This window comes from Theropithecus gelada, chromosome 15 (assembly GCF_003255815.1).
Source record: "Theropithecus gelada isolate Dixy chromosome 15, Tgel_1.0, whole genome shotgun sequence".
NCBI lineage: Eukaryota > Metazoa > Chordata > Mammalia > Primates > Cercopithecidae > Theropithecus > Theropithecus gelada.
In genome coordinates this window covers 31,903,694-32,047,872 of record NC_037683.1, presented here as the reverse complement: position 1 = coordinate 32,047,872, position 144,179 = coordinate 31,903,694, and the positions used below count along the sequence as shown (strand labels likewise).

Here is a 144,179-nt window from a genome sequence, read left to right as displayed (position 1 = left end):
TCATCTGAGAACAAAAAGGACATCCATCCATCAATGTGAGTCAATATACACACTTGACCAAAATGGGTTGTAATTTCTAACAGTACCCAGGAAAACACTAACATTTTCTTTTTCCAAGCTGAGGGGAAATACAGCCACCAATGATATCTATATTCTCCACTAACCCAGGAGGACACATTGCTCAAAAGCCTTCAATATACATGCAAAGCATCATTCCCAGAGTAATTAATACAATGATATTCCTGTGGAATCAGTGAATACTAAGGCAGAAAGAGCATCATCCTGTAGCAACCAGTAGGAAAAATGAACCAGCCTCCAGGTAAAAGATTTGCACCTGAGAAAATGCGTAGGCAAAGTCCTGGAAGATAACTTACACCCAAATATGACATGTGCTGAGCCCAGGGGGAAGGATGATGTGGAAGATGTGGGGTGTGAGAAGGACTAGGGAAGGCATCCATTTTTCCTTCATTAATTCAACAAAGACTCTCCTAGTTACCTAACTGGTCTCCCTAAATTTTGTTTAAAGTCCCCAACAGCACCTTACTAACCCAAACATCCTCTACCAGAGGGTCTATATAATCTAAAATGTAAACCGTCTGATACTGCCACCTCCCTCTAATAGCTCCTCACTATCTATAGAGAATCAAGCCCAAACATCTATGGTATAGCACAAAAACCTCTACGGCCTGTCTTTATATACCTCTCTAACAGTCTATCTCACCCCCCTGAACCCCCTAACAACCTTTCACTTCAGCCACCCTGTTTGGAGCTCCTTGACTATGTGATGAACACATGCTCACGTATGCAGTCTTTCTCTCTCAGCTTTCTACGATGCATCATGCCACTTCAACCCTACAAAACACTATAGTCCATGAAATATGTCACACAGACAACTTGGGCCAAGAGGCAACAAGTGGTAATGATCATGATTATGGTCACAATGAATGTGATAATAAGGATAGCTTACATTTGTTTAACACTTTAAAGTCCTTTCACAAATGTTATTTTAATTAATCCTTACGTGTGACCCATTTTAACACGATCCATGAAAATACCAAAGTTTGGGAAAGTCAAGATGCCAGAGGAGAGTCCTTGCTTCCCCTCCTGCTCTTGGCCCAAGTTGTGTCAGGTGATCACTCCATCCTAGGTAGACAGAAACTCGTATTTAAGCTAGGAAAGAATATGGATAATAGTAAGGTATGGAATTTACAATGGGGATCTTCTCAGAGAATTAAATTTATTTTATTAATTTAAGAGAATTAAATCTGAGAATTTAAACAGAATTAAAACATAAAAATCAGTTATATTGGCCTCATACCATTTATGTTAAGGTTTTTTATTTTCCCTTTAGAGAGAAAATACACATGTTTTTAGACAGCAACTTAGTGGAGTTTTGTGGGGGTTTTTTTAAAGAGGCTATTTATTGATATAGTTTCATAACATGTGTCCATATATTCATAGTACCAAATACAATAAAGTATCCAGTTTCCCTCCATCAGAAAAAAAGTAAGACGCCAAAGAGATAATCACAGACAGTGAGACTGAGCCTATTTATAGCATGCCTGATGGTGAGAGGGCAGCAGCCAGAGCTGTCAGCAGCAGCCACAGGCAGAGCACTGCCCCTCCTTCACCTGCACCAGAAATGCAGCAGCAAGAGGCGAAAGATGTCTCTCATCCGACTTGTTTCCCTCATTATCCTTTGACAACACATCTCCTCCCTCAGCATTTATAAAAAGGGAGGATTAGAAAAATAATCTCTAAGATCGCTTTCAGCAATAACATTTTTAAGAGAAGGTTTGGTCCCTATAAGCTTCTTTCCCTTCAGGAAGACTCAGTGGTAGGACTGGCATCATATAAACAAACCCCGAGGTGTAAAGTGAAAGGTCGTGGACTTTGGGATTAGAGAATCCTGGGCCTAAAGAAGGGTTCTACCACTTACTAGCTCTCCTCAAAAAAAAAAAAAAAAAAAAAAAAAAAAACCAGTATATATAATTATATTCACCTAAAGGGCAGGTAGGAATTAAATAAAATATGTATTAAGAGCAAAAAGAGATATTCTTCCCGTTACTGTCTTTCATCCCATGTTCCTACTTAGACCTTCACACATTAGAAATCAAAGTGTACGGCCGGGTGTGGTGGCTCATGCCTATAATCCCAGCACTTTAGGAGGCTGAGGTGGGTGGATCACCTGCGGTCAGGAGTTCAAGACCAGCCTGGCCAACATGGTGAAAACCCATCTCTATTAACAGTACAAAAATTAGCCAGGTGTGGTGGTGGGTGCCTGTAATCCCAGCTACTCAGGAGGCTGAGGCAGGAGAATCGCTTGAACCCAGGAGGCAGAGGTTGCAGAGAGCCAAGATCACGCAATCACACCCCAGCCCAAGCAACAAGAGCAAGACTTCATCTCAAAAATAAATACATAAAATAAATAAAAGTGCAGTAAAATGGAAAGAATGTCATTCTCATCACAGTCCTGTCTGTTAGAAAGGTGGGAACCTTTAGCATTTGGATAACTTCTCAGGGCCTCAGTTTTCTGATCTATTAAAGGAGGGCATTGTACCGGATGACTTCTTAGGGCCCTCCCAACTCAGACACTGCTCTTACCCCGAAAGCATCTTCACCATGTCTATGACTTCTGATGAGAAGTCAGACTTCCTGGAGTCACACTGCCTAGTTTCAAATCCCAGCTCCGGTACTTAGTAGCCAGCAAGTTAATCTCCTTTCTGTTTCTCAAGCTCCTCAAAAGTGTGATGGAAATAATAGCAATAATTCTTTGAGGATTATATAAGTTCATATATTTAAAGCACTCAGAAAAGGGCTGGCACAGAGTAAAGAGTCAATAACTGTTAGTGTGTATTACTGTTTATTTTTAAATTTTAATTATTACTAATTCTATCACTATAGTCTCAAAGTAGCAACCCTCTAACACAGAGAAAAGCAGGAATTCTAGCAGAAATGATTTGCTGCTCGCCATCATCCCATGGATGGTACTGCTCAAAAATGTATGGTACTGCTCAAAAAACAGGAAGGGAACATTCTTTTAAACAGCAGGCTACAGCTAAATCATACAGCTAAAAAGGGCCAGAGTAGCTACTATAACCAAAGACCAGTGTTCTTTGTAAATATACCTCTAACGTAAATATTACTGAGCAACAGGTTTGTACAGAGTGGCACTGCTTTAAATAGATATATTTGCTTTTGTGAAGCATTGTTCTAAAACATTACACAAAAATATGGATACTATACATAATGGTGCTCCATTAAAATGGAAAAAAAAAGAGTGGGTGCAGTGGCTCATGCCTGTGATCCCAGCACTTTGGGAGGTCCAGGCGGGCGGATCACCTGAAGTCAGGAGTTTGAGACCAGCCTGGCCAACATGGTGAAACTCTGCGTCTACCAAAAATACAAAAATTAGCCAGGCGTGGTGGCACATGCCTGTAGTACCAGCTGCTTGGGAGGCTGAGGCACAAGAATCACTTGAACCCAGGAGGCAGAGGCTGCAGTGAGCCAAGATCACACCACTGCACTCCAGCCTGGGTAACAGAGCGAGACTCCATCTCAAAAAATTAAAATAAAATGGAAAGAGAAAAATCAAAATATACTCTCTTTATTCTTACCTTGAATTCCTTAATTCCAGTAAAAATACTGACAGATGAAATGTCAGTCTCTCCATTCGGTTTACAGTCAGTCACAATTTCAATGACCTTATCCAATGCCACCTTCATGCGGTCAAATACTCCTTCTTTGTTTTTATGGGCTGATTCGCAGTTGGGATGCCTCAGACATGTCTTCAAAACAATTGAAATTTTTTATTTTAATATTTGATTTATGTCATAATGCACAAAAATCTTACAGAGAACATGTCATGCTAAGAAAAATGGTTCTTTACCAAAATCTCCTGGGTCCCTGGCTCACTCAGCTGCTTCTCCTCACTAAAGTGGAAGCAGGATGAGTAAAAAGCGATAGCAAGGTTAAATAAAAAAATGCAGAGTGCAGAACTATACCTTTATACTTCAATAGTAAGTTTACTTAAAAATTTTTTGAGAAAAAATCTCTCCATCATGATTAAAACTATTTTTAAATGTTGCCTTACACATGCAAGAAATGAAAAAGAATGAAGAAAAATGAAATGAACAGAGATGAAATATGATCATGGATGCATCTTGACTTTTAAAAAATAATGTAAATGAAAAACTCAAGAGCCTAGACAAAACAGAGCCTTCTGAGTGGGTTCCATGAAGTCTCTATTTTTGTGGCTTCACTGATTCTAGTACAGGATAAATACTCTCAGAAGAAAAGGTTATTCCAAACAAATTGCTAATGAGACATTTTATTCATTCTTTCTAGAATTGCACCAATTTTCTGGCCAATTGCTGTTTGGAAATACTCTTGACTGATAATTTTGTTAAAAGTGGAAAAAGGAATTAAAGGGTGAATTTACAGAATAACCAAGGGGTGACTTCTTACTCCACTGTACTTAACAAATCTTAACTTGCCTCGCTTTTTCTAGAGCACATATGCTGGCTCCTCAATGAGACTGGCAAAACCCTGCAGGCAGCGACCATGTGTGACAGGCCTTAATTCACAGCACCTAATACACCATGTTCTGCTGAGCTGTTCAATCAAAGCTGACTCATAAATTAATTATTATTTGGAGTTGGGGAAGAAAGTTAGCATTCTTATAAATAATAACTGAGATTTAACTATTCAGGCCTATGTTCTAAGTTATCACTTTGATCTTTTTTAAAATGCAAATTATGTAAGTTAAATGCATTTAGTCAGGTTTTCTAATTATTAATTTATTACACAGTAAAACAAAAATTCTCTTACCTTTGAAGCTGTAAGGAGCATCATCGTACACTTTTCAAGAACTGCCCTAGCTGCTGCCATTTTTGCCTTTTTCTTTTCATCTTTCAAATCCTAAATATGAAATAAAATCGAGGAGGATTCTAAGATCATGTAAACAATCCAATTTCTTAAGAAAGTATTTATTCAACAATAATACTCAAAAATTCAATAATATTAAGTGGAAAAAAAAAAAAAACAGGATAAAGTTTTACAAAGTGTCACTGCTTCAATATAAACACATCAACACAATATGAGTAGAAAGAAAAAGCTACTCTTAGTAAGGGCTGGAGAGCCAGGAATTGAGACACAGGTAGAGGCTGTACATGGTTGACATTCTGGTGTTCTGTCATACCTGACATTCTCACGCCAAGTGCACACACTGCACCCCTAACCAGAAACACCCAGCCTATGTCTTACTTAATTAAAAGTAAATGTCTTCTGAGCATCTATCGACTATTATTTCCTTCAAAACAGATACTTAAAAGTTGATTATTTAAGGAGCCTTGTCTAATCCCATCGAACTGCTATACATCTCAAATTGGGGTTCATTTGTCTTACTCTTAACCAATATGCTGCTCTGAAATATTCTTAAGATGTTTCTTTGGTAGATTACTTTCCCCAACAAGATTGAAAAGGAACACTTAAGAAAGCATTGTGGATTGAATTTGTTTTGCTGGGGGGTGGCTTCTCCTCACAGAGCCCTCAATAGAACGTGTGCTATTATATGAGGTAGCCAAAGTTTGCTGATCAAATCTACAACAAAATACTCTGTTAATAATTTGGTTATTATATCTAAATCAGAAGTGGGCAATACTTTCAATTAAAGCCCAGATAAACATTTGAGGCCTTCTGAGCTATATGGTCTCTATCACAGCTACTCAATTATATCACTGTAGTGTGAAAGCAAACAGAGACAATACACAAATAAATAAGAACGGCTGTGTTCCAAGAAAACTTTATTTATGGACATTGAAATTTGAATTACATAAAATTTTTCCCTGTCACATTAGTCTTTTTTATTTGTAAGTTAGATTAAAGGCCCTTTCTTACAAATAAGAAAAACCTAAAATTTGAGTATGATTTGCCTTTGAAAGTAAATTTGCTTGAATAAATTAGAATGGATTCAGAAGATAGTCCTACACAATATCACTCTTACTCACTTGCATCCCAATATAGATTTAATAAGAGATAGAGATGGAATTACAAATAGTGTACAACAAAGTGTGTATAACCCCAAAGCTAATGTAGATCACATCCCAAAGAACTGTGTCCTATATGTGAGTATCATCCATCATGGGTACCTATAGATAAAGGTTGAGGTTGCTTATAAAATTTCCACCCATTCCTCTTGTCTTTAACATTTTGGACAGGACTCCTTTCAAAACCACCTGTGGGTCTAGCTGACAATTCATCAGGTGTGTATGCCATACCTAACACTTATAAGCCACATATGACACCATATGATGAATAGTGATAACAAGCGACAGAAAAAGAAGGCATCTCAGCCTGGAAAGGGCTGGTCCACAGGACAAAACAGAGGCGTCCATAAAACCCAGATGGTCCATGAAGTACTAAGCGAAGCTTCCCAATACCTCCAGAAGTACTTTCCTAGACTTGGGTAAGGCTGTCACCACTGCCACTTTCTTTTCTTTTTGAGACAGAGTCTCCCTCCCTTGCCTAGGCTGGAGTGCAGTGGCATGATCTCAGCTCACTGCAGCCTCTGCTTCCCGGGCTCACGCAATTCTCGTGCCTCAGCCTTCTGAGTAGCTAGGATTACAGGCGTGTGCCACCACACCTAGCTAATTGCTGTATTTTTAGAAGAGATGGTGTTTTGTCACGTTGGCCAGGCTGGTCTCAAACTCCTGACCTCAGGTGATCCACCCACCTCAGCCTCCCAAAGTGCTGGGATTACAGGCATAAGCCACCACGCCCAGCCTTACCGCTGCCACTTTCTACCACCTTGGTCCAGGTCACCATCATCTCTCAATAGATTACTGTAATATCCTCTTGAGTGGTCTCCCTGTCTCTGCCCTTGTCTCCATGCAAACTATTCTCAACATGGCAGCCAGAGTGATACTGTTAAAATGTAAGTCAGAATGTCATTCTTCTACTCAAAACCTGCAGTGGCTCCCCATTTTACTTAAAGTCAAAGTCCTTACACAGTTTGGCCTGCCTACTACCTCTCTGATTTCATCTTATTACCCTTCCCCTTTGCTCACTTTGATCCATCCACTGGCCTTCGTGTTCTTTGAACACATCATGCATGTTTCTGTTTTATTGTCTATCTCCTCCCACCCCTACTAAAACATAAGCTCCACGAGTGCAGAGGCTTTTGTCACTTTTATTTACTGCTGAATCCTTAACACCTAGTGTAGTATTTGGTTAACAGTAAGCAGCTTATGAATATTTGCTGAGAAAACTGAGAATGCACCTGACCTATAGCTCTTTGCAGGATATTTTGACTATTCTAAAGGAGAAAGTATTTCAACCCTGGATGCATATTCCGCAAAAATGACCCAGGAGTAGCACTTATCAAACACAAAGATGATAAAAAGGCTGCCAGTAAGTTTCAGGGGTCTCACATTTAATGAGCTAAATTGTTAAAAATAGATACCTCTTTAGCCAGAAGTTTTTAAATGTTGGATTACAATATTACAAGAATTGAGAAAAATAAAATGTTCTCCATGCCAAATTTCTAACTACAAATCAAAATGATGGTGAAAGTTTTTCAGTTATGTCCAGAAGCTGAAGAGAATCCTGTAGGAAGTGTAACTGAAGGATGGCAGCTTTAGAACCTATGACTCATGCCACACTTGCTCAAAGGATCAAGAAAATGCTAGATGATAAGCTATTATAATAAAAAAAATTCAGGCTAATAATTTTCATTGGGGAGAATGAGGAGAAGAAGGAAGATTAAGAGAAAGAGAAGGAAAAGAAAGGAAATTTGTTTTATAAAGAACAATACTGGTAGAGAGAAAATGAAACAATAAGGTACCTGCCTACAGAAACATCATTGGTATTAGAAACCAATGCCATTATTTAGCCTGCCACTTTCCAGACCAATACCCATCTTTCAACTCCAGCTGCAACTGGGAAAGTTCGTATCAAAAACTGAGAGAATACCTATGGGACTACACCCAGAACCATCCCAAGAAATGGTCAATTATTATATATATTTAACCTGCCAACAAGACAGACTCCTACACAAATACCCCAACAAGGAAAAGTCAATCCTAGACATAATATGGTCTTCTGTCTCCCAAAACTGAGGAGCTTATTGTCTGAATTGGGGAACAGACCCACAAAGAACTAATATTGGCTGGGCACAGTGGCTCACACCTGTAATCCCAGCACTTTGGGAGGCTGAGGCAGGTGGATCACCTGAGATTAGGAGTTCAAGACCAGCCTGGCTAACACGGTGAAACCCAGTCTCTACTAAAAATACAAAAAGTTAGCCGGGCGTGGTGGTGCATGCCTGTATTCCCAGCTACTCAGGAGGCTGAGGCAGGAGAATCACTTGAACCCGGGAGGTGGAGGTTGCAGTGAGCCGAGATCATGACACTGCACTCCAGCCTGGGCGACAGAGCAAGACTCTGTCTCAAAAAATAAATAAATAAAATAAAATAAAATAAAAAATGACTATCATGTTGTAGTTTGAGAACTACAGGCTTTAGTATCAGATATAACTGAGTTCAATCTGCAAGAATAGTGACCTTGGGAAAGTTTATCCTTGTCTCAGATTCAGTTTCCCTGTATGTAAAACAGCAGTAACAATACCTACCTCATAGGGATGTTTTGAGAATTAAATGAGATCATGTACATTAAGTACCTAACACATAGGCAGTGCAAATAAATAATAGCTTGGGTTATTACTATTAATCTAATATGGTAAGAATAACAAATATCTAACAAGATACTATAAGAATACGTATGATGACTCAATTTTATGTGCCTGAGCCCTGGGAGAGGAATCAAATGGAAAGCTTCATAAAAGAGAAAGTAACCAAATACAAAGAAGAAGTACTTAAGTTGAGCCCTGAAGGCAAGTATGACCTTTCCCAGTGTGTGAGGCGGGAACAAAATTAACTGTTATAAATGTACAAAAAAAGACATACAGATCTACTTACAGATCTACTTTGCTGGCTTATTTGTGAAAGGCTTTCAAGACCAAGGCTATAGACTTAATAAGCAAAGAAACCAATCCAAACAATCCTAAAGATCATACCTCCATCCAAACTAAAAAGTATGTATTTATCTGAAGATTGTAAAATGTGATGAATACATACATTTTGTCTATCTCCACTCAGATGTGCAAACTCCACCATTTCATTTCCAAATTGACTGAATATTTGGACAAACTCTTGAAAGCTATTCACTTTCTCTAGTCTTTCCATAGTTGCAAGAACCTGCAAAACAGAGAATATTTCATTATTTGGTGATAGCTACGCAAGAGACTGAGATTGTCAAGGCTGAGTAGAGAGAAAAAAGGGAAAATTCTGAATTCTAGGTGAAAGCTGAGAAGGAGGAGCCAGAAAGAAGACACAGAAGGGGATGCTCAGAGAAGTAGAAGTAGATTCAAGGCACAGAATTATTAGGGGAATGATTTGTTTATAGGATGACATTTTGAGTTATTTGAAAAGGAAAAAGAATAAAAGAAATGACTACATATACAAAGGAAGGGATCATTTATGTAGCCAAGTCTAGGAGGTGAGCATGGGCAGGACTACAGTAATCAAATCTTCAGAGAACTGGGAAGGGGTGAGGATGAAAGTCAGCACACACAAGCTTTAAGGCTCAGTGAACCAGGATAACAGGAACCCTAATATTCTCAGGAAAGCAGAAGGAACCTCATCATCTGCAGAGTATGGAGTCAAAAGGGAAGTGTGGGACTTTAAGAGGAGGAAAATCAGTCTGGTTCAGTCAGGAATGGGCCGTCAGGGGTGAATAAAGAGTGTGAATCTGTGGTAGAGCCAATGACTAAAATGTTATGTGTTTTCTTGATGTAAGAAATAAAGTAAATAGATGTGAAACATATTTTCAAATACTTTTCTTTAAAATAACATGACTAGATTGTTTTAGTCAGAACAAGATAGGTTAAAAAAACACAGATATCCTGTGTTTACTTATTTTTCATGAGAATATGATGACTATTTGGCATGTTAATCTGCCCTGGCAGCTCAGGAAGTTCAGGCAGCTAACACAGATAAGGCACATTGCCACTGCTGTGCAGAACCTCCATCTTTCAAAGAGAGGAAGGTTGTTTCTGTTTCTCTAGCGCTGCCAGATCCACCTCTCCAATTTCTCATTCATTCAACATTCATCAGGTGGTTTTATCCTCAAATCCTACTAGGACAACTCCTGCCCTGGCCAACTGCTCTCCTCTTTGCCTAGGGAATTATCCAAAGAAAGACGTGATCATACAGACCCTGGATTCCCAGATGATCATGGAGCATGATCATCATCTGAGAGATTAACTTCTGGACTGGAAGAGTCTAAATCTGTTCTGCACATTTTGAGATTATTCAGTAACATTTAGGAATTCTGCATGCAGAAATTTTGTAGCTGTGGATAATTATCATTTCCACTGATTTAACTGTGTCTTAAGTTATATATTGTTAGTCTCTGATTTGGGAGGGAAAAAAAGTACTGAAGAATTCAGTATTTTTATCAACTAAGTTTCTGCTACATACACTATCATAGTGCTTGCCTTTTCTTTCCAAATGTTGTACACATTTGAAGCTTTTACCAATAAGCCTCAACAAGCAGATAATGATTCTCTAAGAGGAGACATTACTTGCATTCAGAAGTTTAGGTACAGTATACTCATCATTTAAGAATTACACATATAGAAGAATTTAAACTACAGACAGAGTTATAAACAATAATAGTCAAGCATTGCCAAATTACTTAAATTAACCTAAAAAGAACTTTTTTTTTTTTTTTAAAGAAACGCTCATACAGGCATAGCTCCAGGAGGAACCCAGGGCCCAAGTGTATTCAATGTGTAGATGATCAATGTGTCAATGTATCCTGCAATTCACATTAATTCCCACAGCTAGCTGCACTCTTCATCCACATGTGAGCCAAGTGATCCACCACTAAAAGTCATAAGAAGCACTTTGAACAACACAGAAAGACAAAAATACAGCAACATCAGAAAGGTAAGTACCTTATTTCTTGATGTTATTATCTGTTTAATGACTACTCGGTCTGCCAGCAACAACACCTTTGTCACTGAAGAAAGAAGTAATCTTGCAGCCTTTATCACTCCTGTTTTGTCTGTAAAAATTGTGATCTGCCCATCAGATTCCAGATGGTTCAAGTTGGTTATGTCTGTCAATGCTGCAATTGTTTCTCCTAACAAGAAAGGAGAGAGGGTAAAGTTAAACTGGCAGTAAGACACACAAATTCAAATCTCAACTTTTCTCTAACTTCGAAGGTAAGGCACAATGAGGAGGAACTCAGCTTTGGACTCTTACTTCAGGAACAAGAAACAGTTTCACCTTGACGATTGCAGGGATTATCACACCAAGCTTTCTAACCAGAAAATAATAGCACACTCTTAAGAATGGTGACAAATTTTGCCCTCACCCAGTTTGAAAAACATCATAATTTTTGTTTCCAGTGGTAATGCAAACTACACAATCTAAAAGCTCCTGCCCTACAAGACAGTAAGAGAAGTCCCATGAGTCAAAAACTAAAGAATACCCTAAAACCAGAGCAGTAAGCAGGTGCCAAGGCTTGGACTGGGGCCAGGCCAGGGAGAAGTCAGGGGTCACTGCCAATCTCCACAAGCTGAAGGGGCTTAGGTTTTCAGGAATCCTCAGGGAGAGAAAAAAGATAGGGCTTTGGGCCCCAAGGGATGACATCTTCAATATATTGGAGACCCATAAATAACTGTCAATAGGCAAAAAGAAACAATAAGGAAGTTTGTCTGTCAGACAAACAAAGCCTGGACTTTGGGTGGGGAAAGTAAACAAAACTAAAGCCTCCGTCCTGAGAATTCAAACGACAGGCTGGCCCTCATTCACGCTGCAGTTTGAATTTATATAAACTTCATATGATGCCTGGCATAAACCATTCTATTAATTGAACTCCCTCCCAACCCTCTAGAAAAATTATCTTCTTCACTGTTGCCATAAAAACTTTTGATTTCTGTAACGGTAATTATCTACTAATAAAACAATACAAGTGTTTGCCTCCTCAAGGCTATAACATTCTTGAAACCTCCATACTGTTATAAGTTAAAAAGATTTTAAAGATAATAAACTTTTAACCAACTTATAGTGTTCAAGATCATTTTTTAAAGTCCTAAATATACCTATGTGCCTAACGGATTGATTTTCTTACAAAAGCCCTTCTGTCAATTCTATTACATATACACAATAATGTGTCTGCTCATAGGCTAAGGATCTTGAGTAGAAAGTATTGGAATCTTAATGGAGAGGCCACAGGGTGAAATATAAGTCAAGGTTTAGAAATCAGTCTGGCAGGCACGGTGGCTCACACCTGTAATCCTAGCACTTTGGGAGGCCAAGGTAGGCAGATCACCTGAGATCAGGAGTTCAAGACAAGCCTGGCCAACATGGCAAAACTCGGTCTCTACTGAAAAAATACAAAAATGAGCCAGGTGTGGTGGCAGGGGCCTGTAATCCCAGCTACTCAGGAGGCTGAGGCAGAGAATCACTGGGACCTGGGAAGCAGAGGTTGCAGTCAGCTGAGATGGCTCCACTGCATTCCAGCCTGGGTGACAGAGTGAGACTTGGTCTCAAAAAAAAAAAAAAGAAAAAGAAAAAAAGAAAGATCAATCTAGTAGGAGTACATAAAACAGAATGGAAAGGAAAGACTTAAAGCCAGGCTATTATATCAATTGTGGGTGTGAAATAGTAGGGACCTTACTAGTACAGTAGCCATAGGAACATTAAGAAGATGATTTGGGAGACATTTTTATGAGAAAACATAAAATTAGTACCTGACCAATGATAAGAAGGAAAGAACGAGTGAAAAAATGGCCTCAAAGTTGTAAACCTAAGTTGCTTAAAGAAAATCAGAAGGGCAATGGAAGGGAGATGATAATTTTACTTTCAGACAACAGGAGCTTGAAATAACACAGGAATACACCAAAAATAAGCTATGCGACATGGACTGGTAATGCAGACTTGGATGTCTTGTTTATAAAGACAATTGCTGAAGCTCTAGAGATAGAGGAATTCTGTGGTAACCAGCCTTCAAGAAGGCTCCCCATGATCCCCACCTACTGTTATGCACAACCTTGTGCTGTCTGTCCCCTCCCACATCATATGAGGGTTGGTATGGTGGAAGTAATGGTATGTCACTTCCAAACTTAGGTTCTAAAATAACTGAGGCAGCTGTCTGGGTTGCTCTCTCTCTCTGAGAGAAACCAGTTGCCATGTCATAAGCAGCCCTTACTACGCAGAGACCTACGTGGAGAGGAAGTGAGGCCTCTGGCCAACAACCATGAGAGGGAGGCTGGAAGCAGACCTGCAGTCCAGTCAAGCTTCCAGGTAACAGAGGCCTGGTCAATACACTGACCACTACCTTATGAGACACACTGACACAGAGCCACCCAGTGAAGCTACTCCCTGATTGGTGCCCCCTCAAAAACTGAGATAGCAAATGTTTGCCGTTTTAAGTTGCTAAGTTTGGGTTAATTTGTTACACAGCAATAGGTAACTAATACAAAGTTTTGATAGCAAAATATACAGAGAACAAAAGTGCTTAGAATTAACCTTAAAGCATACAGAAGGGGCAGGAGGAAAAGTATCACTTTGCATTCTATCATTAATAGCTAAAAGGATAAAAATATTTCCTCTGATCCTCTGGAGAATGTTAATTTTTTTCTACACCTCTCAACCACAAAAGATACCACATATAAGCCTGCACATACAGCATTATTCAATCTTTCATTTTTCTGAGCAGACCCCAGGCTTTTTTTTTTTTGATACAGAGTTTCACTCTTGTTGCCCAGGCTGGAGTGCAATGGCGCGATCTCAGCTCACCGCAACCTCCGCCTCCTGGGTTCAAGCGATTCTCCTGCCTCAGCCTCCCTAGTAGCTGGGATTACAGGCATGCGTCATCACCTCGGCTAATTTTGTATTTTTAGTAGAGACAGGGTTTCTCCATATTGGTCAGGTTGGTCTTAAACTCCTGACCTCAGGTGATCCACCCACCTCGGCCTCCCAAAGTGCTGGGATTACAGGCATGAGCCACCGCACCTGGCCCGACCCCAGGCATTTAACTCATAAGTACGAGGGATAGTAACATTTGGTCAGCTCCACCAGCATGGTCAAATGCTTCCTTAACATTATAAAGTTGTTCAAAGTATAAACTGTTCAGAAATCAGTTCCCTAAAAAAGTCACAAAGCTGTCTTACAGCTTCACGGGTATCATTTTTAATTTATTATATGTAATTACTAGTGTTGCATCTTAATAGGAAAACCCAAGGTCAATCAAACACAAATATTTGTTGAAGTTTCATAGAAAACATAAATATAAACCTTGCCTGGTAGCCAAGTAAAAAGCAACAATATAATGTAAGAGTTCAACACAGGGAAGTAAGAATAAAAATTGATTATTATAATGACAACTAATATTTATTGAGCACTTACTATGTGTGAAATGATACAAGCATTACATCAAAACACCTCTATAAACCCTAACAGTCCCATTTTATAGATGAGAACACTGAGGTTTAGAAATGTTTAATAGATTGCCCAATATCCTCTGCTTGCAAGTAGAAGCACTAGGATTAAAGTCTAGGCAGTCCAACTCTAAAACTTTAGTTCTTTTTTTTTTTTTTTTTTTTTGAGACAGGGTCTCATTCTGTCATCTCCCAGGCTGCAGTGACACCATCACTGCTCACTGCAACCTCAACCTTCCTGGGCTTAAACAATCCTCCCAACTCAGCCTCCCAAGTAGCTGGGACTGGAGGCATGCACCACCACACCTGGCTATTTTATTTTTCTTATGTCTTGTAGAGACAGGGTCTCACTATGTTGCCCAGATTGGTCTCAAACACAGCTCAAGCGATCCGTCCACCTTAGCCTCCAAGTGTTGGGATTACAGGTGTGAGCTACGGCACCCAGTCAGCTCCAGTTCTTTATCTACTGCTTTATATTAGTTCCCTCAAATGAATGCTGTCGCCAAAAAAAGAAAATCATTCATAGGGGTTGAGTGGGCTAGAAACATTACAGGAGTGATTTAATGAAGTCTTAAGTTTGTATGTGTTAAGAGAAAAAAAGCCTTCTATATTTTACAACTCCAGAAAGTATCATTCTCATACTCTTACCTGAGTGACACTAGGAGGAAGATGACATGTGGAGCCCATGACGCCTGATATCTTTCAAAATACTCCATTTATGGAGCTGCCTGGGCGTATGGTACTCATGTCAGTGTACCACGTCCTCCTTTCTCACCTTACACTGAGCACAATGACGTGCTACAAAGCCAACAAGGAGCACAGGACTCAGCTTGTCCTTTCATTTAAAAAATACTATACTCCTGCTTTAATCAGTGGTTGTTAGAAGAAACAGTAATTGTTTTATTTCTTTTTTTTTTTTAACCACAAAGCTTTCTTCAAAAAGAAACAGTAATATGAAGAACATCTCCACATTTTCTGTTGAATTGTCCATTATGTAATGTCTGTTTCATAAGCACCCACACAATAATTTAGTGTCGGGAAAAAAAGTCTCTCCTCTTACAAGCTGGTTTGTTTCCTTTCAACAAACAATGAGATTATATAATCCTTTGTTTCCAACATTCTTGTCTTGACTTCCAGGAAGTACAAAGATAAATTTCATGCTTAATTAAAATAATAATGTTTGCCAAAGTTTCTGGTTTATTTATTTTCACATCCTATTTTAATAAGTTTATTGAACATGTCTTTTATTGTAAGTGCTTTCATATCCTTTTCTAAAGTAGGAAAAATATGAATTATGAATAGAATAAGGATATCTCCCCCTGCTTCCCACATAAAACTTATTCTCTATCCCAGTGAATGGCTAGAAATCCAAGACTCAACCCAGGGTCTTCCCTTTCCTTTAGTCAACAACCTACTTTTACCTATTCAACCACCTTAATGAGTATTTTGTGTACTCTTCCTGCTCTTTACAGTCCTATTACACTGACTTGGCCTAGCTGGTTTTACCACAAAAGCTTCCCTATTAGTCTCCCTGCCTTCAGTCTCAACCTTCTCTCGATCTGTCCTCATTCGTTCATTTCCTCCATACTATCAGAAAGACTTCTATCTAACACAAAACATCTGTGAAATGTTCTTGTTTTGAAAAAACAAAACAAAATAACACAAAGCAATACGCCTTTCATCTGGCTCAAAATTTCTCAACGACTCCTAGTATAGAATAATAGTTGAAATCATCCACATAACATACAGGACCGTGTATGATCTTGTCCACCCCTCCACATATACTTGGTTTTATCGCAATCACTCTCCTCTCGCTGATGACCTGCTCCTCCCTCAGAGTTCCCCATCTCAGTAGATGGCACCACCATTTGCCCAGCTGTTCATATCCCAAATCTTGGAGTTATCCCTGGCTCTTCTATCACTTCCCACATCCAAAGCATCAGCCAATCCTATCAACTCCACTTTGGCAATATATCGAAACACAGTCACCTTTCACCACCTCAAATGCTATCGTCTAGTCTAAGTCACCATCATCTATCACCTGGACCGCTGTGACAACCTCCTAACTGGTTTCTCTGAATCCATCCTCACACCCCCTAAAATGTATTTTCTATACAGGAGCCACCAGTTACCCTTTTAAAATACAAATGAGATCATGTCACTGCCCAGCACAAAATCTCCCACTAATCCCTCATTCCACTTAGAACATAGTCCAAAATTCCAGTCTTTGCCTATTCTCACTTTCTCCTTGCCAGGAATGCCCTTCCCCCCCAAGTATCCACATAGCTCAGGCCTTCACTTCATTGCAGTCTCTGCTCTAATGTTCCTTCCTCAGTGGGTCTTCCTAATCCCCTATCCCAGGAGTTCTCAACTGGGGGCCACTTTTCTCAACTGGGGGCAATTTCTAGAGCTATTGCTGGTTGTCACATAGTAGGAGAGGGGACCTTCTGGCATCTAGTAGGTAGAAGTTAGTGATGCTGATAAACATCCTACAATGTACAGGTCAACCCCCTACAACAGAGAAGTATCCAGCCCAATATGTCAGTAGCACCAAAGTTAAAAAACCCTGCCCTCTGTAAAACAGCACCTTCATTGGTCTCCTAACTCTTACCTTGCTTTTTTTTTTTTTTTTTAACATGGTAACTATCACCACCTGACATTACATATTTATTCATTTATGATCTGTCTCCCTCAGCAGAATGCAAGGCCCACAATGGCAGATTTTGGACTGATTTGTCCATGCCTATCTCCCTATGGCCTAAAAGAACGCTGGTATATCACCAGCATTCAGTAAATATTTATTGAAAAAATTAATGGATAAATGATACTTCAACAAAGCTGCAGTTCTCAGAACACCCTAGGTTCTCAAAGGCTTCTGTGCTACCATCTATAGAGAACCGTGAACCATCATGAAGTCTGAAGTCACTATGATTTGTTTACTGTAGAATACTAATGGATACTAATGCTTATTTCCATTTCCTATGTCGTGGAAAGTAGACTAATACGTTCTTGGAGAATAGAGGCCACAGCTCCCACTTCTTTATCTGTATCACATCTCAATGGCTGATGGTGAGGATGGCCAATCACTAACTCTGACCAGTGAAGGAGTCCTATGTTTCAGATTTAGGACTTGATCCAAGCGAAGTGCAATATTTATGGAAGCTAATCCAAACCTTTAATGTTTGAGGCAGCCATAATCAGAGAGCTATATATCTTCATTCAAAATAAAACAATAATTTTTCATCATAACCAAAGCAATAAAAGTGGTTTGAATAGTCTTCAAAATCAATATCCACCTACCTGCTTGTTTAGCTTCAATACAGGCAATATTTATTTCTTCTTTCAAATCCCAGTTTTCATTGGCTATAGCTTCTCCTACTTTAACAAATCTTCCAACTGCCAAGTTGACAGCTTGTCCTACACGCTGAATTGCTTGCAGAGTTTTATCAGACTTTTTGGTATTATCTTTATGATTAATAAGTGTGGTGATCTAAAAATAAAAGATAAAAGCAACTTTTATCTCAATACCTCTTTTTTTTAAGCTGTACCACAAAGTCAAAGAAAATTAAGCCTGGCCTACAGGATAGCTCAACAGACTAAATCAATAGTTAGAGATGTTTCAACAGAGACAACCAGCAAAGTATCCTGCATCATTCCTTAGGACAATGTTTCCATTAATTACAACTCCAAGTTCACCTGAGGGCAGTTATCTGGGGCATGCAGTTTATCTGCGGCATACAGTTCCAGAGGCCCTCCAGATCTTTCAACAAATCTTAAGGAGAAAAGTAGGAGCGGAGAGATCATTACATTCAGAAAGTCAAAGTACTTCAGGTCTCATTTCCTCTACTACGACTTCAGATGCTATGAGAGTAGAGACAGCTCTTCTTCCTCTCCATTCCACTCCGTTGCCTACCATGGTGCCCAGGTTGTACAAAATAGTACTTGTGCCATACATGTTTGCCAAATTAACTGGATACTTTAGAATGAGCATTGTAATCTATATTTTATATTTTGCTAAGTTTTGTTGCATCCAACTCAAAATAAATGAAATACCAAGAGTCTTAACACTTGATCCCAGGCCCTGAAATAAAATACAAAAGGTGACAACTTCAGCTCACTGAAACAAACATAATTCTTCAAAATATCTTAGGAAACTAGTACATGAACTATGCTGACATCTAAGAATATTTATTAAAGAAATGTTGTATGAAAAACAACTACTGCTCAATGTACATGTACTAGTATTAAAAGAAGAGCAAGAGAATTACAAGAAGGGGAAGAGAATCACTTTTACTCTTTGTACAACTACTATGTGTCAAGCACTTTATATGTATGTTTAGGTATTAATAATTTAGAATTAATAGACCTAGGTTTGAGTCTTGGCTCGGTGACTACTTGCTAAGTGGTCTAGGGAAATTTAATCTCTAAATTTCCTCAACTACAATATTGTTTTTCATTAAATTTTGAATATCTACTATAGGCCAGTTCCTAAGGATGCATCAATGAACAAGACTAAGACAATCCCGCCCCCATTAGCTTTACATTATGGTAGAATAGCAATAATTCAGTTACATGAAATATATTTGTTGCACACTATCATATCCCAAATAAAATTCTAGGCAAACCTGAAATAACAATCAACAAGAAAGAAAAGCCCATGTTCCGATGGGGCTTACATTCTAGTGAAGGGGGAGACCCAATAATCACATAAATAGGTAAACAAAAAATAAACTTTAATATAATTGTTATGTGCCAAATGTTAGGATAGTGTGATAAAAGTATCTGTATAGCTACCTGAAATTGATTGGTCTTCCTTCTAAGAGGAAGTGATATTTAAGCTGAGATCTAAATGACAGCGAAGTGGTTAGACTGGCAAACATCAAAGGATAAAGAGCATTCTAGGAAAAGAAACAGTGGAGGGAAAAAAAAAAAAAAAAAAAAGCCCTTAGGAATGAGCCTCTCCTGTTCAAGGAACGAGGTGAAGTCGGCAGTGGCTAAAGGATAGTGGGTTGGGGGCAAGTTAAAACCAATATCCAAGAGATGGGATGGGCAGGGACCAGCCTGGAATAAAGGGTTCTGGAATTGGAATAAAGAATTTATATTGGCCAGGTGCGGTGACTCATACCTGTAATCCCAGCACTTTGGGAGGCCGAGGTGAGCGGATCACGAGGTCAGGAGTTTGAGACCAGCCTGGCCAACATAGTGAAACCCCATCTCTACTAAAAATACAAAAAAAAAAAAATTAGCCAGGTGTGGTGGCACATGCCTACAATCCCAGCTACTTGGGAGGCTGAGGCAGGAGTATCGCTTGAACCCAGGAGGTGGAGGTTGCAGTGAGCCAAGATTGCACCATTGCACTCCAGCCTGGGTGACAGTGTGAGACTCCATCTCAAAAAAAAAAATTGTATTTTATTCTATGTATTACAGGAAGATACTTAAGAGTCTTTAAACTAGAAAATACTATAATCTCTGTAGTAATTTGAAGTCATTGAAGGGTTTTTTTAAAACAGGAAAGTGATATAATCTCTGCAGTGGTTTGAAGCCACTGAAGGTTTTCTTTTTTTTTTTTGAGACGGAGTCTCGCTCTGTCGCCCAGGCTGGAGTGCAGTGGCCGGATCTCAGCTCACTGCAAGCTCCGCCTCCCGGGTCTACGCCATTCTCCTGCCTCAGCCTCCCGAGTAGCTGGGACTACAGGCGCCCGCCACCTCGCCCGGCTAGTTTTTTTTTTTTTTTTTGTATTTTTTAGTAGAGACGGGGTTTCACCGTGTTAGCCAGGATGGTCTCGATCTCCTGACCTCGTGATCCGCCCGTCTCGGCCTCCCAAAGTGCTGGGATTACAGGCTTGAGCCACCGCGCCCGGCCACCACTGAAGGTTTTCTAAGCAGGAAAGTGTTATAATCTCCGTAGTGGTTTTAAAACATGTCCACAAATTCTCCCCTCAAGAGGTAGAGCCTCATTTCTCTCCACATGAATGTGGACTGGACTTGGTGACTCACTTCTAATAATGGAATAAAGTGAAAATAATGGAGTGCTTCTAAGAGTAGGTCATAAAACACACGGTGGCTTTCATCTTATTCATTCACTCACTCACTCTCTGCAGGATCAATCACAGTGGGAGCAAGCCAACTGCCACAGAATGGAAGGCACTCAAGCAACCCTATGGAGAGCCCCACAAGGTAACTGAAGGCTCTGGCCAAAAGATAGTGAAGAACTGAGGCCTCATGCCAACAGCTGAATGAATGAACTTGAGAGCAGATTCTCCAGCCCCAGTCAATCACCTTTATTTTGATTTTATGAGAGACCTCACTCCAGAACCACCAGGTAAGCCACTCTGGAATTAACCCGCAGAAACCATAAGATAATGTTTGTTGTTTTAACGCACTAAATTTCAGTTAATTTGTTCTGCATCAATAGATAACTAATATAGATTTTGGTGCCTGGATCTGGGGTGAGGCTGTAACAAAACTTAAAATGTGAGAGTGGCTCTAAAATTGGGCAGTGAAAGTTAAATGAACTTTGAGTGAATAAAAACTAGAAATGTCAAAGAAACTTTGCAGAAGCATGATGACCTTTGAGGAAGCTGTCTTAGTTAGGGCTGCTATAACAAAATACCTTATACTGAGTAATTTATAAATAACAGAAATATATTGCTTACAGTTCTGGAGGCTGGGAAGTCCAGGATCAAGGCACCAACAGATTTGGTGTCTACTGAGGAGGACCCATTCCTCACAAGTGGTGTCTTCTATGTCCTCACAAGGCTCCCTGAAGTCTCTTTTGTAAGAACACTGATCCCATTCATGAAGGCTCCCTAGTGACATAATCACCTCCCAAAGGCCCCAACTCTTAATCATCATTATGAGGGTTAAGTTCCAACACATAAACTTTGGGGGAATGCCAACAATCAGGCCATAGCAGAAGCTACGGGTGAAAGGTTAAGGAAAAGTGAGAAAAATCTTTCTGGAAACTGGAGAAAAGGGGTTCCTTGTTATATGATGACAGAAAGTCACCTTCATTAACATGAAAAGGAGAAAATATACCTAATGAACTGGAAGATCTAACTAAGGAGATGTCAAAGCAGATTCTGAAGGTGCTACCTGGTTTCTTTTTGCTGCTTACAGTAAAATGTAAGAGAAGAGAAAAATTAAAGGAAACACTGATAAATACAAACAAGCCAGAACTTGCTGGTTTTAAAAATTCCTCCTCCATGCTGTGCATGGGGGCTCACACCTATAATCCCAGCACTTTGGGAGGCTGAGGTGGGCAGATCACCTGAGGTCAGGAGTTCGAGACCAGCCTGACCAACATGGAGAAACCCCCGTCTCTACTAAAAATTCACAAAAAAAAGAAAAAAAAGAAAAGAAAAAAAAAAACAGCCAGGCTTGGTGGCACATGCCTATAATCCCAGCTACTCAGGAGGCTGAGGCAGGAGAATCCCTTGAACCTGGGAGGCGGAGGTTGCAGTGAGCCAAGATCATGCCATTGCACTCCAGCCTGGGCAACAAGAGCAAAACTCCATCTCAAAAAAATAAAATAAAATAAAATCTTCTCCAGATGGCACACCATACTGAAATTAAGAATGGCTTTCAGGCAAAAATAAAATCTAGGGCTGTGTCAAGAAAGCACCTTAAGATAAAGCTAAGAGTAAGACTATAAAATCTTAAGATCTCGGCCGGGCGGGGTGGCTCACGTCTGTAATCCTAGCATTTTGGGGAGGCCGAGACGGGCAGATCACAAGGTCAGGAGATCGAGACCATCCTGGCTAACATGGTGAAACCCCGTCTCTACTAAAATACAAAAAAAATCAGCCGGGCGTGGTGGCGAGCGCCTGTAGTCCCAGCTACTCAGGAGGCTGAGGCAAGAGAATGGCATGAACCTGGGAAGCGGAGCTTGCAGTGAGCCGAGATCACACCACTGCACTCCAGCCTGGGTGACAGAGCGAGACTCTGTCTCAAAAAAAGAAAATTCTTAAGATCTCAGAAAGGTCCAAGGTGTTGCTTCAGACAACCATTCAGTTAAACAACAGATCCCCAAAGAAGCCTAAAGCAGTCCCAGCAGAAGCCCAAGTTAAAGAAGAGCATATATCAAGAGACTTGTGGGTGTGGCTTTTGTCTAGAAGAATGAATTCAATATGACTCACAGGAGACAGACAAAATTTTTAAGATAATTGTATTGGCAGAAACACTATCAGCTTGGACTAAAAGGGAATACATCTTTGTATGAAAAGAAGCTTTCATACCAGCCCCTGCTCCAAACTTCCAAAGGCAGGCAATAGTCTGAGAAATCTATGCTGCTGCAAACATAGAATGACTCAGAGGGCAGAACGAAGAGCCATGAACTATTCCCAGGACTTGAGTCTTAATCAAGGAACTGGCAACATTTGCCCACAAGGAGTTCAGAATACCATAAACCAGTGTCTCATATTTTTTTTCCATTTTTGAACAGGAGTATATAGCAGTTATTCTACACTTTGTATTTTCTCGTTTTTTGAACAGTAGAGTCTATAGAGGTCACCCTAAAGCTGAAAGATGTTACACTCAAGGAACTACTACATACAAGAAGTCTCTCCTGGATCATATTTATAATAGATGCCAACATTGTGGATTTCCAGCTGATGTTGTGACTTTGGAGAGGATAAGGATGGGGAGAGGTTACTTGCAGGTGGGAATAAGGTAAACAATTTGTGGGCAGAGGTTAGAGTGTAGGGAGTTCTAAAAACGTCCACAAATTATTTACTATTCCTCCCTTAAATAGGTGAAGAAGTCTCATTCCCCTCTCCTTGAGTACAGGCTGAACTTAGCTACTTATTTCTAACTAGTAGAATAAAATGGAAGTGACAGTATGCTACTTTTGAGGGCAACTCATAAAGTCACTGTGGTTTCCATCTTTCTTTCTCTCTGTTCACCCTAGGGAAAGACAATTCCCATGTCATGAAGACACTTGACTGTCCCAGTGGGAAGGCTCACATGATGAGCCTAAGGAAACTGATGCCAAAAGGTGCTTATTTAAGGTCACATATCTAATAAGTGGTAGAGTTAGGATTCAGAGTCAGACATTTCAATTCTAGAGACCATACTCCTAAACACTACCCTATAATGTCATATAACAACCCAGTGGAATAGGTTAATATTAATCATCCTCATTTCCCCAAATTGGAAAATGGGGGTAATAATCATCCCTATTTTACGAATGAGGAGGTTGGACATCAAGAAGTGTGGGAGAGTTAGGATTTAAATCCAGATATTCTGACTGCAGAGACTAGCCTCTTAGCCACTTAGCCATTTTGCCTTCTCTGCCTTATAATGTTAACAAGAAGAGTTGGCTGGGTGCAGTGGCTCACACCTGCAATCCCAGCACTTTAGGAGGCCGAGGCAGGCGGATCATGAGGTCAGGAGTTTGAGACCAGCTTGGCCAACATGGTGAAATCCCATCTCTACTAAAAATACAAAAATTAGCTGGGCATGGTGGTATGCACCTATAATCCCAGCTACTCAGGAGGCTGAGGCAGGAGAATTGCTTGAACCTGGGAGGCAGAGGTTGCAGTAAGCTGAGATCATGCCATTGCACTCCAGCCTGGGTGACAGAGTGAGACTCTGTCTTGAAAAAAATAAATAAGAAGAGTTAATAAAATAATGAAAGTATTGTGTTTAACATAGTACCATAAACAGAGTTTATTGTAAGCGTTCAAACATACTATAATTAGCTCTCTTACTTAATCCTCAGGTATTATTAAAGATTAAAAAACTGAGGCTGAGTGAAATTGCATACTTGGCTCATACAACTAATAAGTAGCCTAGTTTAGAATTTGAACCCAGGTTTAAACTGACACCAAATCCCACCTAATATTCTTTCTTTTACTGGAGGTTTTCAATCTTTCCTTTTTTTTTTTTTTAATTGAAATGTTACCTAAAAGCCTATTGCATAATCATGTGAAAGAGTCACAACAATTTTAATTTGGAGAATGACTGTCGGCCATGCTGCTGGGAAGCAGAGAACAAATACAAATCCTGTTGGCACCAGCTTAATCCTTTTCCACACCTGACAGACTCTAGGGAACTGTTACTATCACATGAAAAAAAAGAGAACTTGCCCAGCATTGACTATTCCAAGCTACCATCTTGGAAGAGACTCTGCAGTGGAAAGGAGTTAAAGTTCTTGCTATAGATTGAATGTTTGTGTCCCATTCCCCTCCCCCTCCGCAAATCCTTATGTTAAAATCCTAACCTCCATTGTGATGGTATTAGGAGGTGGGGCCTTTGGGAGACGATTAGGTAATAGGGGAGGAGCTCTCATGAATGGGATTAATGCCTTTTAAAAGAGGCCTCAGAAAGCTCTCTCACTCATTTCCATCCTGAAAGAACAGTGAGAAAACAACTGTCCATGAACCAAAATGTGGGCCCTCACCAGATACTGAACCTGCCTGAACCCTGATCCTAGACTACCCAGCCTACATAACTGTCAGGCATAAATTTCTGTTGTTTAAGGCACCCAGTCTATTGTATTTTTTATGGCAACCCAAACAGATTAAGGTGGTTCTGTGTATTAAATATTTCATTTACATAAAGTTTTAAAATTTCAGTTACAAAGAAAAGATCCTGCAATTAAGCTAAAATATCAACTATTGTTCAGTTCCAAAAGAAGCACCTCCCCAGTGCATAATTAGGTGTGGCTGCCTTCCTTTTACTGGAAAGCAGTCTGGAAAATGTTTAATCCAAATATAGCACACCTTTAAAATTTTATTTAGAGGAACTAAGTCAATATGTAACATACCTTATTTAAGGTCTACTTGTGTTCTAAAATTAGTTTCAAATGTTTTAAAAGGTAGGTTCATAAGTTATACATGTTGATTGTTTATAAAAAGAAATGGAAAATACAGGAGAGCCTCAAGAAATAACAATTACACATAATTCTACTATCCTCTGAGAATTCTGGCATAATTCTTTCCAGTCTTGATTTATATATACAGATACTTAAATACACAGTTTTACAAAATTGAGATTAAACCTTAATTTCCTTATTATATGAAAAATAAGACTAGTTAACATTTATTAAGCACAACAGTACCAGGCACTAGCCTATGTGTTTTACATGTATCAATTCTTTTAATGCTTGCTTCTCTAGCATCTAATAGGTCCATACTATTATTACCCTAATTTTACAGATAAAAAATCTGAAATTTGAAGAGGTTAAGTATTTGCCCAAGGTCACAAAGCCAGGGGAACTACCTACACTCTTAATCACTACACTGTCTCTCTTACCTTCCAGGATCAAGGGAAAGACAACTAGCAAGAGTGCTTTGTAAATTATAGTATGCTAAATACAATCTTAGCTATAGTTCTGCAAAATAGGAGGCATACTAAATTAAGAGTCATAACTTGGAGTTGCCCTGACACCAGCGTCTAGAGAATGCCTAAATGAACCAGAAAAGAGGGCAGAAAAGGCATCCCTTGGGGAAGAAAGAAGATCTGGTGTACTGAAGAACTCTGCTGTGGAATAAAAGAATAAGAATTAGGGTTTACATGATAGCTTCTCACAAAAGGTATCAAGAAGTGCAGAACACCAAAGCATATCCCAGCAGTTAAGGGCATGGACATCATTCTGCCTGGGTTTGAATTCTGGCTCTGCCATGTGACCATGTGGCAAGTTATATAACCTTTCTGTGACTCTGTATTCTCACCTATGAAAATGGAAATAGTAATTGTACCCATCAGCCGGGCGTGGTGGCTCATGCCTGTAATCCCAGCAGTTTGGGAGGCTAAGGCTGGTGGATCACCTGAGGTCAGGAGTTCAAGACCAGCCTGGCCAACATGGTGAAACCCCATCTCTACAAAAATACAAACAAACAAAAAAATTAACCGGGCTTGATGCAGGGTGCATGGGTGCCTGTAATCCCAACTACTTGGGAGGCAGAGGCAGGAGAATTGCTTGAACCCAGGAGGCAGAGGTTGCAGTGAGCCAAGATCCCGCCATTGCACTCCAGCCTGGGTGACAGAGTGAGACTCCATCACACACAAAAAAAAAACAAAAACAAACAAAAAAAAACCACGCATATATTCACCTATACAAATCAGCAAAGGGCAGAGAGGGTACCTTATCTACTCTCTTCATCCACGACTTACTGCAACAAGAATCCTGAAAAGCTTCCAGGACAATGCAAAGAGTAATGGGAAAATGAGGTAGGCTACCTTAGAAATATAAGGGGTCTGTACAAATAGTGAATAAAGGAAATCTATCATAGACAGGAAAAGATTAGAATAACATTCCACATCAGGGTGGAGCTCTGTGGCAAATATCCTTCTTCCCTTCCTTGGATAAAAGCATTATAAGACTGGGAGTGGGAGTTCTGACAGGAAGAATAAAGTGATTATTAAAGGAGGTGGGGAGTTGCTCTGCATAAAATATGCTTGGTTCTTAGCCCAGGGCTTTTCAAGAAACTGTCTGAATTATAAAATATAAAACATATGAGTATATATAACATATATGTGTGCAGTTTACAGAAATGAAAGAAAGACCTGTGCAGCCACCACCAAGCTTAAGAGAACAATGTCAGTATCTCTGACAGCCCCTGTACTCTGTGGCTACTCCTTGTCCCTATCACTCCCTTGTCCCCAAAGAAACCATTGTCCCAATTTTGTGTTCATCACTCCCTTATTATAACTACTGCACATACAGTATACCCTAAATGATATTTGGTTTAGTTTTATCTGGTTTTGAATCTTCATTTTTTTTCATTCAACGTTATGTTTTTGAGATTCATCCCCATTGATAATTATAGTTGTGGTTTATTCATTTCAGTGACAGAGTATATCATTATATGAACATAGCACAATTTATGTACACATACTACTGTTAAAAGACATTTGGGAAGTCGTTTGGGGCCATCACAAGTAAAAATGCTACCCACATTCCAACTCATTTTTCTTTTCTTTTCTTTTTTTTTTTTTTTTTTTTGAGATACAGTCTCACTGTGTTGCCCAGGCTGGAGTGCAGTGGCATGATCTTGGCTCGCTGCAACCTCAGACTCCCAGGTTCAAGCGATTCTCCTGCCCCAGCCTCCCAAGTAGCTGGGATTACAGGCATGCGCCACCACACGCGGCTAATTTTTGTATTTTTAGTAGAGACAGGGTTTCACCATGTTGGCCAGGCTGGTCTCGAACTCCTGACCTCAGGTGATCCACCCACCTCAGCCTCCCAAAGTGCTGGGATTACAGGCGTGAGCCACCACTCCCGGCCCCAATCCATTTTTCTAATAGGCGTGCAGGGGTTTCTCTAGGGGTACTGACTTAGGAGTTGAATTGAATTGCTGGGCCACAGGTAATGCCCACCTTCAATTATAATAGATTACACCAAATCATTTTCAATATGGTTGTAACAAGGATATTCCTACCATGTCCACATCCCTCACCAACACTTAATTTCACTGTGGATTTTTTTAGCTTGTAGTTCATTGATTTCTAATGAAGTTGAACATCTTTTAGCTGTTCTAACAAAGGGTGTCAAGAAGTGCAAAACACCAACGCATATCCCAGCAGTTAAGGGCATGGACATCATTCTGCCAGGGTTTGAATTCTGGCTCTGCCATGTGACCACGTGGCAAGTTATATAACCTTTCTGCGACTCTGTGTTCTCACCTGTGAAAATGGAAATAGTAATTGTACCCATCAGCCGGGCGTGGTGGCTCACACCTGTAATCCCAGCACTTTGGGAGGGCAAGGCTGGCGGATCTCCTGAGGTCAGGAGTTCAAGACCAGCCTGGCTAACATGGTGAAACCCCATCTCTACAAAAATACAAACAAACAAAAAAAATTAGCCGGGCTTGATGCAGGGTGCCTGGATGGCAAAGCAAGTCCATCCACCTTGTTTCTCTTCTGCCTAATCTTGGCCCTTTGTGCTTTCATATAAACTTGAGAATTGCTTTTATCAAGTTCTACTGAAAAATCTTGCTGAAATTTTCATGGAAATTGCATTAAATTGATCAATAGGGATAACTGATATGTCTATAATATGTCAACCTAGGCTCGAACACAGTACTCTTCTCCCATTTATTTAGATCTTTTATCTGTTTCCTCTTCTGTGAAATTATTTTTTAACTGATTTTTAAAGGCTAATCTTTTTATTTTTATTCATTGGAGTATTTTATTTATTCTAGGTACTACAAATCATTTGTTGGTTATTTGTGTTGGAATCATATTCTCCCACTTAACGACTTATTTCATTTTGATGAACAGAGGTTCATGCAGTGTTGTGATCACAGCTCACAGTAGGCTTAACCTCCCCAGCTCAAGCAATCCTCCCACCTCAGCCTCCAGAGTAGCTGGGACCACAGGTGCACACCATCACACCCGGCTAATTTTTTGTATATTTTGCAGAAACTGGGTTTTACTATGTTGCCCAGGCTGATCTCAAAATCCTGGACTCAAGGGATCCACCCACCTCAGTCTCCCAAAGTGCTGGGATTACAGATGTGAGCCACTGCGCCTGGCCTAGGTTCTTCATTTTAAAGAGGTCAAATTTATCCATTTTTTTTCTTAAGGTTTGTACTCGAGGTATACTAACGAATCCTTTCCCAGCATAAGGTAATGAAGATATTGCCCATCCCAGCTACACGGGAGGCTGAGGCAGGAGAATGGCGTAAATCTGGGAGGCGGAGCTTGCAGTGAGCTGAGATCCGGCCACTGCACTCCAGCCCGGGCAACAGAGTAAGACTCCGTCTCAAAAAAAAAAAAAAAAAAAAAAGATATTGCCCTATTTTTTTTTTCCTAAAAGTGTTGTGAGCTTTTCCTTTCACATTGTCTTTAATCCATCTGAAATTGATGTTTTTACTGGTATAAGACAGAGATCCAATTTCATATATTTCTATTTAGATATCCAATTGTCCCAGCTTAATTTTTTTTAAGTTCTTCCTTTCCCCACTGACCAGCAATGCCAATTGTCATTTACCAAGTTTCCATATATGTGTGGATCTGTTCTAGGGTTTTCTATTCTGTTTCATAGGTCTTCGTTTTTCAGCCCTGTTCTGATACCCACATTGTCTTAATTACTATAGTTTTATAATGAGTCTTGAAATCTGGCAAAGCAAGTCCATCCACCTTGTTTCTCTTCTGCCTAATCTTGGCCCTTTGTGCTTTCATATAAACTTCAGAATTACTTTTATCAAGTTCTGCTGAAAAATCTTGCTGAAATTTTCATGGAAACTGCATTAAATTGATCAAAAGGGATAATTGATATGTCTATAATATGTCAACCTAGGTTCAAACACAGTACTCTTCTCCCATTTATTTAGAACCATGTTGGCTTTCAGGAAAATTTTTAAATTTTCTCCATGAAGTTTGACCACTTTTGCTATGTATGTATAGAGAAAGATCTCTATCTCTGTATATATATAGCAAAAGTGATATATTCTTAGGAAGCTCATATTTTGCTGTTATTGTTAATATAACTGGATTTTTTAATAATTACTTTTTCTATGTATTTTTTATTATTTTAAAATTATTTTTTAAAGACAGGGTCCTTGTTGGCCAGGCTGGAGCACAGTGGCATGATCACAGCTAACTGTAGCCCTGCGCTGCTGGGCTCAAGCCATCCTCCCATTTTTTAGCCTCCTGAATAGCTGAGACTAGAGTAGCTGGGATTACAGCAGCAGCCAGAGCGCCTGTGCCTTGTTTGTTATCAACGTAGAAAAATGCAATTGATTTTAGTGTCCTACATTCAGTGAACTTGCCAACACTCCTAATTTTTATAATTTACTTGTAGACTCTTTTGAGTTTTCTATGTTGGTTATTATATCACATTGAGATTTTTGGTTTTTCCTTTCCTATATTTATTTCTTTTATTTCTTCTCCTTGTCTTATTACACTGGCTAGAATTTCCAGTGCAGTGTTGAATAGAATCTGTGATAGCAGGCGTATCACTCTGGTTTCTGGCTTTAAAGGAAATGTTTATTTTAAATTTGACTGTGGCTATGATGTTAACTAAAAGTTTTCTGTAGATACTCTATCAGGTTAAGGACATTTTTTCCTAATACTAGTTTCCTAAGTGCTTCTTATCAGTATTAGAAGTTGAATTTAGTTGAATGCTTTTTCTGCATCATTGTTATGAAAATATATCTTTTCTAATTTGTGAATGCAAAAAAACTGTACACATTTTTCTAATATTGATATAATCTTGCATTTTTAGAATAAGGCCAGTAACCCAGGACTTTTCACTTGGCGAGTCAGAAGAAGCTAGATGATACCAGAATAGAAACTATCTACGTTAAACTGTATAGTGCCAGTCCTACTTGTTTACCTCAAAACCCTGCCTCCTCCATGACATTGCTGCTGACTCATTCATGCCTTCTCTGAGCCTTTAGAATATGTACCATTGATGATGTTCATTTGACATTTTGCATGTGCTCTTCTATACATGACCTATCTACCAACTAGAATATAAGCCCCTCAAAAAACAGCAACAAATAAGCCCACAATAAATGCATGCTTAAAATGCTTAAAATATCCTTGTGGATGAGATGGTGAAACATGAGTTGGGTAATAATACAGCATTCTCAGAGAATGAGATTTTCGGACATATGAGTTTTCTGGAGAACTGCTGTTTTAATCGCCTAACACTGAAACTTTAAAATCATTCTAAATTGTACTTCCCTGCTTTGTTAACCGAGTATTCTGGCCATGCTTAATACACTTCTTGATTTTAACTTTTTCTTGTTAAGGACAGCCAATTATGAAGAATATCAGTTATGGTGTTGTGGTAGAGACGTAGCTGTAGATACACAATGTGTGGGATGCAAAACCTCAGCTGTGACCCTGAACAAGGCTTTAACAAAAAAAAAAAAAAAAAAAAAAAAGGCAGGCATTCTTCCCCTTTGGCATTGACCTCTAACTCTCAGCAGTGATTTATGCTTTTCTTCCTCTGCTTTCCTACTCTTCTCTGGCTTCTTGTACCCCAGAATTACACAATGCAGAACTGTAAGACTGATACATTTTTAGCAGTGATACTGTGAAAAGTTGCCATTTCTCCAGATTATGACTTTCTAGCTTGTTTTTCCACTGTGTACTATCTTTTTCTAAGGACCTCATTACTGCTTCTAATCTCTAGAGAGGACACAGCATACGGTGTAGCAAAGAGAACCGTCTGGAGTCAGGGTACCTGGATTCAAATCCCGGTTTGGCACTTATTGAAAGCCCTAATGACACATTATTTAACCTCACTATTCCTCAGTTTCCTCGCCCGAACCACGAGAATATATACCTACCTCACATGATTGTTATGAGAATTAATGAGAATGAGAATTAATGCCTCTTAAAACTGCTCCAATATTTCTCATTTTGGTTGTGTTTGTGCTAGTGGAGATGGGGAAGAGGGGTGGATCTGACATTACTGAGGGATCCCAGCGCCCCTTCCCACTGGTCAGAGCCTCTATGAGACACAGGAAAAGAGGGGGAGAGTGTCAGGTATATTCATCACTGCTGTGTTAGCCATGCGAAGGTGAAGAAAATAGGGATGTTTATTTAACCAGCATAACAGGAATCCAGTGACATGTGTGACTGCTGTTTTCAAATATTTGCAGGGCTGGGCTGGAGAAGAGATAATAGCATTGAGAATTCTATGCAACAGCTACAGGCTCCCCTTCACTGAACATGTTTAAGCAAGGTACCGGCGGCCAGGTGTTAAGGATGCTACAAGAAAGAATTTTTAAAGTTGGATAATCTTTAAGATTTCTTCTATCTCTAAAATCTTGGTAATCCTAGTGTGAGTCACGAAGCGGTTACAACCTAGATGTGAGTCACACATCGCCAACGCGCTCCCGAAGGCACAGAATTCACTCCCCACAGTGCTTGGCATCCTACCACAGACCTAAGTGAGGAATTCTAGCCCTGAAGCTGCATATAACCCAGCTCGGAGAAACAAAAACTTTCCTAAAACTCAGGGCGTCGGTTAGCTGATTGGCAAATACAGTAACGCACACATCCCAAACGGGACTTGGCAAAACGGTGTGCATCTGGATTAACTGTCGGACAGTCTCCATGTCACTTTTCCACGAGGCCGGACAGAAGCGGGCAGAAGTGAGCAGCAGCAAGTTCAGGGGAAGGGGCAGGGTGGCTGGCTGGGATGAATGGGAGCCTGACCCACAGCGGGGAGGGACAAAGGATCGGGGAGCGCATGCTAGGCGGGGAGGCCGGGAGGAATATCCCAGGCGGAGGAGCCGGGCTCGGGACCGGGCTGCGAACTGGTGACAGAGTCGGTTAACGAGGAGAGCCCTAAGTGCCAGCGGGGGGCCCCGCGGGGGTCCTCTCTCCCTCTGGAGCTGGGCTCGACCACTAGCCCCGCGGAGGGCGCCTCGTCCGGCCGGGGGCCCCCGGGAGCCGCAGACCCGAGGCAGGTACTGGCGGTAAAGGCCCGGGCCAGCACCCGCGCCCCGCAGCCTCCCCTGCTGCCGAGTCCACTCAACCCTGCCGCCGGAGTTTAGACTGTCCAGTTTCTCGCCGCCCGGGCCGAGACCCGTCCCGGAGCCCCACACAGGCAGTCGGACAACAACGCCGCAGTGCGGGCGCGGAAAGTGGGGCAGCGACTGCCTCTCGTCCGGTCGTGCGAGCGGCGGCCGCCATCGCGGGCCGCGGTGGGAGGGAGAAGAGGGGCAGCGCCGGGCGCCACTTTACCTGAGAAACCAGCGGGAGCAGCGTCTGCTCCACCGAGCGAGTTTTGATCTCCAGTCCCGAGTCGAGGGCAAAGCCCAAAGGGCCGGAGCCGTAGACTGCTCCGGCGCCGCCAACGCCGGCGGGTCCGGGAGAGGCGGCCATGGCCCTCGGTCTATCCCGCAGCCGCGACTCCGCGCCACTGCTAGCCCGCCGCCAGTCAGTCCACCGCCCGCGGCGGTGGCGACAGGACACCCCCGCCGCCCGAGGCCCCGCCCCCAGGGCCCCGCCCCCAACCCTGCGCCCCGCCGCCGTCCCGGTATGGCCCCACCCCCGCAGTACAGCCTACGGTGGGCTCCCTGCAGCCCCGCCCCCTAAGCCAGGTCCCGCCCCCGCACGGCCCCGCCCCTATCTCGTCTCAGACCACTTCCAAGGGTTCCAGGCACCATCTCGCCAGGGTGGCGAGGAGACTTAAGCAACAGACTGAGAAGCATGAAGAAATGTTTTGTCAACTACCATATCTGCCAGTGAGAACCTATCAGAGTAAAAAAGAATCTGAGGCTGGCCAGTCCACTCGGACACCTTGGCCTGGATCATTTCTTCTTCCATAAGACCAGATTGATGAGCTGGGTACCATCAACCTGAGGCATCAGAAAGCTCTTTCCCAAGCACCGCTGAAAGATGCTTCACGGTGCTTCAACCTGTCGCTTCAGCTTCATCCACCTACCAGTGCTGCGCAGATGTCTTTGGTAATGAAGATAGCCAAGCTTCAGCTTCTTTTTCCTCATTCAAAAAGGACAGGTCCTTAAACCAACTTTTTCTTCCAATTCTTACTTCTCAGCCAACCATCTCACCACTTCCTTACCTATCACAAGGCCACCTTCCCCTGTGCACTGAGGGCCCTTGACCTCTATAAGGCACCCAGTGTCCACTCCCCGGACACACCTTCCCTTATGAAGTTGACAGTATTTCATAAGAATTCAGTGTACAAAATGGTGCCGGAGGAAATGGCAAGACAGAAGGCCTAAGAGACAGACGGATGGATTCATGGAAGTTTGGCTTCACAAAAGATCAAGTTTTTCAACACACAGGAGATTAAGTTTACCACCTGATTCATTCAACACTAGTAATTTTATTTCAAAATATAAATATTTCACATTAACAAAGAAGTTACATCAGTAGGTTGTCAAAGCAAGTTAAAGCTAAGAAACAGCATTTGTGTGAGAACAGAGAGTATTTATTGTATTCGAATATTCTTTTTTACTTTTGAATTGCCTCCTTCGCCTGAGAACCCGGGGATTATATATTGTCAAAGAGTTATGTAAGCCAATTACAACTCTATATCAAATCTTAGTTCAAAATTAAATTGCACTGGAAATACACTTCAGTTACCTAAATAAGTGGCACTGCAAAGGGCAAAAGGTTTTCTTTGGGATGGCTACAATGAGAGTTACATCTGCTGGGTCTCTGCAATAAAAAAGAAATGGTATTTGATAATAAGCCAAAATGATCGGGATTTGCTTCCATACTTTTCACTGTGAAATAAAAACCTAGCAAAAAGCTAGTAAGAAACCAGGTGTCTAGTAAAGAACTCTGGACTTGGAGTCAGAAGTTCTGCAACTAAATTCTGGCTCCATCATTTTGTGGTATAAACTTAGGGGAATATCACCAAAAACTTTTCAGAGCCTCCAGAGCCCCCCCAACTTTACAACAAGGATAGTACTGTCTCACAGGGCTGTTACAAAAGGTGTCTGAAAACTATAAAGTGCCATACAAAAGCATTATTAAAATGTAGTATCAATATATCACCACTGTATTTGCACATTAGTTAATCCTTGAAAAACCTGCAAAATTAAACACAAATACTGATTTTACACACCATAGGTGGAAAAGAATCTCTATACCTTAAGTATAGCTCTAAACAGCAAATATGCTTGCTTTCTAGACTTCAAGATTTATTACACACTACATGGTACCACAGTAATAGATCTGCCATTCAGTATTTCCATTAGGGATGTCTTCTCAAACAGCTGTAAACTTGATCAAGGGCCATGTTTCCCAAAGGACCCTGTAGTCCTTTGAGATGCTCTGAGGAATAAAGAAGGGGAGTGCAGTCTAAGGTCAAACAGTGTTTGTCCCCTCTTATAAATTCACAATGTGTAATAGCATGTTCAAAACTCTTAGAAGTCCTACAGACAGGAAACAAACTCAGCATTCCTTCATTTTAATTGACCATGCAATCCCCCACCCCCAACACATACATACTTTTTTCTCTTACATCTATTGACATCTCTTGGAACTACTGCTATAAGGAATACATTTTGCCAAAAGCTGCTTGACCATGAAGAAAAGGAAAGAGAAGTAGAACAACGGACAGAAAAAAAAAGAACTCTATTCTACTCTGAATTCTCTTACTAACTGGCTGTATGTGTATGTCAGACAAGTCACTTAAACCTATAAATTTGTGTCTTTCTCTAGAAAGTGACAGGACTACCTAATTTTAGAAGTCCCATTCTAGCACAGAATTTCTGACTCTAGCAGACAGAACAACTTGATTTATAATTCTCTTGAACTATCAAAAATAACCAGTGGCTGCAGATAGCATGTGTGTTTTTTTTGCAGGTTCCCAATAATCAGTAAGTTAATAAAATGAATATATTTTGATGGCAGAATGCTGAAAGACAAGAAACTAATAAAAAGTACTTCTTTTTAGCTGGAACTAGCATTTGGAAGTAATGCTAGCCAGAGGCTATTTCCACTGTGAAATGCACATTCAAAGTCCTAGTGTAATATTCTTGTAAGGGTCTTAGGAGGCCCCTCAGAGGAAACTGCAAGGTCAGGGTTAGAGTATGAGAAGTCCTAAAGGTTTTTGTTTTGGGGGGTTTTTTTCCTATAAACCCTGAGGTTGAAAGCTCTGGATAGCTCACCTAAATTACTTTCCTCTAACCCCTCACAGCCTGAATTTCTGAGTATTTCTTGCCCAGTAGTGACACATTCCTGAGGCACTAATATAACCCAAATGGAAACTACAGGGCCTAGGAAATCCAGATAGGTCACAATGAGTTCATGTGAAGATCAAGGTGAGCCAGAAGATCTCCTCTGCAAGCCATTTAATAGCCCTTTAACTGTAATAAGCAGCTCAAAGGCTACAGAGTTTGTTTACTTACAGGGTCTCCATCTAACATGTTGGATTTCTTCCCACTGTCATGGGTCAACCCACACTAGTCTCAGAAGTCAAGGGAAAGCTCTGCCAGCTAACCACTTCTTATCAAAGAGGGTGTGAAGAAACCTTGCAATTTTAACAATAACTAAGACCAGCATGTATGGTGGTCTTACAGAGATCACTTGCAGGAACCGACATTGATAGGAACACTTCAGAACTCAAACAGCACTCACATATCATGGAATTTATGCTGAAAATCCTATGCCTTCTTCTCTCTCTCTTCTGAGAGAGAAGAAGGCATAGGAAAAAAGAGAGGAGCATACCTGTGTGGAGAGCTTGTATTTTCTCCCTTCCCATCCATTCGGTTTACAACTGAATAGCAAATGTGAACTTGCAACTAATCTTTAATAAATCTATAAAATGCAAGATATTATGAACAATTTCTGGACTCAGTTTTTACTGAAGTGACTTCTACTTCATCAATGTACCGTCTGTTTCCGAAGAAACTTCCTCTTTCTGGGTCAAATTCTGACTGAGATTGTAAAGGCAGGTTATCTTTGAGACTTGAGCTTAAAACTCCTACCTTTTCGTACCACTTGATCTCTGTTGCCCTGTTCAAATTCTGTAAACTTCCCTCATTGCATCTGAGGAATCGTGCTGGGATGCTTCTTTCTGGTTTGGAGGGTTCCAAGAAGACCTACCCAGCTGGCGGACCTTCCTAGTCCTTCTGCTGTTGCTGTAGCAATGGGGCAGTTCAAGTTTCCTGATCATGGCTGTGAAGCACTCTGGGGCACCTCTGCTCCTGGTATTTCAGGGTGATATTACATCACTGCTGCTAATTTTGGTAGCTCTAAACTATTATCTTAAAGACCTCTAAGAACCTTATATTTATGCTAATAATTATCCCAGCAAGAAACATTAGCTCTAGTTTTTTGCAATATCACTTTATACAGCTAAAATCACTTTGTATATGTATAGTAACTCATTGTATATATTTGTCTCTGATGAATATGTACTAATTACAGCTATACACTAACCAGTGCATAATGAACAAAAATTAATGATTTTTTAGCCTTTTAATGCAAAAAAATTAAATTTTATATTACATATGATCTGGCTAAGAGCAAGAGGCTTTTTTTTTTTTTTTTTTTTTTTGAGACGGAGTCTCGCTCTGTCGCCCAGGCTGGGGTGCAGTGGCCGGATCTCAGCTCACTGCAAGCTCCGCCTCCCGGGTTTACGCCATTCTCCTGCCTTAGCCTCCCGAGTAGCTGGGACTACAGGTGCCCGCCACCTCGCCCAGCTAGTTATTTTGTATTTTTTAGTAGAGACAGGGTTTCACCGTGTTAGCCAGGATGGTCTCGATCTCCTGACCTCGTGATCCGCCCGTCTCGGCCTCCCAAAGTGCTGGGATTACAGGCTTGAGCCACCGCGCCCGGCCAAGAGGCCTTCTTATGAGTGACCTCCATCACGCTGTACAGTGCCTGGCACGGAACCTAGAGTTTAGCAAACTCTCAAGAAATGTTTTAGTGAATGAATGATTGACTAAAGAAGAGCATGAGTTACTTAGTGACCAAATCTAATACTCAGTGAAATAGCTGATTATAATCGCTAAAGCATTCATAATAGAAATAAAGACATCTGTATGCAGTCTACTCCATACAAACAGAAGATCTCATGGTGGCCTTTTCTAAATAACATTTTTCTTCAGCAGTGTACGAATAAATTTAAGCTGATCATAATTATCAGTAACTTCTTAGGGAGATGTTTTAGGACAAATTATTAATATTTCTGCCTTTAAATACTTTCCAAAAAGGAAATCTTCAACACTTAAGAACTACCCCCACTTTTTTTTTTCCTTGGGACAGTGTCTCACTCTCTCACCCAGGCTGGAGTGCAGTGGCGCCATCTTGGCTCACTGCAGCCTCAACCTCCTGGGCTCAGGTGATCCTCATACATCAGCCTCCTGAGTAGCTCGGACTATAGGCACACTACCGTGCCCAGGTAATTTTTTTTATTTTTTGTAGAGATGGGGTTTCGCCATGTTGCCTAGGCTGATCTCAAACCCCTGGGCTCAAGCAATCCACCCACCTCGGCCTTCCAAAGTGCTGGGATTACAGATGTGAGCCACCACCTACAGCCTGGCAGAGAACCCTGTTCTTTTTCACATTCTCCTGGGAGCAGAGGATAGGCCTGATGACTGTTTTAAACAGTAGAAAGGGTTCAGCTAAGAACTACAGTCCACTCTCAGCCCTGTCATATACTATAGGACAAGTCTTCATTCACAACAAATGGATAGCAACACCTGTCTCGTAACACTGGGAAAACTGCATACAGTATTTAGAAGGAACACTAGTACAGCAGAATCTGCAGACAACGGAGTCAAAGATCTGAGGCCAAATCCTACTAAACTTTACAACTTTGAGTTGGTCACTTTTCTGAACTTTAGCTTCTCCATCAGTGTAAAACTGATGTAAAATAATATAAAGCTATATGAAAGCTGATGTGATGTACTTGTGAAATAGTATGTGCAAAAGGACTTTGTAAAAATGTAAAGCACTATGCTGGTTATTGTGATATCTGAGATATTTTTAAAGTTGCAATTCAATTCAACAAGCATTCATTTAGAGTCATGTGCAAGGCACTGTGCTAAAAGATGGGAAAATACTACATAAATATAAAATTCTGCTGAAAACTAACTTATTGGCAGAGTTCCAAATAATGAAACGGATACATTTAACAAATCAAAGTATTGCTACACCTGAGATTTTTCACTTCAAACACTTGGAAGGAGAAAACCTAACAACAGCATGAATTTTATCATACTGTTACCATTCATAGCAGCTTAATAAGTATTTCACTTCAACGTGGTCAGCCAAGTTTTATAATTTGGCAATAGTGTAAAGGAGCGTTAAGAGAAAAGGAAGAGGAGGAAGAGCTTCAATCTTTGTATCTCCCAAGGATACAACACAAAACTGAACATCAAATAATCCACCCCACCCTTATACTTATGATTTATTCTTTCTTAAAGAACGTATAATACATTGTGGGAGAAGCGCAGAAGATTCATTTTTCCTGCTCACTCAACTACACACTCAAAAGTGAAAGCCCTCTTCCTTGAAAAGTGACTGTCTTAGAAAAGTTTAACAACAGATTTCTTAAACCAGGAAAAAATTACACCATATATTCTTTTAACAGCAGGTAGTTTAGAGTTCTTAAAATAACTTTATAAATATATAACATAGTAATATAGATAACCAAAGTGGAAAAATTTCAAGCCAGGGTACCAGTGTATAAAATGAAACTTTTCAAGCCATCTTAACAACAGTTAAGTGAGCAAACTACCAATTCTGAACTCTCAAGCTGTGTTTTAAAATACAAAGCATCCCGCAGCAAGTTCTCTCTTGTCCAGGCATTCTGTATGTAAGGCCAGGAGGTTTCTGCTTCTTTCCTGGGTTCTGCTTGCTAGGCACAGCTGAAAGGGCAGAAGGCCACAGCTGAGCTTAACTTACTGTCAAATTTGAACTTCCTAGAAAAATCACTGCAGAGGAAACCATATCAACCTACTGAAGATTTCAGATCTTCAGAAATGTCACGGAAAGTCCTAAAAGAAAAAAAGACGGAATGATCAGTTGATTACCATAAAACAGTATCCTAGTTTTACAATCTTTTGGAGCCCTAATAAGATTATACAGTCACTATTTTTTCTTAAGATTTTCATTGAGTATTGTTTCAAAGTCTGCTAGTTGTTGCTCTTTCTTTATCAACAAGAACTCCATTTTTTTGCTGGATCCATTGTCCAAAGGACTATTTCCCTTGAAACTACACATGACCATGTGACTATACTTTGGTCAATGAGATTTAAGTAGACGTGCAACTTCTGGGCAGTTCCTTAAAAGAGAAGAGCAATCTTCTTCAGCTCTTCCACCTTGTTACTGGCTCCAAGTGGATATGATGATTGATGTTAAAGAGAAAAAACACTAAGAGATCAAAGATGAAATGCTAAGTGGATACATTTTATTACAAAATAGAAATTGTAATCTAACAGAGTCCAAGCTCTAAGGGATGTGGTTCAGTGCAGGAAAAATGGGGTAGGTCTTTCAATCAAGTGACCTTGTACTTCTACTGTTTCTGACACACATTAAACAAGCTAAGCAAATAATGTTATTGGCAGGTAATATCTGGGCTGGATGATGGTGGCTGAGCACCATGCCTGGCTGCTGCATACATGAAATGTCTACCTCAGGACTGTAGTAGCTAGCTTGCTTTTGCTACATAATTTACATGTCTGAGCTGGGATAAATCACCTGGTTAAATTCACATCTATGCTGGCAGCCAAATGGCCAGGTCAGAATTTATCAATGAACATAAGCTCAAGCATCCATGTAAGACAAAAAGGCCTCGCACCAAGGCTGACAGTATATCAGGATGAAGAGAGGCTGGGACCAGATGTTTATGCAACAGTCACTCAAGCCCTGGATGGCCTACCTTCTTTTACACAAGCAAGAAATCAACTACTAGGTTAAGTCACTGTTACTTTGAGTCTTGTTGATGATGGGTTTTTTTGTTTAGTTTTTGGTTATGTACAGCCTAAACTACCTTAAGTGATACAGATATAAAGCACAGTCTATTACCATCCTTTCAGATAGAAGTTATATTGCTGCTCCTTTACAGTAAGTCCACATATTAGAAATACAGAAAAATATTTGCCTTTACAGTTTGTTTTTGTTTTTTTGTTTTGTTTTTTTGAGACAAGGTCTCACTCTGCTGCCCAGGCTGGAGTGTACTGGTGCTATCTCGGCTCACTGCAACCTCTGCCTCTGGGCTCAAGCCATCCTCCCACCTCAGCCTCTTGAGTAGCTGGGACTACAGGGAACATGACACCACACCTGGCTAATTTTTGTACTTTTTTGTATAGACAGGGTTTCACCATGTTGCCCAGGCTGGTCTTGAACTCCTGAGCTCAAGTGATCTACCCACCTTGGCCTCCCAAAGTGCTAGGATTACAGACATGAGCCATCATGTCTGGCCCCAAATAATTTTAATATTATAATAAAAGTTATATTAATTATGTAATATAAAGTTATATAATTTATATTAAATTTATAATTATGTAAATTATGTTAGTTATATTACTTTGCAATATCACTATATTTTTTCTTTATACACACATACACATATACTATGTTGTTTCTTCATAGATAGATAGATAGATAGATAGATAAAAAGACTTGTTTTTTAAAGACAGGGTTTCACTCCGTCACCCAGGTTGCAGTGCAGTGGTGTGATCACAGCTCCTGGGCTCAAGAAGCTTTGGGCTCAAGTGATCATCTCACCTCAGCCTCCCAGGTAGCTGAGACTGAGCTATGCCTAATTTTTTTTTTTCAACTTTTTTAGTAGAGATAGGGTTTCTCTATGTCACCCAGGCTGATCTCAGACTCCTAGCTTCAAAGTAACTCCACCTCAGTTTCCCCCAAAGTTCTGGGATTACAGGTGTGAGCCACCGTGCCTGGCAGATTTTTTAAATCATAGTCAAATAAAGCTAAGTTTATTTCATACTAATAACCAACTCTTGGTTATTGTCAACAAATTACTCAACTTTTTCATTAGAAATAGAGCTAAAGGCCAGGCATGGTGGCTCACACCTGTAATCCTAGCACTTTAAGAGGCTGAGGTAGGAGAACTGCTTGAGCCAGGAGCTCAAGACCAGCCTGGGCAACAGTGAGACATCTCTACAAAAAAAAAAATTTAAAAATTAGCCAGGCATAGTGGCACATGCCTATAGTCCCATCCACTTGGGAGGCTAAGGTAGGAGGATCACCTGAGCCCAAGAGGTTGAAGCTGCAGTGAGTCTAGGTCATGCCACTCCAGTCCAACCTGGGCAACAAAATGAGACCCTGCACCACCACCACCCTCCCCCACAAAAAAAAAAGAAGGAAGGAAGGGAGGGAGGGAGGGAGGGAAGAAGGAATAAAATGAAGTACAATATAAAGTAAGTGTTCCATAAACTTAAGAAACAGCTCACAGTAGTAGAAACTAAAGATAACGAAAAGCTTTCATTAGGTATAATCACCTAAAAACTTACAAAACAAACAATCTGAACTTCAAATGTAATTCCACAATCATGCCCCCTCCCTTACTCCTTTTCTCTCCTGACTCTCAATTCATACAAATATTTAGGAGGCCCACAGGCAAGGCAGAGTTCAATTAAAGACTAACCTTGCAGCACTCAGTGAGGAAAATACTTCAGTGTTAAGAGGGGAACAGGTAAAATGTCACAGAAAAGAAATTACCTTCAAGGATGTTCACTTATCTCAAGGCTCTTTCAAGGATGGTGCCCTAAGCCTCTGGATCTCTGAAGCACACCTCTACTAGCACAGCTCTACTTTGAAAAACTGTGAGTCTCCTGGCTATGGATCCTGAGGCTTTGAGAGGGTTTATGTGTGACAAGAATACACCAACCATTTTTAAAGATGCTGGCTGATCTAATAATTGAAATGAATTTTCTTTTCTTAAAGATTTTTATGTTCTGAATACAAGTCCGAAAGTGAAGATTTGTATACGCACATGTATGTTTATATGCATTAATATCTATTTATCTAGCTATCTAGCTATCTATAACCAGTGTTTCTCAATCTTGACATTGTTCTACATTATAAGATATTGTGTAGCATCCCCAGCCTCTATCCAACTAGAATGACAATCAAAATGACTCCAGACATGAGAAAATGTCTGGGGAGAAAAAAAATCACCTTCACACTCCTGTCAGCACTATAGCTCTAGATAGCTATTTTTCAGTCTCACCCAAGTTTGTGTTTTTACATTTGTCTACAGGCCAAGCTGGCTGCTGTCTCAGACAATATGAATTTCAGGTAGCACTTAATTCTGAAAAGCCCTGGAAAATCTTTGCAAGCAATAGTCAAAAACTGGCTAATACTACAAAGCATTTTCTAATACCCAACGGGGTTCTCTGACATCTTTTCAAATTTCTCAGATACCTACAATTTTATATCTATTAACTATTCATTTCCTCTAAATTATGAATGAAGATTTCTGCCTCAGGGCAAAGACACATTAAATAAGATTAAGGCTGTGGTTAGTCTAGTCACTGCTCTCTGTTGACAAGTAAGCTTAGCTGTAACCTTGAAATTCCTACCTACTATTAAATTTTGTCTCCAGGCCAAGAAAGCCTCCAAAACGACTCAGGAAAACAAAGAAAACCAACAACTTGAAGCAAGCTTAGAAATCAGTTACTAAGAGTCTTTCATCTCAATGTTCTCTCTGGGTATTAGGGTGATGGAGCGGGAGGTGTGTGTGTGTATAGAACCCTACTGAAGTAACACTGATCTTGAACAAATCTCTATCTCCAGGAAAAAAGTATCTATAGTCTAGAGATGCAGAAATTATTTGGTTTTTGGCTTATTACAGAGGCACAGCTCTAACTAATAAGCAAAGTTCACAAAACTGTAACTCTCTGCGTTAAAAATAAACACTGCATTGATACTATTTTCTGAAAATGTTTTAACATCCTACCTAAACCATTTAAATACAGCATTCTTTCCCAAATTCTAAGGATTATTATGCTGCAAGGAATCATGGTTATAGAATTTCTCATCTAAGAATAAGCAATGCAGAACGGGACCACAGGTGACTGGGGGACTACAGGACTGTTAACATTTTACACCTCCTTTCAGAGCAACAGGGATTGTGCAGTGTAGTCTCTCACTATTCCTTGCTCTTTGAAAATATTTTGGGATCTGCTTGCCTCAAAGTTTCAATGAGATCTTTACAAATTCATTTCACCCCCTACCCTCTTCCCTCCATGTAAATGTTTAAATCTTTTATGATTTAACAATGGAAGACTTGTTGACTTCCAGCTTCCTAGACGTGCAGAATAAGTTATGGATGCCTGAAAGTTATAACTGACTAATTTAACTTACTTAGCTGGCTCCCCAGCACTGACTGTATATTTCCTACACCAGTACCAGCATACAATCCTGTGACAGACCACATGCAACCACTATTATACATATTCCCTCCCTTCCAACAAATTTGGAATAAAGTTCTAAGGCTAGGGTTTACTATGTCCCATCCTCTTTTATCAGCCTCAAGGTTGTATTGAAAAATCCTTTTTATCTAATCTGCTTTTGGTTTCACTAATTCACAACTTCACTAAATCTTCACCTAGCACTTTCTATGCACCAAACACCACGTTACGAATAGCAAAACAGTGGTCAAGTTAGATATAGCTCCCACCTTCAAAAAGTTTACCAACTGATGGGAAAAAACAATGAATTAAACACACATCTATAAAACATGTATTAAGTTTCAACAGAAGTATAAGATACCACAGGGACACAACAAGGACTTCTTACCTAGTTCAGTTTCAGTAATATTTCTCACAAAAAGGGTACTTTGTATGACCATGATATTGGACTTGGCTGGGAGGGAAGTGGTATTCTTTACAGAGGGGACAACACTACAAAGATGACACTGCGTTTTGGTAACTAAAACAAGTTTAATAAGGTTGAAAAATGAAATGCAAGGCACACAGCACAGAAATGAATCTGGAGAAGTAGACAGAAAAAAGGCATGAGAAGAGAAGTCTGACAGGACAAATTAATATGTCAGCTTTATCTTGAAGGCCACGGGAAGCCACTGTGGGAATTTTAAGCAGCAGCAGAGTAGAATATTTATGTTTCAGAAACATCAGAGAGAGGGTGCTATGAAGAACAGACTAGAGGGGTGCCAAACTCGAGGCAGGCACCAGTAAAGAGGCTGCTGAAGCAATCCTGGCAGTGGGTCACACCGCTGGGAGTAAAGAGGATGAACAGATTCAGGAAATTTTCAAGTAACAGAAAGTAAATCAAATGTATTCCCTTTCTAGCCCCAGTTTACTCTCTTTTCTCAATCTTCTAAAGTGGAATGACAGCAAGTGCACCCCAACTGAAATTCTTAGGGTTAGCGTAAAGATCTGCAGAAGTGGGGATGGTTTATGGCGCGTATCTTTATGCCTCACTTTACAGAGACCCAGAGATGGGGTTTCACCATGTTGCTCAGGCTGGTCTTGAACTCCTGGACTCAAACGATCGCCTGCCTTGGGCTACCAAAGTGCTGGGATTACAGGCATAAGCCCAGCAGATACTCATTTTTGATTATACTTTGGGTATTTAGTTATGAAAGATATAAACCTCAGATTAAGAAAGCGAGTACAAAAACAGCCACAAGTTACTAAATCTTCCCTAGAGAAACATAAAGCTGAGTTCCTAAAGGACCACATTCCAGTTGTCACCTTCAACACTGTCAAGGTGTAACAGAGGGCAAAGGAAAACTATAATATGGAGAATAGCATCCCCCAAAGACTTCCTGGGATATACTCCTTACAGGATTTTCTGGGCTTTAATATTCACAGACTGCTGCTCAATTTTTAGTAGAAGTGAAAGAAGTCTATCAAAGCAAGTCTGATTATCCTGTCCAAAAATCAAGAAAGTATGCATGATTACAGGGATGTTTTCGCCTCTCCCTACCATCCCATCTCCCTAAACAAGCCCACTATTAATAGAGAACAAAGGAAGTGAAAGGTTCTGATTATTCAGTAGAGGCCAAAATAGTTGGCAGCCCAAAGCTGTGCTGTATCCACTACATTCTCACTATCAACAGTGAGCAGCAGAGAAGGTCTTCCTTCCTACAATCTTTCCTTAGGAGAATGGGCATTCATCTGTCTGAAGACAGTAGTCCAACAAGTTTTTTTGCGGTATGGAATTAAGAGGTATGTCTGTTTAATAAAATGCAACTGTCTATCCTGTATTGTCACACTGTAACAATATACAAATTCCTAGAAAAAGCCAAGCCCTTTCAGAGCTCATGCTTCTGTAGCTACTATTCCCTCACAGCCCATTCATTTCTTCCACTAGGAATTGAGCATTCTGAGTACAAAATACTGTTGACAGAGGTTGACATCAGTAATTAAAACAGACTTGGCCCTGGCAGTAACAGCAACTATAGTCAAGTTGGGATGGCGGAGAGAGAAAAATAATCAAGTATATAAATGAAAACTGTACTCCAAAAAAAAATAAGTACAAGGTACAAACTATAAACACATTAAACTGGCAAGGAGGCCATAACCTAATCTTGGGGGTAGGAAACGCTTCTCTGATGAACTGACATTCGAACTGAGATCTGAATAGTTAAGAGTTCCTTAAGAAGGAAAGATGGGGGGATTATCCAGATGGAGGATTATCCACATAGAGAAACCAGCAAGCACAAAGGCCCAGAGTTTCAATGGCACCTAGTGTATCTGAGGCCTGATGGAAAGCCAGTGTGGCTGCACCATGGACAGCAAAGGCCATGAAAGAAAAAAAAAAAAGAACTAAGAGGCAAAAGCAACAAATTCTAAGAAGGTGGAAAGCGGGTGGGACTGCTATGATCTGGCATATGTGATAGAGTTTGGCTGTCTGTCCCATGCAAATCTCATGTTAAAATATGATCCCTAATGTTGAAGGTGAGGCCTAGTGGGAGGTGTCTGCGCCATGGGAGCAGATCCCTCATTAATGGCTTGGTGCCCTCCCCCCAATAATGATAAATGAGTTTTTGCTCTATTCCTTCAGGTAAAAGCAGTTTGTTTAGAACAGCCTGTCATCTCTCTTGCTTCCTCTCTCTCCGTGTGACACATCTGCTTCCCCTTTGCCTTCCACCATGACTGGAAGTTTCCTGGGGCCTCACCAGAAGCAGGTGCTGGCAGTATACTTCTTGTACAGTCTGAAGAGCCATGAGCCAAAATAAACTTATTTTCTTTACATAAATTTTCTAGCCTCAGGAATTCCTTTATAGCAATGAAAAACAGACTAACACAAGACCCTAAAAAGCTGAATCTTAAACCAGTAGTGAGAAAGGCCGGGAAACATTTTGATTTATTCGGAGAAATCCCCCAGGCTTAGGAACTGGTGACATCAAGTAACTCTGGAAGTAGAGCCGGAGGTGGGGGAAAACACAGGATTGCTCTACAGTTTCCTTAAAGAGCAGTAAGACAACACCCTCTGATAGCCTCACCCCACCTCCCACCCAGCCAAGCAGCTGACTCCACCCTCTCCCCTCCTTGGCAGAAAACTAGAGGTTTTTCCCCTCTGGAGGTAAAAAAAAAAAAAAAAAAAAAAAGTCTCTGAACTAGTGCACAACAGGCAGAAATGAGGGTGGGCATCCATCCCAACACTGGGAGATTAAGTGGATGTTTACATCTTGAAGGCTGTCCAGACCCTTTCCTCCTCCTGGCTCCCGGGAGGCTGGCAGCCAGGCTTTTAGTCTCTAGCCAGATTAGAAGCTCTTTCTTTGAGGACTACATGAGCCCAAAAAGGGGACCAAAATCACTGACATTAAGGGCTGGACAAAGCAGTGGCCCTGCCACATTATATTATGGTAACACATATCATAATCCACCACAGCTTCTGAGTCTCTTTTCTTTTTGGGACAGAGTCTCGCTCTGTCACCCAGGCTGGAGTACAGTGGCACAATCTCAGCTCACTGCAACCTCTGCTTCCCAGATTCAAATGATTCTCCTGCCTCAGCGTCCCGAGTAGTGGGGACTACAGGTGCATGCTACCATGCCTGACTAATTTTGTATTTTTAGTAGAGACGGGGTTTCACCATGTTGGCCAGGCTGGTCTTGAACTCCTGACCTCAGGTGACCCACCCACTGCGGCCTCCCGAAGTGCTGGGATTACAGGCGTGAGCCACCGCGCCCGGCCATATCTCATTCTTAACATGAGCCAACAGCCAAACATCTTCAATACCCGATATTGTGGTTCTGTTAATGCAGGTTAGTGTCCCTTATCTGAAATGCTTGGGAACAGAAGTGATTCCCATCTTTTTTGCATTTGGGAATATTTACATTATACTAACCCCAAATCCAAGAATCCAAAATCCAAAATGCTGGCCGAGTGCAGTGGCTCATGCCTGTAATCCCAGCACTTTGGTAGGTTGAGGAGGGCAGATCACCTGAGGTCAGGAGTTGGAGACCAGCCTGGCCAACATGGCGAAACCCTGTTTCTACTAAAAATACAAAAATTAGCCAGGCGTTGTGGCATGCACCTGTAAGTCCTCGCTACTCAGGAAGCTGAGGCAGGAGAATCATTTGAATCTGGGAGGCAGAGGTTGCAGTGAGCCGAGATCGTGCCACTTGCACTCCAGCCTGGGTGACAGAGTGAGACTCTCCCTGTCTCAAAAAAAAAAAAAAAAATCCAAAATGCTCCAACAAACACTTCCTTTGAGTATCATGTTGGCATTCAAAAAGTTTCTGATTCTGTAGAGTTTCCAACTTGGGATTTGGGATGCTCAACATGTATGCCAAAGGTGGATGGATTTTATAGATGTCATAAATGTCCCTCATTAGCTGACTTAAAAAAGAGAAATTATGCTGGGTGGGCTAGGTCTAATCAGGTGAGCTCTTCTTTTAAAAAGTCTAGGGGTCAGAGACTGAAGTTAGAAAAATACTCTCCTGCTGGCCTTAAAGAAGCAAAAACCCAGATTATCAGCTGCCTATGAAGAGAGGCAGCCTCTAGGAGCCATGAGTCTCAGTTACACAACTACAAGGAAATGAATTATGCCAACAACAGGACCGCTTGAAAGAGGACTCCAATCCACAGATGAAACCCCAACTGTGACTGCAGATTGTCAGGTCCTAAGCAGAGGAACCAACCAAGTTTTGCTTGAACTCCTGACCCACAGAAGCTGTGTCATAAATGTATAGTAAGCTGCTAAACGTGTAATTTGTTACATGTCATACAAAACATAAACCTCTAGGCTAAAAAGGCACATTTTATTCTAAGGAAATAACACCTCAATAAAGGAGACTGAAAAACATGTGCAAGTAGAAATGGAAAGTGCTATAGTAAAGCTACAAGATAAAGTTGAAGAAATCACCCAGAAAATGGAGCCAAAAAGACACAAGTGAAAAAAGAGAAAAAGTATTTAAAATGTGAAATGCCCAGTCCATGAGGGTCAACGTCAAAATAAAATAAATTTCTGAAAGAAGAAAAGGAAATAATGAAACAACTCAAGAAAAATGTCAGAACACCAGAACATAAGTTTTCACTTTTAAAGGTCTTAGCAAGTGCCCAACAGGACAAAAAACACAGATAAACAAAAAGATCTTATATGTCTTCAAACAGTTAAATTAACAAGAATCAAGAATAAAAATTGCTTGACTTTTAACAACAATCCTAGAAGCTAGAAAACAATGAATAAAGAAATGTTAAAGAAAAAATGTCAAGCATAGAATTCTCTACATAGGAAAGCTATCGGATTAAGTATGACATTAGGAAAAGCTTTTTCAGACATGCATCGTCCCTCAAAATTTACCTCCTATGCATATTTTCCTGAAAATCTACAAGACGATGTGCTCCACCAAAAAGGCATAAATCAAGAAAGAAAATTATATAGGATATAAGAAATAAGGATTCCAACGCAAGGGAGAGTTGAGGGAATACCCAAGGTGATAGCTGAACAGCAAGCCAAAAGGACAGCACTCCAATGGGGCAGACCAAGACACTCAGGAGAGTCTTGTTCAGAAGACCAACTATGCCTGGTGCAACTGAACATACCAAGTGGAGAGGCGAGTGCCTGGTGCGGAGCTTGAGATGGGATTAGTTATAAGTACATGGAAAGCAAAGCAAATAAAAACCAGTATCTTTACTAACTCAAGAGAAAGCAAAAGTCGTAGGGGTAAAGAAATATTAGAATATATGACAAGGCTCAAATATGAATATAATTTAAAGTCATAATAATGTAAAACCTGAATACTGATCTAACCAGTATCATAGTTTGTTCCGGGCGAATGGGTAGTGAAAGCTAACTTCTGACCTTCCAAGTGGGAAGTTATTAGATGATGCCTATACATGACCATATCAGAAATAAGCATGTCATTTCAAGATATGGAGGTAAATACCAAAATAATTAGGGTCAAAACGTAGTTCCTCTTAGAAAAAGGAAGAGGGAGAAGGCAAAGCCCTTATTTTTCACTGAGTTTTGTAGAAATTTGACTCTTTAAACTACGTGCATGAGTAACTTTGAAAGACAAAGGCTATATACATGGGTCCTCACATTATCTTTTTCCACTCCGCCATACCACATAAGCATTTTGTACTTTTAGAAAGAGAGAGGGTTAAAAAGGTTTATTACCTCTAAAAGAATTCATTTAAGTTGCTTTTGTTTCGCCTTAAAAACTAACTCTTGCTTTAGTAACTTGAAATCATTAAGTTTTACTCAAAATAACAGCAAAATATTGATCAATTCTCTTTTTTCTTTGTGTTTGGCAAGCCCATGGAACACAGCCTCAAGTTAGCAAGTGCATTCTGTTGCTTTTGAGCACACTGGCATCTCAGGTACCTGAGCACTTGTCTTTAAGAGGCAAAGGCAGAAAAGGATATCATAGTGTCACCACTACCAAATTGGGAAGGCCCTTGTCAAAATCACCGAAGCATCTCTCCTTTTATTCTTTTGGAAAAACTGATTTTCCCCTGCCATCAAGTAAGGATCATGCATTGGCTAAAATGGCCCCCTAACTGGCTCTAACTCAGAGACTGTACTGCATTTGTCCCGAGTTAAAGGACCATGTCTCTTTTCACAAAATATAACACTGAAAACAAAATTAAACAGAATCATGTTGTTAAAGAATTTTACATAAAAGCATAAAATATTTTCATTAAATGCATTGTCAGAAACAACTTGTCAATGACTCCTTGATTATACAAGAATATCCAGTGGCAGGAAAACTAGTGTTTTCCAATTGCAGATAACAAGGTAAATGCATATAGTTTATGGAAAGTTAAAAATCTTTTACTTTTTATTCTGAGACTGTCCTTCTTACTTTTTTGTTGTTAAAATGTAATTTCTGGCACACGACATAGAAAACTGTTTTTAAATATCCACCTAAACTTAAAACCAGATGTATAACCAGACATTCCACTTTTAGGTATATGTCCAACTACAGTAAGTACTATGCGCATGTCCACCAAAAGACATGTACAAAAACGTTCATGGCAAAATAAGAATTTTTTTAAAAAAAGAAAGTATAGCAACTTGAATTATAACAGACATAAACTGCAAACTACCCAAATATCTATTAGTCCTACAATGATTAAATGTGACTGCAATATATTCATGTAATGGAAGATTAGACAACAATGAAGGAATGACCCATGAACAGAGTAAAGCATCCAACAACATGAATGAATCACACAGAGACACACTGTTGAGCAAAGAGGGCTGACTATATGAGTATGTACCTACCATATGATTTCTTTTACATGAAGTTCAGAAACAGGCAAAACTAATGAAAAGTGACTACAGTTAGAATATCAGCAGGCAGTGGGGTCTGAGAGGAGGCAGGGAGAAGCCTTCTAGAATAACAAAAATATTCTATATCTTGATATGGGTAGTGGTTACATGGGTGTGAGTATATGGAAAAATCAACCTGTCTATATAGAGGTATATTTGGCTACTTAGATGTACATCCTCATCATATATAAATTATACCTAAAGAAATTTAAGAAAATTATAAGACAATTGGGAAAATTTTTCAAACATTATAATTTATTTTATGAAATGCTGGTGACAGCAGATAACAGCAATTGTTATTTTCATATTCGTACTTACAAAATAACACGTTGCAACTCTATATTGGTGTCCCAAATAATTTTTTCCCAACTTTGTATTTTAAAAATGTATAAACCTACACAAAATTGAAATGCTGGTACAATTAACAACCATATGTCCTTCATCTAGATTCACCAGTTGTTAACATTTTGCTACAGCCACTTCCTCTCTCCCTCTGTTTTGGCTGAACTGCTTGCAAATAAGTGGCAGACATCATGACCGGTCATCTTTAAAGGACATTCTTCTACAGAACAAAAGTGTCACTGGTTATGACTGGCTATCATTGTATCACTGGTTATCGAAGTATCATTATTAAACTGGTTAAACCAAATTTAACATTGATATATTATTTAACATATGGTCCACGTTCAAATTTCCCCAATTGTTTCAGAAATATTCTTTATAGATTCCTCCCATCCCCAATCCAGAAATCTATCCCAGACTCATGCCATGCATTTGGTTGTCCTATTTCTTTTCCTTTTTTTTTCTTTTCCTTTGAGACAGAGTCTCACTCTGTCGCCCAGGCTGGAATCCAATGGCATGATCTCGGCTCACTGCAACCTCCGCCTCCCAGGTTCAACCGATTCTCCTGCCTCAGCCTCCCGAGTAGCTGGGATTACAGGTGCCTGCCACCACATCTGGCTAATTTTTTGGGTATTTTTAGTAGAGATGGGGTTTTACCATGTTGGCCAGGCTGCTCTCAAACTCCTGACCTCAGGTTATTTGCCCACCTCGGACCCCCAAAATGCTGGGATTAGCGGTGTGAGCCACTGCATCTGGCCTGGTCGTCCTATTTCTTGAGTCTCTTTCAATCTGGTATACCATGTTCCACATGGTATTAAATTTTTTAACTTTATTTTTGGCTTTTCATGACATTAACAATTCTCAAACAATATAGGTTTTTTTTTTTTTCTTTGAGTCTACAGACTCTCATTCTGTTGCCCAGGCTGGAGTCCAGTGGCACAATCTGGGCTCACTGCAGCCTCCGCCTCCTAGGATCAAGCAATTCTTCTGCCTCAGCCTCCCGAGCAGCTGGGATCACAGGCATGCGCCAACACACCTGGCTAATTTTTGTATTTTTAGTAGAGATGGGGTTTCGCCATGTTGGCCAGGCTGGTCTCGAACTCCTGACCTCAGGTGATCCACCCGCCTTGGCCTCCCAAAGTGCTAGGATTACAGGTGTGAGCCACTGCTCCCTGCCCCAATATAGGTTTTAAATTTTCTTGGTATATGAAACCCAAAACTCTGCCAACGATTTGTATTCACTTAGTGTCTTCTGCAACCTTTATCACAGCATTGGTACTCAAATACCTTTATCCTGACAAGTCTGGATGAAGCTACTTATCAAATACAGAGACAGGACAGCTCAATGTATAAACGCAGCTTACGATTATTCTGCTTTAACTCACCGCTGAGTCTGAGCAGGCCATGGGGTCTGGTTTGGCGTGGGCACTGAATTCGTGGGACTCACTAGCATGGCACTATAGATATTGGAAGCAACCACAAGTATGCAGAGAAGAATAGGCCCGATGATTGCTCCTTCCAGGCCTAGGTAGTATGCTCCACCGGCCACTGCCAAGCCTGTCAGGTAAGGATGGCCACCTCTGGAATAAAGAGCATGACCTTTAACACACAAAAACTGGAGTAAATCTGAAATACATTTCTAATACAATGTTCATTCTTTAATACACTATGCTTTTTGGCATATTATCAGCTTTCTTTAGATCTTTCTTTAGATCACCTCGATGCATACAATGAACACTGACTGCAATAACATTGAGATGCAAGATTTTTTTTTCCTATGGGTGACATCTGCCTCTTTTTATAGCTCCAGGAATGAAATAATAAAGTCAGCAATGTTAATAGATATTTTATACCCATTTCAGGTGCCTGCCTATGATGGGTTAATGTTGGCTTAGGACTGGTTAGGAGTCACCTGTTAAGTTTTCCTCCATCAAGGATAATTAAGTGAGCATATAATTCAGTTAATTATGCTTTTATACGACAACAACAACGATAGCACCCCTGTTACTCATAGGTCAGACTTTTGGCAAACTCCTAAAATACAGTTTTTTTTGTTTTTGTTTTTGTTTTTTTTTTTGAGACGGAGTCTTGCTCTGTTGCCCAGGCTGGAGTGCAGTGGCACAATCTCGGCTCACTGCAAGCTCCGCCTCCCGGGTTCACGCCATTCTCCTGCCTCAGCCTCCCAAGTAGCTGGGACTACAGGCGCCCACCGCTGCGCCCGGCTAATTTTTTCTATTTTTAGTAGAGACGGGGTTTCACCATGGTCTCGATCTCCTGACCTTGTGATCCACCCGCCTCGGCCTCCCAAAGTGCTGGGATTACAGGCGTGAGCCACCGCGCCCGGCTAAAATACAGTTTTTAACACAGGTAATGATAAAAGGCCTCCTGAGGAAAATATCTGTCACAAAGCCCAAGATTTCTATTTCACAGGAGAATCACAAATGCCCTCCAGCTTATTACAGTATCACTTACAGAAGTGGAATGAAATAAAATAGAACACAGTAGCACAGCACATTGACAATGACAAGAAAGGACCACTGACATCAGAAGGACTGGGAAATAAGTCACATTCTGTTTGTTTCTAGTTTTAAACATAGATGAGAAGAACAATTCAGTGAAGGGCAAATAACTAAATATCCTGGAAGGATGTTCTATATTACAGTTAAATCAAAGTAAGACTTGTGGAGAACCAGTCTTCAGGAAACCAATATATTATATTCATAATGTGTTTGTCTTTCTCATTCCAAAAAAATGATTTAGGGCAGTATTCCATGTTTGCTAAGTAAACTTCTTCCCTAAACAACACATTCAAGGAAAACTATCAAAAATGCTTAAAGCTTTTTTCCCCGTTCCATCACCCAGGCTGGAGTGCAGTGCTGCAATCACGGCTTAATGCAGTCTCGACCTCCCAGGCTCAAATGACCTTCCCACCTCAGCCTCCTGAATAGCTGGGACTACAGGCATGTGCCACCACACCAAACTAATCTTTTTATTTTTGTGCAGAAGGGGTTTCACCATGTTTCCCAGGCTGGTCTTGAGCTCCTGGGCTCAAGTGATCCATCCACCTCGGCCTCTCAAAGTGATAGGATTACAGGCTTGAGCCACTATGCCCAGCCTTAAAGCTTTAAAAAAAAAAAAAAAAAACGTGTGGGAGTTTATTAATAAAAGCTTAACCTACTAAAAACTAAAACAATTTATGCCAAACCTTTCATTTCCCAATGACAACGTTTAAAGACAGTATTTTAGGCCGGGCATCGTGGCTCACGCCTGTAATCCCAGCACTTTGGGAGGCCAAGGCAGGCAGATCACCTGAGGTCAGGAGTTCAAGATCAGCCTGACCAACATGGTGAAACCCCATCTCTACTAAAAATACAAAAATTAGCCAGGTGTGGTGGTGCACGCCTGTAATCCCAGCTACTCAGGAGGCTGAGGCAGGAGAATGGCTTGAACCTGGGAGGCAGAGGATGCAGTGAGGTGAGACTGCGCCACTGCACTCCAGCCTGGGTGATAGAGGGAGGCTTTGCCTAAAAAAAAAAAAAAAAAAAAAAAAGACAGTATTTCTTTAATTCCAGCTGTAAACCTTAATATAAAATTTACAGCAAAGTTTAAAGAAATAAAAGCACTTAAGTATAAATCATACTTAGTCCTACTCAAATGTCAACTGTGACACACTAGTTAACCACACTATGACGTTCAGCCTTTTAATTTTCTCTCTCAAGTTTTAATATGACTGAGAACTGGCTTGATTTATTTAGTGCAATTTCTAAAAGAGATACCAAAACCTATGAAAACAGACATTTATTTATTGTATTATATGGCTAAAGTGTTGATTCTGACTTAGAGTTAATCTGTATTTATCACAGAACGATTCCAATTATACCTTTAGAGAGCTCTGCTTGCCAGAAATTAACTTGCTGAGATTTGGTTTCACATGGAAATCCTCAGACATATAATCTAACATCATTTTCTCCAAAACCAAAGAAGAGATAAATATAATCATTAACAGTTCACTGTACTTAAAATATTTGATGTACATCAGGTCATAATTCTTTTCTAGGTTAAATGTCACTAAATCAAGACAAAATTATTCACAATTTGGTTTTAACCCAGGACATCATATATTAATATGATAAATAATACATATGTAATAATAAAATATTGGCAGGGCATGGTGGTTCATTCCCATAATCCTAGTGCCTTGGGGAGTTCAAGGCAGGAGGATTGCTTGAGCCCAGGAGTTCAAGGTTCAAGGCTGCAATGAGCCATGACTGCACCCTGCACTCCAGCTGTCTGGGTGAGATACTGTCTCAAAAAAAAAAAAAAGTTGCTCTGGAACTTTCAGGCAACAACCACCAAAAAAAAAAAAACACCCCAAAATATCATGCCTTGTAAACAATATTATTTTAAATGAAAATTTCATTATATCAGTGGGAACACAAAAGGCTATTTCACTGAAAACTCCTACTACCAGTTCTTTTGTATACCCGAGAGGAAAAAAATCCTCCTTTAAAAAAAAACAACAGAAATGCCTGGAGGATTCACTAATAACTTAAGAAATTCTGTGGCTTACTTACCCTGATATGTCAGAGTAGATTGCAGTATCTACAAAGTATGTTGGCAAGAGATGAAAAATCAACAGTAAAATGGCCTTGCATCCTAACCCTTGTGTCAGCCACAGGTCGAGAACTGCAGGTACTGCTGCCCAGTATGTCCCCAAGAATGGCACTGCTCCAAGGATTGCTGCTAACGCTGAAAAAAGAGTAAAAGAAAAGCAACTTAACATCATCAGCAAAACACTAACAAAGCAAAAGAATCGAAGCCGTAGCTCCTCCTCCTCAACAATTTCCAACAAAACAAGTTAAATACTCACAAACTCAAATATTAGGGAAATGATATGCCCTATCTAACTGAATTTTCTAGCTAAGTAAAGGCTCAGTATCTTAAAACGTGATACTAAAAATCTTTCCAAGTCTGTGTCTTATTTATGGATCTCTTCTTAAGCAATAGAATTTGAGGGTTCTGGAGTTGTTACTCTCAATCAATAGTTAATATACGGTCCTATAAATATACCTACAGAACATGTGTCAAAACTTATACTGAATCCAAAGCCCGATCAGAAATTACTTTCTAAACCTCAGCATATTCTTTGCTTTGCTTCTTTCTAATAAAAATAAACAGAAAAAATCCTGAGATGAAGGACCCTGCTTCAAGGTCATTCCCGTTCAGAGCAGTTATGTTCAAGCGCTCTTCCTCCATCTGGCTTCTCTCCAGGTTAAGAGTAAAGCAGATGTAGCTTCTAGTTCTGGTCCTACCAGAAGCCAGGTATGTGACCTTGGAAAACTGGTCTCTCATCTATATGAAAAGTCTACCACTCCACCTCACAAGGTGCTTGCAAGCCAGAGGGTAGGTTTGTGAACATCACAGTAGGGAAGAACGTGAATGAACTTGAAAATGTAGAAGGAAGCACAGACAAATGGGGGAAGAGGGAGATAGTGGTAGAGGCAAATGTGGAAGGCAGAGATATTTAGGAAAACAAGCAGCCATAGAAATAAAGGAAGGAGAAGTAGAAGAACCACCACAACAGATCTTAAGAGGTATGGAGGCAGCTTATGTGCCCTCAGAAGCATTCATCTTGCCCTGGGATGTAATCCCTCATGGACAAAGCTATTTGACAACACATTGCTCCCTGCCAATCAGTTCAATTCAAACATTACTGAGAGTCAATTATGTCCTACGTGTTATGCCAAGTGCTAGAACATTCATTCATTTAACAAACATTTAGGGCAACTGATACGGGTTTGGATCTGTGTCCCCATCAAAATTCCATGTCAAATTGTAATCCCCAATGTTGGAGGTAAAACCTGGTAGGAGGTGACTGGATCATGGGGGGTAGATTTCACCCCTAGGTGCTGTTCTCATGATAGTGAGTGAGTGAGTGAGTTATCGTGAGTCTGGTTGTTTAAAACTGTGTAGCACCTTTCCCCTCTCTTCCTCCTGCTCCAGTCATGTAAGACATGCCTGCTTCCCCCTCACCTTCTACCACGATTATGTTTCCTGAGGCCTCCCCCCAAAGCAGGAGCCACTATGCTTCCTGTACAGCCTGCAGAACCGTGAGCCAATTAAACCTCTTCTTTATAAATTACCTAATCTCAGATATTTCTTCATAGCAGTGACAGAACAGACTAATAGCAATTTTTACTATGTGCTGGGTATGGTTCTAGCTGCTGCGGATACAGCAACAAACACATTATAAATCATATTTCTGTTCCTAATGTGGACTAGATTCGATCTCAAGCCAAAAAATTTAGTTTTTTAAACTTGAGGAAGTAGACATTTCCTAGACGTATGTAAAATGGCTTAACTTTCCTTAAACAGAGAACAGTGGAAGGTGTAATATGGTTGTTACCTGATGGTATGAAGACAATATTGATGCCAAATATAGTATGAGTCAGCCAGGTGTACAATCCATAGAAGCCAGCCATTTTGAGGGAAGCATCAAATACCCCTCTGGAATGCCCAAAGATAAAAAGAAAGAGTAAATAAACACAGTGTCATATCATGATTCAGAAGAATCATGTGGCCACTTGATTCCAAATCAAGTAATAGCATAATTTTTCTGCTGGCCTGAGAATGCTGTTTTCATTTTATTTCAAAGAAACATAAACACCTTATTTTAAATACATTTACTAAGTTATTCTTCATGTAATATGAAATATGTTTTATTTAGAAATATATTTACTAACTATTCCTTAAATTTCTGATGGAAAAAATAACTGAAACACCTTAAAATACCCTATTCTCTGAAATAATTCATCAACTTTTCACTCTGAAGCAGATATTTCACCACCAAAACAAATGGAAAGAAAATCAAGTGTGAATAACATGTTTCCAAGAATACAGTTTAAATTCTAAGAAACCCAGGCTCTGGCCAGTCCTCCCCTTTTGGAAACAGCCAGTAACGGACAGTGTAACTTGTATTTCACCATCTTTCTTTTATTCAACAAAACCTTCCTACGTTTCTTAAACTATGCAACTAAGCCTACAAAGTAACATCTCTTACAAATTCTATCAAAGAATGCAGGTCATTGGGAGAGAATTTACAGGAAAAAAAAAAGATTCCTAACTCCAGAGTAAAATCAGAGAGAAAAATACAAGAGAGATAAAAACAGACACATATATTTGGTGACTAATACAGGAATTCAGTACATGAAAATCTGCAATGTCAGGTGCTCTGTGTTTTTCAGTTGGAAGATTAGTAAGGCAGGACTGTAAGGAGGGGAAATAAGGAACTGTTCAGAGAGCACAAAGGCAGCAACCTGTAAGTAATCTCAAGGCAGCACAAAATCATAAAAACCTGGACTCTATGGGGTGGTGCAGAGGGGTGCAGGGAAAGCACCCTCATACGTTCACCACAGGAGAAAAGCTGTAGTTGAAAAAGAAGACGTTAGCAGCAAAGGAGACCTTGTACATGCAAAAGGAAACACCAAGCTTTTCTAAAGCATCCCAAAAGAGGTATACTGTTAGGAGCAAAGTCAAGCCCTGTAATCTAGTGATTCAGTCATTTAGTAGGGTTCTGGGACATGGATCCAGTGGCAGAATGGCTCCCCAATTATAAAATCTGCTTTGTCATCCTGACCAATAGCTTTCACTAGACAATGTCATAAAGGTGCCATATGACTCTGCAACAAGAACCCAGAATAAAGTGGTATCAAAAATACCAAAAGGAAGGGAAAGACCCCAAAGAAAATACCAAGGATCTGCTCAACAACTAAACAGAGAGGACAGAGCAAAAAGAAAATAACAGAGCTTCAGGTTTTAAACCTGAGGGGGAAATAATAGCAGTGTCTCAAAGACATGGAGAAGGCCAGAATGGAAGAAGCATGGAAGAAAAGGGGAGTTTGTTTAGTAAGGGCAACAGGAACTCAAAAAGGATGATGAAAATACCATAGAGGCAGCTGAAATAAGAGACAAGGCTTAATAGAAAATTCAGAACAAGACATCTGAGACGCACCAGAATAATTATAGAAGAGTATAGGACATCCTAAAGGGGCAAGTGGAGAGAAAATAGGGCAACAGGTTGTGTTTTCATAAAGGACCTAAAGACAAAGAAATAACATCCAGAGAGGTAATGAAATCATTTCTGTAGTAGGAGGAAAATCACTAGAGTGCAGTATTCCCGGAGACCAAGGGAGAAGGTAGGTTTTGAGGGTGAGGGAATAATGACATCATCAACCACAGAGAAAAAAAAAGGAAAAAAGTATAGAATTTGTCTAGAACTAGGGAGGTCAGTGAGGAAAAGATAGAGCTATCATGATCCTTCCTTAACCTTATGTTATTTAAAAAATTTTAAGCCAAAAATAAGTTGACATCAAAGGTGCAACAGAATATTGCAACTCAATCACCCCTCTGGGTGGCAAGTAACCAAGGCTCAATCCAGTAAGGATCACGTGCAGAAAACAGCACAGTCTTCTTTCTTTCACCGCTGAGAATACTGGTTGCTGGTAATGTTCTCAAGGCAACTTTTAAATGCACTATATATTGTTTGCAGTTACTAAACATATTCATGTAACCTAGTGAGGGATGAGAAGACAATATATCCCCTTCTACCTCATTACTCGTGATCTGGCACACAAGAAGTTTTATAAATAAAACAGCAGAGAAAAATCCTCTTACAATTTACCAGAAAACAGAATTTAACTCCCTCAAATTCCTAGCAACTTTTTCTTCTTTTTTGTATCAGCTTTATTAAACTATGATTTACAAATAATAAAACTCACCAATTTTAAGCATTCAATTCAGTAATGTGGACAAATATAAACATTCTATAACCATCATTACAATCAAGATGTAGAATATTTCCATCACCCCAAAAAGTTCCCTCATGCCCTTCTATATAGAGTCAAACCCTTCCTAAACTCTGGCCTCTGACGGCCATTAGATATGCTGCCACTATAATTCTGCCTTCTCTAGAATCTCATGTAAACACAACCATACATTATACAGCTTTGTATTAAATTGTGGCAAAATATCCATGGCACAATATTTAGCATCTGAATCATTTTGAGTGTGCACTTCATAGTGTTGAGTACATTCACGTTGTCATGTACCTTTGGTGTTTCTTTCACCTAGCATAATGCTTTTGAGCTTCACCAACATTGTTGAGTATGTCAGTAGTTTGTTCCTTTTTATTACTGAGTAGTGTTCCATTATGCAGATCGACTAGAATTTGTTTATCCATTCATCAGTTGATGGGCATTTGAGGTGTTTCCAGTTTGGGGGTATTATGAATAATATTGCTATGAACATTTGTGTACAAGTCTTTGGGGACATATGCTTTCATTTCTCGTCTGTAAATACCTAGGAGTGGAGATACTGGGTCATATGGTATCTATTTAACTTTATAACGAATACTAGCTTTAATCTCTCAATTCAGAAAAAACTAAGAGTCCACGGACACCAACCCAGAAGCCACTGCCTCCAACCGCACCGCATATCTCCTCAAGGTATGAGGTTAAACCTCACAGTTTTATGTGAGTGGATGCTGGCAGGAAGAACAATTCAGCTCATGAAAAGCTAAATGACAATGCATCTGAAGCTCCTAGTAACTGATGTAGTGCACAGTGGATGCTCAATAAGCAGTGGCTATTAGTAGAAAATGTGGTGTATGCACAAGGAAATATTATTCAGCACCCCCCTAAAAAAGGAGGAAATCCTGTCATTTGCAACAACGTGGATGATCCTGGAGGACACTATGGTAAGTTAAATAAGCCAGGCGCAGCACAGATAGACAAATACTGCATCTGGAATGTAAGAGTTGAACTCACAGAAATAGAGAGTAGGATGTGGTTGCCAGGGGCTGAGAGACGGTCAAAGGGTACAAAGTTTCAGTTAGGATGAATAATTTCAGTCGATCTATTGTACAGCATGGTGACTACAGTTAATAATAATGCACTGTATACTTTAAAACTGCTAAGAGTACATCTTAAATGTTCTCACAACAAAAATGGTATGTGAAGTAATGAATATATGAATTAGCTTGATTTAACCATTTCACAATGTAACATTATATTACAAACTATAAATATAGAGCATTTTTATTTGTTGCCTGGCTGGTTGCAGTAGTTCACATCTGTAATCCTAACACTGTCAGAGGCCAAAGCAGGTGGATGGCTTGAGTCCAGGAGTTCAAGACCAACCTGGGCAACAGGTGAAACCCCGTCTCTAGTATAACTACAAAAAATTAGCCAGGCATAGTGTGTGCCATTAGTTATATGCCAGATGAAGTTTTATTTGACTTTGGGAGTAAATTATTCCTAGCAATCTCTGAATTTTGGGTTCCATAGAACCTTGGAATTCAGTGATAATTATATGCCCAGTATTATAGGTTATTTCACCTTACAATTTAAAATAACCAAACTAAAACTTTTTGGTATGCTACCTGCATGTGCACAGCACATAACTGTGCTTGGCATGTAGTGGGCTGTGTTAGTTTCCTGTTGCAGCTGTAATAAATTACCCTAAACTCAATTGGCTTAAAACATACTTTTTATCTTATAATTCAGGTCAGAAGTCCTAAAACCAAGATGCCACATTCTTTCTGGAGGATTTAAGGGAGAATCTGTTTTCTCTTCTTTTTCAGTAGTTTTTTTTTTTTTAGGCTAGCCAAGTAAAGCAGTGAGAGTTGAGAGGCAACAGAGCAATGTGTAACTGGTTGTGATCATTTAGTTGTAAATACAACCACACTTGGACTAGCCTTTTCCAGTTTTTAAAGGCTGCCTTCATTCCTTGGCTCAAGGCCCCATCTTCCATCTTTCAGATTAGTAGTGTGGCATGCTCCAATCTCTCTCCATCTCTCAGCTCTGCTTCTGTCCACATGTCTCCTTCATTCTGACTCTCCTGCCTTTGTTTTCTAATAAAATTTTTTTATTGAGATGAAGCTTATATAACAAATTCCATCATTTTAATGTATACAATTCAGTGGTTTTTATTATACTCATAATTTGTGCAACTATCACCATTAATTCTAGAACTTCCTCCCTCTTATAAAGGACTTTTTCTAAACTTGTTTTTCTTCTTTCATTAATAATAAAGGTATAGCTGATAATTTTTTTTTGAGACTGGGTGTCAATCTGTCGCCTAGGCTTGAGTGCAGTGGTGCAATCTTGGCTCATTGCAACCTCCACCTCCCAGGCTCAAGTGATCCTCCCACCTCAGCCTCCCAAGTAGCTGGGACTACAGGTGCACACACAACCCCCTACGTGCCAACCACTGTTACATGCTGTGCACACACAAGTTTTGGTTTGGTTATTTTAAATAATCTATAATACTGGGCATATAATTATCATTCGTCTCTAGGGTTCTTTGGAACCTAAATTTCAGAGACTGCTAGAATAATTTACTCCCAAAGTCAAATAAAACGTCATCTGGCATATAACTAATGGTAAGCACCATATAGTTTGAATGGGCTACCAGAAATCATTAATCAATGCAAGAATATTACTTACAATCATACCACTGAAAGATCATTTCCCCATTTCATTCATTCATTGGTTGACATCAACCAGTTAGTCAACATTTTTTGCATACTCAAATTCAATAAGTACTTCCCTGTCTTATTATCTATGAAAGACATTATGATACAGTTCATCAACTCTCTTGCAAAAATCATGATAGACGTGGGCTTCTGGCATTCCATAAAGGTGACCGTGTATGACTTATGCTGTGTGAATCCACGGTGCCAATGGTCATTACCCTTCCCTTTGTAACTGCTCACAACCATGTGGTCAAGCACTTACTGCAGAAATTGACAGAACACTTACATCAAGTTAACCAGTCTAATATTTATGGAATATATAGGCTTCTTCCACCTTTATGTCTCAAAAAATATCTGCCTGTTCTTGGTTTTCTGGGACCTTTTTCTTCAGTGATTCTTCAAAGATTATTGACAGTTGTTCTTTAATTTTACTCCAAGCTCTTCTAGCACTCAGTAGTTGATGAGAATCAAATTCAAAGACTCTGGAGGTTCTTTTCCTCCCTCCTTTTGGTAGCTCAGGTGGACCTGATTTAGCTCAATGGAAGAAGAGACTGACACACCAGCCACTGAGCTGGAGGCACCGCTTTCTAACAAGGCCTATTCCCTACTCATAGACCTCCCATTACTACATAGTCTTAGAGATGTTCTCCTGCCCCATACTATATATAGACTATTACAGGGCAGGATTCCTGTCTATTGGGAGGCAGGCCATCATGCATCCAATCCAGCTATGCCCCACCTAAGCACACCTCTCTGTGGAATAAAAGTTCCAAGAGTTAGGCAGGATCAGCTTTTTCTCAGCTAGGATTTTCCCCTAATAAAGCCTGTTGTATATTTATACCGTATGGCACTAAAGGTGTGAATATTCATGCCTCCTTTCCACAACTATATATAATAATAACTCCTCTGCACCAGAAGCTTGAATTGACTTCAAATGATTGTTTACAATGTTAACTCTTCCTAACCAGCTCTTGATCTTCATCCTTTATAAACTCTAGGATGAAACTTACTTTTTCACACATTTCCTGACACTTAACTTTAGCTCTCAACCCTCTTTTCTGACAAACCAGATTGTGCTTGCTACTTTTCTAAACTGAGTAAGAAAAAAATAACAAGACAATTCAGGATTTAATCAGATGACCTGCTTTTAATGGAATGATATTTGAAGCAAGGAGTGGGATGGGGAGAGTAACAAGCCAGTCCAGAGAAGCTCTATGAACTCAGTGTACACAGGGCCTTAGACCACAGCTGAGTAGGAATTACCTGTCTAAGGAAGAAGAAAAATAATGAAGAAAAGGAGAAGTGAAGAGTTCAAAGTGAAATTCTGCCTCCTCCACATTTCCTTACACTGGTTCCACTCTCTTTTCTAAAGGATTGTCATTTCTCTTCCCAGTATTCTAGCCTCACTGCAATATGGCATATCTCAAGTAGAAAGTGAGCTAGTGTGAGAGACCAGTCAGCTTTTAGAGACACAGCATATACAATTACCAGTGGGAAAAGTACTCCCCAGCTCCCTTGACAGCTCTCTACATATTTATGGGGTACATAATAATGCTTCAATACATATAATGTATAGTAATCAGATGGGTTAATTGGCATATCTATCATCTTGATCACTTATCATTTCGGTTTTTTTTTGTTTTTTTTTTTTGAGACAGAGTCTCACGCTGTCGCCCAGGCTGCAGTGCAGTGGCATGATCACAGCTCAATGCAATCTCCACCACCTGGGTTCAAGCAATTCTCCTTCCTCAGCCTCCCGAGTAGCTGGGACTACAGGCGCGTGCCACCACACCCAGCTAATTTTTGTATTTTTAGTTGAGATGGGGTTTCTCCATGTTGGCCAGGCTGGTCTTGAACTCCTGACCTTAGGTGATCTGCCCACCTTGGCCTCCCAAAGTGCTGGGATTTGAGGTGTGAACCACCGTACCTGGCCTCATTTCTTTTGTTGGGAGCATTCCGTATCTTCCTTCTAGCTACTTGAAACTATATAATTTATTGTTGTTAACTACAGTCATTCTACAGTGCTATAACTTATTCCTTCTAAGTTTTGTATCCTTTTTTTTTTTTGTATCCTTTAACACATCTCTCTCTATCCACCCCTTCCCAGCCCCAACCTCCCTTGAGATGTCACATCTTCCCTTTCTTGATTCATTTGCCCTGGAAACCCAGCTCCACAGGGTGTCATATAGCAACCTGGCTGACATTAAATTTCCTGCATGAGGGGAATGGCCACACTGTGCATTCAGCCCTAGAGAGCTGCTGAGGGGCACAGGGGATGAGCTGCTTATGTGGAATTCTTCCATTCTCACCCTCCAAAATAGTGGTGAAACAGAGAAACATAGAATGACAGCATCACACTAGATCATCTGGAGGCTATGGCAGTAGTAAATATTAATTCAATATTTTTATACAGTAATACATGGTTTTGTGTCCTTGACAATGCCTAGTGATTGTGCACACTTACTCTAATGCTAACTAAAAAAATAACAAGGGGTTGTTTCAATTACATAGGCAAATAGTAAACATGTAACTCAAAACTAGTTCCATTATAAGCCCATTAAAATGAATTTAGTAGTTTTCAAAGCATCACAATGAGAAACTAAAAGAAACATTTTTAAGGTAATTTACCTTGGAAACTTAAGTTTATGAGATTCTTTCATCAAGTAGGTTAAGCATACCTTTACTGTCTTGATTATTATTTAAGAACTCCAGCTAATTTAATTTCCCCAAATAGGCGTAAGAGATTTCTGCTTCTCTATTCCAGTGTTGGGAAAGATTTCTTCAAATAAATGAAAATACATTTCTTACAGCTTTACATTCTTCCTTACACATTTAAATATTGTTTATACTCTTAAATCAATGAGAATTTGTAATAAATATTTCATTTGCTCAAAGCAAAAAATGGAAACACTGATTCACCAAATGATCAACGCTCACTTTTTTTAATCCAAACACTTTTATTTCTCCAAAATTGGGAGGTACCAGTGGGAAGCATGTTCACTTTCCAAATGAGAATTGCATGGCATACACATTCTCTTATCTAATTCACCAGGACGCCCACCCACTGGCACTGAAAAGCTGTAATCCCAGCAAGCAAGAGCCATACCCGTGTGCATGCACTCATGTGAAAATATCACACACACTAAATTGCATTGAGGCCGTGACAACATGCAACTTAGTAATGTGCAATATCTCCACCAGAGCAAGCAGAATGGGAGCATCAGGGAAGAAGGGTGTGATGTATACATTCAGGAGACAACATGCTGCTAAAGAGAGGAAAATGGTCTGGGGATAAAGGATGCATGCCACTGACTCAAAACTTCATGAAATGAAAACCCAACTGCAAATGTATTCAACTGAGAATACTTATTCAGAATCAAAATAATGAGTAATGTTCAAAACTTCAATGAGATAGTGATCATAAAGAAGCCACATACTTCGGAAGGCAAAGCTTCACGAGCAGACACTTTCACTGTCTGGTCATGCAATTAACACCCAATTTCAATTCCACTTTTGACTTATTCACAGATCATAAAAATGAATGTAATGATTTCCACTTAGCTGCAACATAGATGATGATTAATGACTGATGCTTATAAAAGTTGGTATCACTGATATTTGTAGGCTAAACTGCACTTTGAGGACATTACAGTATTTTCAGAGTCATTTATAAATTATAAATCATAACCACTTATTTTTCCCTCAAAATCTTTTTCCATGAAGAAACATATTGCCTCTTCAACACAAACCTTCAGGATGAAAAATCCAACAGGAGCTCTTAGAGAACTCACTACCATCTTCTCCACAGGAGAAAGCTCTTCAGAGGAATCTCTATAAAACCTGTACCTTTCAAGTCTTGAATTTGCGCCAGTAAAGAAACAGCCCTAGGAACTTAAATTACAAAAAAAAATCACCTTGAATTACAGTCTTAAAATTATATAACTTGATATAGCTTTGGTTAGAAAAATGGCTCAGGCCATAACCCATTTAGTCTGTACCATATTTATCAGATTCATAAAAATCTATCAATTCTGAGAACCACTCCACTATAGTTCTGGTACCAAAGGTTGTTAAAATTTTTTCTGTATTTAAAATAAGGTGATAATAAAACAAATGGTTTTTAAATTCCAGTATACTATGGAACCAAGACATGAGCTACTGTTATAATACATAATTAGTGTGTGCACTCCCAAAAAGGTAAGTCAAATCTAATTTGTAAAAGACCGATTTCCTCATATCCCTGTAGATGACAGCACTCTTTCTAATCTCAAATTCTCTCCTGAGCCAAAGACCTGAATTTCTAAGTGCCACCCTCTTATGTCCACAAATATAAGTCATGATCTTCCCTAACCAGCTCCTCTTGAAAGAAGGCATCATGGTGTAACAGAATATGTGCTTTCAATCAGCTGAACCTAGGTGTGACTAACAGCTTTACTTACCACTGACTGGCAAACACAACATCTAGGAATTAAGTTTAAAACAAAAAAGGTGGCATATTTGGTAAGAAAAAAAGTGACAGACATTTAAAGGATGGTCTGCTCTAAGAAAGCAGAACAACAGAAAATTCAAAACTGTGATGTGAAAATAGAAAATTTTTCTAAGAATAAGAGTCAGTAACAATGAAGGTTACTTGAGGAAAATGGAAGCATCATCTTTCCTGAAGTTCTTTATGAACAAGGTAGATATTTTTCTGCAAAGCTTGGCTTAAGCCACACTGACTGGAGAATTCCTACCAGCCTTTGATATGGCTGCTCCAACAGCTTTATCCTATTGGGAAGATAAAAGATTAGCTTTCCTTTTTGGTAGAGCATTTGCAAAAGCTTTTTTGAGTCAGAAAGATCCTAGATAAACAAAGATAATCTATTGCTAGAATTTTCATCATTTCATTTATTCAGTAAAGATGATGGTCAATGGTCATATAGGACTTAGGAGGGAAGCTATAGCCGGTACTTCCTTCAAAACAGCTTCACCCCAAATGCTGTTACACTGGATAATATACTCCGAAATCTGGAATCTTTACAGATGGCCCCCATGTGGATACCTGAGGGCACTATATAGGTGTTAAGAGCATTTTTTTTTAATCCCACTTGATAGCCAATCGCACAAACAAGGTATTGGTGAAGACCTTATCCAGGCCTTGCTAGTAGGAAAAGGGGAGAGAACTTAGCAAAAGTTATACAGACATCATATTTTAGGAGCATGCATCCTGTTTGAATGTTAACTGAAGGTTTTCTAACAATCAAAGTGGGATTCTCACTAGCTATTACATGAACACAGTGAAAAAATAAACCAAGATCAATAAGATACAATTATCAGAGAAAAAAAAGAAATCAAGATTTCTGTGGAAGACTAGTTCCAGACAATGGTATTTATTAAAAGTATGTGGAGACAGAAATGCCAGCCAAAGATTCACTATTCAAGAGACACTTAAGACTACCTGGTTAACAACATATTAGAAAAAGGAGCTCTAATGGACAATAGGAGGGTTTAATTTGAGATGTATGCATAAGAAGTAAAAATGTAGTTGAGTCTTGTTAATGAGCAATGAGAACAGGGGTTGGAAGAGGGGCTGAGAGAGGCCTGCTCTGCAAAAGGGCCCTCCCTACCAGAAATGATGAAGAGGAAAAGATAAAGGAAGTCAAGAGCCAATGACCTGGAAAGAGCTTATAGGGAGGAAAAGTTGAAGTTCATTCAGAAACCAAGCCTGTAAATACATGGATGCCAGAAGTCATAATGAAAGTTTCTGGCCAGAACCTCCAGTGCATACAGAGCCTATAACTTAAGAGATAAACAACGATTCTGCATTTCCAGTATCCAATCTACCCCTCGCGGAGGGCACAGCTTGGCTTTAGGACAGAGGAGAAACAGGAACGCCACCTACTCTCCTTCTGGAGCAAAGCTAGAAATCCTGACAGCAGAGGGTTCTGAAAGAAGTTGGAGATGGGGGTGGTGGAAGCGGGGGTTCTCTTAAGCAAGTGACATGATGCTAAGAGCTAGTCTAAGATCCTGCTGATGGAAAGCTGATGGAGATAGACCATTACATCTTTGTAAATCACAGGTTTGAGAGAAGGTTATCAAAACTGCTTTGAATTGTTAAATTTTGTTTTGTTTTTGAGACAGAGTCTTACCCTGTTGCCTAGGCTGCAGTGCAGTGGTGTGACCAAGTTCACTGCAGTCTCCATCTTCCAAGCTCAAGCAATCCTACCACCTCAGCCTCTTAAGTAGCTGGGACTACAGATGCACACCACCATGCCTGGCTAATCTTTTTTATTTTTAGTAGAGACAAGGTCTCACTATGCTGCCCAGGTTGTCTCAAATTCCTGAGCTCGAGCAATCCTCCTGCCTTGGCCTCCCAAAGTGCTGGAATTACAGGTGTGAGCCACCACACCCGGTCTGTTTTTTTGTTTTTTAAGAAACAGGGTCTTGGCCGGGCATGGTGGCTCATGCCTGTAATCCCAGAATTTTGGGAGGCCGAGGTGGGCAGATCACTTAAGGTTAGGAGTTTGAGACCAGCCTGGCCAACATGGTGAAACCGAGTCTCTACTAAAAATACAAAAATTAACCGGGTGTGGTGGTGCACGCCTGTAGTCCCAGCTACTTGGGAGGCTGAGGCAGGAGAATCACTTGAACTCTGGAGGCAGAGACTGCACTGAGCCAAGATCACACCACTGCAATCTATCTCCAAAAAACAAAGAAAACAGGATCTAGCTCTGTCACCAAGGCTGGAGCGCAGTGGCGTGATTACAACTCACTGTAACCTCAAGTTCCTCAAGCAAGCCTCCAGCCTCAGCCTCCCAAGTAGCTGGGGTTACAGCTGCATGCCACCAAGCCCAGACAATTTTTAAAATTTTTTTTATAGAGACAGGGTCTCACTATGTTGTCCAGACTGATCTCAGACTCCTCGCCTCAAGCAATCCTCCTGCCTCAAGCAATCTGAGTGGCATGAGCCACTGTACCCGGCCTGAATCTTTTTCTTATTAACAACTGCACTGTGCATATTTATCCTCTCAAAATGAGATGAAAACCTTGAAAATACCAGAGTCCTTCAGAGTTTAGCACTGAATGTTATCAGGATGCTCATGACAAAAAAACAGGCTTATCATGGAAAAAAAATTCTGGGAGAAATAAGAATAGCATAAACCTTATCCCTACCTGATAGCTTCTTCCACAGACTGGCCAATAATATTAGAAGAAGGACCTGGCTGAGATAGTGGAGTCAGGCTTATCACCCACTTCACTGGCTTGTAGTACTCATCACTGGAACTTAATAGATAAAATAGTGTGGTCAGGAAAATTATCTGCAAAACAAAGGACAATATCTCCTAAAAAAAATCGTATTTGGAAACTATAGGAAGACAGACATCTGTAATTGCAAATGAAATCAGAAATATGCTTTAACAAGGAAGGAAATGTGAGGTGTACTTATCTATGTGGACATACCAGAGAAAGTACAAAATTGAGAAGGGCTGTCCCGCTGTAGAAGAGGATGGTCAAGAGTGTAGTGACAGTGGTGAAGAGCAGGCTCACATTCCGGCTCATAACGATCCACAGAGACTCCAAGATCTGGCGAGGAGGAAAAGCTGGATATCAGAACCAATCCTCATGAAAAAAGTTTCTACAGCCATCTAGTGTGCTTTTAATACAGTGTTTTAGTAACATGAACTGAAAAGCTAAGAACTGAGGATTACTTCAAATGAAAAATAAAAAAATTAAAAAATAAACCAAAAACAGTTGTATAATCAATAGTAAAGAAAATGGTGAATCCACACCAAATAATATAGACAGCCATTAAAAACATCACTGTTATAACATGGTAAAATATTTTATAATAAAATGCTAAATTTAAAAAACAGGATTAAAAATTTTTATATATAATTGGTGGGGCATGGTGGCTCATACCTGTAATCCCAGCAATTTGGGAGGCTGAGGCAGGTGGATCACCTTAGGTCAGGAGTTCCAGACCAGTCTGACCAACATGGTAAAACCCTGTCTCTACTAAAAATACAAAATTAGCCAAGTGTGGTGTGGCGCATGCTTGTAATCCCAGCTACTTGGGAGGCTGAGGCAGGAGAATCGCTTAAACCCAGATGGCAGTGGTTGCAGTGAGCCGACATCCTGCCATTGCACTCTAGCCTGGGCAGCAAGAACAAAACACTGCCTCAAAATAAATAAACAAATAAATAAATAAATAAATAAAACACACACACACACACACACACACATATACATACATACATATATATATCATTGTAGGCCGGGCGCGGTGGCTCAAGCCTGTAATCCCAGCACTTTGGGAGGCCGAGATGGGCGGATCACGAGGTCAGGAGATCGAGACCATCCTGGCTAACACGGTGAAACCCCGTCTCCAGTAAAAAAAAATAAAAAAACTAGCCGGGCTGGTGGCGGACGCCTGTAGTCCCAGCTACTCTGGAGGCTGAGGCAGGAGAATGGCGTGAACCCGGGAGGCGGAGCTTGCAGTGAGCTGAGATCCGGCCACTGCACTCTAGCCTGGGTGACAGAGCGAGACTCCGTCTCAAAAAAAAAAAAAAAAAACAAAAAAAAAAAAAAAAATATATATATATATATATATATATATCATTGTAGCTATGTAAAAATGGCAAGCAGAGAAAAAATATAGTCATGCCTCACTTAATGATGGAGATACATTCTGAGAAATGTGTCATTAGGCGATTTCACCCTGCAAACGTCATAAAGTGTACTGATACAAACCTAAATGGTAAAGCCTGGCACACATATAGGCTATGAGATACAATCTACTACTCCTAAACTATAAACCTTTGTAGCATGTTACTGTACTGAATACCACATGCAACCACAATACAGGTATTTGTATATCTAAACATGTAAAAGGTACAGTAAAAATATAGTACTATAAATCTTATGGGACCATGATTGCATTATGTGACCCATCATTAACAGAGACATTATTATGTGACACATGTCATGACTTTACCTCCAGGGGAATATGCTAGAGTACAACCTGTGGTGATATTTATCTTGTAGGATCCTAAGTGCAGGCCATGAAATTCCAGTATTTGCTTTACTGGCTGCCTGGCGCCCACCCTTGCCATTTCCAACTTAGAGCTATCTACAAATATAAAAAGCATCACCTCAATGACTTCATTAAATCACAAGAAAAGCAATCAACAGACAGGGACAAGAGCAGTGCTCTGAGGCCAAAAATCTTTCCTGACACAGGCAGTGACCAGTATATTGAGGTCTACTGAGTTCAGCTGATTTGTCACCTACACATTCACTAGAACCAGATATCATGAGGAAGGTTTCTCATAGATGTTAAATATTAATAAAGGAGAGGTACAATATTTATAGTATACCTGCATGTTTCATTTACGATCTCAAATCCCCTTATTATAATATCTGTTCCATTCTTCCCAAGTGGACTATCCTTCCTCTTAATGAAAAATACAAAAGCAAAATGACCAGAAAAACACCTCCCATTACCATTTCTAAAATGCTTCCACAGACCTCCCAACAATGCCATGAGTGAAGAAATGTGGACGATATTATCTCTATTTTATAGATACATAATTTGAAGTTCACCAATTTTTTTAAAAACTTGCCTAAGGGCACAAAGCTAGTAAGTAGAACTAGAGCTTAGAGCTTATATGCTGTGGGGCAGAACTCACAACATCTGATTTTTGTTTTGGTGCCCTTCCCAAAACAGCAGTTCTGGTTTTTGTCATATGTCCATCTGTTCTACGAAAAGTCCTCTCCATTCCTTTCCTACTTCAGATGTACCATTTATAAAGGCATACTTTGTTGCCCTTGGCATTTCTTGCAAACCTCAGCTCAGTTTCCTAAGAGAACTCTGGCAGGCTGGTTTCATTTACAAAAACTCCTTACATAAAACCTTGAAAATGCTTCACAATGCCCACAAAAATATGCAAGATTGACTAGTTGACCTCGTGGGATAAAGAATGAATGAACAATGCCATCAGTTCCAAGAAACAAGCCAACAATGCCTTTACTTGTGATTTGACAAGCATTCTTTTTGCAGCTTCAGTCATTTTGGAATTTTTATTTAAAAAAAAAAAAAAAAAGTTTCTGGGTTGCATTAAGAGAAAATACCTTGTGGTAATTCTTAAGAAATTAACTAAATACATTAATTTTAGACTGTTAGTCTCCAACAACAAAAAAGTAACCTTTCCTATTTGAAAGAAAGAAAGGGAATCAACTGGAGAAAACAGAGGAAAAAACATTTCTAGAATATTAACTAAATCCTTAAAGTAAAGTGGTTTTAATTTATATGGCAGGCTTAGGAAGGAGAAAATGGGTAAAGGCAGGCACAATACCAAGGCCCATGAAACTCTGAAAACAAAACAGATTTATGGAGACAAAATGTATTGCAACTCAGGTTGGGTGCAGTGGCTCACACCTGTAATCCCAGCACTTTGGGAGGCCAAGGTGAGCGGATCACTTGAAGCCAGGAGTTTGAGACCAGCCTGGCTAATATAGTGAAATCCCATCCCTACTAACAATACAAAAAAATTAGGTGAATGTGGTGGTCTGTAATACCAACTACTCAGGAGGCTGAGGCACAAAAATTTCTTGAACCCAGGAGGTGGAAGTTGCAGTGAGCTGAGATCATGCCACTGCGCTCCAGACTGGATGACAAAGCGAGTCTGTCTCTGGAAAAAGAAAAAAAAAAAAAAAAAAAAAAAAGGATCCTAACTCATAAGTAGAAAACATGAGCCANAAAAAAAAAAAAAAAAAAAAAAAAGGATCCTAACTCATAAGTAGAAAACATGAGCCAGGTTTGATATCAGTTTAATCAACAATAGCAATGTAAGTACTGGAAGAACGTCACAAAGAGTTCATTATGAAACATATAAAAAGCCCAAGAGACTTACTGAACCAACTAAGCAATGTGGTCATGAAAGGTGGTCTCTACTGTGGATAAGAACTGACCAACAAGGCCTCACCATCTCCAGTGGCTCTGCAGTCCTTTACTCTGAGTCCACCACTCACCAAACAACCGTTTGATTATTAATTTGATTTCCCAGTACTTATTAAGAGCCATCAGCCCACCTTCTTATGGAGCCAGTGAAGGAGATTCAAAGGCAACAGTTTAGAAAAACAGAGGAGGAACAGGACATTGCAGAGATGCAGAGGTCTAAATAAGGGAAAATGTCTCCCCTGGCAGAACTGAGCCACCTCTGTCTGCCTCAGAGAGTTGGGAGGGAGCCTGGAGACGATGGACCACATGAGCTCTGCTATCTTTCTCTAGTTCCAATCTTTTTTATCTATCTATAAAGGAAGGGAGATGAGTCAGGTGACCTCAAAACACCATTTCAACTCAGCCACTGTATTTCTAAATACAAAAATAATTATTGGCTGAGCGGCTCATGTCTGTAATCCCAGCACTTTGGGAGGCCGAGGTGAAAGAATAGCTTGAGCTCAGGGGTTCAAGACCAGCCTATGCAACATAGCATGACCCCATCTCTGCAAAAAACTTAAAAATTAAAAATCAGCTGGGTGTGGTGGTATATGCCTGTAGTCTCACCTACTCAGGGAGAAGAAGGAGGAGGATGAAGCAGGAGGATGGCTTGAGCCCAGGAGGTCGAGGATGCAGTAAGCCACAGTCAAATCACTGCACTACAGTCTAATGTGCTTCTCTTAGTTTAATTGAGGACCTAACACTGTACTAAATTCTAAGGTAGGGATATATGAGATTCCTTCTACCTCCAAAAACTTATAATCTAGTCCAGCAGATTGGGTATAAACACTAAAGTGTCAAAAATATGTTTAGGTATCAAAAGAGTGAAAACAATAAATGCAAAAGGAATCTGAATGTAGAGAAACCTCAATGTGTTCTGAAATACACTGCGAAGATTTCATGAACAAGACTGGCCTAAGCCAACTATTTACAACAATATCCAAAAAAAAAAAACTGACAAAACAAAGCAAATAAAAATATAAAGGTATGAGACTAAGAAATGTTGAGTTCTCTAGAGAATGAAATACAGTTTGAAAGATAACACATTACATATAAAGTCTGGCCTCTGGAGCCAAGGAAAGATGAACTGAATCTGAATATCAACTGCTATTTACCATGCTAACTATTTAACACCTCTGAGCCTTTTTTTGGTTATTAAAATGAAGGCAATTATACTAGTTTTGCAGAATCACTGGGAGAATTAAATTGGAAAATATTAAGCACCTAGCACAATATTTGACACAAAATATTTCATACAAAAACTACTAAATAATCATCTGTTCCCTGAACTGTCCATTACTCAATATTTAAATGTGTTTAGGGATACAGAAATTGTACTTTTCTTTTTGAGGGACTACACAGCAAAACTGTTATTTTAGTGTCAAAAACTGCCTCTTCTCTTTCCATAAGAATTTATAAAATTTAATTTTTCTTTATCATCTATCTTAGTATGATTTAACACTGTCACTTCATTCATCAGTAAGAGATGCTTAGGTCAGGCGCGGTGACTCACGCCTGTAATCCCAGCACTTTGGGAGGTCGAGGAGGGTGGATCACAAGGTCAGGAGATTGAGATCATCCTGGATAACACGGTGAAACCCTGTCCCTACTAAAAAATACAAAAAATTAGCCGGGCATGGTGGCGGGTGCCTGTAGTTCCAGCTACTCGGGAGGCTGAGGCAGGAGAATGGCTTGAACCCGGGAGAATGGCATGAACCCGGGAGGCGGAGCTTGCAGTGAGCCGAGATCGCGCTACTGCACTCCAGCCTCGGTGACGGAGTGAGACCCTGTCTCAAAAAAACAAACAAAACAAAAACCAGATCCTTTTAAGTTCAATGACTACAGTCACAAAACAAAACAAAAAGGGATTCAGTAACTTTTAGTTAACACACCTGAATTTTGGGGGAAAGCAAACATTCAAAGGTATTATTAGATGATACACTATTTTGTGTATGCACTGGCATTAAAGAGCCAACTGGAAGGTCCAGGATACTGGATGGAACCTGCTGACTGACTAATGGGCTTTTCTATAGGCTGATCTGGCAGGGACCTTCCAGCTGCTTTTAGTGTTGCACTCTTAAAAAGGAACATACTGCCAGGGATCCCCAGACAGGTAACAAAAGAGAAAACAAAACAAACTTTAAAGAAACGTAGAGCAAAGAGAGAGCAGAAGACATTTTAAATATTTTATTAGTAATATTCTCAAATAAGTAAAAAAGGATGGTTCAGAAGAAAGAGCTGTTGGATATTACAAGTATGATAGCAGGAAAAATGAAAATTTCAATCACAGTTTCTTTTTTTGTTTTGTTTTGAGATGGAGTTTCGCTCTTGTTACCCAGGATGGAGTTCAATGACACAATCTCAGCTCACCATACCCTCTGCCTCCCAGGTTCAAGTGACTCTCCTGCCTCAGCCTCCTGAGTAGCTGGGATTACAGGCATGCGCCATCACGCCAGACTAATTTTGTATTTTTAGTAGAGACGGGGTTTCTCCACGTTGGTTAGGCTGATCTTGAACTCCCAACCTCAGGTGATCTGCCCGCCTCGGCCTCCCAAAGTGCTGGGATTACAGGCATGAGCCACCGCGCCCACCCTCAATCACTGTTTCAAAGGCAAGTTGAAGCTATTTCTCAGGGGAAAAAGAAAACAAAGAGATAGAAAACAGAAAAGAGGCTTTCAAAATTAAGGAATCCATGTTAAAGGCCCAATATCTGATTAATAGCACTTCACCTTCCACATTAAGAAGGCAAAAGATAACATCTAAAACTGCAAAACAAAGAAAAGAGTAGCATAAACATTATTTTAGAAATTCAGAGGTAAATACCCAGGGAAAGCTAAAAGAATTGACAGTTGTTTGTAAAGAAAAAGATGGGAAATTGGGAGGCATACAACAGGGCACTGCTGCTTATTCAAATCTTTCAGCGTTATTGCCTTTTCAGTGATGGTCATGTATTATTTTGATAAAAATTAAATTTAGGCCAGGTGCGATGGCTCATGACTCTAATCCCAGCACTTTGGGAGGCCAAGGCAGGCAGACCACTTGAGGTCAGGAGTTCAAGACCAGTTTGGGTCAACACGGAGAAACCTGTATCTACAAAAATGCAAAAAAAAAAAAAAAAAAAAGAAAAAATTAGCTGGGTGTGGTGGTGCACGCCTGTAATCCCAGCTACTCAGGAGGCTAAGGTAGGAGAATCGCTTGAACCTGGGAGGCGGAAGTTGAAGTAAGCTGAGATCACACTACCACACTCCAGCCTAGGCAACAGAATGAGACTCCGTCTCAAAAAAAAAATTAATTTTAAAAAGTTTAGTACAGCAAACCTCAATTTTTGTTCACTTGATGAAAGTCACAAGTTTATGCACAAGAAAATTACTCTCTGTGAAATTCTATGTCCAAGACACCATACAAAATATGCTATGGAATGAGGAGGAGCAGTAGTTAGCACTTAGGAATGCTGCAAAGACTGCAAAGGTGATGGCGCACGGTGGGAGGTTAGGTGGGAAGGTAACAAGCTAAGCATTCAACACATCCCATCCCTCCAATGTAACTGGAACCATATTTCTATCTAGTCAAGGGTCTTCATACACCACAAAGGCAGGTCCCTCTCTAGTAGTCCAATTGGAGACATCCTGATCAGCCTAGAGGGAGGACGAGGATCCCTATCTGAGAATCTGGCAGCCCACAGCATCACTCAGGACTCAGCATCTCTCACTCTACAACCACAGGGGAAATACCAAGGGAGTGGTGACACCTGATGCCTGTGGCTTTTGAACATCATCCTAGTGTATTCAGAGTTCTCAAACATGTAAATGTCATGACGTTAAAAACAGGATAGATGAGGCCTCAAAATGCATACGGAAAACTTGGAATTAGAGTGTCTTTTATTTTGAACTTCAGCTTAACTATAAATACTATTTCTTACCGAAAGAAATGTCTCAATGTTCTCGTGAACAAAGGAAGCAATATCCTGCCAGTCCAGAATGTCTCCCAGCCAGCTATTCTGACGACTGACATGCAACTTCTGTCCTTTGTGCCTTCCAGAGTGTGTTACATTCTATGGAATAAAACAGTGCAGACATGAAATTCCCATCTTAATCTAAAGATCAAAAAGTATAAAAGTCACATTTTGCTTCAGGTCCCCTTAATCACTTCAGTAAGTACTCCAAGGAGAAGAACTTTCCACTATTTAAGAAATCAGCTAAGAACTCCATTTAAAGACCTGAAATAAAAAATGCTTTTGTTTATATTCTAGGTACCTTGGCTAAGTCTGGCTCCAGTGCTTCCCTCCTAAATACATTTGCAAACACATCTTACTCCTCAGTATCTACAACAACACACTAAATAGCATTTACTTTTTTTTTTTTTTTTTAGTTTTTAGGTCCTCTACCTTTCTCTTGATCTCCCATCTTTGCTTTTTCCTCCTTTCCTCATTTTTCTTTTTAATTTACCATACAAGATAAGCAAAACGAGGAGAGAAGAATATAACAAGCAAATGTAAGGCAGTAAATAGAATTTGTCTATCTGGAAGACATTGGCAGAGATACGAGAATAACTAACTTTGAAAGAGATAAGGGCCAGGTAGAATGGCTCACACCTGTAATCCTACCACTTTGGGAGGCTGAGGCAAGAGGATCACTTAAGCCTAGGAGTTCAAGACCAACCTGGGCAACACAGTGAGACCCTATCTTTACAAAAATTTAAAAATTAGACACGCATGATGGTAGGAATGTCGTCTTCTTTTTTTAGAGACAAGGTCTTGCTCGCCTTGTCACCAGGTTGGACTGGAGTGCAATGGTGCAGTCATAGCTCACTGCAGCCTCCAACTCCTGAGCTTCAGTGATCCTCCCACTTCAGTCTCCCCAAGTAGCTGGGACTATCGGCGCACACCACCACACCCAGCTAATTTTTTGTAGAGATGGGGTCTCACTACATTGCCCAGGCTGGTCTGAAGCTTCAAGCCTCAAGTGATCCTCCCACCTCAGCCTCCCAAACAGCCAGGATTACAGACATGAGCCACCATGCCCAGCCAACAAATATGCTAGTTTGTACAAAGAACTTGAGCATCCCTGGATTTTGGTACCAGTGGGGTGTCTTAGGACCGATCATCCAGCACACTGGGGGACACACTGTACTTAACCGCTTAACAAACCCATGCTTATGAAACACTGACCTTCCTCTACTATAAAATAAAGCTCACGAGGTATGAGGGGTAATAAAAGCTATTTGTCTGTAAGCAGTCCCAGAGTTAGCAAAAGAAATAGATACACCTTTCTAATTATCTGGTTTTTCAGCAGATGAGATCAAATCTATGATACTCACCTAGATATTCCCTGGATATTTTTTCTCAAGTCTTTGAAATCTATAAAAACTAACAATCTTCCCTCAACTCATCCCAAAGCAAGAGTACGTAATCCCAAACAAGTCACTAAGGAACAAATTCAAATTTAAAATCAGCCCTCCTCCCCCTCCACCCTACATTAAGAGACTTACATATATACTTGCTCTCCTTACATCAACTCAGAATCATCACCACCAACTCTGCCCACTCTATACATAGCACAGCTCCTGCTAGCCCACAGGCCCTGCCAGAACTAGTGTATAGGATGGCCTGGGCAACATGGCAAAACTCCACCTCTACAAAAAATACAAAAAAATTCACCAGGCATGGTGGCATGCACCTGTAATCCCAGCTACCCAGAAGGCTGAGGCAGGAGGATCACTCGAGTCCAAGAGATGGAGGTTACAGTAAGCCAAGATCACACCACTGCACTCCAGCCTGGGTGACAAGAGTGAGACCCTGTCTCAAAAAATAATAATAATAAATAAAAATAAAAAGTAAAAGATCTCTAAGCTTTTAGATCCAGTTTCACTTCCTCAAAGAAAAGTTCTTAATGCCTACAGTTGTACTGTCTAAAACAGTAGCCAGTAGAAGCTAGCCACATGTGGCTACTGAGCACTTAAAATATGTCTAGCTCAAAAACTGAGACGTGCTGCTGGTATAAAATGCATGCTAGATTTCAAAGACAGTATGGAAAAAAAAGAATATAAAATATCTTATTAAATTTTTTCTAATGATTATATATTAAAATAATAGTATTTGGGGTATACTGGATTAAATAAAGTATCACTGAAAAACTAAAACAGGTAAAATTTGTTTGAGTATAAGTACTAGAAAATTTAACATTACCTTATGTGGCCTGCATTACACTTCTCCCGCACAGAGCTGGTCTAGAGGATGAGATGTCCATGACAACAGACTGAGGATGGAATACTGATGCACCAGAGAGGTAGGCAGGTTCTGCCATGGAGACTAACCATCAACTCACACTGACTTTAGTGACCTGAGGCTTAAGGGTTTTGCTGTTTTAAAATTTCCATGAATGAAATCCTGCTGTGAATATAATCCTATCTAGTTGATGAGTCAATAAAAGGACTTTATTAGTTTACAACATAAAACCTTAGCTAAAATAACTTACCTTTACAAACCAAGAGTGATACAGTCTGTCCCAAAGTTCTAGTACTTGCTTTTCAATTACAGCAGTATTGTTCACCTTATCTCCTAGAATTTTATGGAGCTAGAAAAAAACACAGATACGACCTGGTACAATATTTCAGGCAACAATAGAGTAAATTTAATATATGCTGCGTATTTACATTTGTTTCAAATCAAACAAAAATGTTCCAGACTATTTATCTCTAGCCACATTATGTTCTTTCCTTAAACTCTACTCCTGACGATTCCCAGTAAATTTCCTTTCTCATCTTTTTGCTTCTATCTTGTTTGCTCTATTCTCAGGTCTCTAAGAGAGCTACCTCACGCTATCAGAGAATGATGCAAATGAAGCCATGATTGCTGACTTATCTGATCTTACCTGTCTAGAGAAAAATCTTTCCCCTGTAATCCCAGTGCTCTTCCATTATACATATGTCTCATGTTACATTTATCTCTATTATTAAGAATTACCACAGAACTTTAAGTAAAATTTTAGGACGCTGGCTATAAACACAAATCCTTCCCTCCATTTGCATGCTGAGAGATGTGCGGTCTCATTTACAATTGATCAGACTGGCCTCGGGTTTGTGGAAATCAAGTACACTGAGACGACGTAACTTAGAGGAAGGCTATCATTGTAAGATGTTATCCCACTTAGTTATTATTAAAACCATATTATAATATAAAAAACAATTTTTACACTTTCAGAGGCTGAGGTGGGCAGATCACGTGAACCCAGGAGTTTAAGACCAGCCTGAGTAACATGGTGAAATCCCATCTCTACAAAAAATACAAAAAGATTACCAGGTGTAGTGGTGTGTGCCTGCAGTCCCAGCTACTTGGGAGACTGAGGTGAGAGGATCACCTGAGTCCAGGAGGTTGAGGCTGCACTGACCTGTGATCATGCCAATGCACTCCAGCCTGAGTAATAGAGTAAGATCTGGTCTCAGGAAAAAAAAAAAAAATCCCTAAAAGAAATTTGTAGGCCCACTTCCTTAATACAATTGTTTCCATTTTTCTATTTCCTCTGCAACTTTCTGCCTGTTTACATAGAGACAATTTAGAATTCTATATTTTCTACTGCATTATAAACATTTAATCTTCAGCCATCACTAACCTTCATCTTTAATACTTTTCTATTAGTTCATTATGTTCTGGTATTAGCTAATCATTACCCACTCTAAGGATATATAATTAAATCTTTTTTCTTTTTTTTCTTTTCTTTTCTTTTTTTTTTTGAGATGGAGTCTTGCTCTGTCACTCAGGCTGAAGTGCAGTGGTGCAATCTTGGCTCTCATTGCAACCTCTGCCTCCCAGGTTTGAGCAATTCTCCTGTCTCAGTCTCCTGAGTAGCTGGGATTACAGGTGCACGGCTAATTTTTGTATTTTTAGTAGAGACAGAGTTTCACCATGTTGGCCAGGCTGGTTTTGAACTCCTGACTTCAAGTGATCTGCCCACCTCAGCCTCCACAAGTGCTGGGATTACAGGCGTGAGCCACTGTGCCGAGCCATGAATCCTAATTTTTAATGTCATGAGTAACACTGCAATGAACATCCTTTTACACAGTTTTTAAGGATATCTATGGATGCTCATTGCAGGGTTACTTGTGACATAAATAAATGTACTGGAACCAAAGAAAATGAGTTTTTTGTGTTTTTTTTTTTTGAAACAGGGTTTTACTCTGTCATCCAGGCTGGAGTACAGTGGCATGTTCACGGTTCATTGAAGCCTGGACCTCCCGGGCTCAAGCGATCCTGCCACCTCAGAGACCCGAGTAGCTGGGATCACAGGCGCATGACACCACACACAGCTAATCTTCTTATTTTTTTGTAGAGACAAGGTCTCACTATGTTGCTCAAGCTGGTCTGGGATCAAGTGATCCTCCTGCCTCGGCCTCCCAAAGTGATGGGATTACAGGCATAAGTTACCACACCCAGCCGACAATGAGCATTTTAATGGCTCTTGCTACGCACTGGTAAACTGACTTCTATAATAAGAAATATACCAATTAATGCTTTTCAAATTTACATAAATGACCCAATTTCCTCAAAGCCTTATGAACTAACTGGACAATTTTTAGGGAGTTTAACAGGTATGAAATGTAGCCATTATTTATTATTTTCTTATTTAGTAATGAAAGGAGTGACCATTTTCCCGTGTTAGTTTACAACATCTATTTCCTTACTCTTTGTTTGTTTGATTCTGGCCTTACAGATATGTGAACCAGTTACTAGACATATTCAATGCAAACATATCTGTTCAATTTGTTCCTTTATATTTATTCATAAACTGAAAACAAAATACTCAATATAATAAAGCCATTTGGCCAGGCATCGTGGCTCATGCCTTGTAATCATAGCACTTTGGGAGGCCATGGTGGAAGGATTATGTAAGCACAGGAGTTTGAGACCAGCCTGGGCAACATGGTGAAACCACGTCTCTATAAAAAAATAGAAAAATTGGCTGGGCATGGTGGTGCATGCCTGTAGTTCCAGCTACTCAGGAGGCTAAAGTGGTAGGACCACTTGAGCCTAGGAGGTGGGGGTTGCAGTGAGCTGAGATCGCACCACTGCACTCGCCCGGGAACAAATCTTGCCGATTCTTACATAATCCTAATTACTTCAGTATACTAAAAGTGCAACTTACCTTTATTCCTACAGGCAATACTAGGGAGGGAAAGAATATTCCAAATCCATATTGCGGAACCTAATCCTTAACTGTGTTGTCTTTTCCTCTATCATTCATTTCCCCTTCACAAAGCTCCCTCCACTTCAGTCAAGATCATTTCCTCAAGCACACTCCTGTCTCAGCATCTCAATCATCTCTTCAAGCACACTCCTGTCTCTGCATCTTGGCTCACACAAATACCCTTCTTAAAAGCCACTCTTTCTTGATCTGTCATTACTTCAAGGTTTATCTCAAGTGCCACATCAAAGCACTTAATCCAGTTCTGGGCACACACTGCAAGCATGCTACAGTAGACACAAAGGATTTGAAGTTAAGCTTCAGTTTCAAAGTAAGCTCTGCAATCTACTACATGACCCCTGGGAACTGACTCAGCCTTGCTGAGTCTTGTTTCCTCATCTGCAAAGTAGGCAAAATAATTTATATTGCAGACTTCTTAGAAACAGTAAAAGAAAAAAAAATTAAATGAAAATAACTGGAAACTGCCAAAGACAGTTATCAGCAGATAATAAAATTTAACATGCATGAATACTTTTTCTCTACAAAGCCTTATTTGACTACCCAAACCAAGTGATCATTCTGTCCTAACTCACAAGTAATGAATCAGATCTATCTTGAAAAAGTACATGACCAACCTCTCAGATTCTTCAGGCCACTATCCCTATTTAATGTGATCTTTCAAAAGATTTAATTGTATGTTGCTTACCTGTTTATTTAAGCCTATTTACTGCTGCGAATAGCATTTCTATTTATGTTTTATCAAAGCAAGAAGCTATCACCAGTAAAGACCCTGAAAAGAGAAAGCTGCAAAGAAAGGTTCTTCCCTTACCTTGTGAGTTATCCATTCTCGTCCATACTGATACACATTGTTAGCCGCAGAATTCAGGGCTCTTTGGACTACCTGAGCCTCAGGAAGCCAACTAATGTAAAACAAAGAAAGAAAAGAATGAAAAAAGTACACTTTCTGTGTAGTGTACCAGTAATGCTTTGAACTGGATATGCTTAATCCATAACAGACAGACTGTTGATCATTCATCAATACACAGATACTGAAGCATCATGAGCAGGACTGCCAGACTTAACTGGCCTAAGTCTAACATTCAGGAAGTCCTTTCAATCTTTCCTTAGTTTTATTTATTTTATTTTATTTTATTATTTTATTTTGGAGACGGAGTTTCACTCTTATTGCCCAGGCTGGAATGCAATGGCACGATTTCGGCTCAGTGCAACCCTGCAACTTCCACCTCCTGGGTTCAAGTGATTCTCCTGCCTCAGCCTCCCAAGTAGCTGAGATTATAGGCATGTCACCACACCTGACTAATTTTGTATTTTAGTAGAGATAGGGTTTCACCATGTTAGTCAGGCTGGTCTCAAACTCCTGACCTCAAGTGATCCACCTGCCTCAGCCTCCCAAAGTGTTGGGATTACAGGCGTGACCCACGGCACCCGGCCTCAATGTTTCCTTAGCTTTTAGACTCACTTTCCCCACAACCTCCCTTTCATTCTACTCTGCCTGGTTTCTCTGTTCACATGTCCTGAGTCATCCGCCTTATTCGGCACCAAAGAAAGTGGTTCTGGGAGACTGGGATATTCAACATCCGGGACAGGGTTTTCAAAGTGTGGTCCACAAATCAGCAGCATCAAAACTTTTTGGAAACCTCTTAGAAATGAAAAATTTGGGGCCCAAACCCAGATCTACTGAAAAAGGAACACGACTGGGGCCCAGCAATCTGTACCTTAACAAGCCCTGTAGATGATACTGAAGCATGCTACAGTTTGAGAATCGCTCATCTAAGGAAGTGAAGAAATCAGAAAGAATGAAGGAAATGAAGAAAGTGAATCATTATCCTCAACTTGGTTATCTGCTGAAGATCTTTTAAAGATAGAATTCCTGAACAGAGTTCCAACTATGTAAGGAATCAGAGTCCACAAGCTTTACTTGCTGTGCAGTGAGAGGTGGCCACCTCACTCTCCTGTTGACTAAGCAGGCTGCACCATATACTTTAATCAAGAATCCTTTACATAACCATAGTGTTTCCACAAGAGAAAACATGTTCACGTATTCTCTAAATTGTTCCTTTTAATAATATATGCTGGAGATGTTGACATTCACAAATTTAACAGTCCTCATTTCAACTATTCCAAAGTGAAGCCAAAAGGTGAAGGCAAGAAGAAGCTAGTCGTTTACTTTCCTGAGGCCCCAAAATGACACATCCTACAACTCTAACATAAAAGGGTCAATTAGGTAAAGTCAAATGTGCAACATCCTCAACTCACTGCAGCTTTATGTGCTGTGTATGAGCAAGATGGTCATAAAGAGAAAGTCAGTTGCCACTGACAGCCACAAAGTCTGGGTGCCTAGGAAAGTGGTCTTTAACTAGAAAAAATAAGAGATCTTTGAATGAATTAAAAAGTAGACTATTAAATCAGTAGGTTTGAATCATAAGTATTAACCAGTTTGACCCACACTCCAAATAAAATATCTGTGAAACTTCTTGGCAAATTCCTCAGTCCACTCAAATATTTCTCAGCAAGGTCAGCACGCTGGTTCATGCCTGTAATCCCAGCACTTTGGGAGGCCAAGGCGGGCGGATCACTTGAGGCCAGGAGTTCAAGACCAGCCTGGCCAACAAGGCAAAAAATACAAAAATACTAAAAAATACAAAAATTAGCTGGGCGTGGTTGCACACAACTGTAGTCCCAGCTACTCAGGAGCCTGAGGCACAGGAATCATTTGAGCCCAGGAGGGAGAGGTTGCAGTGAGCCAAGATCATGCCACTACCCTCCAGCCTGGACAAAAGGGCAAGACTGTCTCAAAAAAAAAATTTCTCAGCAAGTCAAAATTTCAAAATTTTAGACACAAATATAATAATGTACAATATAAGGACATAAACAGGAAATCTGGATCACTAAACTGAAATGTGATTTGGGAGAAATTAGGTAGCTTTTAAATTACTCCTTTATAAATTCATCAGTGGCTTGAAGGGATTGCTAAATATTTTCAATTATATGGTAACTCATAATTGATGTGATATTGATATACTGGTATTATATTGATATTATATATTATACTGATAACACTATCCTGTAGTGTTATTTACAAGTGTGAAGATGGGCAGGGCGCAGTGGCTCACGCCTGTAATCCCAACACTTTTGAGAGGCTAAGGCAGGTGGATCACCTGAGGTCAGTAGTTCGTGACTAGCCTGGCCAACACAGTGAAACCCCATCTCTATTAAAAATGAAAAAATTAGCCAGGTGTGGTGGTGTGCGCCTGTAGTCCCAGCTACTTGGGAGGCTAAGGCAGGACAACCGCTTGAACCCGGGAGGCAGAGATTGCAGTGAGCCGAGATCATGCCATTGCATTCCAGCCTGGATGGCACGGCAAGACTCCATCTCAAAAAAAAAAAAAAAAAAAGTGTGAAGATTCATAGAGGTATCTGGACAGATTCTTAATGATTCACAAACATCTACTGGGCCTGGGAAAATGTCTTACTGGCCACTATGAAAACACTTTCCCAATGTACTCACACAGGTTTCCTAAGAGCAACAAATGAGAGGAGCTGTTCTGGGGACAAGGTAGAGGCACTGGCTCAGTCCCAGCCTCCCTCAGGAGACATGGGGTCAGAAACACAGGAGCCGCCTTAGCTGGGTTGTACTCTGGCCTTACACACCTACAGGCCCTGAAATGAGCTCCTTCCTTGGAGATTCACTGCCTCAGCCTATCGCTAACTCCCCTACTCACTCAAGAGGGATTCCTTAGCAGAAACCAATGCCCTACAGTTTAGACTGGTCTGCCCTCACCTTCCTGGGTAAAGGTTAATCTCTATCACCTACGACCTACCCAGAGAACAACCCTGATTAAAAACAACTTAGTTTAGCCTACTGGGTTTCTCCCAAGTAAGCGAAGGGATAAGTGCAACTGAGAACCATTTCAGTACCATCTCCTAATGAGGGTCCTGAGACGCATGAATCAGGCTTGAGACAAGCCAGGAGAAAGCAGAAAATGAGCTCTCAACTAACAGAACTGCCAAACACAAGAATCAGGATGTGCATCAACCTCATTTTCTTTAGAGCTCCACTAAGATGATCCTAATCTAATTTACCCACCAGCTTACGAGGCACATCCAGCAGAAGTCAAGGGACTACATGGGCCATATAAAACCACACCAAGTTGGAAGAAAGTACATCTGGACTTATTCTTAACTGTATCTTCTCCACTAGGAGTATCCACATGAATCCCCCACAAGGTCAACTACCCTCCTCCTGACAGAATCCACTGAGTACTGAGAGTTGGAGGAAACCATTATCATTATTTCACGCCAATCCCTACTATTTCCAATCCCATTCCCACTTATCTGCTGCAAAAGAATCAGACCTTCCATGAATCATCAAAGTCTAAGCAGCTTTAAAAAGTCTTCCTTTTGGGAGGTCGAGGCGGGTGGATCACTTGAGGTCAGGAGTTCAACACTAGCCTGGCCAACATGTAAAACCCTGTCTCTTACTAAAAACACAAAAATTAGCTGGGCGTGGTGGTGCATGTGTGACTGTCGCGTGCGTGACTGTAATACTGGCTACTTAGGAGGCACAAGAATCGCTTGAACCCAGGAGGTGAAGGTTGCATTGAGCCAAGATCACACCACTGCACTCCAACCTGGGTAAGAGTGAGACTTTGTGTCAAAACAAAAACAAAAACAAAAAAACTTCCTAAATGAAACATTACTCAGCAATAAAAAGGAACAAACTTGATATATACAACATCTTGGATGAGCTTCAAGAGAATTATGCTAAGCAACAAAAAGCCAACCTCAAAAGGCTGCATACTCCATGAATGGATTTATGTATTACTCTCAAAATGATTTTATAGCTATGGAGAACTGATTAGCGGTTGCTAAGAGTTACAGAAATCTTGAAGGAGAGGGTAGAGGGTGGGTGTGGCTGTTAAGGGGAAGAAGCCTGCAATGGAACAGTTCTGTACTGTGTTGGTAGCTGACATGAAGCTACACATATGATGAAATCTGAAGTGTATTATAGCAATGCCAATTTCCCGGTTTTATTGTACTACAATTATGCAAGATGACAACACTGGAGGAGGTGGGGTGAAGAGTATATGGGTCTTCCCTGTATATGTCTTTGCAACTCCCTGTGAATCTATAATCATGATCTCAAAATTTCAAGACAAAAAAAAACCTTTCTTCCACTATCTGATCTGGGGCTGCTCAGATTGTGTGCCTTTGCTACAGTTGCAGAGAGAATGCTACTACTATTCAAAACCAGTACAGAAGGGCTCTGCATTTACTTCCAGTACAGAAGAATGACCCAAAGAAAAGGAGCCCTCTGGATGTAAAGGCTGAGGCTGAGTCCTAGAGGACAACACTTGGAAGGTCTATCATCCCATGAAAGGCTCTATCCACTTGCCTAGATCCAAGATGGCTCCTTCCTAAAATCCCATACCTGATACATGTTGGTTCCTCTTTTTTCCCATCCTCCTTTTAAAATGTATTATATCCAAAGAGCCAGAGGACAGAAGACCTCACTTCTTACTTCAAAGATATATGGCCCCTAATTTCCCACCTTCCCCACTCCACTGAACTCACAGTGTTTATATCCATACCCACTCTGACCTGCTTTCCCCAGCTGTTCCATTCGTGCCATGGATTCATCTCATGCTTCATCCTCAGAGAAACGCACTAAGAATTATCTCTCTCCTAATATTACAATCCCTTCCACTCTACCAGTTCTTTCCCTGGAGCATATAAACAAGGCTTCTCCATCTTAAAAAATTAAACAAAACTGCTCTATACCTCCCTCCCAGCTACGTTCCATAGGCAAACTTGGGAAAGAGAAGTCTATACCTGCTTTCTCTACTTTCTTGTTCCCAACAATTTCTCAACACACTGTGATCTAATGGGCTTCTGCTACACCAATTAAATGAACTGCTCTTGCAGTTGCTAAATCCAATTTCACTCCTACAAATTTCTGCAGCAATTTGACATTGCTGATCACTACTACTTTCTCAAAATGTTCTCTTTCCTTGGTTTTCCTCTTACCTTTCTCATAGCCCATTCTCATTTTCCTTTGTCAACCTATTGTTTTTTGTTCACCCTTAAAGGCTTAAGATACCCACAGGGCGCACCTCCAGACATCCTCTCCGTACCTTATATACATTCTTTCTTTATGCTGATGCTTCTCAAAACTCAAGATCTAACCCAGACCTCTCGTCTGATTCCTGGATTACACATCAACTGCCCATTTTTTAACTTCACCCCATCTCTCCTGAACCTCATACCTATAGAGTCAACAGCCTACTGGATGCCTCTACTTACAATAGTCACCTCAAACTCAACAGGTAAACAGGTGAATTAGTTTCCCTACCAAATCTGCTCTTCTATTTCCTATCTTCGTGAATCTGTCATCACTCAGTAATTTCCAAAGCTAGAAACATCAGTCATGCTAGATTTCTTCCTCTTATATTCAATTAATCACCAACTAACCCCTCAAGACCTTACAAATCTGTCCCTCCTGTTCACCTCCACTGAAACTGTCTACAGTTCAGGGCTTTGTCACTTCTCATCCAGTTTACTCTAGAAGCTCTTAATTTGTCTCAAAGGCTCACATCTTGTATACCTTCAATCTTTTCTCCACAAAGCAGCTGAAAAGCCTGTTCTAGAATGAAATCTGATGATTCTACTTCTCTTCTTATATCCTTAATCAAAATAATAAACATATCTATCACTCCCCAAAATTTCCTTGCACCTGTATGTATGTCCTCCCTAGAGCTCCACCCCAATCCACAGGCAACCATTAATCTTACTGTCACTACAGATTAGTCCGCATTTCCTAGAACTTTAAATAAATGAAATCGTACCATTCGGGTTTTTTGCACAAATTTTTTCACTCAGCACACTTTTTTGTTGTTTTTTTGAGACAGAATCTTCCTCTATTGCCCAGGCTAGAGTGCAGTGGCACAATCTTGGCTCACTGCAACCTCCATCTCCCGAGTTCAAATGATTCACGTGTGTCAGCCTCCCAAGTAGCTGGGATTACAGGTGCGTGCCACCACACCCAGTTCATTTTTGTACTTTTAGTAGGGACGGGGTTTCACCACATTGGCCACGCTGGTCTCAAACTCCTGACCTCAGGTAATCAGACCTCCTCAGCCTCCCAAAGTGCTGGGATTACAGGCGTGAGCCACCGCACCCGGCCAGCATATTTATTTTGAGAGTCATCCATGTTGGTATATGTATCATTAGTCCATTTTTTTTCTAATGCTGAGTAATATTTCACTGGATAAATATACCACAATTTATATTTCAAAAGAAATACACTTCCTTTACGAAGATTCAAATAGGCCAGGTGCAGTCATTCATGCCTGTAATCCCGGCACTTTGGGAGGCTGAGGAGAGAAGATCACTTGAGCCCAGGAGTTCAAGACCAGCCTAGGCAACATGGTGAAACTCCTACAAAAGATATAAAAATTAGCCGAGTATAGTGGCTCATGCCTGTAGCCCCAGCTACTCAGGAGACTCAAGTGGGAGGATTGATTGAGACCAGGAGATCAAGCCTGCAGTGAGACACGACTGCGCCACTGTATTCCAGCCTGGGTGACAGAGCAAGACCCTGTCTCAAAAAAAAATAAAATAAATCAAATATTATTCTAAATCAAGTTCAAGTAATATCCTAGGCAGGTTTTACAGAAAATAATAAAGTAGAGGCAAAGGAAAAAATCAAGTTAAATCTCAACTTATAAGCCTAAAACTGGCAGAATATTTCCTGACTTATGACTGTGTTGAGGTTAATAAAAGGCAGGTCATACAATGTGTCATCAAGTTGTTATGTGGATAACACAGCTCTGCTGAACATCCCCCACAAAAACTGAAAATCCTTCTTCCCGAAGCCAAATTAAACATGTACACAGAGATCCTATAAAACAGAAGTTAGCAAATTTTTCTGTAAAGGACCAGAGAGTAAATATTTTAGGCTCTGCAGAACATATACTCTCTGCCACAGCTTCTCAATTCTGTTTGTCCTTGAAACCTCAAAACAGCCAGAGAATATATGTAAACGAGTAGACACAGGTATGTTCCACTAAAACTTTATTTACAAAAGTGTTGGGAAAAAGGCTTGTGGGGTACCATAAAAATATGGGACAATAAGTTGTGGAAAGCCACAATAGGCTTCTGAGGAGGAAAGCCTGCTAATTGCCATCATGTTCCCATACTCAGAGTGAGACCTGCTCTCTTCTCTGTAAACACTGTGTTCAAGGAGAAAGACACTCCTTTGAAACACTGGAATGTGGACAGACGTACAGGCTCCTAGTTAAGCCCCACTAGCTACTCTCCAGTAAGTTAAAGATACGCTGTTTGAGCACAAAGGAGATTCATTTAAACTGCTATTGCTATAGATTACACTTATGACATATTGCCTCCCTTTCACTGTTTCACCCTGAACATCTGCTTCTTAGATCTAAGTGACTAAATAAATAGTCTGGAGACCAGAGCTCACTGCCTTTGCAGCCTCCATTACGCAACTGGCCCCCTGACTCCCACCTTTATGAACTCTTAACCTGTCTCTTCTCATTTCTTTGTCCCCACTGGACTTCAGGTACTCTGTGGGTGGTGTTGAGGCTGGTCCCCAACACAAAAGGAGGTGGCTGAATTTGGCCCTGGACCATAGTTCACCTATCCTTCCTCAAAAATAATACAATATGGGAATATGTCAAGAATTATAACACTGGGCATGGTAGTATACACCTGTAGTACCAGCTACTCCAGAGGCTAAAGCAGGAGAACTGCTTGAGCCCAGGAGTTCAAGATCAGCCTGGACAACATGGTGAGACCTCATTTCTTAAAAATAAATAAATAAATAAATAACAAATTTAAAAATTATACAGAAAGTTGAGGAGTTGCAGTTTCCACGTTATAGTGGAAACTTTCCTTCAGTTGATCGGGAGCAGTGGTTATAAATGACTCTGCCACTGGGGGATTATCATCTCAAGTTCCTTACCCTTTGATCTTGTTTCCTCATGTGTAAAATGGGGATAATCTCTTCAATCTATCTCACACAGTCACTGTGAGGAACAAATGACATAAGATAGATGAAAGTGGCCGGGCACGGTGGCTCACGCCTGTAATCCCAGCACTTTGGGAGGCCGAGGTGGGCGGATCATGAGGTCAGGAGATCGAGACCACCTTGGCTAACATGGTGAAACCCCATCTCTACTAAAAATACAAAAAATTAGCCGGGCGTGGTGGCAGGCGCCTATAGTCCCAGCTACTTGGGAGGCTGAGGCAGGAGAATGGCATGAACCCAGGAGGCGGAGCTTGCAGTGAGCCGAGATCGCGCCACTGCACTCCAGCTTGGACAACAGAGCAAGACTCCATCTCAGAAAAAAAAAAAAAAAAAAGAAAAGATGAAAGTGCTTTGTAAATTATAAACATGCTGTAAACCTCAATTATAAAACATAAAGTATCATTTACCATAAATTGTACCTAAAATCCTGAGCACTTTCCTCCCACCCTCTGTATTACATGCCATTCTTCTGCAAAAATGACAATATTTGTCAAAGCTCTGGCAAACCCTATCTTTTATCTTCCAATGCAGCTGCATCAATGAAGGTCATTTCATACAAACAGATGCTGAAATTAGGTTATTCATCTCTCTTCTTTTTCAAAACAATATTCTTACTTTGCCCACTCAGGGTGATTTGCTAGAGTTTCATTAATCAAATTACTTGTGACTTCAATCATGTGTACACTCTCTTGATGTACCTGTATTACAGATAAAGAGAGAAAAGAATCTCAGTAAAAAATAAACCCAATTTAACATTTATTTTTCTACTTTATTATTGGAACAATGCTTTGAGAGCCAAATAAATACACATCTTTGCTTTAATTAATTTAGAAACATGCACCTCAAAGTTACTATACATTATATCTAATGATGCACTCTATGGGAAATAAAAAGTACATGCTAGCTCCCTGTTCAACAAATGACTTAAGAAAAAATACATAGATATGTTCGAATACTTGACACATACATGTGCATACATTTCATTCACATGGATATATTGTATACATGTGTTTGTATATCTATGTAAGCAATACCAGCACTTTGTGAGCCAACAGGTTCGTCATGTAGTGTGAGACAAACAGGCAAATAAGGAACTAAGGGTTTTTTTGGGTTTTTTTTTCAGCCCGATTCTCGCTCTGTCATCCAGGCTGGCTGGAGTGCAGTGGCACAATCTCGGCTCACTGCAACCTCCACCTCCCAGGTTCAAGCGATTCCCATGCCTCAGCCTCCTGAGTAGCTGGGATTACAGGCACTCGCCACCATGCCTGTCTAATTTTGTATTTTTAGTAGAAACAAGGTTTTGCCATGTTGACCAGGCTGGTCTTGAACTCCTGACCTCAAGCAATCCACCCACCTTGGCCTCCCAAAGTGCTGGGATTACAGGTGTGAACCACCGCACCCAGCTGCAACTAAGTAAGGTTTCTGAGTAAAAAAAGCCAACAGAAGCTGCACCTCTGAATTTACCTTGCCCAATAACCAACAAAATGAGGGGGATAAAATGGGAATTAACCAGTTGAAAAAAATTTTTTTTCACCCAGGACATCCAAACAAGGAAAGAAACATAATCTGATACAATTTGGAACTCAGCCATCAGGTAAAGAAACAAAACATTCTGGAGCACAACAGAGAGCGTAACAGCTCACTCCTAAACTGACCCCATCACCCAGGAGCCACACAGGTGAGCTGACAAACATACTACAACTCACCGGTAACAGGGAGAAAAGAAGCCACATCCTTATCCTTTTCTGATGACAGAGGGAAAGAAAGTGTAATGAGGGAGAAAAGAACAAATCAGAGGAAAGAGATCAAAGTCCCCCACCCACACCCACCCCTCATCTCTGTCCCTTTCTGCAGTGAAAGTTCCACAGAATGCAAGGAATTGAGCGAGACAGTACAAAGATTGACGGTATTTTTCCATGGGCATGGGTATGAGATTAACCAAGTAGCAAAATCACTAGGGCAAGTCACATACCAACCCAGAACAGACCAGAGTCTAGATATCCTAACAAAGATACATAGCCAGCTAAGCCATCAAGTGATACCACTTCCAATTCTATCAGGCCCCAGAAAGGTAGGAAGAACACAGAATACAAACTGTACCAAGAAGGGGAAAAGAAACTGATTTCAGACACAATGAAGAGATAATCAACTCAGATGCAATGCCTAAAATACAGCCAGAATGAATAAGGCCTGATATGTTCTTGTGAGGACTTAGGCTAGCATTTTGTGGGATATGGAAAACGAGATGGCTATAAACTAGGGGATATAATCTTACTTAGATGTTTAAAGTAAGTTTGGACGCTGTGTTGAAAACACACTAAATGACGCTAAGGAACAATTCAAGAGAGAACAGGGATAGCTTTGAGCAGGGCAGTAGCGGTACTGAAAAAGAAGTGATTGGATTTGAGAGCTATCTTACATTAACCAACTGTTGGATGTTAAACGGGTTTTACATTCCCGAAATAAACCTCACATAGATACATTTTCCTTTTTACATATTGCAGGATTTAATCTGTTAACGTTTTGTTAAGAATTTTTGTGTCTATTTATAAGGGATATTGGTCTGCAGTTTCCCTTCTGTAAATGCCTTTGACTTTGGTTATCTGGGCAATACTAGCCTCATAAAATGAGCTGGCAAGTGTTACTTCTTTGCTAACTGAACAATATTGTGTAGAACAGGCAGTATTTCTTCACTACATGTTTGATAAAACTCAACAGTGAAACCATCTGGGCCTGAGTGCTTCTTGGTAGGAAGATTTTCAAACACTAATTCAATTTCTTGTCCTCATAGTGGGCTACAATTTTTCTATTTCTTCTTGAGTCTGTTCCATTCCTTCTCTACAAGGAATTTCTCCATTTAATGTTATCAAACTTGTTGGCATAAAGTTGTTCACAATATTCCCTTATCTTTTTAAGATCCGTGAGATATGCAGAGATGTTTCCTCTTTTGTACTTGATATTGGTAATTTGTATCTTCTTTCCTTTTTTCTTCATCAGTCTGGCTAAAAATTTGTCAATTTTATTGGTGTTTTTCAAAGAACCAGCTTTTGAGTTAAAATGTTTACTATTGTTTCTCCATTTCAAATTTCCTTCATCTACACTCGACCCTTATTATTTCCTTCCTTTCATTTACTTTGGATTAATTTGCTATTATTTGCTAGCTTCTGAAGGTGGAAACTTAGGTCACTGATTTTCCTTTTTCAAATATAAGCATTTAATGCCATAAATTTCCAACAAGACACTGCTTCAGCTTCATCCCACAACTTTTGATACACAGCGACTTTTCTTCCATTTTAAAATCTTCTAATTTCCTTCGAAATTTATTCGATTCACAGGTTGAGAAGTATGCTGCTTAATTTCTAAATATTTGGACATTTCCTAAATTTCTATTACTGATTTCTAATTTAATTCTGTGTCAGGAAATGCTTCATTTTTTCTTTTTTTGTTTAAGACAGTGATCTCTGTCACTCAGCCTGGAGTGCACTGGCACAATCACGGCTCACTGCAGCCTCCACCTCCCAGGCTCAAACAATCTTCCCACCTCAGCCTCCTAAGTAGCTGGGACTACAGGCATGTACCACAATGCCCACCTGATTTTTTAAACATAAGGGTCTCCTTATGTTGCCCAGGCTGGTCTCAAACTCCTGGGCTCAAGCAATCCTCCTGCCTCAGCCTCCCAGGTAGCTGAGATAACAGGTGTGTACCACTGTGCCTTGCCTAATACTTCCAAGTGTATTGAACATACTGTTTATTCTGGTGAGTATCCCATGTTTTCTTGAAAAGAACGTAATTTCGAATTGTTAATTAGGTCAAGTTGACCGCATTTTTTGGTGTGTGTTTTGTTTTTGTTTTTGCTTTATTTTGAGACAAAATCTTGCCTGTCATCCAGACTGAGGTGCAGTGACACGATCAAAGTTCACTGCAGCCTCAACCTCCCGGGATCAAGCAATCCTCCCACCTCAGCCTCTCAAGTAGCTGGGACTATAGGCTTAAGCCACCAAGCCCAACTAATTTTTTCTATTCTTTATAGAGATGGGATTTTGTCACGTTGCTTAGGTTGGTCTTAAAACTCCTGGAGTCAAGGGATCCACCTGCCTCATCTTCCCGAAGTCCTGGGATTACAGGCATAAGCCACCACACCCAGCTGACTAACAGGATTTTAAGGCTTCTAAATATCCTTATAATTTTCTAACTACTTATTCCCTCAATTATTGCAAGGAGTATTGAATCCTGAACTATAGTCATAGATTTATTTCTCCTCTTAATTCTGAATGTTTGATTTCATGTATTTTAGAGCTCCGCTGTTAGGAGCATATACATTTATAATTGTTATCTTATGGTAATATTAACTGTTATCCATATGAAAAGTCCTTAATTTGCCTCTAGTAGTATTTCTTTTTGACAATCTATTTTGTCTGATAATATATAATCAACTGCACGTATTTTCTGTGGACAGTTTACAGTGTATGCTTTTTAATCTTTTTACTATCAACCTTCCTGTGACTTTGAATTTAAAGTGTGTCTCTAACAGATACCAAAAGCAAGTTGGAACTTGCATTTTTTTTTTTTTTTTGAGACGGAGTCTCGCTCTGTCGCCCAGGCTGGAGTGCAGTGGCCGGATCTCAGCTCACTGTAAGCTCCGCCTCCCAGGTTCCCGCCATTCTCCTGCCTCAGCCTCCCGAGTAGCTGGGACTACAGGAGTAGCTGGGACTACAGGCGCCCGCCACCTCGCCCGGCTAGTTTTTTGTATTTTTTAGTAGAGACAGGGTTTCACCATGTTAGCCAGGATGGTCTCGATCTCCTGACCTCGTGATCCACCCGTCTCGGCCTCCCAAAGTGCTGGGATTACAGGCTTGAGCCACCGCGCCCAGCCGGAACTTGCATTTTACATTCAGTCTGACAATCTCTGCTTTTTGACTGTTTAGTTGCTTCTCATGTAACCTAAGTATTGTCATGACCAGGTTTAGGTCTGCCGTTTTGCTACTTGCTTTCTATTTGTCCCATCTCTATTGGTCCTCTGTTCTTCCTGCACTGCCTTTTGTGTTCAACAAATTTTAGTATACCACTTTAGTTCCCCTAATCCTTAGGTTATTTATTGCCTGCTGTTTAACTTATCTAAATCTTATCTCAGCTTTTATCACAACCTACTTCCAGTTAATATTGACTTATATCCAGGAAAATATTTTAAGAACTTCACACCAGTACAGTTCCACTTTCCAGCCCTCTTCTTTGTGCTATGGTTTTATATATGCATAACTCATCTATATATGTTATAAAGGCCACAAGAGTGTTTCTGTTTTTCTTTAAATAGTCATATTTGTTTAAATAAACTAAAAGAAGACAGGGGAAAATATAACCCACATATTTTCCAAGTGCTTTCATTCCTTTCTTTGGATCCAGATTATTTTTGGAGTCATTTATCTTCACCCCGAAGGAATTCTGTTAGCTTTCCATATAAGTGCAGGTCTGCTATCAAAAAATTCAGTATCTGTTTATCTAGAAATGTTTTCATTTTGCCTTTACTTTGAAAGAACAGTTTCACTGACTATAAAAGTATTGTCTGATAGAGATTTCTCCCCATGACTTTAAATATGTTACTCCAATGTCTTTTAGTCTTTGCTGTTTATTAAGAGAATTAAGTCACTAAATGTATTGTTCCCCTGTTTGTGATGTGTAATTTTTCTCTTGCTTCCTTCCAGATTTTCTTTTTATCTTTGTCTTTCGGCAGTTTGACTATGATGTAGCTAGGTATGGTTTTGTGTTTGCATATGCTTATTCTACTGAAGGTTTGTTGAACTTCTTGGATCTGTTAATGTTTTTCACCAAACATGGGAAATTTTTTAGCAATATCTCTTCAAATAATTTTTTCTACCTTTTTCTCTTCCTCTTCTCATCTTCTAGGATGCCTATTACATGTCTGCTAGAACGTCTGACATTGTCCCACAGGTGTCTGAGGCTCTGCTCATCTCCAGTTGGACCTGACGCCAAAAGCACAGGCAACAACCAAAAGCAAAGGCAAAAACTGACAAATGAAGCTACATTAAACCTAAACACATCCGTGCATCGAAGAACACTTCCTTCAAGAAAAGCTGCAGGTTTTGCTGCCCATGTGAGAATGCCACCTGTTTTTACCTGTAAAGAAAAGGTATCTGTTTTTACTAGCTACAGTAGCAGCTTTTCATCAATGAAAGATCTCCTGGTTGCCTACCTGGTCATTTTCTAATGCTTTTAAATGGTGTTTTAAATAATTTCATGCTGTTTTATTCTTGATTTCTGTGGAAAGGAATTACCTGACATCCTCACCCTGCTATTATCCCAGGACATATTAGTAAAGAGGAGCCAAAAAGGATTTTCTGGCAAACTAGATGTGGATACAAAACAAAGGCAGTAGTCAAAGATGATCCTGAGACTTCTCATTTGAGCAAGCAGAAAGAATGGAGTTGTCACTGAAGACTATGAGAAGAACAGACAAGTGGAGGAAGGTCTGGAATTCAGTCTCTGACACGTTACATTTGAGATGTCTATTAAACATTCAAGTAGATACTGTCATGAATGTTTCAGAGAATGACAGCTTTCTTGGCCGGGAGAATGAATTAGATAACCAACAAGGTTCCCTCAAAAACTCAGTTTGGATGAATTCTACACCCAGAAAGAAATGGTTCAGTAATACTTGTTATCAAAGTTCAGAGAAGCAAAAGCTCACTGAAGCAGGGGATGAACAAAGAAAAAAGACTTAAAAGATAAAACTGAGATGGCCAGGCAAAAGATGCTACGCAAAGGGACAAAGAAGGAAAAGTAGAATAGAAGTGTAGGAGAGAGGAGAAAGGAAAGTGAAAGACCATACTAATGAAAGCTTTCTCTAATGAAGAACTGGAATGTAAGATTATACAGTACCAGGCTTAAGCAAAATATGACAAAAACAAAGCCTCTAAATAAGTCTGCACAGTATATATACAAGACTATACATAATTAATACCTAAGGAACACACAGAAACTATACATAGACTGACACAGAAGTACAAGAAGAGGAGGCTTTCAGAAGCAAATGATAAGATAGCTTGAAGATGACACTAAGAATAGGACTTCCAAGCGGAGATGCCACTTAAGAAATAATGCAGTTCTTTAGCAAACTGGTTAATTAGATTATCAATTATAGTTACCAACAGGTCTCTATGGGACTAAAGGAATAAAAAAAAATTTGGATCCATGATTTCACATAAGCTTCACCAATTCCTTGAAAACAACATACCAAAATCTGGGTTGTAGAGTTCGATACGGTTCAGATAAAATAAAGATTAAAATGTACTATAAAAGTGGGAGGAAAAAAACTTGTCAGACTTGATAAGCCTAAAAAAAAAAGTAAGAGATATCACTATAAAGATAACATTTTAGGTGTGCTTTACAGAATAATTTTCTTTGATGAGATGGAAATGGGGAAAGGAACTGTAAGCTGGAAGGACCTGGGAAGTGAGAAATAAAGGTGCTATGGTATATATCAGAAGAAGGATCAATGAGACAAGGATGGAATGTGCTAATCAGCAAATTCTGATCTAGTGAAGAGTACTAACCAGATTACAATTCATGAGACCAGATCCTAATTCTTCTATTAAAAAAAAAGAAAGCGCCACTTGTTCTTCATTATCTCATTTTTTTTCATTTGTATTTCCTCCCAAGGGTTTTGATAAAATAAAAATGCATGTAAAAGAGTTCTGAAAAGAAAAACACTAGGCAAATTCATGGCAAAATTAGTAATATACAAATCATAAATCCTTTAGCTAGTGTATATACTTGTAAGTCAAGTTAACATTTTCCATGCTGCTTCTGCTAGCTTTTTATCCAGACTACAATTCTAACAATTAAGGGTTTATTAATGAGAATAATAATTATTGTACTCTACCTTTGCAGTCAGGAGTAGGGCTAAAAGAAGAGTTCCTATCACTAACAAAAATATGATGAAAATGCTAATTATTTTATCTAACATCTTCTCCAACCAGATGATCATCTGCACAAAAATGAAAAAGAGAATTACTTATCTTTAAAGTAGAACTTTAAAAATACAGATACTCAATTATCATAAAGACAAAACAGGATCTTCAGCATGTCTATATTCAAATTCTCAAACTGTAGGATATCTATGTTTCAAATTGTAATTTATAACCTGGTAAGTATTCTAAACAAAATATTGACAATCCATTAGCTGACCTAAAATCTCATGAAGCTGTATTATCAGTTTAACAAATATCCAAGACTTTAGCAAAAGTCTCTTATAATACAGGCATGGCCTAAAAAATACAGATAAAATTGGAGCAAATTAAAAGAGGAGTTGCATTCAAAATATTTTTTCCATTTGATATCATTAGAATTACAAAAGCAGTAACAAAGAAAATCGAATGTTAAGGCAATGATAAATAACAAAGATAACAGTTGCCCAAGGAGCGAGGGGTTGGGAGGTGAATGCACAATCAAGGAGGGGCACAAAACACGCTTCAAGTTAATTTGTTTTATTAAGGGGGGAGTCACCGATAGATAAATGGGTATTCTTTACATCTTTTTATGTTTGAAATATTTCATAATACATACTAAAATGCTTTTCAAAATCTGATATTCTACTTAAGTTTCTATTATTCTGAAAACATAAGCTTTATGACATGATTGTAATTGATATAAATTAATCAATATGGTAGCTGTTCCTTAATCAATAATTAAAACTGTGTTTCCCTAAATGCTATCTGACATTGTCTTGCTATAACTTCCCTCATCTTTCACAACCACAAATAATCCTACATTTTAAACAACTTGTGTTTTCAGAATATATACTTGATTGCTAGAATTCCTTTCATGCAAAGCTACCGTCTAACATCTCAAAACTACATTTAACTAGATTAATAACTGCTGAAACACCACAATGCACCGCTCAACCCCAACGTGAGCAACAGCATTGCTTAATAAGTTATTCTTAATTTAGATCTGATTTATGCTCTCTAAACAGTGAATTAAACATCCAAAAGCAAAGAATGTTGGTTGAAAAAACAACATGACTTCTGCAGCATTTACTTTCACTTGACATTTATAAGCTTGTGCCCTCCTTATCTGTTTTTCATCAAGGACACTGTCACTAAGAGATCAACGCTAAAGTGAACTCAAAGATAAAAAGTTAATCTTTAATCTTGACAATTACAGCTTCAAACAGAAGAGTTAATTTTCAGTGCATGCTACCAAAGCATCAAAGACAATGCAGACTAAAAAAAAAGGAGTAACAGGTTTCTAAGATATGGAAGGTCAGATGTCATATTCCGAAGTTAAATTCTAAAATCAATGAAACTGAAAACTTTCACAATTAGAAACCAACTGAAAAACTAGTTCCCGAGGCAGCTTCCTGAGGAAAGAGCTAGGTTTGTATCACTCCTCTTTGTATCTCCAAAATCTAAGCGCTTAGCATGTGGTAAGCATTCAATTACTATGTGTTTGAATAAGCAAGCATAAATAAAATAATTTCAAAATTAAGACTACATTTTTAACCACAAATTACAATTTCTGAAAATAATGTAGGAGCCTCTATTTTTTTCAGAAAAGTCATATCCTGAAATGCATTTTTAAATGTAAATGATATTCTATTTAGAAACATGTTTGAGTATTTTTAACATATAAAATTATATTCAAAAGAATATTCAAAAACATATTATGTACATTGACATTACAATATCAAATTTTTTAGTTTTAAGTTAGGGTAAAATTTTTCTAACACAAGCCATAAAGGTAGAAAAAAATTCACAGTCACCTAAATAAAAATGTATATCCAAGGGATGACAGTGAGGGTTGGATGTTTCATTGAAATTTAAAATAAACAAAATTATTTAAGATGCTCAAAAAAGAAGCTAAGAAGTTGTTTTCATCACATGTGGCCAGTTAAGTTAGCTGAGAACAGGACAAGAAGGGAGACAGTAAGAGAGAGGAAAGAGTGGGAAAGAGAAACAGAGACTAAGACTTATTCAAGAATAAAAGGAAACAGAGAAAGTCAAGAGAAAAAAAAAATGAGGATGGGGGGAGTTGGTACATAAAACTAAGGACCAAAAGAGGAAAAAAAGCAAAGAGGATAAAAAACTTAGGAGGAAAAGATGAACCAACTCCCTGAAAGACTGAATAGTACAAGACTCACAAAGAAACAGCAACTCGGAGAGAGGAAGAGAAACAGAAAGAGAGGAAGCAATGGAGAAGGGGACCAAAGGCCAGAGGTGCTATCTCATGAGGCTGATCCTGTCCCATGTTCTGCTTTGGGCAAAGGAAACCAATCCACTTGCCCTCGCATGGAAATTACCAAGTCTCTAAATGTCCCCAATCTTTCCATGCTGAAAGACTGAGAAGTGACTTTAATTTTTAAAGTTTATTTTTCAAAAAGAGGAGAGAAATAATTTTAAAATGACACTCTGAATGTTTCAAATTAGAATGAAGGGCATGCATTTTTTAAATTTAGAGATGTCAGTAAATTTATAGTTACATCAAAAGGTACTCTAAAACTTTTACACTAACTGGCCTTATTTATCAAGCTATTAAGAGAGTATTCTACTACCGAGTTTTTCTTCTCTTTCATTATTCTGCGCCTACAGATTTTTCATTTTGCTTTGTTTTTAAACAAAATTCCACTTGAGTTTTAGTGCAAATAATCAATACTAAGAAATAAAACAAGGCCAGGTGCAGTGGCTCACGCCTATAATCCTAACACTTTGGGAGGCTGAGGCAGGCTGATCACTTGAGCTAAGGAGTTCAAGACCAGCCTGGGCAACATACCAAAACCCCGTCTCTACTAAAAATACCAAAAAAGAAAAAAAAAAAAACAAACAAACCCCAGGCATGGTGGTGCACACCTGTGGTCCCAGCTACTTAGGAGGCTGATGTGGGAAGATTGCTTGAGCCTGGGAGGTGGAGGTTGTAGTGAGTCAAGATCACGTGACTGCACTCCAGCCTGGGTGACACAGCGAGATCCTGTCTCAAATTTAAAAACAAAAAAGGAAAAGAAATAAAACAAATAACTCTGTGGGTTACATTTCAGTTAACCTATGTATGCTCTCTCACCCTCTCTTCTCTCGAATTGGTTTCCTAATTCACTCCACTTGAAATTTCTACATACCAAAATTACCCAGTGCTGCAATTTTCTGACTTTGAGATGTGATGTAATATAATAAAATAGTTCTCAACTTATGTATGTCCTTTCTTGGAATATACCCACTCAAAATCTCAAGCAGTTACTCTATCTTTACACCAATGCTTTACTATGTTACATGGAATCATCAAAGGAAAGAAAAAAGGTACTTGATCTTAGAGATCTTTTAAAATTAACTCAATGATTCAGTTATGAATTAGGCTCATAAATTAGGTAATCTAGCTCCTTTAGTCCACTGAAGGTTAAATCAAATTTAATCCAATGAATTTAGTTCTCCTTTCCCCATCTCTTGAGGGCAATTTCATTTCAATATAACACAAATTGAAGAAAAGTACAAAACCACCTACTTTGATCGCTTGAGCCCAGGAGTTCACAGTTGCAGTGAGCTTTCATTGTGCCACTGCACTCCAGCCTGAGCAACAGAGCAAGACCCTGTCTCTAAAAGATAATTGAAACAAATAAAAATTTTTTAGAAACCACCTTCTTTGGTCAAAATTTTAAAACGTGACTTATATTTGCACATCATTTGCCAAGGATTGAACTCGCTTACCCATACTAGTTTTATAGGGAATGGAGATATATATACAACCATGTGAGACTGTGGGAGTGTTTATTTTACATAATGCTTCTTTCCAACCCAAGTTTAAAACTTTAGGTATTGTAAAAAGTCTCCCCTCTCCTCCATTTCAACAGAAAAAAATGAAATCCTAACCCATCCAAAAGTCTCATTTTGATCTATTTTCAAGAAGTACCACATCTTTCTTAAGGTCTGATATAATATTTCCACAAAAGACATATATATAGAGTTTTATTATGTTTAAACACAACATATATAAATGATGTCATCTCTTGCTATCTGTCCTAGAGATTCATTGAAATTATTATCATTTTTTTAAGAAACAGAGTCTTGCTGTCACCCAGGCTGGAGTAGAATGGCGCAATTATTGCTCACTGCAACCTTGAATTCCTGGGCTCAAACAATCCTCCTGCCTCAGTCTCCTGGGTAGTTAGGACTACAAGTGTGTGCCACCATGCCTGGCTATTTGATTCATTAAAATTAATTTAAACATTACAATATGTGACTATATGTCAAGGTAGAACATTCCTAATATATCTGGATTAGCCTTTACTGAAGTTATTAAAACTGAATTATAATGCCATGCCAATCATGTGAAGCATTTACCATAGATACAACCTCATACCTTGGAGAAAATACAAAATTCGATGCCACAGGTCATGACTACAATCTGTTTTAAGTTAAAAATAAATTTTGAAATACTAGTTATTTAAAAAAAAGACAACATATAAAATTATCTGCCAAGGAAACCATACAAATAATTCACAGATTTGTCTTTTTAAAAAATTCCTGTGTCTTTTATAGAAAAAGTAGCAAACAGAGAGTTCTCTCTTGCCCTTACAATAACTATTGCCTAACGTGTTTTCACACATCAAAGGAGACTAGAATGTCAGGCTAAGCCACATTTACATAACTGAAAAGGAATGAAAATCATTTACAGTGGACAAAAGGACTAGGAGACAGAACTTCTTACACTTGAGCAAGGAGATGCCATCCATATCATAGACAGCCTTTACTGAGTTTTTAGCAAATTATACTGTGATAGTACTCATGCTTCACGACCTTCCATAGCTTATAATTAAAACTTGAAAACAAAAACTTAGTTTGACACATGGACAGAAACAGAGTGAGAAAGGCGATACGGGGGCATTACAGAATTCAATAGTAAAAACCAACATCTGGGTGTTCATTTACCTTCTTATTTAGCCAGTGCCAGAGCTTGAGGATAGTGGGTAAGGTGAGAAAGAGAAGATAAGAACAGTGGAATATCATTAGAGAATGCAATCACAGTATGAAAAGAAAAGAAAAGGAAAGCATGAGAAGGTAACTGTCCCAGACAAAGGAAAAACTAGGGATGGAAAAACTAACACAATAAAGTTTTAAAATCAAGAGAATTTTAAGATATATAATGATTGAAATGATAACCACATCTTTGTTGGGAATCCAACAATTAAAAATACATAAAATAACCTGCATGCCCATAGGCTTAGTGTCTCCATGCCTTTGCACTGCTCCGCCTGCTTGCCCTTCTGGCCATGTCTACCTAAGAAACTCCCACCTGTGCTTCAAAACTTGCTCCAGGATCATTTCCTCCGATGCCGTTCCCTTTCTCATACCCTATTAACAGTGAGTCATTTCTTGCTCAGTGCTGCCACTGTATCCTGTACACACTTTTCCTACATAAATTCCTAATACTTACATAGAGCTTACTGTGTACCAGGCAATGAACTAGGGATTTTACATATATTACCTCATTTAACCCTTACCACCACTCTAGGAGGTAGGTTCCATTGTACCTATTTTACTGGTATGGAAACCAACACACAGAAAGGTTAGGAAACTTAATGGATTCATAGTCCATGCTCTTTAACCACTAAGACTCCAAATCTAACCACCATCTCTGAATTTTTATGAATTGCTGTCTTTCCCCAACAAACAAGGCTTCTGTATCTGGTTTTCCAGGATTCATCTGATTTTCCATAGGACTTAATACAGTATCTGACATATGGGAATTACTCCAAAAATACTCACTAAACTGAGCCACTGCCTAGCTACATAATTTTGGGCAAGTCGCTTAACCTCTCTGGATTTCAATTTGGTCCTAATATAATAAGGGAATTGAATCAGAAGATCCATTTCTCCCATTTTTATGAGGAAAAAAATACTTACACAAGCCTTATTTAAAGTAAACTCATCTTATCCTTGTGTAAACCATAATTTTAAACGTTAAACTTTCATCATAGAATTAGATATTACACGTGTTATCAACAGTTACAATATAAACACATGGAATGGAAGATTTCAAACCATGAAATATATTAACTCCATTAAGACAGCCCAAGTCCTTAAAATACAATACCTTGCTATCAACTTTTAATAAGAATTTTCCAAGCCCGACAATGGGCCAAGGTGCGAGAGCCCCCTGCCGCTCCTTCAGGAAGCTTTCTGTAACACCCCACCACACATGGTAGTGTTTCTCCAGGAAGTCCACAACTCCAAAGTGAATGACAAGCTTTTTGAGTATCCAGACTAAAAAAAGGTAAAAAATACAAATATAAACAAGATATACATTAACAAGTTGTAACATGAAAAGGTTCCTTAATTTCACATGACCTTTCTAAAATAGTAAAACTAGTATTAAAAAGAAGATCAATGTTAAAATGCAGGGTAGGACTCAAACTATTCCACACAGATGGAACTGGACAATGTAACTTTTCAAACCATCCCCAACTGCCTATATATTATCTTCTTCATGAAGTCTGAATCCTTGAAGAGTCTGGGATTATGTTATGGCCCATATAAATATAAGATACTCTTATTGTGAAGATTTCAGTGACTATAATTCTGGCCCCTCACATATTTTCCCCCTTCCTGAGTAAAGAATACAAAACCCTGACGTTTCCTCATCTCCTTGGCTTTTCAAATTTTCTTGTTTTCCTTGGTTGCTCGTTATTTAGTGACCAGAAAAGCATAAGGTATTCCATACGCATCATGATTTTGTACCACTGCAGAGCAGTGTTGTTCCTATTTCCCCATTTGATGCTGCTCTCAACATCTGAACAGATGCCAGGGTTCAGTAGAGAAGCAAGCTGAGTACTAGCAGGGCTGCGACAAATGGCCCAAGGCTGTGCACTGCAACTTCAGTGGGGACCACTCTCAGACCACACCATCTCCTCCTGGAGTTGGGCAGTGAAGTGGCCTTCAAGCAGAGGTTAAGCTTCCTGTTAGAAGCCAATTAAGAAGGTGGTAGGGCCAGAAGGAAGTGTTACTCAACTGTGAGGCTTGCCTTGAAGTTTGGACCCTGGATCTCAATCAGTATATAATTTCTCTAACTCTAGAGATTTGTGTTCTTAGCTCTGGCCTTATAACCTAAAGGTTCACAATTTGCTGTTTTGAACCATGAGCTCAGTGTTACACACAAGTTCAACAATTCCTTTACTACCATTTTTAAATCCCTAAAAAAGTCCTAGAAGAGCTCCTATAGTTTCACTAAGTCCAGGTAATTACAAGCTGTAGAAAAGCTTTTAGGGGCCACATTATTCACAGCCTGCTCTCCCAAGATCATGTCAAATTCCTATGGTGACCAGAAGATTAAGCTACAACTAAGAGAAATGAAATTCCTGCTAACAAACTTTAAGGAAAAGAGAGTTGCAACAGCATCTGACAGAGTTTGCCAGCAGAGTAAAATCATCTGGAAAAAAACAAAGTATGGAACAATCTAGAAGAGCAATTTAAACTGCTCCACTCAGTTTAACAGGAAGCACGGCGATGGTATCTGCTCTCTGACTTGCTTAATTAAAGCTGTATCTTATTCGAACTGCCTAACAGAAGTTGTTTGAGGACACAAGAACCAGATATAGGCCGGGCACGGTGGCTCACACCTGTAGTCCCAGCACTTTGGGAAGCCAAGGTGGGAGGATTGCTTGAGTTCAAGAGTTTGAGACCAGCCTGGGCAACATGGCAAACTACAAAAAATACAAAAAACACAGCCAGTGGTGGCCAGGTGCAGTGGCTCACACCTGTAATCCCAGCACTTTGGGAGGTTGAGGTGGGCGGATCACGAGGTCAGGAGATCAAGACCATCCTGGCTAACACAGCGAAACCCCGTCTCTACTAAAAATACAAAAAATCAGCCAGGCGTGGTGGTGGGCGCCTCTAGTCCCAGCTACTTGGGAGGCTGAGGCAGGAGAATGGCGTGAACCTGGGAGGCGGAGCTTGCAATAAGCCAAGATCGCATCACTGCACTCCCACCTGGGCAACAGCGCAAGACTCTGTCTCAAAAAAAAAAAAAAGCCAGTGGCACGCACCTGTAGCCTCAGCTATCTGGTGGGGGACTGAGGCTGGAGGATCACTTGAGCCTGAGAGATCGAGGCTGTGGTGACTGAGTGACAAAGTGAGACCCTATCTCAAAAAAAAAAAAAAAAAAAACCAGATACACACTTCAACCATTTATATTGTATGCTCCCTGAGGACAGGCACTACTATACTGTGCTCTGGTCATAATAAATGTTAAAAAAATAATGCCTATTCAATTAACTATCCAATTTAGTGAGGAAAAATAAAAATAAGTGATGAAAACTAATGATCTAGAAGGTAAATGCGCCAATAAGTTTAGACTTTTAGACTACGGTGGAGAATAGCTTTCAAAAATCAGATTACATTTTAATCAATATGAAAAACCCTGACATAGGAAATAAGGAGTAATCAAATGTAGGAGGTACCCAGATGGCAAAATCCACAGCAGCCATTGAGGACTCAATGAATTTGGCACAAAATATGGCTGCCGCAAGAGGAAAGCCCAAATAATCAGGAAAGTATTAGGTAAAAGATGTTTCTACAATGCACCTGTCAGAGAAAACTCTTCTTTACTCTTTCTAGTCTTAGAAGAAAGACAGTTTTAGACAGAATTAAAACTGGTGGGCCTTAAATTACCACAGCATTAAGATACAGAGACCTGATTTAATGGATTATGGAAAATCATGATTCCATTTTGATGTAATACATATAATATATACATACATGTAATTTAATTTTTCTGTCAAACAAATCACAAGACTTTACATACATATATTTCTCAAAACCTACATTTCCTTTGAATTAAAAAGGCAAGGTAAAATGTGCTTCCCTAAGAGTAGCTCTCAAAAATCATTCAATCTCAGCTGGGTGCAATGGCTCACTCCTGTATATGCCAGCACTTTGGGAGGCGGAGGTGAGCAGATGACTTGAGGTAAGGATTCGAGACCGGCCTGGCTAACATGGTGAAATCCCATCAGTACTAAAAATACAAAAAATTAGCCAGAGGAGGTGGCGCATGCCTGTAGTCCCAGAAACTGAGGAGGCTGAGGTGGGAGAATCATTTGAACCCAGGAGGCGGAGGCTGCAGTGAGCCGAGATCGCGCCACCGCAATCCAACCTGGGTGACAGAGCGAGACTCCATCTCAAATAAAAAAGAAAAAAATCATTCGATCTTCAAATTCCAAAACACAGATGATTGTTAACATTCTCCTCCACAGAATCATGGATGGCTAATCAGTCAAATCTCTACATGGAGCTATTAATCTCAAATACTATATGAAACTGTAAGAGGCTAAACACATTTTCTGAGCTTAAAAGTGAAATACTGGCTGGGCGCAGTGGCTTACGCCTATAATCCCAGCACTTTGGGAGGCAGAGGTGGGCAGATCATGAGGTCAGGAGATCGAGACCATCCTGGCTAACATGGTGAAACCCTGTCTCTACCAAAAATAAAAAAAATTAGCTGGGGATGGTGGCGGGCACCTATAGTCCCAGCTACTTGAGAGGCTAAGGCAGGAGAATGGCGTGAACCTGGGAGGCGGAGCTTGCAGTGAGCCAAGATCACACCACTGCGCTTCCACCCTGTGTGAAACTCGGTCTCAAAAAAAGAAAAAAGAAAAAAAAAAGTGAAATATTAAAGATGCATCAAAATAATAAATTAACAAAATGGTGTTTACTATTTAAATGCAAACGTAAGACTGTTTTACTTTGCAAGACAGTAAATTTATCTCAAATATTAAAATCCAAAAGTAAAAAAAGAAGAAAAAAATCTTCAAAGACAAGACAAGATCGTACTTAACCAGATAACGACCTGCAATCGGCACTGGCAGCAACTGTACAATCCACAGGTTCAACCAGATCTGCACGACGACAATGGCCCAAACCAGAGAAACGAAGTAGATGTCACTAGTTTTCTTCTTTCTAAGAAATGTTCCTATTTCAGGCCTTCGTCTGCCCAGAGTGGGTGAAGGGGAAGTGGGTGAAGGGGAGGAGGGTGAAGGGGAGGTGGACAACGTTGGAGGGGATTCTCCCCTGTCCAATGCTTCTGAAAAGGGAAAGAAAAACACCACACACCGCATTAGTCCACGTGAGGAAATGGGATACAGAGCCACTCGTTAGGCTAGCCTGTTTCAGGCCTTCAAAATGTGTTGATATGGTATGATTACATTGGGTTAAAAAAGACAAAAATATTTGGACCCATGTTTGCATATGCACTGAAAAACGTGGAGAATCACAATGCCAACAGAGCTTGAATCTAGAAGAGTAAGTTAGTTGGTGATAGAATTGGGAGTCATTAAAACAAAATACATGACAAAGTAGCTGAGAATTATAATTATCCCATAAAACTTATTCAAACTATTTAAAGAAACAAATGCTAACATATACTAGAAATTCTATATTTAAAAATTCCTCTTCTTTTAATAGAACTTTAGATTAGATGTATTTATATCCGTTTCTGACACAAGAAGACTTTTCAGTGTTATTTCACCTAAAATGGAACGAACTGATCTTACAAGAACCCAGGGCTTTCAAACAGATAGAAGATATAAAACATGAGTGAGATACAAAAACAATGACAGATTTCTCGGGTGAGGATTTTCAAATAAAGGAAACCATACTGGATTATTTCACATAAGACACCATTTCCTAACAATACAACCACCATGTTACGTTTTACTATAGGGTGTTATTATTTCTATTTCCTAGTTTTAATAAGATATACCACATACATCAGAAATTACATAACTCCTAAAGCAGTATTACTCTATGTATACTATAATAATGAAAATTATTAAGATCCTAAAACTTGCATTTTGCCTTCCATTAGAAAAAAATGTTAATTACAATAAAGTATGTCATGTTGAACATGTGGATTGTTAATTACAAAAGTATCATATGTCAGAAAGTCTAGAAAAAAGAGAAAAGAAATAAGAACTCCCATAATCCCAACCTCACATTTTCCCCCTGGTCTTTTACTTAGTCGTAGCATGTTCTACTTATCCTTTCTCATTCTTTCTCTTCAGCTGAACGTCAGCTCCACCAGAGCTAAGACCTTGTCTATTTTGTTCTCCCTCCACTGAATTCCTGGCACATACAATAGTATCTCATATGCAGGAGGTGCTCACTAAATATGTGAATGAATGACTTCCCTGTTGTTTCATAATTTTCATAAGCAACCACCCACACAGTAGCCCACTAAGTGCTGTATCATAATTTCCTTAATGTTTTTCATGTTAAATGTTCAGTTATTAATAAATTTTTACTACTGAGACCACTTGCACCCTGGTAAGTCAGCTCACCTCACCAGGAACAACATTCTACCCTTACAAGTTCAGGGCTAAAGCCCAAGCTAGTTAACAGATGCTTTTGTTTGACTCTGCTCTAAGTAGCTTTCTAATTTGGAAACTTCATGTTGGTGGGTGTGACAGATATTTGGAAGAAAGAGTCCAAAACCAAAACATCATTTCCTCTCCACTTTGGAAACATAATTCCATGTGCAAGAAAAATAAGTGTTCCTACTACACCAAATTCCTTTCTCTTAGCTGACATTTCGAAAGTCAGTTCTTCAAGGAGAATTCACTCTAAATATTCCCTAACTCCAAATACCTCTGGCACTAATGGACCTCTAAGCACAGACTAAGGTGGCCTTTTACATTCCACAACTCTTCAAGAGAACAGCATGACTCTATAGCTGGTATATCTACCAGCTGGATCCCTCAGGAGCCTGCAATTCCCAAAGCCAGGCCACACATGACAATGAGTCCAAAACAATCAGAGAGGTCTGTTTTAGGGGTCAACATATTAACACATGAAGCATGCAAACTTTCAGAGAAAGAATGACAGAGAAATGGATGACTGCAACATGGAAAATAAAAGTCCTCCCCAAAAAGAGAGCTGGGAAAAGGGAACAAAAGAAAGAAAAAACAACAGGAAGAGACAGGGTAAAATAAAATCATGGAGGAGAACTGACAGTTGTAGAAGAAAGAAATGGAAAATAAGAAATCAAGATAAGATATGCAAAAAGTGGAGGGAAATGTGGGAAAGGTAAATGGAGACTGAGAAAAGGAAAATAAAAAGAAAGGAATGAAGAACAGAAGAAAAATAAGAAAAGCCTTTTTTTAAAAAGGAAAGAACAAAGAACTAAGATCAGAAACTCAAAAAGGTAAATAATTAAATGTATTTAAAACATGATATATGAGAACAAAGATGAGAGGGAAAAGGGCATAAAAAAAGGAACCAAAGAGAATAAATGAAGGATCAGCAGAAGTAGCATTTTGTGATGCTAGTGTCCTAAATTTTACATTCTATGTACATTTCATTTTCCAGAATAACCTTGAATGTCACCAGAACATCAGTCACCTGCAGGCTGAGTGGAGAGCTGGTCTTCACTGCTTGATTCATACCCTGTGATAGAGATGGCCAAGTTTGCCAGAGTAGAAGCTGCCATGGAGATAACCTGCCCTGGTAACTCTGCCCCTGTAAAAGAAGCATCCATTTTCAAAACTCTTTAAAGTGGGAAATAATGGCTGCAAATTTAAACACAGTCCAGCGTTTTCAACAACAACAAAATAAAATGGTTACTACTGACCCACTGAATAAGTGGTTCTTCACCAAGGAAGAACCATTAAGAATCGACATGAGAGTGTGCTAAAAAAGCAAATCCCTCGACTTTCTGTATACCTTTCTCCTTTGGGAACTTCATGCTGGTGGATGTGGCAGACACTACACATGTAAATTTGGAGTCCCACACTTCTATTTGTTAACAAGTTGATTTTAATGCATACTTCTATTGAAAAACACTACCACATCAAGTCTGTGAGCTCCCTGATCTGTCTTAGGCTGTGTTGTATGACTAGGTCTCATCTTAGTACAAGACAGGCCACATTTGGTGATCATAATAAACATTCCACAAATGAGTATGCGAATATATGGGTATTATGCAAAACCATATAGATCTATAAATTACATAACTCAGTACAGGCAAAATCTACCACTTTAAAATCTAAACGAACAACATGACCTTGTTTCATGTTATATATTTCCATGTTAAATTCCTAATAGGTAGTGCCAACCTCAATCATTTGCACTAAATTGAAGCAAAACATTCACTGGCAAAGGAGGTCTGTCAACCTTTAACCTTCTACAGCAGACAAGGAAGAATAGCTCACACATCATCAGGTTCTAGCACACTTTCTTGCACACTAGACTGGAGAGCTAAAAAATTGTATTTTTGGATTCCCCTGTAGCTAAGGTCTCACAGGTGACAGTTTCTAACAAGCAGGTACACCTGTGCAAGACTTGAGAGCCTGAAGTGGCACACTGTAATCTGGAAGCCACAGAGCTCTCGCGTCAAACACAGTCTGTCAGGAAGGCACACAGTTTTTCTGCAGCAACTTAGCAGAAGTTCTGATGTCTGATCTCTAACTTCACGGTGAGCAGCAGCAAACGTGGTCCTCTGCCCAAACAGTCCTTCAGTGTCACTGAGCATTTCTCCTGATTGCACTGCTTCTGCCTGTGTCAGATTCCAAGATTAGTTGTCTGGTCTTTCCAGAAATTCCATGTGCAAAAATTGTAAGCGCTAACCAATACCTCCTACTATTTATTTAAACTACCTGGAATAGATTCTATTGTTCATAACTAAGAACACTAGCAATTCCTAGTCACCAAATCATACACCCACACTCATACAACTGAGACATTATTTTTGGTAGGCCAAGACTCAGTATGGTAACATAGGATTCTGCCACGCCAATGAAAAGAGCAATGACCCTTCAGAAAGCCGATGAATTTCAGCTCCAAATTAACTCCACACACCCAAATATCCAAGGCTGGCCCTCTCCCAGAAAGCAGCAAGCCAGAGCCTGAGGTGGGGCTCTTTGGTAGATTCAGACATCAGGATAAGAGTACTCACCTTGCTCAATCATACCCTGTCCCTCCTCTAATAAATGCCCCTGTGACCTGAAAGAGTTTATTTTTAGATATGGTATCATATCTCTCAATATTAGAGAAATTCAAACTCATGGTCTGAGAGGAAAGCATAAGTTAGATTTCTGGATTAGGACCTTACTCTCCTGGCCTGTGTACCCAAGGTCCTCCTGAAATGCCAATAAGACAGCAAGGGTTGACAGAGAAAAACGGTCTTTCATTTCTTACATGTACTGTGTGCTGGGGAGAAAGACACAGACCCTGCCCCCAGGGAGTCTAGTAAAAGACATTAATTAAAGAACCACACAAATAAACGTGTGTATACAAATTATGGTTGCTATAAAAAAAAAATCCTGGGTATCTTGTGACATCCTAACAATATCCTGGGCAGAAGGAAAGCTGTGAGAAGAACCCAGCATATTGAAGACAGTGAAAGAAGGTCAGTGTGTCTGGAACACAGACAGCTAGTAAGAAACTGGTATCAAATAGACAAGGCTGGAGAGGTAAGCCAGATGATGCAGATCACAGAACACCGTATGAAGGACTTTAGTCTTTATTCTAAGAGGAAGAAGAAAGCACTGAAGAGTTTCAAACAGGATAGTAGTCTTTTTTTCACTGAAATTTTATTGAGATAAAAGTATACTCATATGCAGTTGCAAGAAATAATCCCAGTGTACCACCATTTGTCCAGTTTCTCCTGACACAAGATACAGAACAGCATCATCACTACAAGGTCTCTCATGTTGACCTTTTATAACCACACTCAACTGCCTCTCACCCCTCTCACCACCCTGTAAATAAATAACCCGTTTGAGATATAAGACCATTCCTGCTTGTCTGGAGAAAGAGAGACTAGAGGGGATCTATAATGGGTACAGGGAGATAAGTTGTTGCAGTACTATAGGAAAGACATGATGCCAGCATAGTCTATAGCCACAACAGGAGAGACGGGGAAAAGTGGCTGCGTTAAAGAAACATAGAAGAGTCAAAGTGGACCACACTTGGTGAGGAAGCAATAAAGGGAATCAAAGAGATGATGGTATCCAGGTTTCCAGACTATGGTTAGATAGAGAACATGCAGCAGAACTGGATGAAGATTTTTGGCATATTAAGAGTTATTTTTAGACTTTCAGATAGAAGTTCCACAAACAGGCTGGGTGCAGTGGCTCATGCCTGTAATCCCAGTACTTTGGGAGGCCAAGGTGGACAGATCACCTGAGGTCAGGAGTTCAAGACCAGCCTGGCCAACACGCTGAAACCCCGTCTCTACTAAAAATACAAAAATTAGCTGGGCATGGTGGCGCATGCCTGTAATCCCAGTTACTCAAGAGGCTGAGGCAGGAGAATCGCTTGAACCCGGGAGGCAGAGGTTGCAGTGAGCCTAGATCGCGTCACTGAGCTGAGATCACATCATTCAGCTGAGATCACGCCAGTGAGCCAAAATCACACCACAGCACTCTGCCTGGGTGACAGAGTGAGACTGTCTCACAAAAAAAAAAAGAAAAAAGTTCCACAAACAAACTGACCTATACCAGAGATGGGGCAAGACTTAGCTTCGCAGCAGTACACCCAAGGGAGATCTTTTAGGCCCCACTCAAGAGCAAAGTTTGGGAACACCTCATGGCCTGGGACAATACAGTAGAAAAAGGAAAAACAAAAACAAAGACCTTAAGGTCAAAAATTTTAAAAATTAAGAATTCTCTCTTACATAAGATTACAGACTAGTCAAGGGTCTTGAATTACTAAACTGGCCTCTTCAAGAGTAATTTAATTAAGTGGTCACTCTTCGTCACTCATCTAGAGACACTGTAAGAAAAGTAAGTCCCTGGTCAGGCATGGTGGCTCACGCCTGTAATCCCAGAACTTTGGGAGGTCGAGGCGGGCGGATCACAAGGTCAGGAGATCAAGACCATCCTGGCTAACATGATGAAACCCCGCCTCTACTAAAAATACAAAAAATTAGCCGGGCGTGGTGGCGGGCGCCTGTAGTCCCAGCTACTCAGGAGGCTGAGGCAGGAGAGTGGCGCAAAACCAGGAGGCAGAGGTTGCAGTAAGCCAAGATCACGCCACTGCACTCCAGCCTGGGTGACAGAGCAAGACTCCATCTCCAAAAAAAAAAAAAAAAAGAAAAAGAAAAAGAAAATTAAGTCCCTTGATGGTTTTTGCAAAATAACAAGATCACTGGATAACTCTTCAAATAATGGACTTTCAGTTCAGCTGCATTTTAACTTACATTTCTAAATGCCTACTAAGCATTCACTCACCAAATAGGCGAATAGGCTATATGCTGATATAAGAAACTAAGACCCTGGTCTCAAATTCAGTCTGATACTTCAGAGCTAATGTAAAGTAAGTGTAAACTGTTAGGGAGCAGTTTGGAAATCAAACCCATGCGGGGAGGTCTGGGAAAGGTTTCCAAAGGAGCTGTCTGACAAGAATATTGAAAGATGCCATCCTTTAAATCCATTTTAACAAAAGTGAGCTAGATAAAGAAGACAGAACAGTTCTACCTCGGAAAGGAAGCTCCTGAGAGACTGGGTCTTAGAGGGCAGGGGGAGAAAAGTGTTTCAGGAAGACAAAAAGGCAGGTGTGAAGACACAAAGGCAAGCAAAAGCAGAGTGTCCTCTTCAAAGAACTCTAGGAAGTTCAATCAGGCCGGAAGATAGTGTGAATGAGAACAGCAGAGTAGCATAAGAACGCAGAGGGAAGCTGGGATCAGGGCACGAAAGGTCTCACATTTACTATGAGGAAGCAGCACGATTCAGTGGCTGGAAGCACAGGTGAGGAAAGAAGACTCCCCAGGTTCAAATCCCAGGTCTATTCTTACTACTTAGATGGCTATAAGCAAGTTAGTTAACATCAAGATGTCCCAGTCTCCTCATGTGTAAAAATAAGGCTTACATAAATTTGTATCTAATGTGACAATGAAGTGAAACAATACATATAAAATGCTGGCTGGGCACAGTGGCTCACACCTGTAATCCTAGTACTTTAGGAGGCTTAAGGCAGGTAGATCAACCGAGGCCAAGAGTTCTAGACCTGCCTGGCCAACATGGTGAAACCCCATCTCTATTAAAAATACAAAAGAATTAGCTGGGTGTGGTGGCACGCGCCTGTAATCCCAGCTTCTTGGGGCTGAGGCAGGAAATCACTTGAACCCGGGAGGCAGACGCTTCAGCGAGCCAAGACGGCACCACTGCACTTCAGCCGGGGCAACAGAGCAAGACTCCATGTCGAAAAATAAATAAATAAATAAAGTTTAGAACAACGCTGGGTATGTAGGAAGTACTCAATAAATGTTAGCTATCATCATCATCAATATCAATCTATTGGCTTTGACAGTATAAACTAGAAGTAGAAGCCACTAACACTTCTATAGTATTTCTTTGCACCTCTCCTCCCCTTTCTACTTTATATTATAGCCATCTATTTTCCCTTAGTAGATATTTTTAGATCTCCCCACAAAGCTAAGCAAAGTATCTTGTATCTATAGAGTAGGCACTGAAAGATTCGAGAAAAAGCTAAAACCAATCAATTAAATCTTCAAAACTGTGGCTTAAGGAATAACTCTCCAACTTGTTAATGGCACTAAAATATGCAGTAAATATGCAATAAAGCTTAGCTACATCAATGGAAGCTGCAATATTTTTCTAGTTAATACACAAATGACTCAGCAAATTTTTCGAGCACCTCAAACTTCACAAAAGCATGAAAGGAGTAGCACATACAGAAAATCAACAAAGTATTTGAAAATTATGAATACAAGATTTGGCAAACTGCTTTTATCCAACAGATCTGTACTTTAATGACTTCTGTCTTAGTGATACCCTTCAGCACTTCAAAAACCTCAAGGAATTGGCCTGGAACCAGAGTCCAAAAAAAAACAAAAAACAACAGTCCAGGCAGGGAGATGATAAACCTAACAGAAGAATGCCAGGACTGAGACTCTTGGCCAAGTTGTGGTATTAGAATGGTATTAGATTTAAAAGCCACAGCTAAAAATAGGCACAAAAACAAGGGAACATAATCTTGGGACTCAAGGACTGAAAAAAAAAAAAAAAAAGGAAAGAGCATCCAAGGTTTCAGGTATCAATCCACCCAGAGACAGGGCCAGCGTTAAGCAGAAGCCAAATAACAGGGATCTACACAAATCCAAACAAGCATGCTACTGACATTAGCAGCCTAGAACCAGGGGACAGAAACTCAAAGAGTCCGGCACACAAGAAAGAGACCTCAGGTCAGATAGTATCTGTCAATACAGCAACTCAATGATGAACAGACTAACCTTTTTAACAAGCATTGGTAAATATGCTTTAAATCCAGTCTAAATAAGGAGATACTTCTTGATCCACTCCATTCTTTTTCACAGATATAGCAGCAGTTAACAGAAATACATCCAAACATGCTTATTGGAAAGAGGCACTGCATACCAACTAAATAAAACCTCCCCAGCCTGCAAAGTTCCCTTTGAAGAAGGCTTCTGTTTCCATTACTAATGTGGAAAATACAACTCCCTCAATGGTTTCTAGTATCACGTCACAAGGGCCTGCAGATGGACCAGTAGACTTTTCTCTAGGCCTGTTTAACTTGCACTATCAGAACTGGGGAGTGGGAGGGGAACAGTAAAACATTTGGTTTGCTCCCTTTTTCCAATTTGGGCTTGACTGAACCAAACTTGTTCATATCTCATGCTATCCCAAAACGAGTAAGGCAACTATCAGGATTTGTCTCTGCAAAGACATTTCTAGTCATTTACAAACAATTACCAATGCCAGGAGGAACAGCACTCAGCAGTACTCGCTGGTACTTCTCAGGCTGGGTACCCAGGCTATTATAGATATATCTGATGCTTGTTTCACTAACTTTTGAAGAAATTTCTTATACTCAGAAAAAATGGCTCTCTGAGCCTAAGTTTCTTCATTTGTAAAATAAGTATAACACCAATCTCACTAGACTGCTTAAAAAAAATTGAGCATTTTTAAAGAGTCTAACACAGCCTTGCTTATAGGAGATAACGATGCTAGTGTCCCTCTTTCCTCAGACACCAAGGGAACATACTGAAGGTGGATTCCAGGTGCCATGGTTTGAGTGTTTGTCCTCCAAAACTTGTGTTAAATTTAGTTGTCATTATCACAAGTATTAATAGGTAGGACCTTTAACAGGTGATTAGGCCATCAGGGCTCAGTCCTCATGGGTAGGATTAATGTCATTACAAACGGGTGAGTTCAGCCCCAGTCCTCTCTTGCTTGCCCTTGTACCACGTGATGACACAGCAAGAAGACCCTCACCAGATGCCAGCACCTTGACAGTGGACTTCTCAGCCTCCAGAACTGTAAGCCAATAAATTTCTGTTCATTGCAAGTTACCAAGTCTGTGTTACTCTGTCACAGCAGCACAAAACAGACTAAGACATAAGGTTTCTACTAAGTAAGGTTTCTGGGATCTAGGAGGCAAGGAAGCTAGGTCATGTAGTTAAGTCAACAGGACCAATATGGAAAACTGAAGGAGCTGACAACTACAACTGATGCAAGAAGGATGAGTAGTCAATACTTTTTCAGGATGACTGACACTTACTCAAAGAGCCTGGGGAGGGGAAAGAACACTGGGCTTAGGGTCAAGAACCTACGTTTATTTATTATCATTATTATTACTTTTAAGACAGGGTCTCACCTCTGTAGCCCAGGCTGGAATACAGTGGCATGATTACTACTCACTGCAGCCTTGACCTGGGCTCAAACAATCCTCCAGCTTCAGCCCTCCCAGTAGCTGGGACTATAGATGCACACTACCACACCCAGCTAATTTTTATTTTATTTTATTTTTATTTATTTATTTTCTGTAGAGACAGGGTCTCACTATCTTTCCCAGGCCAGGCTAGTCTTGAACTCCTGGGCTAAAGCAATCCTCCTGCCTTGGCCTCATAAAATACTGGAATTATAGCATGAGCCATTATGCCTGGCCAAGGACCTAAGTTTAAATCTTAGCTCCACTAGTCACCTGTGTGACTGCAGGCTAGTCAGTTAATCTCTAGAAGTATCTTCATCTGTAAATGAAGATACCATCTATTTTACAAAGATTTATTTGTATGGGTTCTGTTTTGTTTGCTTGTGGATTTAAAAAGATAGCACATTTAAAAGCACTTAAAAGTTCTTGGCGGCCAGGCGCGGTGGCTCAAGCCTGTAATCCCAGCACTTTGGGAGGCTGAGACGGGCGGATCATGAGGTCACAAGATCAAGACCATCCTGGCTAACACAGTGAAACCCCGTCTCTACTAAAAAATACAAAAAACTAGCCGGGTGAGGTGGCAGGCGCCTGTAGTCCCAGCTACTCAGGAGGCTGAGGCAGGAGAATGGCGTGAACCCAGGAGGCGGAGCTTGCAGTGAGCTGAGATCCGGCCACTGCACTCCAGCCTGGGTGACAGAGCGAGACTCCGTCTCAGGGAAAAAAAAAAAAAAAGTTCTTGGCTCATGACAGGCACTTAAATATTCTTCCCTTATTATCTTAAGCTTTTGGGAAATACTATGTTAGAACTTCTCAGGTCTAAGAGGAAACCACTGAGTAAGACCCTTGGGTTCAGAAGGAACCACTGAAACTAACTCAGCAATGATTCACAAGAAGAGTTTTCTGAGGCTGAGGTGGGAGCACTGCTTGAGCCCAGGAGTTCACGCTGCAGTGAGCTATGGTCACACCACTGCACTCCAGCCTGGGCAACAGAGCGAGTGTCAGTCTCTAAAAACAAAAATATGAGTAATAAATAGAAGAGTATTCTGGGTCTAGGAACCAAATTCAGGCTTTGAATTCTGATGAAATCCAGGACTAATTCTGTGAGTCTAGTGAACCACAGATCACAAAAGTTTCTACAGCACAAAACCTTCAAAGCTCAGAAGACACACAGAAGGATACTCACACAAGTGACTGGAAAACAAGAGCAAGTGACACAACGGGACATTGGAAATGACAAGGAAAGAGCAGATGCACACATTGTCGTGGCAGTATACTAAAGCATTCCTGTACCTACCTATATTACAGTGACATCTACAGCAGGAAACTGTAAGTATAAGAGAAGGGCTGTCCCATTACACACCAGATGATTTGAGTTCTGATACTTAAACAGAAACAATGTTCTTAGGGGCAAGAAGAAAAAAATACTCAAAAATTTAGGAAAAAAAAAAATTTAAAAGATTTATTTTATGATGAGGATTATTTAGACTAGAAGTCCAGAAAGGGATTCTAGATCAGTAATCACCTACCTTGACGCAGGTTGAAATTAGAGTAAAAGAAAACAAATAAAACCAAGATTTCCAAATCTGTACTCAACATTTATTCTGTGTGTCTGTGATTTCCTTCCTTGTCACAGCCGGTAATACAAATAACAGCAATCTGGCTTGCATATCAGCATATCACTATTCTAAGTTTACGGCTGGTAATCATCATCGACCATGGTCTCCTTTTTCCCCTTGCTCAAAAATTGGTCTTAGAAGTCTTATCCTTACAGTTTTCTAGGCTGCCGTCATCAGATGACTAGAATTTACACCGTAGAGAAAACAGAATTGCAACCTTTGGTTTAGACCTGCATTACTTATATTTTTATAATAATTACTTACTTGGCCCTGGACAAAAGTAGTCAAAAGGGGAAACCATTCTGGGGTAAGGGGTAAAGGGTAAGCAGAGCTGTCTGAGTCACTTGCTATTAGGTGAACGAAAACACAGGAGATAAAACTAACCAGAGAAACAAGTCGAAACTGCCAAGCTTTCTACAACAGTTGCCAAAACAGGAAATTTACTTCCACTAGGCAGATATATAACCACAAAGTTTAACAGATTATAACCAGAAAGACAGGCTGAACAAAGAAAACTTAGACACCAAAATATAAAATAAAATAAAATAAAATCCTCCCTATTTTCCACTGTGAGAGAGATATGTAGTTAAGGTTACTTTGCTTCAGGTATTTTAAAATTCTAAATATATATTTATAAATAAAAATATGGCTTACAATTGCTAGATATTACTCATTTATCAAACAAAATAATAAAAAGCAAATTAATTTTTAAAAACTTTTGCAAGGTACCTGTACAAACACACCAGAGTGCCACAAACAGCCTCATGATTAGAATAAAATGAAGACGTTAAAAATAACGCTGTATAAGTGTATTCATTGACACAGAAAGTTGATCGTGACATAATTAAGTTTAAAATGTGGGTTACAAAAGAGAATGTTCACTGTAATCTAGTTTTTTGTGTGTTTTTGAAAGTCTGAAGGCAAAACAACTATTAGTTAACATTTTGGTATAATCTGTAGACGGTGAGATTTTGAGTGATTTTTAGTTTCTTCCTTTTGTTTCTCTGTATTTCCTCACTTTACTGCAACACACATATTATCTGAGAAATTAATTCTTTTTAAAACATACTGCAGCTAGTAATCTGCTCTTGGAGTTTATTACAGCCATCAGAAAGAAGCAAGGAGCAAAGTATTGGTCAACTACAGAAGCTTTGTGTTCAGACTTACCTCTCCAGTCACAGCTGCTTCCACACGGCTGGGTACCCAGAAGTCTGGTCTGATGATTTGAGGACCACTACTATATCCTGACAACCTCCCCACTTTCAACTCCTTAGAGACCTCTACCTTTAACAAACTATTTCCAGATATAGGTCACTCACAGCCAGGATACCTCAAAACTAATCTTTAAAAGCACATGGTCTATTCAACTTTGTACTAGAAATTCCAACCAGAGCAATCTGGCAAGAAAAATAAATTACAGGCATGCAAATTAGAACGGAAGAAGTCAAACTATCCCTATTGTAGATGACTGACCTTATATATGCAAAATCCTAAAGAATATACCAAAGAACTACTGAAGCTAATAAATTAAGCAGAGCTGAAGGATGCAAGATCAACAAGCAAAAAATCTGTTTTATTTCTACCCAGCAGCAATAAACCATCCAAAAAGAAAATTAAGAAAACAATTCCACATGATAGTATCAAAAAGAATAAGGAATAAATTAAAGGTGCAAGACATATACAAAGAAAACTTCAAAACACTGCTGACTCCTATGTTCATTGCAGCACTGTTCACAATAGCCACAATTTGGAAGAAACCTAAGTATCCATCAACAGATAAATGGATAAAGAACATGTTGTACTTATACACAATGGAGTACTATTCAGCCAAAAAAAAACAGAATGATCCTGTCATTTGTAACAACATGGATGGAACTGGAGGCCGTATAAGCTAAGTGAAATAAACTAGGCACAGAAAGACACACATCTAATGTTATCACTTATTTGTGGGATCTAAAAATCAAAACAATTGAACTCACAGATAGAGAGCAGAGGATGGTTACCAGAGGCTGGGAAGCATAGTGGGAGGGTAAGGGGAAGCTGGAAGTGGTTATTAATAGGTACCAAAAAAATTAAAAAGAATGGACAGGGCACGGTGGCTCATGCCTGTAATCCCAGCACTTTGGGAGGCCAAGGCAGGCGGACCACCTGAGATCAGGAGTTCAAGACCAGCCTGGCCAACGTGGTGAAACCCCGCCTCTACAACAATACAAATATTAGCCAGGCATAATGGTGGGTGCCTGTAATCCCAGCTACTCAGGAGGCTGAGGCAGGAGAATCACTTGAACCCGGGAGGTGGAGGCTGAAAAGAGCTGAGATCATGCCATTGCACCCCAGCCTGGCCAACAGAGCGAGACCCCATCTCAAAAAAAAAAATAAAGAATAAGACCTAGTATTTGATAGCACAATCTGAGGGTGAGGCAGGAGAATCGCTTGAACCTGGGAGATAGAGGCTGCAGTGAGCTGAGATCGTGCCATTACACTCCAGCCTGGCCAATAGAGTGAGACTCCATCTCAAAAAAACAAAAAAATTAAAAAGAATAAGACCTAGTATTTGATAGCAAAATAATTATTGACTGTAGTCAATAATTTAATTGTATATTTTAAAATAACAAAGAGTATAATTGGATTGTTTATAGCAAGGGATAAATACTTGAGGAGATGGGTACTCCATTTTACTTGATGTGATTATTAGACATTACATGCCTGTGTCAAAACATCCCATGTACCCCATAAATATATACACCTACTATGCAGCCACAAAAAATAAAATTTAAAATTAAAAAAAAAAAACTGCTGAAAAATTAAAGTGTAATGAAATAAATGGAAATGCATCCCATGCTCATAAATTGTAAGGTTTTTGTGGTTTTGTTTTTTTATATTGTAAAGATGGCAATGCTTTCCCAAGTGATCTCTAGATTGAATGCAATCCCTATCAAAATCCCAACAGGCTTTTCTGGAAAAACAGAAAAGCTGATCTTAAATATGGAAATGCAAGGGACCAAAAAATAGTCAAAACAATTTTGAAAAAGCAGAATAAAGTTGGAGGATTCATGCTTCTGAATTTCGAAACTACAGTAATCAAAAGAATGTGTTAACTGACATAAGGATAGACATATAGATCAGTGAAACACAACACAAAGGGCAGAAATAAACCCATACATATATAGTCAATTGATTTCTGACAAGGGTGCCAAGGCCATCTTCAACAAACAGTGCTGAGAGAACTGAATATATGCAGGCAAAAGAATGAGGTTGGACCCTTACCTCACTTAATGTACAAAAATTATTTCAAAACGGATCAATGACCTACATATAAGAGATAAAAGTATAAAATTCTTAAAAGGAAACTTAAGGGTAAGTATTCACCAACCGTAGATTTGGCAATTGTTTTTCAGATGACACCAAAAACACAAGCAATAAAAGAAAAAATAAATTGGACTTCATCAAAAAAATTTCTGTGCATCAAAACAGACGGACTATCAAGAGAGTAAAAATATAACCCACCAACGAAATATTTACAAATCATATATTTGATAAGGGTCTAGTAGCTATATAAAGAATTCTTAAAATGAAACAACAAGCAACAAGGCAAACAATTTAATATTTTTTAAAGGGGAAAGAATTTGAATAAACATTTCTCCAAAGAAGAGAAACAAATGGCCAAAAAGCAAATGAAAAGATGCTCAACATCATTAGTTATTAGGGAAATGCAAATGAAAACAACAATGAGATACCACTTCATACCCACTAGACTGGCCATTATCAAAAAGTGAAAAATAATAGATGTCGACAAGGATGCAGAGAAATTAGAATCCTGATACATTGCTGGTAGAAATTTGAATGGTACATCTGCTATGGAAAATAGTTTGGCAGTTCCTTAAAAAATTAAACACAGAATTACCATATGACCCAGTAATTCTACTCATAGGTAAATATTCAAAAGAACTGAAAACGTGTATTCAAATAAATACTTGCACACAAACGTTCACAGAGGCACTATTCACAATAGCCAAATGGTAGAAATAACTCAAATATCCATCAACTGACAAGCAGATAAACAAAATGTGGTATACTCTTACCATGGAATATGATTCAGCCATAAAAAGGAATGAAGTACTGATATATGTACAGGGTTTCTTTCTGAGGTGATGAAAATGTCTTGGAGCTAGATAGAGGTCATGGTTGTACAACATTGTGATATATTGTATGCCTTTTTTTTTTTTTTTTTGAGACAGAGTCTCACTCTGTCGCCAGGCTAGAGTGCACTGGCACGATCTTGGCTCACTGCAACCTCCACCTCCCGGGTTCAAGCAATTCTTCTGCCTCAGTCTCCCAAGTAGCTGGGACTACAGGCACACACTACTATGCCCAGCTAATTTTTGTATTTTTAGTAGAGATGGGGTTTCCCCATATTGGCCAGGCTGGTCTCAAACTCCTGACCTCGTGATCTGCCCACCTCAGCCTCCCAAAGTGCTGGGATTACAGACGTGAGCCACTGCACCCAGCCTGTATGCCATTTTTAAATGGTTACTGCACCGGTAGCCTTTGCTACTTGGGAGGCTGAGGTTGGAAAACCCCTGAGCCCAGGAGTTCAAGGTTACAGTGAGCTATCATTGTGCCACTGCACTCCAGCCTGGGCAACACAGCAAGACCCCATCACTAAAAAATAAAATAAAAATATTTTATTTTATAAAAATAAGATATTTTAATAAAATTAAAATACAATGGCTTATGATTAGTTTTAAGTTATATATGCCTCAATAAAATAATACCAAAACAAAGCATGGTCTAACAACCTAAAACATTTTAAACGATTTATTTTCCATTCAGAAACCATCATAGGTTTTTAAATAAATTAAAAGTTATTTCATCATAGCATTTTTTAAAAAGCTACTCTCCAAAATGCTTCAAAGAGTAATATTAATAGAACGCCCTATTTCTTACCAGAAGACTCTTTTCCATTCTGTTTTTCATACAGGGTGCCCACAGACATTAGGAAAACAATAACCAAGAATACTGGAATTCTCCATGAGCCAGCGAGGGATGCTGCAAATTAAGAATTAACATTTTTAGTGAAATAAAAACATAGTACTTGTTTTTACAAAACCGAATTTTGTAGTTTGACAGAACAATCTGGTATATATGTTAATTACAGAATTACTTATCAGGCAAAAAAAAATTTTTAAGTCCATTAGATAGATTAAACTTCAAGGTTTCCCAAAATTAAGTTCATCCCTGTTCTCAGAGGCCCCTGGTCAAATGGATAGGGTATATGCCAGTCTACCTTTAATGAGGTTTAAAGACAGTCTATTGTAATGCATATCAAGGGTCTAAAACCATCCCGAACTCAAATCACCTACTTCACCCCAGAATGACCAGAATTAGGCATAGATCTCAAAGTCATAAAGTCTGACTTGGTTTCTTGAAAATACCACCGGGTGTGAACTTTCTCTCTCAAGAAAGAGAATGGCCCAAAAGAGCACAGCAAAAGAGTCAATGTCTCCTCCTCAGTGTATAATGCAAAAATGTTTACAAGTTGGCCACATGCAGTGGCTCACATCTGTAATCTCAGCACTTTGTGGGGGACCCAGGCAGGTGGACTCATTTGAGGTCAAGAGTTCGAGACCAGCCTGGCCAGCATAGTAAAATCATGTCTCTACTAAAAATACAAAAAAATTAGCCAGGCGTGGTGGTACGTGCCTGTAATCCCAGCTATTTGGGAGGCTGAGGCAGGAGAATTGCTTGAACCCAGGAGCTGGAGGCTGCAGTGAGACAAGATCACACTACTGCACTGCAGCCTGGGCGATGGAGTGAGACTCCGTGTCAAAAAAAAAAAAAAAAAAATGTTTACAAGTCACCAAGAAACAGGTCTCTAGCCATAACCATTTCCCTGAGTCCACCTAAAACCTCATAAACATCCCTGCCTGCCTGCCTCCTTCCTCTGCCTTCCTCAAGTTCAAAATGAGTCATATCTGACATACAGGATCTAGGAGATAAATTCCTCTGTCATTCCAACTCAACAAAGCTAGAGAATAATGCTTTGTTCGACATCAAACAAAGACAGAGACATAGCTGTTTTTTATTTTATTTTTAACAATAAGTAGTAGTTCTAGAAACTAAGGCTACCCACTGCTCTGGGTTACTGAATTGTGTTGTTAAATTAGAACTTAATGTTTCCACGGGCTCAAACTTGGGAGATGAAAGTCTCAACCATAAATACCACACTGAAAAATCAACATCTGAGCAGTCAGCCACCCAGCTAACATGACAGGGAACCCATTACTCTGAGCAGCTCTGACATCAAACATCCTTATGTGGAAAAGAGATTTGTCTCTCTGAAGCTACTCACGACTCTGACATCTCTCCCTCATGGTTAGAGATCTGTTTAAAGCACTCTTTCACAGGACAGTCCTTCAAATATTAGAAATACGCTTTCATGTCTTATATCCTCCTTACCTCTATCTCCTTTCTACCCTAGACCCCCAGTTCCCTCCTCTTATCCAGAGTAAACATCTCTAGTTCCTTTAACTGGTTCTCACACATGATGCTGAGGACTTCCTATCGTTGACTGCTTATCTATATCCTCCCTTAAGTATGACACTCAGAAATGATATGAAAATCCAAGGGTGCTCTACTTTTTAAGATGTATTGACTTTTAAAAGGACCTTTTGGAAAATGAACATAATTAAAGACATTTTAAAGCACATCATTTTCATTAAAATTTAATGAAAGATTAAAGCATAACATTTTCTAAAGATTAAAGAATTTTAAATGCAACATATAACACTACAAAAAAATCACTTCCATTCACAGTCAGCTTCTGCAGACCTTAGGCCAGACTTAAAAAAAAAGAAAAAAAAAAAAAGAAGGAACCCACCTAAATGAAAAAGCAATATAATCCAGATAGGAATTGAAACTGCTCTCAAGTAGCGTTCAGTGCTTGCATTCCACTTGAATGAAACAGTCAACACATAGCCAACCACCAACGTCCAGATCTTAAATAAATGAAATAAAGACACGGCTGTAAAACCTATACACATGAAATTATAAAAATTATATAAAATCTGTGTCTATACAGCAGGAGGGCTCTGGACATAGCACAGAAAAGATAAAGGTTGATGGTGCCAAAGAAACGTGCCTAGGTTCTCCTCGTTTGGAGAATCTAAGTTTTGAAACATTAGGCATTTGAAATCTCACGTAGTGATATTAAATAGTTGTTTAACAAAAGATACATAGCTCAAAAACCATCTTATACATAAAATGTTTGAGATAAAATATACAAAGCATAAACCATGGATTTAAATTAAGAGTCTAATCTTGTGGAATTCCTACAGTTTTCTCTGTTAATCAATGTTTAGAAAAGAAATGGAAAGAAAAAAAAACAAGAAAAGGAAAGCTTTCCAAAAAGAATCAGGTTAAGATTCTAATTGCAGCTTATAAAATATGTTTGTTACTAGGAAAATAACTCCGTAAAAGTTAGAAAGCAGCCAGCTGAAGTGTGACCCTGCTGAAATAATCTAGGCAACAGATGATTAGAACCTAATCCAGAATTATGATGCATCAGCTGAAGAAGTGTGCCTGAAAAAAAATATTATTAGAGGAACAAACAGCAGGATTTCAGAACAGAAGAATCAGCCAGGATACCCTCCTCAGTTCTTTCTATACTAAAGTTAAATGACTCTAGAGCTTAAGAAGCATCAAAAGAAACCAGTATAGCCTACACAGAAACTCATATTTTAATAGAACATTTATAAAACACAGGGAATACATAATCCAGAACACATCTGAGCACAAAGAACTTAATCAACATAAGACCAAGAAGCTAAAATTCAAGTTTGACATGAATCTTGCCAAAAAAAAAAAAAAAGCAAATTAAGACAAAAAGAAACTTCAAGCTATGTAATTCAGAGCATGAAGAAAAAAGAACTGATGGGATTACTAAAAAAGACAGAAAAAAACTATCTCCTACATTATTTTGGTCAAATCTGTCAATAAAAATAATCTTCACATCTTAAAAATGTTTATAGCTTCTAACCTCAGAATTCAACTTTCAGACTTTATCCTTACTAAATAATGATAAATTCTGAAAAAGCTTTAAATATAAAGAAGCTTATCAGAGTATGATTCAGAACAGTGGAAAAAGTGATTACCTAAAAGGTCAACAACTGGGAAACGATTATGACTTACTCAATAAAATGTTATGCAACCATTAAAATCACTTCTTAAAAACAAAGACTATACAGTTTAAAAATTCCCAATATCATACTAAGTTAGAAGTAAAATACAAAGAATGTATATGATGTGATTACATCTACTATATGGTGGGAGGAAAAGAAAACGTACTAAGAAGTTAGTGGCTGTATTTGGGTGGTAAGATTTTGTTCTTCCTTTCACTTTTTTCTGTATTTTCCAAATTGCCTTTAATAAGCACTAATTATTTTATAATAAAAAGGACATTAAAATATCTTCAAGTAACTCTATCAGATGAAATATTAAAGAGCTCTGAAGCTCAAAAATATGAGGACATGGGAAGTGAGACTACAGCTGCTTCAAAAAGTCCAGTCTTGCTGGACCAGACCAATTAACCCTGGGAATTCAAAGAATTTGAGATCTGATGGTAGAGCGTAGAAAAAAATCTGAGTACAATAATAGTACACTTATATAACAGTCCTATGTGCCAGGCCCTATTCTAATGCTTTATATATACTAACTCATTTGATCCTCATAACCCCACAAAATAAGTACTATTATGATCCTCATTTTACACATGAAAGAAACTCAGATTTCAGAGAAGTGACTTGCCCAAGGCCACAAAGCTAATAAATGACAGAGGCAGGTTTAGAACCCAGGAATCTGGCTCCAGAGTGCACTTTTCTAACCATAAGGAGAAAGTGTGGTGCTAGAATACCAAAGATAAACAAAAGCTGCTCAGATTTTCACAAGGGAAAATTAAAATAGTCAATTTTGATAACTACAACTTGTTGAAATTTAAAAGAAAAAAATTCAGTAAATGGATAGTCTTCAGAGGTACGTCAGTTAGCCCCACCCTATTAAACATTATGTCAGTCACTTAGATGAAAGACTAGAGGCACAATAATCTAAAAAACTGATTTTACACAATCAGTTACACAAAACTGAGTTGTCAATAAACACTGAGATAACATATCATGATTCAAAAAGATATCCTGAAGCCAGAACAATGGGCTAATCCAGATAAGATTAAATTATATGAAAGAAATGCAAAGTTCTGCTTTGAGGTTCAAAACTCAACTGTACAAGTATGGAATCGAAAGAGAACATCTAAACCACTTTTCAGTTCAGTGTGAGTCAGCATATGACTAGTAGAAGCACTTATTTCTGAAAGTACAATACTCATATCAGGGAAAGTGATTGTTTCAATTAATTTTGCACATCAAACCACACAATAAAATTCAGCCTTGGAAAGGAAATAGAAATCACAACACGATATATAAACGTAGCTGGGGGAAAAAAAAGTTTTGCTTAGAAAAGAGAAGGAATCAGCTATCCAAAATGGAATAATCATCACTAAAAGTGTTTGAGCAAACGTCAACCAGAGATGACAAAGTAAGTACTACCCTTAATAAGAAGCTGAACTGGAGGTCACAATATATACAGTACCTCCAATAAGTTTTTGTTTCTTATCTGTATGCATAAGGAATTAATATCATTTGCAGGGAGAGAAAAAATAAGAGACTGCATACTTCAGATTTTTTAAGAGAAATTTATGATCTAACAAGCAGCATGTATTTTCATCTATCAACCTGAAACTCACAGATTACCCCATTCCAGTTTAAAATAACCATTTTAAAATATACTCCCCAATTCTACTTTTAGGAGTGTTTTACAGAAGCACACTGTGCAGGCAGATATAAAAATATTCACTGTTGCCATTTACAATATAAAAAATTGAAAACAACAAGTATTTTATAGGGAACTATTTAAATAATGCTATCTCCAAAAATTGAGTAATTACTCAGACTTTCAACAGTATGATGGACATCAATATGCAGTGCTACAATGTCAGTTTATTCGTCTGTAAATTTATAATGGTGAAAACATACTAAACAAAAAAATATTTTAAAATATTATCTCTACATGGTTGGACTTCAAGGAGTAATTTGCTTATGTTTTTTTTACAGGTACTTAATTTTCTACTAAGGTTATGTAGTATCTTTATAAACAGAAAAAGAAGTATTTTTAACTTTTAGGAAATTCTTTTGGCTTCCGGATTTTTTTCCAGTATTTTGAAGTGTTTCCTCAGAAAAGATTCGCAGAAGTAATATCAGTTTAAGAGGTATGGGCCATTTATAAAAACACTTTAGAGTTTATATTAAGCCCATTATGATTATACAATTACCAATGGTTAAAAATGTTTATCAAAGTATTCTAATACAAATTCAGAGCTAAGAAAATCTGTTAAAAACATTTTCTAAAAGTGTTTTAGAAATCCGGGGGGAAAAAGATTTATACTGTAGCAGTATTAAAAAGAAAGAAGTGGCCAGGCACGGTGGCTCACACCTGTAATCCTTGCACTTTGGGAGGCCGAGGCGGGCGGATCACATGAAGTCAGGAGTTCAAGATCAGCCTGGCCAATGTGGAGAAACCCTGTCTCTACTAAAAATACAAAAATTAGCCAGGTGTGGTGACATGTGCCTGTAATCCTGGCTACTCGGGAGGCTGAGGCAGGAGAATCACTTGAACCCAGGAGGTGGAGGTTATAGTGAGCCGAGATTGCACCATTGCACTCCAGCCTGGACAGCAAGAACAAAACTCCATCTCAAAAAAAAAAAAAAGAAAGAAAGAAAGACGTGTATCTCTAAGTGCTAACAAGGAAAGATATCCACAGTACAATGATAAATGAAAGAGCAAAGTACAGAACTGTATGTTATCTCATCTTTGTTTTAAAAAACAAAAAACCAAAACCTTCTACTTTGTATGTTCACATGGGCACAGAAATGAATTTAGGAGCCTTTACATCAGTTAACAATAGTAACATCTGAATAGTGGGACTAGTGGTGGAGAAAAGGGATAATTCGGCTGGGCGCGTTGGCTCACGCCTGTAATCCCAGCACTTTAGGAGACCAAGATGGGCAGATCACAACGTCAGGAGTTCAACACTAGTCTGGCCAACATGGTGAAATCCCACCTCTACTAAAAATACAAAAATTAGCCAGGCACGGTGGCGGGCACCTGTAATCCCAGCTACTCGGGAGGCTGAGGCAGGAGAATTGCTTGAACCAGGGAGGCGGAGGTTACAGTGAGCCAAAATCACACCACTGCACTCCAGCCTGAGTGACAGAGCAAGAATCTGTCTCGCAGGGAGAAAAAAGAAAAGGGATAATTCACTTTTATCATATAAACTTCTATTCTGCTTATGTTTTTTTCAAATGTAACAAACATTTTACTTGAGTTAACATTTTGAATCACTAAATATCCTTTAAAATAACAAAAATAAGGATTTGTACATTCATGTTTTACACATAATTTCTAGTCTAGGAACCCTTAAGAGTTTTTTAATTCTTAAATCTTCACTAACACAGAAACATGAGGTTAACAAGTCAACTTTATATATGTTTAGCCTCTGAGCAAACCTATTCAAGTGTGAATTTATTCCAGGCATTAAATCAATGAGCCGCAGTTACAGATAAGAGGGCATATTTTTCCAAATTTATGTTCTCCAAAACAAGATGTCCTTTTCAAAATACACATTCCATAGTCGTTTTTATAGCACCAATGTGCTAGACACTACATAAGACTGCATAAAATTTGGCAACATTTACTTAGCACTTCAAGTAAAGGGAACTAATAGGCAATCACATTTTCCTTTCATTTCACACAATTATCCACATATACTTTCCTGGTTAAGTAACATATTAAATGTAGAAAACATTAACTAGAGACTCTGCCTTTTCAACTGTCTTTGTTTCATTTATTGTCATCTGGGCATTAACTGGAAAAACAACTTGGTTGCTTCTGTTACACATTTTTGCAGAACAGTTTAAGCTTTTTTTAGAGAGAATAAAACTACAGGCTGGGCGCAGAGGCTCACACCTGTAATCCCAGCACTTTGCGAGGCCGAGGCAGGTCAATCACCTGAGGTTAGGAGTTTGAGACCAGTCTGGCCAACATGGTGGAACCCCATCTCTACTAAACATACAAAAAATTAGCCAGACATGGTGGCAGGTGCCTGTAATCCCACCTGCTCGGGAGGCTGAGGCAGGAGAATCACTTGAACCTGGGAGGCAGAGGTTGCAGTGAGCCGAGAACGCGCCATTGCACTCCAGCCTGGGCAACAAGAGCTTAAATCCGTCTCCCCACAAAAAAATACCACAACTACAAACCTCCTTCCAAGTTAAGGAGTCATAGCCCTAATCATAGCCTCAAGCAGCAACTGCTTCAGGTCCTTCAATTATCCACTTAATTCTAATGAGAAAACCATTCTCTTTGTTATATGGCAACTTAGAGTCAACAATTTTTATATTCAAAGTCTTTCACTGAGAAAACTAAGTACTAGAAACTTTCCTCTCCTTGTTTCTTGCTGCCAGGCAAGCAGAAACAAACCCAGAAATGTGTTTAAAAGTGAGTCAGTAGTGAATGGCTGACTAATGTCCACTGCTGAAGAGCCTCTTGTGATCTGTAAAATAGAACATCGTGAAATCTTAGAAATTGTTCAAGCCAACCCCTCGCTTTACACAACTGGGACTGAATGTCCCAGAGGAGGGCCCTGGTCTGCCCAAGGTCACAAAGTTAGTTACTAGCAAAGCCAACTTTAGAACTTAAGGTTTTTTTTTTTTTTTAATCTTTCAGCCACTATTCTCTCCACCTCATGCTTCTTTAAAAAGATGGAAACAATAGCATCAGAGACCACAGAAAAAAACAAATCTATTATTACTGCAAAAACTAAATGGTCTTCAAATTTTCCACCAAGTCTAAATTAACAGAATGAGGAAGATCAGAATGCCCCCCAACAGAGAGAAATGGTGGAGCAGGGCACACCATCAGCTTTTTCAAATTTACCTTGCATAACTCCACTATGGGAAGATGCCAAGAACTGAGTAACATATGAACCCAGTCCAACAGCTGATTTTTTTTTTAAGTGTTCTGAAGTCACTTACTAAGTCAGTGCAATCTTCTAACCTATCCGAAACTGCTAAAAAAGTTACTCATCTCATAAATAATAGTTTTTCAATTGTAAGCAGCATGGAGTTCTAGGAGACTGAAGAAATCTACAAATGGCATGAAGAGGAACTGAGCTGGAAGGATAAACTAGTGACAAAGAAAAACGTAAGTCCAGGCCAGGCGCGATGGCTCATGCCTGTAATTCCAGCACTTTGGGAGGCCAAGGCGGGTGGATCACCTGAGGTCAGGAGTTCAAGACCAGCCTGGCCAACATGGTGAAACCCCGTCTCTATTAAAAATAATACAAAAATTAGCCAGGCATGGTGGTGGGTGCCTGTAATCCCAGCAACTCGGGAGGCTGAAGCAAGAGAATTGCTTGAATCCGGGAGGTGGAGGTTGCAGTGAGCCGAGATCCCACCATTGCACTCCAGCCTGGGCAACAAGAGCAAAACTCTGTCTCAATATACAAAACGAAAAAAAGAAAAAAGAAAAACATAGGTCCCAAGAACACTAAAAAGGAAAACTGATGGGATCTGGAAAACTGCACAGGTATAAAAATAAAAGAGAAGAAAGAAGAGAGATGAATAAGGTTTCTAGATGAGTAGAATGCTGATATTCTTCTGTTTTTTCCTAGTAACTAGAATCTTTTTTTTTTTTTTTTTTTTTTTGAGAAAGTGTCTCGCTCTGTCGCCCAGGCTGGAGTGTAATGGCGAAATCTTGGTTCATTACAACTTCCGCCTCCCAGCTTCAAGCAATTCTCCTGCCTAGAGTGGCTGCGAGTATGGCATCCACCACCACACGCAGCTAGTTTTTGTATTTTTAGTAGAGACGGGGTTTCACCATGTTGGCCAGGCTGGTCTCAAACTCCTGACTTCAGGTGATCCACCTGCCTTGGCTTCCCAAAGTGCTGGGATTACAGGTGCGAGCCACCGCACCCAGCCTAGAATCCATTTATATTAAAAATAATTAAACACAATGAATTAGGGAAAACTTTTTAAAAATCCTTACTGAAGGTTACTACAAACAGTTTTGATAACAGCAGGACTTCAACTGCTGCTAGGTCTATTGAACGCCATTTACTGACAGCATAAACAGATCAATCTCTGAATTAGTTTTCTCACATATGAAATCCCTCCCTCCTACCTCACAGGACATTGTGAGAATGAAGTAACACCCATGTAAAAGAACCTAATCTAGTGCCTGAGACATGGCAGATGCTTAAAAGTTGGATCTTAAATGGATGAACTGTCAGTTCATCAAAACAGGGATTCACTTAAAGTTAACTTTTCTCTCTGCCTCCCTCATCTATACTGCTCTTCAGCAGCAGGCCCATAGTTAACGTAGCCTAGAAAGCATAAAGACCATGTTCTATACCAGGCAGCCCTGCTTGGGCTCATAAAGCCAAACCACTGTGAACTGTGGGATGGAAAAGTTCCAGAATGGGCCTCCTGCCCAGTCACATAACCTACTTTCACTTCATGTCAGGCCTTAATCAGCACTTTCTTTTTTATTTTAAAAGATCGGGGCGGGGGGATCTCACTATGTTGCCCAGGCTGGTCTCACACTCCTGGGCTCAAGCAACTGGCCTCCCAAAGTGCTGGGTTACAGGCATTAAGCCACTGTGCCTGGCCTTTAATCAACACTTTTTTTTTTTTTTTGAGACAGGATCTTGCTCTGTTGCCCAGGCTGGAGTGTAGTGGCACAATGTCGTCTCACTGCAACCTCCACCTCTTGGGTTCAAGTGCCTCAGTTCTCGTGCCTCAGCCTCCCGAGTAGCTGGGACCACAGGTGTGAGCCACCATGCCTGGCTGACTTTTTGTATTTTTAGTAGAGACTGGGTTTCAACATGTTGGCCAGGCTGATCTTCTCGAACTCCTGGCCTCAAGTGATTCACCTGTGTGGGCCTCCTACAGTGCTGGGACTACAGGCGTGGACAACCCCACCTGGCCTTAATCAGCACTTTTGGATGAGAGCAAGGACTCCTTGTCTTCCCAGGTATACTTCACCCCAACCAACTATCCACCCTTAAACACTGCTTGAGCAAAATGCAACTCCATGCCTTGTTTCTCTGAAACTCTATCAACCTGAAGCTTCTCTTTCAAATTTAGCCCTTCTACCACTCCCTACTCACTTCTAAACTCATACTCTTATTATGTTGAGTTTGTTCGGTTTTTTTTTTTAACCCTCTCTCTTTTTCCTTGCTCCCAACACTTGAGCCAAACAGCTGAATTTCAAGGGTTTTTTTGGGGGAGGGGGGGAATGGAGTTTCGCTCATCCCCCAGGATGGAGTGCACTGGTGCAATCTCAGCTCACTCCAACCTCTGCCTCCCAGGTTCAAGTGATTCTTCTGCCTCAGCCTCCCAAATAGTTGGGATTACAGGCGCCCACCACGACACCCAGCTAATTTTTTTTTTTTTTTTTTTTTTGTATTTTTGATAAGATGGGGTTTCACCATGTTGGCCAGGCTGGTCTTGAACTCCTGACCTCAGGTGATCCACCCGCCTTGGCCTCCCAAAGTGCTGGGATTACAGGCATGAGCCACTGCATCCGGCCAATTTCAAGCTTTTAAAAAAATCATTAATTGGTTGGACCTTCCTTCTCCTACTCCCAGGTCTAATCAATGTTTGCCCCTACTTCTCTTCCACTCATCCACAACCCATACAAATGAAATACAAAGATGAAGGTTTATCTTCAGTAAAAAGATACTCAAAGGTATACTCCGAGCTGTGGATGTTTCTTTAGAAGTGCTCAACTCTTTCCATTGAGTATCTGAGACAGACTGCTAGAAATGCCTCATAATCATGCCAAATTACTCACGTATTCAATTTCTTACTCTAGTATGAAAATATACTATTTACATATGGCAGGCCTTTCTTTTCTAATTTCCTACAGTTTGATGGATATGCTCCTTGAGCAGTATCAACAGTCAAAAATGTTCGCAGAATCTATGTGTCTTTTACAAAACTGAATTTCTTGAGGAAAATAACCAAGTGTATTTTTCTTAGCACACAGTGTTCTGCCTTCTAGATAAGCAGTATTCGATCCACTTAGTTGAATTGTGAAACTGCAAGATAAACGATAAAAAGCACTGAACTGGGCCTCCATAAAAGTGAACCACAGATTCACTCCGTAAAAGTGAACCACAAAATGTGACTTTGGACCAATCACATTCTCTGGGCCTGTGGCCCATAACTGGTGAGCCATGAGCATTTATCTGTATCTCTGTCATCTCCATTAGAATATGCTCATATACCTTGAAGACGGGACCCGTATCTTAGTCCTTTTTTAAATCCCTCACAAAGCCCAGTACCTAACATATGCTCGATCAACTTTAAACACGAACCAAGAGGTGGTATTGAGGGAACAAGAGAAGAAGGGTGTTTGGGGTCATTCACCACTCTGCCAATAACCTCAGGCAAGCCACAACACTGCTGGACAGATAAGGGGAATTACTATTTTGCAACTTAATGATGTCAAGGTACACTGAACTTTATTTCACTGACAAAAGTAGTGAATCAAAATTTGTAAACGATACTGTTTATGAATCAATTGGCATTCTTACGCACTAAATCTCCACTTGTTTTGAACAGTCACCAGTTAAAGATGTGGATAACTAACTAGTCCACAATATAGTCTGAGTTAGGAATTGTGTCACTAGATTATCTTTGAAATCCCTTCCAATTCGAAAGCTCCCTGATTTTCTAAGAGTAAGCTCCGGGTAATCCAAGCATCACAAATCTACGTCTCTCTCCTTCACGCGGTCCGCTGCTTTACTCCAAGCGGAAGGAGGTGTGCTCTGGTACACCAGTCCGTGCACAACAAAAGTAGTTACCAAAAAGTAAATCGTGGAGAGGAAGAGGCACAGGCGGCTCAGCACCCAGTGCCTTGCACAAATTATACAGAAATCACCTGAACCGAGCGAGAGGCAGCACCAGCCAGTTAAGCAAGCTTTGTTTTAGGACTTGTGAGAAATCTAAGACACTCAGACCCCTCTTTGCCCCTAAGTAGCCCTAAGCCTGGTAAGAGGTCACCTTTCCTATCTGCAGGATGGTAAGTTGGCCTAGAATCTCTGAAGGTCCCTTTCAGATGCGCAGAACTGAGGGTGGCCGAAGCACTCCCGCCCTCTCCAACCAGGAGTAAAACCAAGGCCCACTACCACGCTCTGAGGCCTCTCTCTGCAAAGCGGAATAGCGATTCTCAATCCAGGGCACTATCTCCCTAAAAGGGCCTGCTAGGATTGAGGCAAAGCGGGAAGCAGGGAGACAATTTCAAATTATGCCCGCCCTCTTTTTGGAAGAATGTGCGCCAAATTCCTGAGGTGTGAGAAGGAAAGCGGAGACGGACAGTCACTGCAGCACAAGTGTGGCCCCTCGTCGCCCCTGCACGGGGAGGAACTGCAGGATTGCATCCCAGTGCGCCGGGACCACGGGCGGGGGGCGGAGGCGGACTGCCGCTCACTCACCCACAGGCTGCTGAAGTAGTCAAGCCCGCGGCAGATGAGCGCGGCAGCGTGCAACAGCAGCACCTGCACGCCCAGGTAGCTGCCGAGGCAGTAGAGGCCGTACAGAAGCGGGCCGCCGGCGCCGAGCAGCAGGAGCAGGCGGCGGCGACGCAACGCCTGCTCGCCCAGGGCCTCGACGCCGTAGTCGATGAAGCAGAGCGGCAGCAGCAGCGCGGCCAGGACGATGGGCGTGTGCGCGCGGTGCAGGCGCTGCAGCCAGTGGCGGCCCAGGCGCGTCAGCGAGCTCTTGAAGGGGTGCAGGAAAGTGCCGCACAGCACGGCCCAGAGCAACGGCCGCAGGAAGGCCTCCAGGATGAAGTAGACCAGCACCGCGGCGCCGCAGCACAGGCACACGAACAGCACGGCCCCGGTGTTGTAGAAGGCCTGCTTGATGGGCTTGTCGAAGCGCAGCGCCAGCGGCGCAGTCCGCGGGGTCTCCCCACCACCGCCACTTGGTCCGACTGCGCGCGGAACCCGTGGCGCCGGCCCGGGAGAGCCCGGCGGGCTGGGCGCCGCCGTAGAGCCGCCGCCGTCGGCCATCATCCCTCCGCCACAGCCGCCCCCGAGGGGCGGTAATGGGAGCCGGGCGAGAATCGCGGGCGGGAGGCAGGGCGGGAGGCGCGCGGGATTGTGGGAGTTGTAGTTCCACACTGGTTTTTAGGCCCACCCAGCGCTTAAAGGAAACTACAACTTCCAAAGGGGAATGGGGAGAACGCGTCCGCCCCCTTGGTCTCCGCACGGTCCTGATAACAAGTTTGTAGGGTCTACATCTTCCTGGAGGGGGCGGGGGGGGCGGGGGAAAAAAGCTGCTTTCACTCATTCGTTAATGTCAATTTCTCGCGAGGCGAGATCCCAAAAGGCGCCACATTCAGATATTAAAACCCAATCTGCATACTAGAATACCGTGAGGGAGTACTTTTAAAGAACCAATGCCCCGATTCTATTTTAGTGATTTATTTAACAGAAACTTTTAAAGTGTTTGCTTTGGTGTATCTGACAGGATTTTAAATAGAGATTACCATATAATAGGCCATATTCTAAGTGGCTTACTCCTATTAACTCATTTAATCCTTGGAAGAACCCTACAAAGAAGGTGTAATTATCCTCATTTTACAAACAGAAAAACTGAGACAGAGTCGTTAAGTACGTAGCCAGAGTTACACAGCTACCAAGTGGCACAGGCAAGATTCAAACGCAGGGATTCCGGCTCCAAAGGCAATACTTTTATCTGCCATAGTATTTGGCCTGAGGAAAGAACTCTTGGCATTTTTAAATGTTCCTCAGAAGCCTGTAATTTGCAGCAGCTGTTGACAACTGTTTGTGCAGGTTTCGCTGTGGAAGCAATCTAAACCCTTAAAGAGTCGTAGATCAAAGTCTCAAACTGCCACTGTTTCTTTTTGAGACTTGATGTCAAGTCAGTTAAGCCCCCAATCTCAAGTTTTCCTCTGTCACAAGGCGATGATAATACCTTTTGCTTTAGGGTTATTGTGGGTGGGGGAAGGAAACTCTGGGGCGGTACAAGGTGCTTCTGTTCTCCCATTGGAAAAGTGCTGGGATCCAAGCCCACTACCCATAAAATATCCCAATTAACATTATGATTTTTTTAAAAAATTAAGAAAGCCTTGACTGAGTTCTCAACATGTGATTGCTTCAAACCCTGCAAGTTATCCCTTTCCTGTTTCAATAAGTATTCCTATTAATTTCAACATAATTTTTGTTTCCCTTCTAAAGCAGACAAGACAGGTATCATAATCCACAGTTTTCAGATAAAGAAACTATTGCTTGATAGATTTTGGAGACAAAGGGATTTAGTAAAGGAAGTAAAGGAAAAAGTAATTCCCTATCCATCTCGTTTGTAAGTTTCAGGTCTCAGTATTTCAGATGGCCTTTGGAATCTGAATATATCTGAAATAACGCAGGGTTAGTTGCTCACCACTTGCAGATTCCAATTAACAAGAGTAAGGTCTGGCAGAAAGAAAGTGATGTATTCCAAAGCTAGCTCAGGGGAAGAAGTACAGGTTTCCTCCCTAACGGTACTTGTGGAGCAGAAAGCAGGCCTTTTTTTTTGTTTTTGTTTTTGTTTTTGTTTTTTTGTTTTTTTTTTTTTTTTTGAGACAGTCTTGCTCTGTCGCCCAGGCTGGAGTGCATTGGCGCGATCTCGGCTCACTGCAAGCTCCGCCTCCCGAGTTCACGCCATTCACCTGCCTCAGCCTCCCGAGTAGCTGGGACTACAGGCGCCCGCCACCTCGCCCGGCTACTTTTTTCTGTTTTTTAGTAGAGACGGGGTTTCACCCTGTTAGCCAGGATGGTCTCGATCTCTGAAAGTAGGCACTTTTAAATTGAAGGAAGCAAGCAGTTGTCGGGGGAGGGGTCTGCATGCCTTATCTACTGGGTGGTCAAGCTGGTGACTGCTGGCACCTTCGTCTGCAGGACTAAGCCAGAAACCCCCCAGATGAAAGAGAGTTTCACATTTCTCAAGGCAGTCTCCTGGTGGGAGGGAGTTTTGTAGAAATTGGATGTTATCTCTTGAGGAATCCTCCTGGTAGGTGAGAGTTCCTTTCTGGAGCTCCTAAGCACATAGTTAGATGAACTTGCCCTATAGGGACTGTCTGGTGAAGACGAGGTAAAAGGCTATATTTACCTTTATTAAATTATTTATTTATTTATTTATTTATTTATTTATTTATTTATTTATGAGACAGAGTCTCGCTCTTGTCACCAAGGCTGGAGTGCAATGGTGCGATCTCGGCTCACTGCAACCTCCCCTTCCCAGCTTCAAGAGAGTCTCCTGCCTCAGGCTCCCAAATAGCTGGGATTACAGGCACCCACCACCATGCCCAGATAGTTGTTTTGTTTTTTTTTTTAAATGGGTTTTCACCATGTTGACCAGGCTGGTTTCCAACTCCTGACTTCATGTGATCCACCCACCTCAGCCTCCCAAAGTGCTGGGATTACAGGCATGAGCCACTGCACCTGGCCTACATTTGCCTTTTTAAAGGGCTAAGTAGGAAGCGAGAAACTAGGGGAATGAGAAAAGAAGAAAGAATAAACTATCTCTCAGAAAAAATGAGGGTACTCAGTTACAGTTTGACTCTGTAAATATTTTTGTTTCAGTTGTTCCTACATTTTACTTTGTTTCTTTATTTGTTCAGGCTTTCTGGGATTACGATTATAAAGTATGGTCACATTTGCCTTCAGTCCATGTTACACTGACTTATGCCCCCATCTACATAATAACAAAGGCCTCAACCTCCTTCCTAAAAAGTCCTTGGTGATTTCTATGGGGGGTCCCAAAAGGGGTGCCTCACATATACCCAGAGACATGAGTCAGCTGCTACCAACCACCCTGCTGCCCACATAGCTCAACTGAGTCTAGTGCCCATAGGAAGATTTCTGGTGCCTGTATGATTATCCCCAGATCCTGGATACTCCCAAACTTCTAATCCTCAAGGTACCAAAGCAGAGCTGCATTTAATTCTGATAAGGCGAAAAAGTCTTTCTCCCTCGCTTGACAAATATTTTGTCACCCAATCCCTAAAGTAGGTCAGTGTGCCAGTGTTTTAGTTTTTTGGTTTTTTGTTTTGTTTTGTTTTGTTTTTTTGAGATGGAGTCTTGCTCTGTCACCTAGGCTGGAGTGTAGTGATGCAATCTCAGCTCACTGCAACTTCCGCCTCCTGGGTTCAAGCGATTCTCCAGCCTCAGCTTCCCGAGTAGCTGGGATTACAGGCACACAACACGACCACACCCAGCTAATTTTTAGTGTTTTCCGTAGAGACAGGGTTTCACTATGTTGACCAGGCTGGTCTTGAACTCTTGACTTCAAGTGATCCACCTACCCCAGCCTCCCAAAGTGCTGGCATTACAGGCACACATGACCCCGTCCGGGTAATTTTTTGTGTCTTTAGTAGAGATGGGGTTTCACCATGTTGACCAGGCTGGTCTTGAAACCCTGACCTCAAGTGATCCACCTACCCCAGCCTCCCAAAGTGCTGGGATTACAGGCATGAGCCACGGTGCCTGGCCAATGCCCAGTGTTTATAACTCCTCTCATGAATAGTTCCTTCCATGTCTGGCCTTCAGTCCTCTAACCACAGGGGTTCAAAACCCATCCAATGGATCAGTGAGGGAACAAAGACTGAACCCTCCTCTCTGTCCTGCTCCAACCAAAGACTCTCTTCCTCTAGTTACAAAATGAGAGCTCCCATGTTACACAACAAAAGCATTTATCAGTGGAAGCAAGCAGAAGCGGGACAGGACATGGGGTGTTAATGCTGCCTAAATTGTGTTGGGCCACAATTTAGCAACAACTCAGCAAATCAAAAAAATGCCCTGTCATGGTGCTTTGCTTCCAAGTCTCAGTGAAAGTGAAAATTGCTGAGCATTTCAAGATGGTTCTAATGGCCAAAGCCAGAGGACTGACAGGTGTCACTCAGCATTTCTAGTCAATGAAACTGTAACAGAAATGAAGGCTGAAGCACGAGAATCTAACTAGACTAGTCTTTATGTGGCCTA

The 144,179-nt window shown here is 40.0% G+C and overlaps 2 protein-coding genes and 1 pseudogene across 5 annotated transcripts in view; all 3 read right to left on the bottom strand.

The window, feature by feature from the left end:
* CTNNAL1 (catenin alpha like 1) overlaps positions 1 to 33,450 on the bottom strand; it is a 72,290-nt gene extending 38,840 nt beyond the window's left edge. For both annotated transcript variants that reach the window (XM_025359772.1, XM_025359774.1), the window contains exons 1-7: positions 33,163 to 33,450; positions 17,810 to 17,999; positions 11,018 to 11,205; positions 9,135 to 9,254; positions 4,831 to 4,920; positions 3,618 to 3,788; positions 1 to 4 (exon numbers count right to left, since the gene is read on the bottom strand). The exon at positions 1 to 4 is cut by the window's left edge and continues 197 nt beyond it. In XM_025359772.1, the coding sequence (XP_025215557.1) occupies positions 1 to 4; positions 3,618 to 3,788; positions 4,831 to 4,920; positions 9,135 to 9,254; positions 11,018 to 11,205; positions 17,810 to 17,999; positions 33,163 to 33,303 (904 nt within the window). In that variant the 5' untranslated portion in view covers positions 33,304 to 33,450. The remainder of the gene's footprint in view (positions 5 to 3,617; positions 3,789 to 4,830; positions 4,921 to 9,134; positions 9,255 to 11,017; positions 11,206 to 17,809; positions 18,000 to 33,162) is intronic.
* LOC112608780 lies at positions 10,796 to 10,955 on the bottom strand (annotated as a pseudogene).
* A 4,865-nt stretch (positions 33,451 to 38,315) lies between the features above and the next one.
* Positions 38,316 to 140,238, bottom strand: TMEM245 (transmembrane protein 245). Of its 3 annotated transcripts, XM_025359067.1 has the most exons (18): positions 139,629 to 140,238; positions 128,904 to 129,021; positions 126,971 to 127,072; positions 113,118 to 113,234; positions 110,569 to 110,802; positions 106,822 to 106,991; positions 105,657 to 105,680; positions 100,625 to 100,729; positions 93,343 to 93,425; positions 84,487 to 84,577; positions 80,955 to 81,053; positions 78,401 to 78,532; positions 70,944 to 71,066; positions 70,656 to 70,801; positions 58,377 to 58,477; positions 56,545 to 56,719; positions 53,356 to 53,550; positions 38,316 to 39,902 (listed from the first exon to the last, which is right to left on the bottom strand). In XM_025359067.1, exons 1-18 carry the CDS (start codon positions 140,208 to 140,210, stop codon positions 39,857 to 39,859), a joined length of 2,643 nt encoding a protein of 880 aa, XP_025214852.1. In that variant the 5' UTR covers positions 140,211 to 140,238; the 3' UTR covers positions 38,316 to 39,856. The 3 variants fall into 3 exon arrangements, with proteins under 3 accessions (XP_025214852.1, XP_025214853.1, XP_025214854.1); XM_025359068.1 differs by lacking the exon at positions 105,657 to 105,680; XM_025359069.1 differs by lacking the exon at positions 105,657 to 105,680 and having other exon boundaries at positions 110,569 to 110,799.
* Positions 140,239 to 144,179: the final 3,941 nt, after the last annotated feature.

What these genes read in the sequence shown, in the direction of transcription:
- TMEM245 (XM_025359067.1), bottom strand. Translation starts at nt 140,210, where the DNA reads ATGATGGCCGACGGCGGCGGCTCTACGGCGGCGCCCAGCCCGCCGGGC. An exon ending in GCTGCCAGTGCCGATTGCAG is followed by an intron (nt 106,992 to 110,568) that starts GTCGTTATCTGG and finishes ACCTTTTTTTAG; the next exon opens with TCTGGATACTCAAAAAGCTT. An exon ending in ATCTACTCTGACATATCAGG is followed by an intron (nt 53,551 to 56,544) that starts GTAAGTAAGCCA and finishes TCTTTATTCCAG; the next exon opens with AGGTGGCCATCCTTACCTGA.